This window comes from Suillus paluster (genome assembly GCF_016628075.1).
Source record: "Suillus paluster strain FC165 chromosome Unknown EDB91scaffold_94, whole genome shotgun sequence".
Lineage (NCBI taxonomy): Eukaryota > Fungi > Basidiomycota > Agaricomycetes > Boletales > Suillaceae > Suillus > Suillus paluster.
The window spans coordinates 1-131,527 of NW_024537654.1; the positions used below are offsets into that span (position 1 = coordinate 1).

Genomic DNA, 131,527 nt, shown 5'->3' on the forward strand with positions numbered 1-131,527 from the left:
CCCCCAGCGAATTAATTTATGGTGCCCATTGATGTGCCACAATGCATTAGGCCGCTTAACATGATACTTACGCCGACGTTTGACCCGTCGGTCGCGCAACACCTGACCTAATCTGTCAACTCTGCGGAGCGATTCTACCACCCGTCGATGCTGCACTCGCAGTCCATGCCTGTGGAGAAAACCAATGATGTACCTTATACCTGAATCAGTCGATGCTACACTCACAGTCCATGCCTGCGGAGAAAACCAATGATGCACCTTATACCTGAATCAGGCCGCTTTTTCTTGAACTCGGTGATGAGAAGATCAAGGTCGATGTTAGTAAGGTTCGAGTATTTTCTTTCAACTCCATAGCACTTCATATAACGTCGTAATGTGTTCCTGTGGACTCCGAGCATTTCAGAAAGCTCAGTAAGTTTGATTTGTCGGGAAGTCGAGACTGCTTCAGTGAGGAATCCAACATCGATCATTTTTTTGGACGCCCTGGACGCCCTGTGTGCAACAAGGCCACTGGTTCCGGAAACACGACATTTTCATCCATGCTGTTGCACAATCAATGACGCAAAATACATATCAGAGATGGATTACCAATTCTGCATATTGTACTGAAATGACGACAAAAGCACGAAGAGATCTCCCAGCAAATGTGCTGTATGAGAGAGCCAATCTTGCATCTCATGTCCTTGAGGGTCGCGTGCGAGGGCTTCAAGCAATGGGATAGCATCCCCTGATACAGCATCTATATGAAATGTGAGCTGGATTGGGTCGGCATCTTCTTGACTAAGAATACGATGGGCGCGTCGGTAAATATCTGACAAAGTATCGTGGGCAGTGCGAATATTTGCAGACCACGGATTCTGATTTAGCATGTGAGACAGAAATTGGGGCAAAGCAGTTGGTAGCGCAGGCATCACAATAGATTGACTTGAATATGGTGTAGCCACTGTAGCGTTTGATGACCATTGATGACCAAAACGACATAAGCAAAGTGTGCGCGTGAGATGAGGCAAACAACAGTCGCAAACATACGGTTCTAATTATTTCATAGCTGATCTTTGTTCTTGTACATCCTTTCGAATCGTCAATATGTCAAAGGCAACTCGACACCCTATTTACTACTTTCATGCGTCAAGCCATATCTTCCAGGTGTGTTTTACTAATTTATTCTTCATTTTGGACTCACAACTTGAAATATTTTGTGCCGGCAGGTTGAGAACATACTGTACAAGCTCTGCAGTTCAATTTTATCTTCGGCTTCCAACGTCTTTCGTGACATGTTTGCTGCTACACAGAACAGCGGTCAAATAGAGCTGGACGGCATGAGCGATGATAAGCCCATTCACCTCGAAGGAATATCCTGGGACGCCTTTGAGTTGTTTCTCGAGCTTACCTTCGGAAGGTATGTTGATGCCCTTATTCCTCTATGTAGCCACTTGACAATCTGTACTAGGATACGTGCTGGCTCATATACACTTGACGAGCTTACAAAATTCCTCCATTTCTGCGACATGTACCAATGTTGTCATGCGCGAGAATTTATTGTTTCCCGTGTGTTTGCGGCACGTTTCCGCTTCCACCCAGCTCAACTAATAAACCTGGCTATCAAATATCACGTCCGTTCACTTTTCCCATTTGCTTTTCAGCAACTCGCAGAAACTCCCATTACCGAGATCACCCATGCACACCGGGAGCTGATGGGCAACGAGGTCTTTCTAAATGTGGTTTATGTTCAAGCTGCCCTTGATCACCATCGTCGAATTGTGGCTGTGGAGGAACCAAGAATATTGATGCACTCGAATGATTGCAATGACCCAGCTGGTTGCAGCGAGGATTGGCACGCTACATGGTGGAATGGTATGGGCCGTTTTCTTCTCGATGGTAGGAACCCTCAACCATACGGCGATGCCGTCAAACGCTTCAAGGATATGTCGTTTGGCCGTGTCAGCGAGGGCTGTAAAGATCTTATGTTCAAAATTCTCGATGAGGGTGCAGCATTCCGTCACGCAGAACACTTTATTACCGAGGCCTGCCAATTTCTGTTAGAGAAACTGGTATTTGAGCCCTAACATCTTGCTAGTAGCTACTATTGTGTACTGGTTTACAAGGACTTTGGCATGGTCTCGTCATATTTGTAGCAGCTTGAAGGACTCAGCGTCAATACATGTACTGTAGAATATATGTCCATCACTCACAATGAACGGAAGCCGGAATAGAGACTCATTCCTAAGCGTGATATAGTGGCTTGGCCTGCTAGCTGTAGAAACAATCAGCTGATACAAAGACAACGCGCAGATTTGATTAAGAAAATTGGGAGTGGGAAACGCGCACCGCGCAATTTTTGACGAAAACGCACACCGCGCAAGGTGCGGAACGCGCAAATAATAAATGTGCAGGTGTTACACCATACAAAAACGCACAGTACACGCACCTGTGCAGCTTAGAGCAAGACAATCCTTCCACCAAAGCCCGCCTCAACCGTGTTCAACAACATCAACCTTCAGTGAAATGCCGCAGCTCATTACAAGCACCACACCTAGAGTTTAAATGTCATGAGATGCCCATAACGCAATCTCCGTTTTGCCCCATACTACTAGACGATGTAGTATGGTCACTGGCTCAGACGAGAAGATGCTTCGTCTGTAGGACTTGAAGCTTGAAGACAAGCATCGTTTTGAAGAAGATGAAGGGGCATCGAAGTGACTATTAATATTGGCACGATATGGGCAAATAATAGCAAGTGGTGATACAGTTGACTATGCCATAATGTATATGCCCTTAGTGTATATTTTCAATACTGTATCGAGTTTTCAATGGTCCCACTGTGGGACAGTGAGAAAATCGATGCATAATGTATATTGTATAATGTATTGACCTCGCATGCCTATTATACATTATCAGACGGCACTTTTGGTGGTGGGGACCATTGTCAGTGCCAGCTATTGTCCACACATCATATGAAAACCCCATGTACGACATCGTGCCAACCAAGAAATCCACAAACCACATTTCCATAATGACTGCTGAGAAGTATTCCTGCACGCCAGCTTCCTCCCACTCGGCTTACAGCCCTCGAAAGCGAACTAAAATCTTCTCTTCAAGAATTGAAGGCTCGGAATCGCATTTTTGGTGAACCACTATCCTTAGACGAGCTGCTCGAGCCGGCTGAGGAAAAACAAATCGGGGATTCCCTTGGGTTCGACTTGAATGGTGGGGACATGGCCATTGTTGTTGCAGTCAGTCGAGAGATCGCTAAGAAACAGGGTGAGGTGATTGAAGCTGATTCTGATGATGACTCAGAAGAAAATCATGATGCAGCCCCAGAGGTTTCCCATGTAGAAGCACTAGCGTTATGTCAGCGGCTCGAAGGAGCATGCCTTCAGCAATGAGCATGGACATTCTCAGGACTCAACACACACACTTGATTTGTTAAAGCAAATCCGTCGTTTCCGTGCCCAATTACAATGCGAGGAGCTACTCCATGCGAGGCAGATGACGTTAGACTCGTTTTTTAAGTAGATATGTACTCTAGCACCTTAGATTTTCGACGCTGTTGAGCGGTGTCACATGTGTTCGTCACATTTAGTCACAATGTGTGACATCGGTCCTTCTGTATAACTTTGATAATGTATAGGTGTGAGGTGGGTCCCGACATTATACGTTATGGGATAGTCAACTGTACCAACGGAGACAACATCGTTTGGCATGGAGAAACCGTCATCACAGTAGCTCGATTGAGGTGCAGGCCCGGGGATTCCAGGAAAGCATTGAAATTTGACACGCCACTCAAACTCTCTAACGGAGTCAGCTTGTATACGAGAACCAATCTTCCAATTTTACTCCCAGCTCGTACAATCTAGGGTACGGACGATAAGTCATCCAACTGTTATTAACCTATGTTAAAAATCAAGTAGGATGCGTAGGGTTATTAACAAGCATGTTATTAACATGTTATTAACAGTCACGTGACCTAAAATTTGAAAATTTCACTACAGCTACTACCAAAATTCGTCCCACTCGTTGTCCATGCCTTCTAGGTCAGCATCATCCTCCGTAGCATCACCTTGAGTGCTACACAGGCCGTTGATAGGACTTTCCTCGTGTTCATCAGACAAGGCCTTGGTGACAATTAGTGCGTGAAGGTTTGCATCTGCTTCAATGTCGAAGGCTGAATCCTCCGCCGGTTTAGCCGCTAGTGTCTCATCGAGCCAAGTGCCTTCTTCGTCTTCAAGGATTTCTTCCTGCTCATCTGTGCCCACAGATAGATAGCTGCCAGTGGTTTCGTGGCTTCGACGAGCAGCTGATTGTTTGGGTGAGGAAATGATGGAGTCAAGATCACAGAATGAAATGTCTGGATGCCGTCGTTCAACCATTTTCTAAGGGGCATGAGTTATCAATACAGGCCACTGAATAAGACACTGACCTTTGGATCATACATATGCCATTGTCGAATCTGAGTCATGTCCACCAACGTCCGGACATGTTGACGGTTCCTGGCTGGTGTATTCATCCTCGTGAATACCGACATTGTTCGTTCCTCGGGCACAGATGAGGGCTTTATTGAATAAATTTTTTCTGCGATACACTGGAGATAAAGCTTGAGTTATGAGTAGTCAGGACTGGCTGAAACTCACAGCAAGTATGGAGCCTTCAGGTATCTTCGTCAAGTGAGTCCAGTATGAGAGGACGTCCTGACCAGCATCCATCATTGTGTCAAAAGGGTATTGTCCTTTCACATAGCACTCGAACTGGCGAACGAAAGCTTCACGAACATCAGCAGCTGTTTGTCCTTTGAGTGTGGGGTTGTGCTGGGACTCATTAGGTTGATGTTTGGTGAGGAAGGCTTCCGCCTGTCGCCAGTTGCTTTGGACGTCCAAGAGAGTATAGGCTTGGTGCCAAAACGTCAGAATCCAGAATGGAAAAGGTTGTTCGATGTCGGCATGGGCATAGATAATAGACCGGCTACCACCCGATATTGCATGTTGCACCCCTTCTAGGAGCTTGTGCAGAACCGCAAGCTGGGGAAGCGGCTGCGTGCGGAGATAATCGAGATATAAGCTGTCCTCAGGTGGGGAGTCAGTGCTAAAGTATTTGCACAATGGCGGAGCAGTGGTAATTGAAGCTGATGGGAGTGAGAATTGAAGGAATGACGAGACAGACAGATTCTTGTCTGGGAGAATAATAGATTGCACTGATACAGGAATAATGAGAATATCATCTGAGGCTTTTGTGTCGACGATGTCAGCCATTTCGAGTGCTCGACTGGTGCAAGAGGGAGGGAAAACAAGTTGAAAACTTCATTGCGAGACACTCGAGTCCCATGTCAGACAACAGCTTGCTTCTCTGCAAGATTTGCGTTGCAAACTTCTAAGTCAATGATCTGCGAGGAACAGCAGAAGGTCGGAAGGCGACTCACAAAGACTATGGGGGTCAATAGACTTATTAGCACCATGTCACCCCCCCACGGCCGTGTGCCTGTTATTAACATGTTAATAACATGTTAATAACACACCTTTCTTAGCAGTGTTATTAACAACCCACTTTTCGTCCGTACCCTAGTACAATCATGATAATGGAACATTTTCCACGCCTACCACAAAAACCTGACCCTCGTACTACATAGTATCAATCAGTACGGTATGTGACAAAAGTCAGGTATTTCTTTTGTGGCACAGTAAGTCGCCGGCTATTGACCCCCACCTGTTACTATCCTACTGCGATGACTATCCCTTAAATACTTTCTAAAGTTCTACAAGCGGCCTGACATCCGATACTGTCAGTGACTCAGTATCTGTCTCTTTTTTTTGCCCGCCGTTCGATATGTCGTCGAACCAGAATGTCGGTCCTGTAATTAATGTGTTACTGACAATTTTGACTAGTTGAGGCAGGCTCGTGTCACGAAGATAAGCGCGTCATGAACTACATACCTGCCACGAGTCAAAGTCAGGGGTCCTATTGTGACTGCCGGCGCCGTAATTCCCAGCAATAGCGCAAATTGTCAGCAGCCCACTGTTGCAAATGCTGGTCGATATCCGATACTCTATGCGAATGCTCACTTCAGCCATCCTATCTCAAGATGGTGCAGTAGACACCTCCCGATCGCGTTTCTTGACGAGTCCTACTCAACAGGAAATCTACCATCGATCAATCTAGCAATTGAACACAAGTTCTCGTGCCCGACTGTCCGAACTTTACCGACTTACGATGTTGATAGCACTGTTTTCGCTGGGACAGGAGTTTTCTTGTTGCTCTCTTCCAGACTCAACATCCGCACCTTCTGCAGCAAACTCTGAGCCCCATTTCTCTCGTAGCGAAATATTCAAACATATTGAAAAGGACTGAGAGCGCGATGTCAGCGCCTTCTAGAACAATAGTGAGTCCAAGGCCCAAGGCTCAGCCTCGTCTTGGCCCTGTGGTTTCTTCTGGCTTCACCGAAGTAGCGGCGTATACTCAGACGATCTGTTCGCAGTCGTACACATCCATGTGGGACGGCTGATTATGACATTGTCGTCACCCCTGAGTTGACAGTTGAAATGCGGAATGGGCCTCGAGTTGCTGAATTATCATTATCTGCTTTGTCATGGAAATGAGACCTGCTTTCATTGCAGTTTGTTCCACACCCCTGGCCCAGAGGTGTCATACACTGCCCCGTGAATGAAATGACTGACTATCATCTGATTATGTAGCCTGGATTGCACGCAGGCCTGGGGGCGCACGGTGCGATGTTTTCTTCTGAGGGCGCACGATGGCCGCATCTTGGGCCTCGGACTGGATCATGGGGAGGTTTGTGGCCAGACACAGCGAAGACTCCACTTATTTCATTTTCTCCTGGCAGAGAACCATTCATACCCGCACTATACTCCCGACAGGGGTTTTCCTGAAGGTTTAAGAGCAAGAGTCATTGACAGCCATCACATCAACGACCTTCTGCAAAGGGGAGTCCCAGTGAGTAGCGCATCCACGATTCATCCATCCATTTTCCTGGGTTGTAGCAACTATGTCTGAATAATCAGCCATTTTGAGTCAGCAGCTGCCAATGGCACCTCAGACCTTCTGCCTACCAACTTCGTCGGGACCGCTACGGTCGCCGTGCAGAATGAGGACGGGAAATTTCGCATTTACTTTCAGAACAAAGACTACTAGATCTACGAAATGTCGTTGAACGACTCAAATAGCACAGTCATACCCTCCTCAAACTCACCACTAACGGCATGCCCACTGCTCGCATCAACACGCACATCGCAGCGGTGGCGTGCAAGGACTTGCGAGAGGTACGAGCCTTTGCGGCCAGTCGTTCCGTGTCTCGTAATCTCATTCTCACTTCGCCCTAACAGATCCGCGTGTATTACATCACTGCGACTAGTAGGCTGCATGAGATTTGCCACACTCAGGGCAAATGTTGGGTCAAAGGTGCGACCTTGGGCACCGCAGCCGAGAACAGCTGCTGCTTGTACGCTCAAGGGCGATTCACCAAGGATGTCTCGATCAGGGTCGGGTTCCAGTGTTCCGCTGCTCCACAGACTATCACAGCAGCTTGTTATCATGAGCACCAGGGATGGAAGAATCGTGTCTTATAAATTGGCAGAGAATCTTAGCCTCGTATGCCAAGGAAAAAAGTGTATGTGATCAGGTTACCAGTTTTCTATCGGTGTAGAGTTGAATGTTGCACGTTATATGTAGGCTTGCAATGTTACGTGTTGTCGAAGACGTTATGATGTGAGCAAGGTATCGTATTGAAATCTTAAGAATCCTAGCAGAGGAATCCAGGACTAGGAAAGTATTTTGGGGGGCAACAAGGGTGCGCGTTTGCACGGTGTGCTCCAGGCCTAGTCACATTCTTCGATACTCATACACCGCGTCAATGTCTAATTACTTGCGAGAATTTGTCCTCTGCGTCTTCTAGAATTCTTCGTAACACTTCGCTCCGAGGGCTAATCCTGGATCCATAAGAAAAGTAAGACCTGCAGTTGTCAACAGCAGCCTGACATGCAGTAGCCAGCTCTGTCTTACCCGCGGTATAGGCACTAACCTATACATCTGAACAGCATCAGACCACATATATGCGTCAGGCGAGTAATAATGTGTCGTAAAACAAGGCAAGACTACCTGCATCTGAGAGTTATGTAGAGAATGAACTCACGACATAGACTTAAACTTGCGATGACTGAATTACGACGCATAGCTACGGGACAGATGAGTTCCATTCAATCACGCAGTCCAGTCATGCTCACTAATCTGCGAGTACAAATGCGCCAGACATGAATACCTTGGAAACGTTAGTCCCGCAACCGCAATGAAGAGGGGGTGGCTAGGTTATCCAATGTACTGCCGGTCTTGCTGTCTAGGCGTTGATGAACATCCTAATTGGCAGGATTACCGCGACACAAGGGAGATAAAAACGGACTTCCTGACGTTTTTGAGCAACACCTTTAGCACTGTTTTAGAAAAGTAGACACGGAGCCTACGTTGAAACACTGACCTGAAAAGTTAATGTCAGCTGGACCATCAGATTGCAACTGACAACACGGCCACCTTGAATGTCGTGATACTCACCTGATTTTTCGGTCGTCCAAGGATTGGATCCATCCATCGCATGATTGTCATTGATTGATAACATTCCCGAATACTCGGAGCAACAGTCGGTGAATAACTGAACGAGGCTGGTATAGCTTCGGCTGCGGTGACAGCTCATCATGGTTAGTAGAATGTAGATCATTAATGGCCATATTGAACCACTACTTCTATGACGGAGAATTCCGATGGGGCTGGGCTTCGGTGACTAAGGGGAGCCAACGTGTCCCAGTCGAATGATTCTCGAATCTACTGCTTTGAGTGCAGTGTTCTTCTCTATATGAGTGGGACCTGGGTAACGCATGTCTGGTTGGGAAATAGTTTAGATAGTTTCCGGAGACAGTGAGCTGATAAGAGTGCTGATCATGATTATAAACGGAGGAAGATGGAGAGATATCATGCATGGTGGCTAAGTACTGGCGTACACCCGGCTGTCTGCAGACGAACATTGCTCCTCCTGTTGGGTATCTCGTCTCCCCCCCCCACCTCTTAACATCACTTTCAGCAGTTATCCTTCACAGTTACTGTAGCCGGACAAGACTGATACCCATCTAAAATCTTGCCGTTCTTCTGATGCCATCGCTAGCATGTCAACCGAGAACAATAAGCTGCACGATATCTGTAAAGCACTTACGGTCCAATACCGACAGCCCATTGATAAGTCGTCGCCAATCAACTTGGCATTGTGGTAACTGCCGACCTATCAGTTACTGTGTTCAAGATGTGTGGGTGCGACGCACATGCATAATGTGACATCCTTGTTTAGGACGGAGGTGTCGTCTAGGTACGAGGTACTACCGTCGATCTGCAAAGTGGCTGGGCACTGTATACACGCATTGGCGCCAACGAGGAAGCTTAGCAGCGCAAATATGATGGTGCGGGAAGTAAACATGATGGAGTTTGTGGAAGGGAATGAGGCAAAGTCAGAGTAGCAGACAGGTTTATAGGCTGAAACTTCCAGTGGGAACGTAAAGACGTTGCTCGCTTAGCTGAGATGCCCTACGTACTTTGGGCGAAACCGGTTGCATGATAATCTGAACGTCGACATCATAAGAAGTTGGCGTGGCAAGTAGTCAAACGGAAGTGCGCGGCCCGATGGTGCGAAATTCAAATGAATCTCCATTTCCTGGGCGACCTTAAGGGGCTTCGCGTTGCTCGTGAGATATGTGCACGTTCATCGCACGTTGTGACTTCCTAAACAACACTCTCCGGAATATGTAAATCCTTGAATCGATGAAGCTCGGCGCGGCTGCACCATATATAGATGCCAAAACTCCTGCGCAACATTTGAGTTTTGCTCTTCCGCAGAAGGTTCGTGGACGTGGTCAACAAGGTGGATCTTCGTAGAGTACGAATGTTCATGGACAGGTGTTAAATATAACGGTTTGACCTGTTTATAACATTGTTAGACAGTCGTTCCATAATTGAGCCTGTTGGAAATTTTGCATGATATGGAGGGCCGTCTCCGCCCCTCGGACAACTTCATAGCTGCAACACTGAGGCCTGGCTACCGTCACGGAAGGCATGGGCAGGATCGTAAATAAGGCCGATGTCGATCGCTTTCTGCCGAGGATATGGGGAGGCAAGGGGTACCAGGCTGAAGATGGCTATCGCTTGGGTGTGGCCACCAAGACCTCGGAGTAGGATGGATGGCATACTAGTAGAGGCCAGGAGGGTTGTATCGGAAGCCAAAGTAGGCTCGCGATAACGAGAGTATGGAATCTGTATGACAAAAAATAATTACCTTATCACTGTATCAAAACGAGTGGGAAATTGGACCGACTTTCAGGAAGTTCAGATGTACCAGGGTTTAACAGTTGCTCAGGGTCTCCTTAGCGTTCTCACTTACATAGTTTAACGATTGTCAGTTAGCGACATGGATTTATAGACGTTGGCAACGAAACTCACCGAGTAAAGTAAAATCACAGGTAAGAGGAACATCAGACAAAAAGTTGACAGTAGATGTTGCATTGGTAAATACAGCTGAGGGCTCGCAAAGCTTTTATTACGGTAAGAGCTCGCCGAGGTTGAAAAGTGATGAGCGCATTGCACCGCTAAGTAGGATTCCAATGGGGACGGATTTGGGAGAGGTAGCAGATGAGAAGGACCGAAACCAGTTGCTGGAGTTGCCGAAGGTGATGAATGAATTGCGCGACGAGAAGACGCCCTCGAAAGATATGGCCACAAAGTGTGAAAAATACGCGTCTCTGAAGGTGGAAAGTCCTCCGTTGCAGAACTAGTGTGGGAAGCGAGAGGCGAGACATTTCAGCTGCAATGTACATCTAATGTACACGCACCTCAGGAGTCGAAGAGATATCTGGAGCGATAGCACCGTGAGAGATCGTGAGCTACATGGTACATGGATCTCAGTTTCGTGAGAGATGTGCAAGCGACGATGCAATATCGGCTCGACCTGGTCGGTTGCGACACCGGCACCGTAGGGAAAGTCCTCAACCCTGCAGCAATATGGTCACGTTGGCAATAAGTGCAGTCAAGATACAGCGACACCGGTCACAATGCGATCATACCCATCGTCGTTTTCCACGGTTTCCGAATCAGCCTCGTAAGTGATGACGGGTCAAAGAATGTGAGTCGGATTCAGTTGAAGGTCGTAGCCAAGGCCCGAGGTACTTTGTAGTCTCCCCAGAGACCAACCGGAGGGAGATAGTCGTTCCTTCGCAGTAAAGGGAAACTCCAGACTGCTTCAATCATGGGTCATTAATACCATCATGTATGTTGACGCACAATGCATTTCTCGATGACATATTCGCAGCTGCTGCTCACATTATCACAGAACTACGTGACAGCGCCATACGGTATTGCCAAGTAATTTCAATGGTGGTAAATTCTTCGGATGCTAGGGCGCGCATGGTGGGGTCGAGATCTTTTATGAGAGGTGGTGTTTCTTCGAGGGACTACTATGGTAGAATTGAGCCAGGACCCACGGTGATGGTATGAGAGATCACAAACGTGACGAGCAGAAGGCCATGCTTCATGGAGGGACTTTGATTATTTGAGTTGACGTGCGCGTGCAATATCTTCTGAAGATAACATATCATCGGACTGACATCGGGTATATACCAAGTTTATGCTTTAGATCACAGTTTGCTAGCAGTTCATCCCTAATTTCGATGTGCGACCTAGAGGATGCGGCACCATCTTGTTCGATTTGGCGAATGACATGGAAGGTGAAAGGATGGACGGGTGGTTGAAAAGACAAGCCGGTGAGGTTTTATTGGCTTATGATAGCAGCAGAGAAGGCAGAACACATTGGAGAGTCGTGAAGGAGGCCCGAGGTTTCTGGTCATCACTGAAATTCACTCAGCTCGATATGATAATACTTACAGCAGTTTGCGAAAGTAATGGCTCTGACTAAAATTTTCACGTGGGTCTGACCAAAAAGGAAATCGTGCCCTTCGACGCCAACAGAGCTAGAAATCTCATTAGTATTGTCAGTTTCGCAACCAATGGTCAACCGGCGAATCAGCAAAGACCTGAAAGAATGTGCACTTCGTGTGTGGGATCACGGATGGGAGTTGGAAGATATCTGTGAAGCTCCCGGTGCCTCGCGGGGAAGCTGTTTTCGCTGGCGACGGATATTCGAAGAACATGGCGCTGTTGAGAAGCTCCTTCACCACTCATTGGACGCACTCGTACTATTACACGGGCACTCTTGACAGCTATTCAAGACCTTTTTGCAGAGGAATCAGACTTGTACCTCGATGAAGTATGCACATGGCTTGCACAAGTTGCATTCAAGCACAATATTATTATCAGTCCTTCTGCGCTCTCTCACAATCTCAAACAAGCTGGTCTGATGCGAAAAGTTCTACAAAAGCTTGCTATCGCAGTTTTGCCCATATGGTGACGGTCTATGCGTTGGTATTGTTTTGCAGCCAGAAAACACAACGAATGATCATGGTCACGAAACGAGCATGAAGTAGAAATGAAGTCAAAAAAAACTTGCGGGTACGTACAGGTAGTAGTGGTACGAAGCAAGAAAGACAAGCTACAAAACTTACTAAGTCACCGGAGAGTAGACCTCCGAATTCTACGTACATTCTCGTGCCTCAATCTTATGTAGAACATAAGTTCTGATGACAAGTCCCTTCGTCTGTGGGACTTGAGCTTGGAGACGGATACTCATGAGTCACCACCTGAAGTTGCATCACTGATAGGAACCCAATAGGTTGAGAAAGGACGGATTGGAGCTGGCAAATTGGTTTCCGAGCTGATCAAAGTGCCACCCTTCTAAATCTATGACTTAACTCTCACGTGATCAGTCGCGATGTGTGTCCGAGTACTTATCAGAAACACAATATAGCTCTGAGGCCCAGACATGGCAGTCTGACCCAGGATGACTTGATGAGGTTGATTTATTGCCATGACATTTGATAGGATGGTTTTTGGGACGATTCTAGTAAGTACTGGGGGTATTCTAATAGGGGTTGGGAAGATGCGACTGACCAAGGCGAGATGTGATTATGTATTTGAGATTGCTCGTAACAGATAGCGACCTAAGTACTGGCATACACCCAACTGCCTGCAGGCGAACATTGCTCCTCCTGTTGGGTGTCTCGTCTCCCCCACCTCTTCACGTCACGTTCAGCAGGTTGCTGTAAACGGACAAGGCGGCCCATCTACCAGTATAAGGCGGCCACTCTCCTGATGCGCTAGCATGTCAACCGAAAACCATGAACTGCACAATATCCACAAGGCACTTACTGTGTTATACGCACACTCCACTGATCTCAATGCGGTACTGTAACTGCTAACTTATCAGTGACTTTGTTCAATGAAGACGTGTGGGTGTGGCGCACGAGCAATATGTGAACTTTTTGGATGGGAAGGTCCTCTGTAGTTCCATGGGACTACCGTCGATCATGATTGTGGTTGGGCATTTTACACACGCATTGGCGCCAGCGAGGAAGCTGAGCAGCGTAAACAGGATACAGCAGGAAATAAACATGATGCAGTTTGTGCAAGGGAATGAGGCGAAGTCATAGTAGCAGGCAGGTGTTTATAGGCTGAAGCTTCCAGTGTGAACGTAAAGGCGTGGCACGGATGTCCCTATTTTAGGCGAAAACAATTGAGTCCAAAACACAGGATAAGTTACGCAGACTGAGAAGAACTGTGAATGTTATGAGAAGTTGATGTGGCAAATGCTCAAAGGGAGATGTACGGCACGATGGGGTCGTGGGGCACGAATGAATCTCCGGTTCCTAGGCGGCCTTGGCTTCGCATTACTTGTCCTGAGGTATGGGCGCGTTCATCAGACGTTGTGACTTCCCAAACAACACTCTGCGTAATATGACCATCCTCGATGAAGCTCCGCACGGCCGCCATAGATATCGAACCTCCTGCACAACATTTGAGTTTTGAGTTTTGGTCTTCCACAGAAGGCCACTGGTTAACAACACGGAAGGCATGAACAGGATCATAAAGAATGCTAACGTGGATCGCGGACGTGCAGGGTCTTTCTGCTGAGGATATGGGGTGGAAAGAAGTACCAGGCTGAAGAATGGCTATCGCTCGGGTGTGGTTACCAGGACCTCGGCCTGACCCAAAATGAGCCTTCAGTGTGCCGGCCCGGCTTAGCCTGAAAGCCGCGGCTTTGGACGTGTACAACAGGCCGGTGAATAACCTTAGCAAGTACTGGGGAATTCTAATAGGGGATGCAACTAAGTATTTGGCAATTCTCGTACAGTGATCGAAGTACTGTCGTACAACCGGCTGTCTGCAGATAAACATTGCTCCTCCTGGGTATCTCGTCTCCCCCACCTCTTCACAGCACATTCAGCAGTGTGCCTTCACAGGTACTGTAGCCGGACAATGCCCAAGCTTTTTTGTCAACTTGCCGGTGGCCTGGTATGATCGCTAGCATGTCAACCGAGAACAATGAGCTACACAATATCCAGAAAGCACTTACGGTCTCATACACACACTTCTCCACTGGTGAGCTGCTATTCGGACCATCGAGGTAACTGCCAGCCTATCAATTACTTTGTTCAATGAAGACGTGTGGGTACGACGCACAAGCACGATGTGGTTCGGCCTGCTGGGATGTTCTGTGGCAACAGCTTCATGGAACCACCATCCCACCCGACTGTGGGTGGGCACTGTGGACACGCATTGGCGCCAGCGAGGAAGATTAGCAGCGAAAAACTGATGTAACGGGAAGTAAGCATGATGGAGTTTCTGGGAGGGAATGAGGCAAAACCATAGTAGCAGGCAGGTGTTTATAGGCTGAAACTTCCTGTGTGAACGTATTGAGAGGCGTTGCTCGGATGCACTACTTTTGGCGAAAACAGTTGAGCCAAAATGCATGATAATCTCCGCAGACTCGAGAAGAACTGTGAACCTCATGAGAAGATGTGGCAAGTGCTGAAAGGGAGACGTAAAGCACGATGGGGTCGCGGGGCACTAATGAATCTCCGGTTCCTGGGAGGCCTTGGCTTCGCTGCGTTGCTCGTCAGATGTGCATGTTCATCAGGGCCCATTTCCTTGGTGCTTAAAGCGACGGGGTTAATATTGGCCCAGCCACATTCTGCTCCGTCAGTCAGTCCTTCCTACCCCGCTCTTGAAATTGAATGAGAACGAGGTTTGGCACTGCTCGATATGAGCACGGAAAGGCACTCATGCGGTGCCATAATTTTTAGTGCCACTGGCACGTGATATTGTAGGATACGTTGAGAGTGTCAAGTACAGTACTATTAGCCCCACTCAATTCCATTTTATTTCGCCCATTTTATTTTTTCGTGAACGAGTATCTATTGCTGTGTGAACAAGCAAGTGAGTAAAAAATAAAATGATATATTTGTGTTTGTTCAACACTCGTCATCGCGGAGTTTCAACAATGCGAGTGCGGGGATGCTACTCGAAATCTCCAGGTATAATCGTCATAGGTCACGCGTCATGGCGCGTTTACGACGTCTCGGACGCCGGCCACTGAAGCACTATCAGTCTACAGCTAAACAGCTTGAGGTCCTCGCCATTGCACAACTCGCCACAGCAGAAGATGACGACGACGAACTTCTCGGCCTTGTTCTTGCAGGCCTCGCAGCAGACTATAGACGGAAATCGCGAAGCAAGAAATACGGCATGCGTGGAGAATACAACCAACCGAAGTCTAAGGACTTCTTTGATATTCTACTTGGACAGGCTAGTGAATGGCAGTTCAAAGCCTGGTTTCGGTAACGAAAATTTTCACTTATGTGTTCTACATTTTCAACAACTAACTAACAACTAATAGAATGCACAGAGAATCATTCTGGCATCTCCACAACTTGATATGTGGTGACCCGATTTTCGTTAGCACCAGCAACCGTCCTCAGCGCCCCGTTTATTACCAACTGGCTACATTCTTGTGCCATTTGGGTGCTGAGAGTGGCCTCAAAACTGCGGGCATGATGTCCATCACAGAGGGTTCAGTCTATATCTATTGTTATCGAGTTTGTCAGGCAATTCGAAATATTCGAAGTGCTCATCTAGCTTGGCTGGGAGAGCAACGGAGGCAGTTTCTCTCCGCTGAAATGGCGGGCTGGGGTTTTCCTGGGTGTATTGGCATTGCTGATGGCAGTTATATCCAACTCGAAAACAAACCAACAGAGAATGGGTTCGCATATTGGTGTCGCAAGAAGTTTTATGCAGTACGTCTCTGCACTGTTTCTTAACACTGTTGAATAGTTGAATGATCTCAAATGTTAGATTATTGTACAGGCAACTTGTGATCATCGGGCAATTTTTACATCTTACGACTTTGGACGGCCAGGCTTGGTTCAAGATAGCCGGGTGTTCAAAAATTCTCACCTGTGGAGGCACAAAGTAGACTACTTTCAACAACATGAATATATTCTTGTTGACAAAGGTACATATTCCAGATACTTATGATATGCTAATCTGAGTTTTTGTAGGCTATCCTTTGACGATGTACTCGATACATCCTTTCAACGAATTCGATCTCACCAATGATCTGGACGAGGCGAGACGGCGGCGAGACTGGAACAGGAAGTTATCCTCCCTCCGTATCTTTGTTGAACATGCCTTCGGTCACTTGAAGGGTCGTTTTCCACTCCTCCGTGGTATGACAGGATTTGACTTACCAGATATCTTCCAAATGGTCGAAGCTGCAATGATCCTTCATAATGTCTTGGAGGAATTTGGTGATGACCCAACAACAATCAAGGGTTTTAATGGTATGGAGGATAAAAATGTGAATGATGTCCAAGGCGAAGGTCCAGTCCAGATGGCAGGGGTGAATGCTAATGAGGATGATTTATACCGTCTAGGTCTTCTACGACGAAAAAATCTTGTAGACTACTCTATGGACTAAGCTTTCTTCTCTGTCTCCTCTGCAGTCAGTCGCTCTGCCATTCTTTCCCCGCAAGCTCGTATCAGAGGGTTAGGATGATTCAAAAATTCACTAGCCTGTTGCCACTCCTCTTGTTGTGCCTTTCTTTGTGCCTCTTCTCGCTTCGCCCGAATATCAGCCTGACGTTGCTCATACTCCTCCTGTTCGCGTTTCTCATGCTTTAATGTGACCTCCATGTTGAGTTTTGCAACCTGCAAATTTGTTTCATCGACTTTCTCCTGACGTTTATGGCGTTCGCCCATAGTACCCATCATTTCACGAAGGAGTCCAGTGGTATCGGAAAAGTCGTTTGCCTCAAGTGATATCGACTTACGTACACGTTTTTTCAGTGGAGTTTCATCGTCGGAGATAGAGACACTGGAGTTGATATCATGGCTGCGAACTACCATGCTATCATTCCGAGCACTGCTAAAATATCAGAGTGTATCTTAGAATAAATGACTATTACTCACACAGCATCAATGGTTTTGAAAAGTTCACTAGCTTCGAACTCGTCAAGGACTTTCTTCGATATTTTCTTCTTAGATGTATGTTTCCGCTTTGTCCCATCAAGTGCAATATCATCCTCAACACTCTCGCCTTCAACCTCATCTCCGTCATCATCTTCATCCCCGTCACCTCCACCAGTGTGCTCCTGCCGCTCCCGCACAGCCTTATACTTTGGCCAAGCTTGGTTGTGCCAAAAGTTACGGATTTGTGCGTGATCGAGACAGCCCTTCATCAAGACACATGCAATCTACACTCGTATATGTAAGTGAGAACATACTAACACAAAAAATCAGGCTCACATATGTAAACGTTGTTGTCTGCGTGAGCTTGAATGTCGGCCAAACCTCTGGAGAGGTAATGTACTTCACAGCCTTCAGTTTATCTTTGTCAGAAAATACTCTCGCTTCCAGCTTCACAGGTGTCCCGGCAACTTTTGCAGGTGTAGCTCTGAGTCCATTGGCTTCAAGCTTTAGATCAGCCCGGCTTAGCTGGCTCTCTGCGAGCTTCGAGATCTCATCATCTGAATTTCCCGAGGTACGTCTATTTCCTTCACCCGATTTGCTTCCCATGCCTCTGACTACCTTTGGTTTTGGGACGGGGAGGGACTCGGGGACACTCTTTGAGGCTCTCGGCTTCGGAGTCACTCGTGTCCGTCCACGTCGTGCAGGAATTTTCACAGGTGTCCGTGCAGTGCTCTCAGCTGCAGGAAAGTCCCAATGAGGTTGGTGGCTCGGTGTGGTTTGAATTTGCAATGGAACAATGTTGTAGCCATCCGGGCGCGTTTTTCGAGGGGACTGACGAAGACCAGAGGCTGGATCAATGTAGAAATGAGGTTGGTGAGCAGGTGTGCTGGGGCAGGGAATCTGGTGAGTGTTGGCATGCTGGATGAGATTCCCGGTGTCATACTGATTGAAGGACGAGGGCATCAGATCAGGGGGAAGCTGTGCATGTCCGTTGTGCATAGTAGTAGGCGCTTGCTCGAATACATCCGGTACTTGCGGGTATGTGTTTTCGGTGGGGAACGTCCACTGGAATACATCATCCATGACCGTCAGTGTTGAACTTCGAGCCTTGGGGCTGCGTCGTTCGATGTGCCGCCTCGGCATATTCTAATCTCAGCGAGTGCTGCTGTGCCATCAGAAATAAAATAAAATGCTTGACCTCAATTACAACACATTTTATTTCTCTCAAGTTCGCACAGCCTGTCACTTGTAAATTGCTTGTAGAAAATAAAATGGGCAAAATAAAATGGAATTGAGTGGGGCTATTGGTTACCACTCACTCGTGCAGTCCCACATTTCGTGCATCCTCCAAAACTACACTTTTCCTACTACAAATCTTCAAACTACTATGTCCATTTGAAATAATAATACACAAGAACATCTTACGAGCTTAGACGGATGCATTCGGACAAGAAACAAGAGAGATAAATGTTTGGTTGTGACAAAGGCTTTTGTCACTTCCATTGTCACTGCCGTCTGATGCCGTAGCGGAGTTTCAACTCAGACGCGTTGGTGGCAACGCGTCTGGACGCGTCTACTAAGGCTACCGTGTCGTTATATTGCATTATCTTATGATAGTTACAAGACACTTTCAATGCATTTTCAATGATAGACTAAGTAATGCATTTCGCCTCCTCACCTAAAATGAATTACTTCAGACCTAATGCATTTCAAAATGCTCCTTCTGGGACTGCACACTGCCAGCAGTTATGAATAGATGACGGTGCCTGCTTTCTTCCCGAGTACTATATAGTCAGCTTCACTATGCTTCTAATTGATGCTTTCCCCCACCATGTCTGCATGCTTTTCAGTCCCTCGGCTATCCATGTACTGGCCCCTGCCAAAATAGAAATGCACTTCATTGCCCAGTTTCTCCTCATTATCCTTTGCTGCCTTCCGATACTGGGGATATGACACACGGTCATCCCCATCTCACCCGGACCATGCACAACACTATGGAATCGGGTACTGTTGTTGGGTCAACTACACCATTATGTTTGTATGTTGCTTTCACGCAAAGAAGTCTACCTGATATGCTCACACCGGGAATGAAGGTCACATTTATCTTCCCTCCTGCTGCAGTTGGAAGTTCCATCTCAAGCCGCCATGGCAGTTGTGATCTCTTGTAAACATCTTGTTGACTCTGTAAGTACACAATGCTGGAAACACCACATTTTGCTCATGCACTGTCAGTGCTTTTACTGCCAGGCTCGGTATATTTCTGGACTTATTGTGCTTGTCTGTGATTCATGTAACTGACATCTTTTGAACCCTTTTGTAGCACATACTTAACTCGTATTCGGACGTGCCAATGTCCATGAGCTACGTGCTAACCTCCTGCCCCCGCTTTGAGACCCAAAATTCGATTTTGACTCCTGCATGTGCCAAGTATTAACGTCAATTTTCCTCACCCATATCAACGTGCTGAGTCCTCATTTTCAATTGTTATTGCGATTCAACTTACTGCAATGCCACTGCCCTTCCTTCAACAATATGATCGTGTATACTATTCCTACTGTATCGTTTCAACTCCTCCTGTAGACTCCTTTCCTGATGTGATCAAAGCCTGGTATTCTGAGTCTAGTATGACAGTCACCCGAGTTTTTACTGAATCTAACAACTTGACAAATGAGTCTTCAGGAAATATAGGAAAGTGTTTGAGATACAAAGCGACTATGATGAGTATCGAGTGAAATTGAAGGGGTATCTGGACCACCATCCGAAAACAAAGCTTCGTCACTTCAGATATGTACAGATACTAACTGAAAGACCCGATAAAAGAGGAGCTAACTGCACTTCTGTTTTTTATAACCCATGAGCCTTTACTCAACAACTGGTGAAGTTCGAGAAAACTCACTTGTTAGCTTGTGGATTGGCGGGCTTGGCCTTACGCTTCGTAGGCGTGAAATTAGATCCATCATTTTCTTTACCCCTTGTAACTCCTGCTCCAGCGCAGATACGTGCATTCGATGACCCAATGTCATTGAGTGCCTGTTCACGTTTTGATGGGACGTGTTGGCGTGTGGTATGGCGAGGTCCTTTTGGCTGCTCGGCAGCCAAAGAAGCGAGACAACCAGATGTGCTAGTCGCAGTTCCAGTGGCAGTTCCACCAGCCGTCCCGTTTGGAAGTGATGGCGATAGAATCTGAGGAACTGTTGTTTGTGGCTGGGGGGTAGCTGCCTGTGGCATGTCTGGAACTGCTGGCAGACAAGGCAGCTCATCAGGGAGTACTGCACCAGAAGGCACAATGGGAGGTGGAATAATGGGCTCTGAGAGTGCTCTGTTGTCACTATGTGAGAAGTCTAAGCCTTGAGACAAATAAGCGAGCTTGTCATCGTATATGTAGTCTGAATCAAGGTCTTGTATAGGCAATGAATTGCTGAGAACAGATGCAGAAGCAGGGTATTCATATGGTATATCATTCGAAGAAGGAAAATAGGTATCACCACTATGATCAATGACATACGGGACTGACAGCATAGCAATCATATGTAAAAATTCATCCATACCAAGAACTGAGGGGTCAAAGTCATCAAAAAGGAGCGGCTCAGACTCGGTGTGAAGGTGGTCATTGAACCATTCTCCGGTAGTTGTTGGAGTACCAGTACCAGTACCCGGGTCAACATCGGGTATGGCTTGCAGCGTCGCTAGGCAGTCCTGAGTGATGCATTACATGAAATGCATTATGTATTAGCAAAATGCAATTAATGCATCATGAACTCGTACCTGGGGTATATGATCAGTAAGGTCACTTGTGTGTCCATCCTCATCATTATGGATGTTCCCGTTGTTGTCTTCAAAGTTCCACTCTAAGTCATCTGCATCCTTGCTGACTGTTAGGGCCTCCAACTCGGAGTCACTCATGAGCAATTGCATCTTGTCATCGTGAGCTAGCGAACGGTGAGCAATTCTCCTGCCAGTGAAGACTTATGAAAATACATACCAACAGCATCCTTCACAAAATCCGCATAGGCAACTTGAACATCCGAGAACCCAGGATAGCAGGCTGAGAATTCTGCACCTGTGCCTGTTTCTCCCAAGTGGAAACTGCGTGGATCCATTATTACAGTATGTGATCATGAGAATTGTGAGATTTACTTGACTACCACAACCTCTCCTGTACGAGGGTCACGTCCACCTGCAATGCAAGTAAATTTCAGTCCCCCTGTCTTGTAGGATAGATGATGGAATATTTGGTCCAGATGCGACCCCAGTTCATTGAAAGCTCTACGGCTTCCGTTAGAACATGAAATAATAAAATCATGGTACGTACCATATTTTTGCATCATCATCGATTTCTTCAACTGACCCTGCTTTGGCCAGCTCATGATCATGCTTCCACTTTGTGAGTATCTCTGCATGCTTTTCCTTAACCTTGGTGTGTATGCCATCATCCTCTGTTGCATATATGATGCGAGTGACCTCCTTCCATTTGGACAGCTTCACACCACGTGAAGAAATCCCCTCTGCTGTAATTACAGTGTCGGCGGTGGCCTTCACGTGTGCATTATAGTGGTATTGTGAGTAGACTTCAACTTCTTGTGGGGCCCGAGACCCTCCGAGCCCACTTGCCCCCCCTCCAAGTGTGTCATCAAGGTTGAGTACACCACGGGAGTTACATGAACGCGCAAGACGTGCCATATTCACCTGCCAGCTAAACCAACGCTTGATGACCTATGGTAATTTTTGCATCAAATTTTGATCTACATGTGTGCTGATTTGACTCACCTGCTTATGCTTTGTGATAGCCTGACCAACAATCTCTCTTTGATGAGGAGTAAGGTCTTCTTCTGCAGGGATACCCGAGTTAGGGTCGCAGTGTAGACGCATGCACTCGGGCCACTTGTTGAAAAATGCACGCAAGGTATTGATCCAAAAATTGGCGTATGCTTTCTGATACCGACATTTTCTATACTCAGGCAATAGAGCTTTGAGGAACGCTTCCTCTTCCACAGTAGCCCACGACTTTGGACCACGATGAACCATGATATACTGAGCAGAAGTGAATGGGAGGAAAGTAGAGAGAGAGAAAACTCCTCCAGCACTTTTGTTGTATTGGGCCAGCCCAGACCGTCAGATGGATGCAAATATGGTTGTAGGTCATCTATGTCCCGCTGACACAATTCGGTAGCATCTACAGTTCATGTAAAGTGATTTTTTTTCATTTTTAAATAATGTCTTATCAATTCTACAATTTGTAAATACATGCGTGTTTGAGGGGTGCATCCTAACCCATGCAACATGTCTCATCTCTATTCCTCCTGACTCCAATCACCCTAAGGGTCGTCTGTGCAACAAGGATCCCTTTCAGCCCATCAGCATGCAACCATGGTGAAGAGGTTAAGCTATTACCGGACTTCCAAATAGCTTATATTAATTGAGTCCAAGTCCAAGCTTCAGAGAAAAGCATCCCGTGCATGTCATTGAGGATGACCTTTTGATAGTTATATTGTTACTCACCAACTTAATAAAAACTTGACTTCATGGGGTTTCGATCATTACATGCTGGACGATATATGCACACAAAACCACCATTCAGTTTTCAAAATAATATATGACAAGAGCTCCGATCACCTTCAGACATTTGCTACTGCGAATTGAATAGCGTTCGAATGTCTTGGCCAGTTTGCACCCTTGCAAATGGACATGTTACATTGTATTGCACACACAGCGTGTACTTTGATGGTGGAGCAAAGCGATCGAAATTGGCAGAGCAAATTTGCAAGAGTGGGGCAAATCACAGATCTAGAGTGAAGTGATTGAAAGAGTGGGGCAAAGCACTGATCTACATATGGGAGAAGTAGAATATGTAGTGCTGAACATCAATAAGGTGTTCAAATATGTACTATGAATATACCTAAGTGAAGGGAACATGAAAGGAGGACCTCAGGACCGCAAAAATGCGTCCAAGGCAGTGGTTGGCTAGAAACTAAAACAAACACCCACCAACGAGAGGAGGATATATGCGGTGTTGGAGGAGTGTAGTACAACCCTGACTGAGTCCTATGAATCACCACACCCAGTAACAAAATGGCTGGATGGGATACAATAGTCAGAATGACATAAAATCCCCAAAACTAAGTAAGAACTTAACATGGAGACCAAGGCACAATACAGATGTATAGAAATAGTGCAGAACATGTCCATGAAACACCAGCAGCAGTAAAAATGAGGAAGAGAATAAGTAAGAAACACGTGTGGTCAAAAAAGCGAACCAAGACTTACCATGCCAGGAGAGTGGTGTTTATTAGAAGCACCGAAGCCAGTGAGGCCATAAAACAATACATGTTGCCTTGAGGGTGTCCTTATATCAATTAAAAAGAGCTGTAATAAAGAATGAGATGAGCTATTCAGAAAACATGTGAACAGAGGTCATAACCACTCACTTTGCCAATACAGAGGTCATCTGATGCATATTGACCCCAAAAGGTCTGGGAATGGTAGAGAGTACCCAGAAGTGTTGATACAGTGACTTTCAGGACATTGGTAGGTTGTGGTTGAGGTATAGGATGAAAGCAATGGATTATTGCATGTGTTGAAGTTTGCAGTGACTGACTCTGACATTAATGATCATGTACATATATGGCGATCAGCTATATGACACACTCAGGCTTTTGTGAGATTGGCTGGCAAAGTTTGCAAGTGTTCTTGCAACTATCAGGTGTGACAGCATAAGGTTTAGACGGTCTCCCAGCAGAGCATGGTACAGAAGAAGGTATGTGGATAAACGCAGATCCTATTCCCAACTACATCATTTGTACTAGTATCGGCGAGAGTACAGGTATGTTGGTGTTTCAAGCATCCTCCGAGTCGCTAGCTAATGTAAATCATTCAACGTAGGAGATCTGGGCAAAAAGATTGTATAAATATAGCACGTTGCACAGAGGATTGAGCAACTGGTACTAGGTGTTCAACTTGTGCAGCGCTTTGTTGAGCTACCCCTAACCAATTTGCATAACATCCCACCTGCTGTTCCCCAGCTCTGCATCTTTTGCCTTCCCAAGACAAAGACCTGCCTCCAAACAGAGGGCAGACCTACAAAACTGTTGCCCTGTGCTACTTAACCGCTTTGTCCTCCTCCTCGTTTATCAAGCATTCTCATTCATTATCCTGCAGGACTTTCCCCTAGATATAGGGCCACATATACCACATATACTAAATGTATGCCCCTTCTTCACTCTTTTTTTCACCAGTGTGACTCGTCTAGGCAGCGCTACAATCAATCAAGACATAATCAGGCCCTCACAACAGATAACACCATTGTCATGACCATAGGATGGCTGCCAACACTCTGTCTCCCCATATCGTCTTGGAGTGCAATCCAAGTACAGTATCCTGCCGCGATCAACATGTTGTTCAACAGGTATATGCTGGAGGTATGCTGCTGTCGGCCACTTGTGCAGTCCCTCCCTCTGGGCATTCTGATGCTAAATGGTGTGCTGATATTCATGCAGGTGTGGTCAAAGCAATGCAGCCGCCATTGGCCATTCTGCAAATGCGCATCCGTCTTCTGGTTGTTGGGAAGATTCCACCCCCAAGTTCGCCAACTGTAGTGCAGTAGTCCTCCCCCTTGTGCTGCTTCCACGAATGGAGTCAATGGAAACCATGCTGGCACTCCTACATCAGGTAGTGTGCTCTCTCTGACTTCTTGTACCTCACTGTTTCTCATCTTAATCATCTGCTAGCATCCCAGTGCTACAGTGTCAATGGGAACAAGTGCGGGCCTAGCATGGGCCCAAACGAGTGTAGCCTGGAATGGACAGCAGCACAAGCTTGAACCTTCGGTGTTGCAATGCCAAAATCTCACTTCAGCTACTTCACAAACTCAAGACTCAGAGCCTCACTAATGTCCATAGATGTGCGAGATAATTGTGGTCACTACTGCTAATGGAACAAATTGTAGCTAATTTTTGTTTTCCAATAGCTGCGGGAATTTCACTATCTCTCCTCTTTCAATTGCCCTCCTGACTGCCCTCTCCCCGTCTTCAATTGAGTTGACTTCAACATATACAGCATTTTCAATACCTTCAACCATGGTTTCAACGACATGCCTGAAAAGAGACAGATAACCTGATGCCAAGACTTAGATACAACCTGCAATCTTACCATCTGCTGAAAAACTCCGATGTAATGCCCCCAAGTCACGCAGAAGAATGGTGGATTAACTCCAAGCTGGGCACTCTTAGCTGGCACATTGTACAATGTGCCATGATGGTAGTATATCATACATTCATCTGCCATCGCATCAGCGACTGAGTGCATATAGTTGTTCGTCCTCGTAGACCTCAACATATTCTACATCTGTGTCAGATGTAAAAGACAGTGTCAAGAATATATAGATTGAATCCAATACATTATCCTGAACATCAGCGATGGTAGGCAGTGCAGGTACACCTAAAACAGTGAGATCATGAACCATTGACAAGTATTCCAATTGCAGAGGTGAGAACACACACTGATATTGATCTCCTGATGAACGTCAGTGACAACACACGGTGGCGCAGATGATACACCTGAAACAGTGAGATGACAGGCACGTCAATTATGGAGGGGAGCACAATTAACAGGTATCCCAATCACAAAGGCAAAAGCATGCACCAATATCAACCTCCTGACAAATGTCAGTGACGACACATTGTGCCGCACATGATGTACTACCTGCCAGTGAAACAGTGAGATGATATGCACGTCAATTACGGAGGAGAGCACAATCAACAGGTATCTCAATTGCAGAGGGTAAAAGCACACACCAATATTGATCTCCTGAAGAACGTCAGCAACGCACGATGGTGCAGACAACACACCTGAAACAGTGAGATATGGGTGCATCAATTACGGAGGAGAGCATACCAATAGCAGGTGGTGCAGGTGGTGCAGGTACCAAGGAGGACTCAGACAGGGTTTGAGCCATGAACAGAGGCACTGGTGGTGATTGTGAAGCCAGGGGTTCAAAGCGAGGCATGTTGTTATGTCCCGGTGACCATTTCCAACAGGCTTTAAATAAGGGAGCCAAACTGGCTGTTTTGAGGCAAGCACATGTCAAGTAATGCATGACGTGAGGGACCTAATGCATTTTATCCAGTTACATGCAGAAGCTGTGAAGTAAATATGTACTCGCCTGATGTACTCCTGGTAGTTGGAATTGCATTTCATGGACTTAATTGCATAATACCATCATGTGAGGTCAGTAGAATTCCTGCTCCCAAGACAACCGCACTGTTTGCCCTGGGCAAGACGGCCGTCACAGCTGTGAGGAGCAAAGACAACTCTATGACCAGTGTTGCGCAACAAACTTACCATTGGTATTTTTACCAACAATGCTGCATAATGAACAAGATGAGGTTATCGCACTTGAGAAATAATTCAGTTAAGGCCGCACTGACAGCACGGTGAACTTCAGCACCATGTCGCGCGGAAGTTGCAAACGAGTCAAGCTCAATATATACAGACCTACCAACCCTAACACCCCAAGTGTCCATGCATCATATACATTTGTTTCACGGAGTCGAGGACTAACCGCACAAAGTTCGCAAATTCTTGGTTCGCAGCCCTCTGAGTCATCAGAACAGCAGGTTGATAGTGGCAGGGTAGAAGAAGAACCAACCTTAGATCATGGTGACTACTCCTTGGAAGTGCAGGAACCTGATTTCGAGGTTGAAGCTGAAGCTGCTAATATTAATGAACGGAATCATACAGCGGGTGTAAGTATTTCTTGATGTACGATATGTCTAAATTCATTCACCCATCTAATCAGGACCATCCGCTGTTGAAATGGACAGAAGACCGGGACCTTTTTCTGCAGGAGCTCCTATGACATGAGGGCCGTGGGGATTATATGCACGACACTGTCTGCAGGAGTTGTCACTCTGGCGCTCCACAGTTTTGCTGCAGGGACTGCTTTGGCACCGAGTTGTGCTGCCATAGTTGCGTTGTGGCTTCACACGCTAACAATCCAGCGCATCGAATTCAGGTAAGGGTCCCATATAGCTGTTGCCTTAGATTCAACGTCTCATTACAGGAGTGGATGGGCATTTACTTTGTGCCTGTCTTGCTGAAGAAACTGGGGTTGCACGTGCAACTCGGTTATCCAGCAGGTGAACACTGCTTGCTGCCTCAAAAGGCATTCAACAATGATTTTACTCTCATTGATACCAACAGTATACATGAGATCAGCCTTGACTATTGTGGCTGCGAGACTGCTGAGAGGCATGTCAAGCAGTTGCTTCGGACAGCTTGGTTTCCAGCTACATCAACTGATCCACGCACTGCAGCTACTTTCACCATCCTCGAACAATATCACTTGCTATCATTTGAATCTAAAGCATCAGGGTATGAGTTTTACCACTCCCTTGCTCGTCTGACCAATAATACAGGACTACGACCTTGAAAGGTGTGTTTAACATGTCAATGTAGTATTTATCTTACCTGCTTCACTAGGATCATTACGAGGCATTTATGCGTATTGTCCGCGAGTGGCGACATCTTAAGATGCTCAAGCAAGCAGGCCGAGGTTATGACCCCACTGGTGTGGGGAATACTAAGAGTGGTGAATGCGCCGTGCTGTGCCCAGCCTGTCCGCAACCTGGTCGAAACCTTCCTGACAAGTGGGAAGAGGCACTGAAAGAAATAAGGTACGGACAATTTCTATCTACACCAATCCAGGTAGCTGATGATGATTTAGCTGGTTATATGGTCTTTTTTTAGCCATTGATGCCAATTTTCGACTCAAACGATGTATAGTGTCAAAGGACACTACAGACCCCAGCCTTAGTCGCGGTTGGGCGTATTGCATGGAGGAGTGTTAGGTACCGTGCCAGCTCAAGAGGCAGAGGGGTTGGGGCTTGGCTTCAACTCTTGCGCTGCGCCCTTAGCCAAGTATGTGCCCCGAATTTGGAGTGGGTCCGACGTAGTCCAATAGTAGGACGAGTGGACCGCTTGGGTCCGCTTTGAGGGTCGGGGAGTAAGAGCTGCTAGCGGCAGACCGACTAGGAGTGGAGCAGAGAAGGCGGGGAACGATGCAGAGGGTGGATAGGAACCAGGGAGATATTTTGATAGGAGCAGAGATGGCAGAGGATAATGCAGAGGATAGGAAAAGAGGTGATATGGGGATATTGATAGGGGCAGGGTAATAAGGGAAAGACTTAGAGCATGGCTCTAAGTCGGAGCGGAGGGTCAGAGGATCAGAGGTGACAACAAGTTGAGACTTGTGTCCAGAGGAGGCAAGGTCCTACTGAGAATTCTCACAAGATGTAACTGCAAGAAGACAAGTAATATTAAGACTAAGGAAAAATATCTAAGTACATGATATGTTATATACTACTATGTATGAGGCAGTGATCAGGATAACTATGCAGTAAGGCTATGTACCAAGGATATAGTTTGTAAGTATTTTACATAGGCAAAGACATAAGTCGGAGCGGATATCAATATGTACGCATCGGATCAGCAATTGAGCGGTAATAGGAATTACCGGTGATCCGGAAGTGAGGGTCTATGTACTGAAAAGGAAAGCATATACCTAAAGGGGAAAGAGGTCCAGTTGAATGGAGAGATTATGGAAGGGGACCGGTTGAGCGGTTGAGCGGACGCGCAGGGCGGAATGCGGACTTGTGATAGGACAGAGCGGAGGATGAATGGGGCGGAGGGGTTGGAAAGTGGAGCGGATATTAATATCAGAGCGGTCGGATCAGGTATATGACAAGGAGACCGCATACAAGACATATCTACAATCTCATGATGGTACATTACAACAGGTGAAGTTTTATTATACAAGCCTGCCGTGAATCACTCTGATGAGCTGTTATGCTAGAAAAGCACATGTTCGTCGCACAATGCAGTAAACATGGCGGACACGAAGGTGTCTCAGGGCCTAGCTGCAACTGGAGTCGGTACCATTGATTGCGCATGACATAATATGAAACTACCTAATGGAGTCGGTGATCTTCAAAAAGGTGAAAGGCACGTACAACAGGTTGCGAAAGGAGACTGGCACTGACTGGTAGATATAGGTACACTAATATGGATTTTCTATTCTTTTCAACTCTCCGTGGGCGTGACGTCAACACTGCTCAATATTTTGTATGATATTGCCTGCCAGTGGCACAAGAATCTCTGGGAGAGAATGTCAGCTATGCCTTCTGAACTTCATCTCAACCATTCCGCGAAGTTCATAAGGTTCTTCGTGCCAAAATTCCATCTACCGGTGCACGTTCTCAAGTGTCAAACTATGTTCTCTTTCAATTTCTTGAAGAATGTTGGATGCACAGATGGGGAAGCTCCCGAGCGAGGTTGGTCAAATATTAACCCAGTCGCCTCCAGCACAAAAGAAATGGGACCCGGCTCGCGTAGAAACACGCTAGATGATCATTTCAGCGACTGGAATTGGAAAAAGGTTGTAGGACTTGGTTAGTATTTGGCAGTGAGTATGTACTATGTACAGTCACATATCTAATCCACAACAGGCACAACACTCCTTCGCAAGATGGATGAGGCCAAAGAGGAAAGAGATGTGCACCAGATGGCATTTGAAGAACTCAACAGAGCTTTGAAGTTTGAGACAATAGAGCCATGGAGGATCGAAATCGAACTGCTGGGAGGACAATCCGAATGATTTATCGGTCACTAATCCCTTTGAAGCTAAGGTTATTCGTGAGTAACACAATACTCCATCCAATCACAAGACTGAGTGTTTGATTTGAAAGCTATCACACAAGCCGCGGTTCGACTCAAACTCGCCCAACTGGAGGCAGCTGAACTACAGCAAGGAATGGATGTTTCATTGCATGCTGATGTTTCTCCAAGCATATTCATTGCATCGGGGATCGACCTGGAGAATGAACAGTATGTAGTATGATCTGACTTAATTTTCGTTCTACTTCATTCACTTCTTCATGAACAGGCGTTGTCTTAAACAGACATCGGGAAACAGGGTCTGCATGCCACAGATATTCAAAAGGGCACAGTCCAACGACTGCAGAATGCATTACAATGCAAAATCGACACTTGGAAGCGCATCCAAATTCTTTACACCCCCGCAGTACAGCTCATAGAGTCAAGGGTCGAATTGCCTTCCCACAGCACCCTGGGCATGATCAATCCCGAGGATTCCCAGCTCTGGCTCCCATCCGCTCTGTGCAGTAACCCCATACCTTGCAATGCACGACTCCTTGTGACCGAGTGGGAATTACGACACGCTCAGGCTGGGGACACTCTTGAAGAAATGAGACAGAGTCTTTGCCTGTGGGACTACATGTACACCTTCAAACGGGACTGGATACATGGCCAAAGCGCAAACACTTGAGCCCAGAATGCCCTCAGTCATGTTGAAGCCAGGGCATCAGCCACAGCAGATAAGTACCGTGCGGCTTGTACGGCGCTCTCATCTCTTGCCCACATGCTTGGAAAGGTTGGGTGGGATCACAAATATAAGGTTCTCGAGAGGAAGGATGACATCCGTGGGATGTCAGTTCCGAAGTGAGGGGAAAGTGAAGGTCGAAGACAGTTATTGTGGATTTGGCTGGTTGAAGGAGTCGGGGATGGTGAAGATGAAGTCGTACAAGATAGTAAGCTGGAGTGTGAGTTGTGACGGACAGACACTGAATATGCTGGCAGGTCTCAGAGTCGAATGGTGCAAAGCTCGTGTGAGGTCCATGCAATGGGCCAAAGAAGTTAAGCTGCTCCAGGAGGAGATGCGCCGAGTGTCTTGCTTTCTTAGGTGGCACGCATCATGGTGGAACAAGAAGACTTCAGAATGCACGCTTGGCACCGCTGCTGATAATGAGGGTCTAGGTGCCTACGCCTATCGTCAGGCTCAGCTTAGGGATGATCTCACCAATTGTTTTGAGAACAAGTGGGCCGCATATCTCTCACTGACTACGGCCTATAATACGATGTATCCGGTGGATAGTGCATCCGAGACTATGATGGCTAATGAAGCCGAGTTAGATCTCTACCTCCCAGAATTGCCGCTTCCTTAATATCCTATCTTGTATCCCATGTGCTGCCGTCTTCGGCTTGTAGTATTAATCGAGATTGCTTTTATTGAATGTACTTATGACTCGTGTGATTATCATCTTCTGGCTCTTGTAGTTATCATGAGATAATGCATTTATTTGTCTTGTAGTTACAACTGTTAATGCAATGCAACTCACTTGTAACTACAACAGATAATGCATTACTCCCCCACAAAGTTGTGGTCTACTTGCTGCATGGATGGCGCGCACTCGAGTTGGTGGGAAGCGGAAAGGTCCCCGAGATCCCACCAAAGAGGCTCGCATTCAAGCCGCCATCCAGGATACCTTGACTGGTGTTCATGGCAGTTTTCGCAGTACTGCCATAGCTCACAATGTAAGCACTCCCTCAATAATTTTATCACAACTCAATTTTCCTTCAGGTACCCCCACAGACTGTGCGAGATCGTGCAGCAGGCAAATACCGTACTCAACGCTCATTCCTCAATGAATCCCAAGAAAAAGTACTGGTGGACTGGTGCCACCATAACTCGGATTCAGCAACCCCTCTACATCCTCGAAAACTCCGTGCTCGAATACTGGAGATGGTGAAAGTTTACCCTGGCAAGAATTGGGTCCGCCGCTTCCTTTCTCGTCATGCAGAAATCATTGTTGCAAAACCCTGAGGCCTGGATCTGAAATGTGCACAAAATTTCAACAAGGCAACAATCATGGAGTATTTTGATATGTGCAAGACCATGGATGAAAAGTATGATGGAATTCCGCCAGAACACAACTGGAATGTTGACGAGAAGGGGTGTCAGATGGGAGGTGGCCGAAAGGGAGATAGTTCGAAATTTATCTTCTCAAAAAACAACTGAGAATGCTACCGTATCCACAGTGATAATTTAGAGCTGGTGACGATAATTGAATGTGTTTTGGCCGCTGACGATTCTATTCCTCCATCCTTTGTTTTGGCTGATGGCCCCCTTAATACTGAATACCTGAAATATTGAAGGGATCGGAGGGTCAGTTCCAGAGCAAATTCTGGATGTTAGCTCTATTGATTCAGATAAATACAGGATTGCAACTTCTCCGACAGGTTGGATTGATCAAGAACTGTTTGCGGCATGGTTGAAACACACCTTTGCTCCTGAGGCGAAAAAACGGCACATCAATGACAAGCCCATTGTTCTCAACCTTGATGGGCATAATTCTCATGAAACGGATACACTCAAGGGAATTGCATATGACAATGACATCATTGTGTTCAGTTTTCCATCCAAAACAACGAACAAAACACAACCACTAGATGTGGGCGTGTTTTCAGCACTCTCAAGGAAGTGGACCTCGCATGTTGACCAATGCCTTGCAGAAGGCACCGTCATTGATTGTTATAATTTTTTCTTCGAGTACATGAAAGTCCGCACAGTCATCACTCCCCTCTTGATACAGAAGGCATTCCGGAAGACAGGAATTCACCCTCTCAACCCATCTGTGTTTTCCGAAGCAGACTTCACTCCAAGTCAGTCGACATCTACAGTTGCTCACATGCCCCCTTCATATCCAGCCGAAACTCCATCCTCACCAATATCAGCCTACTCGGATGACTTCTCATCTGATGACAGTGATATGAGTGACACAGACTACCACCCCAGCATGGACGAATCGGATTCTCAAGATACCAGCTCGGACTCAGAGGAATTCACGAGCGCAGCACAGCATCTGTCATTGCCTGTCGCAGGCTCATCTCAGCTTCCACCCAACACTTCAACTTCCATGATCACACGCTCATCTGCCCCTGCAGCATCTCAAGCTCTCGTACGTCCGATGTCACATTTCCAAGCCATGGCGTCAAGCAAGGAGGAACTGTGGGAACACATCCAGCAACTTTACGCTGAAAATCAAACACTCACAGAGGCCAGTTGCTATGCAGACTGCGCAGGTCGATGCTGTGAACACTCATTGTACTATTGCGCAGTGTGAAAATCAAGATTGGCAGGTGAAAGCTGAAACTGAGAGGAGAAAGAAAACTCACACAACGACAAAGGTCAAAGCTCGCTATGTTACAGCTTGGGAGTTCAAAAAGTCATTTGAAGCAGGTGCTGATGCGAGGAAAGCGAAAGAAAGGCTTGAGAAGGACAAAAAGGACAAGAAAAAGTTGGATGAAGAAGCTATGGAGTGTTCAAGAAAGCACTTTGACCATGGGAACTTTGTAGATAAATATCTGCCCGGTGCCCGGTGCTTGGTGCTCGGTGCTTGGTGCTCGGTAGTCAGGTGCTCGGTGCTCGGTAGTTCGGTGTTCAGTGCTCGGTACTCAATATTGTAGACCGTGGGAACTTTTTCAATGAAAACTAAAGTTGTAGCCCTTGTCTAGGGGAGTCTATCCATAGTCTCATGACATCAATAGGTTAAGATCCTAGTAAGATATAAGCAAAATACTTGCAAATGGAGTGTTCAAGAAAGCACTTTGACCATGGGAACTTTTTAGATAAATATCTGCCCGGTGCTCGGTGCTCGGTGCTCGGTAGTTGGTGCTTGGTAGTCAGTGCTCAGTGCTCGGTACTCGGTGCTCGGTGCTCGGTACTCGATATTGTAGACCGTGGGAACTTTTTCGATGAAAACCACTGTTATAGCCCTTGTCTAGGGGAGTCTATCCATAGTCTCATGACATCAATAGGTTAAGATCTACCAATATATTCAGCATCAAGTATCAAGTACTAGGAACTGAGTGCCAAGTACCGAGTACTGAGTTTTGAGTATCAAGTAGGTACCGAGTACCAAGTATTCAGTGCTTGGAGCTTTCAATGGCAGGGATGGAGCCCACACCCTCGAAAATTGTGGATCCCTCTGCCATTGAGGGTCTCATATTTGAGCTGAGCCAAGTTCAACTAGCCCTGGACCCATCACCTACTCCCCCAACTGCTGGAGACATTGTGGTGCCAGATGATCCATGCAACCTTTTCCCATAATACAATTCTGCTGATGACATGGATGTTGAGGTCAAGGTTGAAGTTGAAGGTGGTGATGAGGGTCATCTGGGTGAGGTTGAAATGTCTACATAATTTGGAAATCATTGAGTTCTGGGTAACATCTATCGACATCCGGGTAACTAATATTGAGTTCCAGGTATTTCATAAATTGAACAAATCACCAAGTACCGAGTACCAAGTTCCAGACACCAAGTTCTGGGCATTGAGTTCCAGGCATTGAGCACCGAAACACGAAACTAAAATAAAACATTTCATAAATTGAACAAATCACCAAGTACCGAGTGCTGAGTGCCAGGTTTCAGCACTCGGTACTTGATGCCCGGAACTTGGAACTCGGCACTCGGTGCCCAGAACTCGGTACTCGGTACTTGGTGATTTGTTCAATTTATGAAATACCCGGAACTCAATATTAGTTACCTGGATGTCAATATTTGTTACCCGGAACTCGATAGACGTTACCTGGAACTCGATAGATGTTACCCAGAACTCGGTACTCGGTACTTATACCAATACCTAGGCCTATCTGTCTATATGATACGTATCTGGGCCCACCCGTCTGTCTAATATTACCCGACGTCGGCCCACCCGTCTAGGTAAAATTCCCCACTTTGGCCCACCCATCTATGTAATATTTCCTTTCCCTATGTCGGCCCACCCGTCTATGTAATAAATAATTCACCTCACCCTCGGCCCACCCGTCTATCTAATATTAACCCACATTGGCCCACCCGTCTATATAATAAATATTTCACCTCACCCTCAGCCCACCTGTCTATCTAATATACCCCTACGTCGGCCCACCTGTCTATGTAATAAATAATTCGCCTCACCCTCGGCCCACCCGTCTACCTAATAATACCCCACGTCGGCCCACCCGTCTAAGTAAAATACCCCACATCGGCCCACCCGTCTATCTAATATTTCCCTACATCGGCCTACCCATCTATGTAATAAATATTCCACCGCTCCCTCGGCCCATCCATCTACAAAATAATACTAATACGTCGGCCCACCTGTCTATATAATAATATTTGCTATACATCTCTCCTCAGGTCTATAATATTTGTCAATCCTACTCTACATATTACCCACATGGGCCCACCCATCTCCATAATAATATTTCTCCCGGCCCATCCACCATCGTCGATGATATATATAACATCAGCATAGATGGGCCCACCCGTCAACATTGGAAATAATATTTCTCCTGGCCCACCCGTCAACATCGGGAATATACATAACATCAGCCCATAATCCGCTGGCCCGTATTACACAGGATATTATGTAGGTCGGGTGACCCGTATAGTACGGGATTTGTCACTGAAGGGGCTCATACAACTTACTATATAAATGCCAGCAGTAGCACGAGCGCATCTCAGCTTCTTTCAAGAGACTGAGATGTGAGTTATTAGTATCGTTATATTGATTAGAAAACTAAACTAACAAGTCATTAGTATACTTGTTTTATTAGGTACATAGCTCGTTATATGAGCTTCTTTCAAGAGACTGAGATTATACTTGTTTTATTAGCATGCGGTCAGCTCCCACTCGTTATTACTCACCACAGGTTATGAGCCCTGTCTTGACCATGGATACTTCACTCCCCAGCTTCAACACAACCCTGCTTAACATCCCGAAGCTTGCCAAAGACGGCTCAAACTGGATAACCTACAAGGAACGGACGTTAACAGCCATAGGGGCAAGAGGTCTGATGCGGTATACCGACAGTCGAGCAAGTGAACTGAAACCCTTCATGATTGACCTGAATACAAAGGCCGTCGTGAAGCCAGATGGGACGACCCCAACGCAGGCGGACTACAATGATCTCAATAAGAGAATTGACGAGTACCACCAGAAGAACTTGCTGGTAAAACAGCAGATATTCAGCACCATCACCGATCAGCTGCTGTTACGTGTCCAGAAGCTAAAAGACACATCCAAGATCTGGGAAGAAATATGTCAGATCCATGAGGGAAAGACGGAGCTTGTGCAAATAGACTTATGACGTTGAATGCAGAAGACCAAGTGCAACGAGGGAGGAGATGTTAGATCCCACTTCGCCGACCTCATGAGGCTCCGTGAATTGCTTGCAGGCATGGGCGTAGCGATCGCTGATACCGATTTCCATGCCATTATCCTCAGCTCTCTCCCTGAATCATACCGCCCACTCCTATCCTCCATCACTGCAGCTGCAAAGATCACGAAAACCCCCATCACCTCCTACGAATTAGTCACCATTATAACTGAAGAGTACGAACATCAGCAGCTCACCGATCGATGCCCTGGCAAGAAGGGAGCTAGCGCTGCTCTCGCTGCAAAGGAGACAAGAGGAAAAGGGCGTGCCTCACCTTCCTCCACCAATAAGATGAACCCTGACGTCACCTGTTTTAACTGCGACCACAAGGGTCATTATAAAACAGATTGTTGGAGGCCTGGAGGGGGAAAAGAGGGTCAAGGCCCCAACGAGCAGAAGAAGAGAGGGGAGAAACAACCTAAGCAGGCAGCGAATTCAGTGGCAGAAACTGAGCCGCAGGACCAATACGCCTTTGTCACCTCAGACTTGGCCAGTGTAGTGAGGGATTTGGGCCTACCCATCAAGAAGAGAGGAGCGATCGTGGACTTGGGTGCAACGTCGCACTTCTGCCCAGATCGATCAAAGTTTAACAACTTCATCAGCATTGCTCCCTAAGACGTCTATACGACGGACGGTTCAACTCTTAGCGTGATAGGTCAAGGAGACATCGAAACCGACCTCCCACTTGGCAATAGACGCACCACGGTAACACTTAAGAATGCCCTATATGCACCCACCATGGCCTTCACCCTCATTTCGACCAATCGCATGACAGTGGGTGGCCTAGCCATCCTGTTCGAGGGCCGCATGTGCAAGATCCTATTGAAGGGACCCTCCTGTCGCGTCATTGCTGAAATCCCTCCGGTTGAGGGGCTATATAGCATCGTCGCGAGCTGTCAGAAGCATCATGCGAACGTTGCGATGACCAAGCTTACCATTAATGAGGCCCATTGCATGCTAGGTCATGCATCCCAGACTGCCATCCTAGACACGGTCAAAAAGGGCTTGATCACAGGGGTAGAACTCGATAGTAGCTCTAAACCCGAATTCTGTGATGTTTGTGTCAAAGCGAAGTCAGTTTGCAAGGCTTTCCCAGACGAGAGCAGGAACCGTGCACTCACCTACGGCGAATTGGTGCACACGGATCTGTGGGGACCAGCGCAAACGACAAGTCTAGGTGGTTGCCTGTACTACATTAGCTTTACCGACGACTACAGCCGCCAAATGAAGCTTCAGTTCTTGAAACTCAAGAGTGAAGCTCTCACCACCTTCAAAGCCTATGAAGTGTGGCTAGCGCATCAATCGCCTGGAGTTCACCTAGCGAAAGTCCGTTCGGATCGAGGGGGAGAGTATCTGAGCGCTGAGTTCAACAAGTACTTGCATCAGCAAGGGATCGAGTGCCAATTAATGATACATGACTCACCCCAACAGAACGGTGTGGTGGAATGCCTCAATCGAATGCTTGTCGGACATGCGCGTGCAATGCTCATTGCAAAGGATCTCCCGAAGTACCTGTGGGCGGAAGCGATCAGCTACACAACCTGGTTAAAGAACCGACTCCCTTCCCGCGCGACCCCTGGTACTACTCCCTACGAGATCGTTCGTCATGCGAAGCCGAACCTGGCCCAAGCACATGAGTTCAGGACAAAGGTGTATGTCCATCTCCTGGAGGCGGGGAAGTTAGAGGTGAGGGCGGAAGAAGCGATTTTGTTGGAGTCGACACAGAGAGCAAGGGGTATAGAATTTACTGGCTGACGAAGCGTCGAGTCTCAGTGGAGTGGAACATTACTTTTGCACCCATTGAGGTCATAGTGGCTGACGATGTCCTGGATGAGGGGGAGCCAAACGGCTCTACCACTGCAAGCGACACCGCCAGCGATCCCAGCAATGCACCTAGCGTCCAGACCATCCCCCAACTGCCCTCTACTCCACCCAGACCAACCATCAAACACTCTATCACACCACTGCCGGCGCCACGCGTCATGCAAAGTAGACCACTCCCTGGGTACTATGCAAGACTGCAAGAAGGGGAAACAGCATCAGTTGCGATTGAGTCCCTACTGGAGGCATCAGAGCTAGACCTACTTGATGAAGACTCCCATATCCATCTTGCTGTGGCCACCGCAGAACCAGAACCAAGCCTGCAACAAGCCTTGAATGGACCTGATGGAGTTGAGTGGCAGGAAGCACTAGATTATGAGATAAGTCAGCTAGAGAAACTCAGGACTTGGGACATCATAGACGCACCTCACGGCACTAACCTCATACAGTGTCACTTCATCTTGGCCACCAAATGCGGTCCTGATGGCAAGAAGCTGAAACTTCGGGCCCGTCTCGTCGTGAATGGTCAGAGGCAACAGTATGGAGTCAATTACTTCAACACATTCACGCCCACCGCCAACATGAGCACTATTCGAACTGTTCTAATGATGGCTGTGCAGAGAGACTGGGAGATACACCAGGTGGATGTTAGGTACCGTGCTGGCTCAAGAGGCAGAGGGGTCGGGGCTTGGCTTCAGCTCTTGCGCTGTGCCCTTAGCCAAGTATGTGCCCCGAATTTGGAGCGGGTCTGACATTGTCTGACGGTAGGACAAGTGGACCACTTGGGTCCGCTTTGGGGGTCGGGGAGTAAGAGCTGCTAGCGGCGGACCAACTAGGAGCGGAGCAGAGAAGGTGGGGAATGATGCGGAGGGTGGATAGGAACCAGGGAGATATTTTGATAAGAGTGGAGATGGTGGCGGATAATGCAGAGGATAGGAAAAGGGGTGATAGGAGGATATTGATAGGGGCAGGGTAATAAGGGAAAGACTTAGAGCACGGCTCTAAGTTGGAGCGGAGGGTCAGAGGGTCGGAGGTGACAACAAGTTGAGACTTGTGTCCAGAGGAGGCAAGGTCCTACTGAGAATTCTCACAGGATATAACTTCAAGAAGACAAGTAATATTAAGACTAAGGAAAAATATCTAAGTACAGGATATGTTATATACTTCTATGTATGAGGCAGTGATCAGGATAACTATGCAGTAAAGCTATGTACCAAGGATATAGTTTGTAAGTATTTTACATAGGCGAAGACATAAGTCGGAGCAGATATCAATATGTACGTGTCGGATCAGTGATCAAGCGGTAATAGGAATTACCGGTTATCTGGAAGTGAGGGTCTATGTACCGAAAAGGAAAGCATATACCTAAAGGGGAAAGAGGTCCAGTTGAATGGAGAGATTATGGAAGGGGACCGGTTGAGTGGTTGAGCGGATGCATAGGGCGGACTGTGGACTTGTGATTGGGTGGAGCGGAGGATGAATGGAGCGGAGGGGGTTGGAAAGTGGAGTGGATATTGATATGGGAGCGGTTGGATCAGGTATATGACAGTGGATATCAAAAGTGCATACCTCTATGCGAGTATCCAGGAGGAGATATACATGAGGGCGCCACCCGGCTATCTGAACGATGGTCAGCGAGGAAAGGTGTTGAAGTTGCGAAGAAGCTTACCTGGACTGAAGCAAGTGGGCTTCAAGTGGGCTGAAGAGCTAGCGAGCATCTTTGCGAAACTGGGGTTCATGCGTTCAAAGGTGGATCAGGCCGTCTATTTCAAACGCACCAAAGAAGAGCATGTCGTCATCACCGTATCAGTCAATGATATGGCTGTCACTTCCAACCACATCTCCCATATCAACCGCTTCAAAGTGCAGCTACTCGAATACTTTGAGATTTCAGACCTGGGTGAACTCAACTGGCTCCTAGGATTGAAGGTAACAAGAGATTGCAAAGCACGCACCTTGACCCTCTCGCAGAAGGCATATGTTACACCAAAGTATAATGCAGTCAAACAATCAATCAACTAAGACCAAAGGTCTGTCAATACGTTCTAGACAACTGTCTAAAGAATGCCCAAGTTCAAGTAAAGGCTAAGTACTGAAGAGGTAACTTAGAATCAAGTCAGAGTGATCAGAGGAAAACCAGCGTAGGTTAAGCTGAAGAATCAGTGTCACCTAGCCAGGGTTTATATAGTAAACAGGGTACAGGGCATTACGTAATAATAGGTAATGATCAGTAAGCTACATGTGTAAGCAATGAGGCGTCTGAGTCATACTGAACTAAATATAGATTGATAAGAGTCATGCATAGTCAGCGTGGATCAAGGAAAAGAAGAAAAGAAGTTCATAGAACAACACAGCCATAACAGCATATGTGGATACCATAGTCGAACCTTTTTACCTGGGCGACGCGAAGAATGCACTGACGCCAATGGAACCCGGTACCACCCTGTCCATAGATCAATCCCCCAGCACCGCGACAGAACTACAGGCGATGCGTGACATACCATACCAACGGGCCATTGGCTCACTCATGTATGTGGCCACGAGCACACGACCTGATATCGTGTTCGCTGTAGCCACCCTTTTGCAGTTCATGCGCAACCTGGGCAGAACCCACTGGGAGGCCAGTAAGCGTGCTTTACGGTATCTGAAAGGTACAGCCAACTTTGAGCTCACCCTTGGTTCCACGGACAGAGGCATCAAAGCATTCATCAACGCCAACTGGGCATTGCAACCGCACAGACTGTCATATACTGGATCCAAGTATCCCCAGTACCACCTATAAGCATCCCCACCCCTGGTCCGACCCCCTGTTTCCCCATCCGCTCCATCCCTCCTTCCCCTGACAATGCATGAAGTGCATCTCAGCAGGATTAGCCCTGCTACCTCCGCCCGACCCCGTTCTGCTTTCCCGACATTACCCCTATGTCCCCCAACCCCATACCCCTTCCATCCGACCCTATCTGGGGTTCCGCTCCTCCACCCTATTGGTCTGCCCGATCCTACTCCTACTCCCTCCGCTTTTCCTGACCCACAGGGGTCCTTCAGTTCCGCTCGTATTCCCCCACCTGACTATTAGTCCGTCCGACCGCCTCACCGGTCCACTCCTAGACTAGGAACCACTCAACTGGTCCTATCCCTGTTTAGTATCATAGTTCCGCTTTTCGGATCACCGGTAATTCCTATACCCTAGCGATTTCTGATCCGTCGTGTACATACTTTTCTCCGAGCCTCATTCTCATATGTCTCAGTCACCCCATTGTAATCCTGTACACTCAGCACATAGCCTTCTGCTATGCTATGCTCCTTACTTAGAGTATATAAACCTATGTACCTTCGTCTGTAGATACTCAGTCTGAATATTACCTTTTCTAAGCCCTGCTCTTCTGTCCTTTGACTTAAAAGTCTTTCCCAAGTCAAAACTCCTGTTCCCCAGCCTAGGGGACCCCAGTCGGGCCTCATCTCTAGGTTCGGGTCTGCTTTCCGGATTCGTGATCCTCCGATCCTGTGTTCTGCTATCTGCTTTCCTCCCCGCTTTCCTCCGTTCCTTCCGTCCCCTGGTTCTTCCTGTTCCTCGGGTTTTCTCCGCTCCTTCCCGTCGTTTCCGTCCCTCGTTCTGTCCCCGTTCCTATCCTGTCCTCCGTTTCCGCTATCCTGTTCGGGTCCTCGTTCCTCCTCCTTCCCGTTCCGGACTCCCTGTGCATCAAATCCAATCCCTACACTCCCCTCATATCCGCCCCCCTCCGTTCCGCTCTGCCTCGGACTTCATCTGAGCAGTACCTCCCGCTCTGTTCCTACTGTGGGTTCCGACCCCAGTAGTCCCCCGCCCGACTTTCCCATGCTCACCTAGTAGTCCGACGGTCCTCCTTCAGAGGATCCCCATTCCGACGTCCTGTCAGAACCAATAGAACTCGCATCGGACTACATCCCGAAATTAGGGGCACGTACTCAGGTAAGGGGCGCAGCATACGAGCTGAAGCCAAGCCCCCCAGACTCCGCTTTACCCCGAGCATGGTCTTAACACAGACACTCGATGTCTGGCTACATTGTCATGCTTAACGGAGGTCCCATAGCATGGAGTGCACAGAAGCAACCACTGATTGTGTTATCTACAGCTGAGGCTGAGTATATCGCATTGATGAGCGTTGCAAGAGAGGTACTTTACCTTCAGTTGCTCATCGGTGAACTCTATGAACCTACCCCACTCCCCACACCCATCTTCTGCAACAACCAAGCGGCAATTGCACTTGGATCAAATGGAAAGTTCCAATCGCAAATGAAACACATCGACCTCTGCTATCACTTCATCCGTTCTCACGTTAAGAACGGAATGTTCCAGCTATTCTATTGTCCGACCAATGATCTTCTTTCAAGAGACTGAGATGTGAGTTATTAGTATCATTATATCGATTAGAAAACTAAACTAATGAGTCATTAGTATACTTGTTTTATTAGGTACATAGCTCGTTATATGAGCTTCTTTCAAGAGACTGAGATTATACTTGTTTTATTAGCATGCGGTCAGCTCCCACTCATTAGTACTCACCACAGGTACTTGAAGCATTTACCTGTTCTACCTATCTAATCATGTACTAAATTATCTTCCTGCTGGCAATGCCTCCCGCCCCGAGCTTATACTCCCCGACTTCTATTTGGCGCATTGTCATATACCTGATCCGACCGCTCCGATACTAATATCCGCTCCGCTTTCCGACCCCTCCACCCCATTCATCCTCTGCTCTGTCCTATCACAAGTCTGCATTCCGCCCTGTGCGTCCACTCAACTGCTCAACCGGTCCCCTTCCATAATCTCTCCATTCAACTGGACCTCTTTCCCCTTTAGGTATATGCTTTCCTTTTCAGTACATAGACCCTCACTTCCAGATCACCGGTAATTCCTATTACCGCTCGATCGCTGATCTGATGCGTACATATTGATATCCACCCCGACTTATGTCTTCGCCTATGTAAAATACTTACAAACTATATCCTTGGTACATAGCCTTACTGCATAGTTATCCTGATCACTGCCTCATACATAGAAGTATATAACATATCCTGTACTTAGATATTTTTCCTTAGTCTTAATATTACTTGTCTTCTTGAAGTTATATCCTGTGAGAATTCTCAGTAGGACCTTGCCTCCTCTGGACACAAGTCTCAACTTGTTGTCACCTCCGACCCTCTGACCCTCCGCTCCAACTTAGAGCCGTGCTCTAAGTCTTTCCCTTATTACCCTGCCCCTATCAATATCCTCCTATCACCCCTTTTCCTATCCTCTGCATTATTCGCCGCCATCTCCGCTCTTATCAAAATATCTCCCTGGTTCCTATCCACCCTCCGCATCATTCCCCACCTTCTCTGCTCCGCTCCTAGTTGGTCCGCCGCTAGCAGCTCTTACTCCCTGACCCCCAAAGCGGACCCAAGCGGTCCACTCGTCCTACCGTCAGACAATGTCAGACCCGCTCCAAATTCGGGGCACATACTTGGCTAAGGGCGCAGCGCAAGAGCTGAAGCCAAGCCCCGACCCCTCTGCCTCTTGAGCTGGCACGGTACCTAACACGCATCAGTAAAATATCACATTACTTAAGCTGCCTTAAACAGACTTAACTCGCACTTAAGTGACTTTGCAGAAGTTGACACACTTTGCCAAAATTTCAACTTCAACATGTTCAGAAAAAAGTTGTTGGGTTATGTTAACATACATATTTTATTATAGTTTGCACTAAAAAAATCAAGATATGCCAAGTGAATGTTGCAGGAGAGAGCAAACAGTTTTCAGCCAAGTCAGCCAAGTTGATTAAGTAACGTGGTATTTTACTGATGTGCATTCCCACGCACTCCTGATACCCTCCACCATAGCATACGACGCCCAACACCTCCACGCCCAACACCTCCACACCCAATGCCTCCCAGCCCAATTGCCTCCTAGCCCAATACCTCCCAGCCCAATACCTCACAGCCCAATGCCTCCTACCCCTAAATATTTACTCCCCACCATCTATTTGGAGCATTTCCATGCACTCCTGGTACTCTCCACCACAGCATACAATGTCCACCACCTCCTGAGTCCCAGCCTCTCAGATCTCACTGACCACAATTGTCACCGGTCTCATATTGGGCCCTGCCTCCTTCGATATAGCCCACCATAGCACTATGCAGCATTTTCACCCCATACTTGTAATGTGTCCTCTGCCTCATGATTGCCATGTGTACTAGGCTTGTATGTATGCCCTCTGCTACTCTCTCTCTGCCCTCTCAATGTCTCACTCACAGAGATCAACCAAAATAAGTGGCTTGTCTAAATCAGTCATCACACATGGTTTCAAATGCGGTCAGCGTACTTCTGGTGTGCTTACTGCTTCAGCTCAAAAGAAGCACATGGATGCTGTTGATGCTAGGTGCCAGTCTGAGTTGTGAGGTATGTCCATTGCATGACCACCACTCAGAGCTGATGTAGTCTTAGAGTTGAATGCAGTGGATCGAGAAAATGTCAAGAGCATGCTTGCTGATCAAGGCATGATCACTAATGACATACCATATGAGCCAGCCCCAGGTGATGAGGGACTTGACCTCAGCCACGAAGGTGGCAAATATGAGGCTTTTGAAGGGCTGTCTCACACAATGGCAGACCTTTTTGGATTGTAGGTGTGTGATTTGTTTTGTTTGTACATACACACTTATCAATTCCTTGTCAGCCGCTATGTGGACCCTAGGACTCAACATGATCATACCAACCTTCAAAAAAATCATTGGGACATGCAAATGAACGAACTCATTCATGCCTATCTGGACTACCGATCTCGTGATTCTGGGGATGGTATACCTACTGTCTTGAATGAAAATGACAATCCTTCTCTCAATACTGCCCCAGTACTCAGCAACATTGAGCTTGTTGATACTTTCTGTAGGTCCTGACTATTGTTGCCACTGCTTATACTCAAGTTTGACCTGCAGTTCGGCACCAAACATCATTCAATGTACTGCCATGCCATAAGTACCCCAATGAGACACTGATTTATAATGGTTATCTTGGGTGTTTACCTTTGTTTCTGAACATTGCTATCAGCCTTCATACTCTTGCAGCCTATCGGCAAGCTCACCGGACTTATCCCCAATTCACCATCCAGGCGCAATGCAAAACACTGTGCCACTTGCATGATGTTTGTACTACCTTACTTTTTTGCATTTATTTACACTTCAACCTACCCTTCTTCAGATGCTGTATCACCCATATCTCTGCTCTCAATTTTCTGCTGCTTATGACACTTTTCTTGACATTGTCTATCATGTTGATGTATTGCTGAAGCAGGCACTCAAGCATGACACTCCAAACTGGCGGCTGTTGAATGTGTGCCCAGCATGTACTTACAAACTGGTAGATGAATCGCCACTCCAATTTGCTTGGTTTGCCACCATTGACGGCAATAATAGCCTTAAGCGCTGGGCATCTTCAAGTCCTAATTCTGTTCCTCGTGATGACTCTCATCGGCTGAGATCGGACTACTGGATCAGTCGTGAGGCAGTAGATAAATTCAAAGACGAAGTCAGGTCCAGAACTGTGGGTGTACTTCGTATCATCAGTTTTAAGTATGTAAAATAACCCTATGACCAGGCACTCGACAAGAACGACAAGGTCGATAACTGGGAGGATGTACGTGATGGCAAAGAAGCCCCAGGCAAGGCTGTTTTCCATTGTACAGCCCATTGGTGCAATGCTGGACCTGAACAACACAAGAAAATGTTTTCAGTTTTCGATGAATCTGGTATTTTCATCACTGCATGCCATCACTGTTTTGTCTTGGTAGCCTGCAATATGATTCACAGTGGAGAATTGTGAGCACCGACACCACCAGGACCAGATATACTGAAACTCATCCATTATTTAGAGTGAAGTATCCGCTTGCTATAATCAATCACCTAATGGCTGTATATGGGCAGAATGGCTCATGCGCTTATGACATTGGTTGCGCATTTTCGAAGACACTGAGTACTAGTTCTTTGGGTTTGTGTGCAGATGCACTTGCTTTATGCATGATGGTGTGCACATTCCATGGACATGCTCATAACCACAAATGCCAGCTGGACTGGCACCCTATGTATATCAGCAGGACTGGCCACACCGAAGGTGAAGGCTGCGAACATATATTCTCACCATTGAATGAGCTCACATGGAGTACGCGACACGCTAGTCCTTTCCATTGGCATCAGTCTATTGAGGAACATTTCAACTTCTGGGATGCCAATAAATATGCCACCTTGAGTAAGCAATTTTTGTCAGTGGCACCTCTGATCCTGAAATCTCATAGGCAAATTTTTGTTCAATCATTACCAGGAAGCAATACATGTCATTCAAACCTTACAAGCCAAGCTCTCCATCATCAAACGCAAATTAAATCTGGATGATGCAGACTTTGTGAAGTTCTACGATGAGGAAAAGTTGTATCTTGATCACTTGAAAGAACCTCCAATCCGAGATTGTCTTTGTATTCAATATGTTGAAGTCCTAGACAACCTTGACTCATGCCAGTGAGTGGCTGTCTCATATAATACTATTTTGTTAAATAGGTTAAATGGCAGGGAGGAATGGAACACTGCTTGATTGGCTGCCAATAATGTGCTAACCACTGTTGGAGTTGGTGATTTTGTAGAGATCCATGCCACCCTTACTACAGCTCGCATTTGTGTTGATGCTGCTTAAGCAAAGGTGCAAAATGCAGAAGCCTTAGTTGCCCACATGGAAATTCAACTTCGCATTGAGGAGCGCTGGGTTATTGGGGGTCCCAAATACATTCAGTTCAAAGAAGAAGCAACATTGGGCAAGTATCGCATGGCGTTAAATGAACTGGAGTGCCTTGTAGTCATGAGGCTTTTTGAGCTCTCAAAGCTTTCTTTGTCGGGCACAGGTAGTATGTTTCATCTCATTATATTTTACCATTTTCATATTTGCTTTCAGGATATAAACTATGTCAGCAAATCAGAAAGGCACTACAGCACTGTTCGGAGGCAATTTGCAATGCGATCAACTGGTACAATACCCAGGCTGCTGCACTTAACCTGCCACATCCAAAATTGTCCTGGAAGGACATTGCAGAGTACAGCTTCTTGGGAGAATTTGACTTATTGTGTCACTCACGTACTGACATCCGTGAACTTGACTGGATGAAACCTGCTCACCGTGAGGCCACCACAAAATATTTCAAATTGTTGCATGCATGAGAAGAAGTATCTTGCCTCAATGTCAAAGTCCGTCGATTATTCACCTTTGTCCATAACGAGGAAATGGAGACCAAAAAAGTTATTATGGACCTTCAATTGTCTAATCCCCTCCTCGCATCTGAGCTGCAGCGACAATGGCGAAGTCACTTGGCCACCAACATGTTTCACATCTTCCATCTCAATCAGATCAAGGACCTCCCAAGTTACTCAGGCATGTGGGGCATTGGAGTACATTCCCACATAGGAGGAGATTCGGATGTGCATGATATCATCATTTCTGAGTATGCAGACACAGACATCATCCAGCAGGAGGAGCATGCCGAAGATATGGAGAATATGGCTAGCTATCTTGATTCCGTTGTAGATTAATACTTTGTCATATGTTGCATAGAAGAATAAATACTTTCTATGATAGCTTTTCACTGCAATGTTCAGTCAATTGGTGTGAGCTGGCTTGGTATGTATTGTATGCAGGAGTTATCATATCCCCTTCCTACATATCATCTGCTATTTTCAATTGATGCGAGGGTACTTGGTATGCAGTAGTTATCATATTCCCTTCTACATATCATCTGCTAGCTACTGTACTTTCAACTATTGATGTGTTTTGATGGATTGTAATTTGTAAACTGGTGACTCCAACTTGAAATCAGTCATGCTCAGGGGCAGGTTCTCAACATACTTTTCATCCTGTAGTGCTTAAGTTCTCTGGATATATTCCCTGCTACATATGCATCTACTACTTGGGACTTGACGTATATTTAAATGTATGGCCACACTATCTACTTGTAGCAGTGTACTGACATGATTCAGTACTCAGGTGTGGCAAGTTGCATTTCCTAGTATACTATGCATCTATGACTCAGGTGACTAGTACCATTACAAGCACTCGCCATCTATTTTTGACCATCAACTTTAGCTTGACTCTCAATCACATACCACCTCCATCTCAACAGCAATGTCCCAATCAAAAGCCACCAAACTTCCCCCCATAACCATGGAACTGTCTTTCTCAGTCCAGAGCATAGTGGCACTTTACGGCTCTACTTTTGCAGAAGGTTTCGGAAATTCCGAGCAACAGGCTGCAGCCCATGTGCTGCTTTGACATGATGTTCATCTTGACGGAACTCACTACCACGCCAGGAAACCAGGCGGCCTTCATCCATCCTATGCAGCATTCAACTCTTTTGTTATGACAAAGGACTGTTCCCTCTCTTGCAAAGAGTTTGATTGAATCAAATACTCTTGCAGATTGCCATGCAAGACCATCTTGATGGAGGGATATTGATTGTCATTCACTGCCCAGGTTTCAAAGCCAACACCACACCCTCTCCAGAAGAGGTGGCACTCAACTTGTATGTCACTCCCTGTGAGCTGCAGGAGAGCCCCACACAAATCGGTGGAGATGTTGCCACCTTGGTTCAAGCTTTTTGTGAGGAATTTGTTGTTCCACACATGGAACACTTCATGAAGCATTGTCAAATCAAAGGTATCGAGGCACCACATCATTGTAAGTCAGTTTCAGTACATTTTTCCATCATACATCTTTTCATGGTCTTTTCCAGTCACCTCCATGTGTATCAATCTTAGCAAGCTGCCACACCTTCCAGCACCTTGTGATCCTGCTGGGGCATGTATCCAGTGTTCAGGATATCCTAAAGAGTCTTTTGAACGGGATCTCGCATCTGGATTGAAGAGTTCAAATTCTTCGGCTGCTATTCACCATGCCACTGCTCAAGTGTCTACTGGTCCTCGTGGTACTACTCAAGCATCCATTCCCTGTGGTACTGCTCAAGTGTCCAATCCTTGCACTCAGATCTATCATCATCGTCCAGCAGATGTGTTTCTCATGAAGCCGATAGTTTCAGGTCCACTGCTTGTTAGTATTGGCCTGCATACTGACACCATTCTTGATCGGTTCGAACTGTGTGATGAAATCCTTCCGAAGTTGCACACCTTGACCACCACAGTTTGTAATACCTGTTGGGAGGAAAATCTGTGCTCTCTGAAATGGGGCCTCAATTATGAGCAAGTGTTAAGGTCATGCTCAAGGGAGAGGTTACTCAAAGGGCTTTGGCTTCAGCTCATGCGCTGCGCCCCTTACCCAAGTATGTGCCCTTTAATTTCTGGGGGACAGAGGGGAAGTCTGATGGAAGTCCGGGGAGTTCCGGAGGACTAGTGTCGGTGGAGTTCGGTGGAACTCTGGAAGGCTTATGTGGGGATGGAGTAAGGCTACTATGGAAGTCCGGAGTAGAAACAGAACAGAGGTTAGACTACCCTAAGGTAGAGCCGGAGAAGTAGTCCTAAGGTTTAACCCCTAAGACTCGGAGGTGGACAAGAGGTGAGACTCAAGTCCGGAGATTGCAGGAATGAGCAGAACTAAGATGATATTCGAACTGAGGAGTTCCAGAGTTTTACAGGAGTTTATATACTGTAGGTATCATGTAAGTAAATCAGTCAGCACAGTAAAGGCTATGTCCGAAGCATATGGAGGGTCTATTAGTAAGTGTACAACAGATCAAGGAAATGAGGTCGGAAATGAAGTACCAACGGATGGATCAGTAAGCAAAGCGGAAAGGTGTACAACCGGTAACCGGAGAGCAGTGTTCTAAAAAGGAGATAGGTGTAAGTCCAGAGATGAAAGCAGAGCGCTGGGTGGAACAGGACAGAGAACTGGACTTTTATAGGGCAGAATCTGGAATTCCGGATCCGGATGTATGGGATATAGTGTCAGAGAAAATAGGGGTAGTGTTGGAGGAGCAGAATAGAGTTGGGCGGAAGTAGCAGGGCTAGTCCTGCTGAAATGCACTTCATACATTGTCGGAGAAGCAGGGATGGAGCAGATGGGGAAACAGGGGGTCGGACTAGTGATAGGGATGTTCACAGGTGGTATTGGAGGTGCTCGGATCCGGTATATGACAGCAAGCATCTAAACTTAATTGGGCTCTTCATGCTGATTTGCAGCTCAGCTCAGGCTTCAGGGTAAGCAAGATCTAATATTTGATGCTTCACATTGTGCTAAAGTTTGACACAAGGCTTCTTCTTCACCCTCTATTTTTTACGCCGAAGTATAATGCAGGCAAACAATCAACCAATAAGACCAAAGGTCTGTCAATACGTTCTAGACAAATGTCTAAAGAATGCCCAAGTTCAAATAAGACTAAGTACCGAAGAGGTAACTTAGAACCAAGTCAGAATGATCAGAGGAAAACCTAGCGTAGGTTAAGCTGAAGAATCAGCATCACCTAGCCAGGGTTTATATAGTAACCTGGGTACAGGGTATGACATAATAATAGGTAATGATCAGTAAGCTACATGTGTAAGTAATGAGGTGTCTGAGTCATACCGAACTAAATATAGAGCGATAAGAGTCGTGCATAGTCGGCGTGGATCAAGGGAAAGAAGAAAAGAAGTTCATAGAATGACACAGCCATAACACTATTTGGCAGATTGTTAGGATTGTGGCACTAGTTTTGGTTACCCTTGCTGGTTGCTGTGCTTTTTACCTTTTTATCTTGTTTTCTTGTAGATCATGTGTTAGGTACCGTGCTGACTCAGGAAGCAGAGGGGTCAGGGCTTGGCTTCAGCTCTTGCGCTGCACCCTTAGCCTGAGTACGTGCCCCGAATTTGGAGTGGGTCTGACGTTGTCTGACATGTAGGATGAATGGACCGCTTTGAGGGTTGGGGAGTAAGAGCTACCAGCGGCAGGCTGACTAGGAGCGGAGTGGAGAAGGTGAGGAGTGATGTAGAGAGTGGATAGGAGCAGGGGAATGTTGGTAGGGGCGGGGAAGGTGGAGGATAATGTGGAGGGGTGAAGGAGGATATTTGATAGGGGCGGAGTAATAAGGGAAAGACTTAGAGCACGGCTCTAAGTCGGAGCGGAGGGTCAGAGGGTCGGAGGTGACAGCAAGTTGAGACTTGTGTCCAGAGGAGGCAAGGTCCTACTGAGAATTCTCACAAGATGTCACTGCGAGAAGACAAGTAATATCAAGACTAAGGAAAATATCTAAGTACAGGATATGTTATATACTTCTATGTATGAGGCAGTGATCAGGATAACTATGTAGTAAAGCTATGTACCAAGGATATAGTTTGTAAGTATTTTACATAGGCGAAGACATAAGTCGGGGCGGATATCAATATGTATGCATCAGATCAGCGATCAAGCTGGTAATAGGAATTACCAGTCATCTGGAAGTAAGGGTCTATGTACCAAAGGGGAAAGTATATATCTAAAAGGGGAAAGAGATCCAGTTGAATGGAGAGGTTATGGGAGGGGACCAGTTGAGTGGTTGAGTGGAAGTGTAGGGCGGAATGTGGACTTGTGATTGGATGGAGTGGAGGATGGATGGAGCGGAGGGGTCAGAAAGTGGAGCAGATATTAATATTGGAGCGGTCGGATCAGGTATATGACATCATGTGTCATTGGTTTGGCTGGTGTCTACTAGTGTGGCCAATGAAACTAATTTTTGGTGCGCTTGCACAGCCCAATATTTATAGCAAATAAACTGTCCAAAAATCAATCTTTTGATCCTGTGTGATTTTACTGTCTTTACATGATATATATCAGTGGTACTGATTTGCACTCCCCACTTCCTTAGGTTGATATGGCAAAGTGCACCCAAGGACTAGCTAAGCCAACTCGCGCTGCGATCACACTACAATGCCACAAAGCTTCTCAAAGTTTTCAGAAAGCTCTTGAGGACACATGGCAGGTCCTAGACGACGCTGCTATCAAGATTGCTTCAGAGCACAAGAAAAGTGTCCATTGAGTGCAAAATGAATTGCATATGGGACACTCGCTCTTGCACTTGAAGCATTCCAAGGTCAGCGCATGGAACTCTTTCCTATGGAAGAAAGGCCAAGATGGCAACAAAGAGAACTGTAAGTTTTTCTCTCTTTTGATACAGCCTAATCCAATTTATTTTTTTCACACAGACGGACACAGCAAAGATGTACTTGAAGGGATCATGAAGGACTTTAAAGATGAGTACAATAGCCTCACCGAGGAGGAGAAAGCAAATCTTGTTGAGGAGTACAAGGAATACAAGGCTACCAAGACTACTGGGCAACACATTTCAACTAAGTCAAAGATCAACGATGTCACTAACACTCTCAAGATTGTTGAAAATGAGGTATGATTTTCTGTTGTGTCTTGCAGCCAACTGACCACCAGTGTCTAACTCTTTATTTTACTAGCTCAATAATCTCCACTCTCATACTGGAGCAGAGACAATTATGTATATGGCCTGAGGAGCCACTGACCTTCCACTATGTGGTTCTCAATTTGCGACTGAAGGTGTGCAAAGCTTCATGGAATCTGTGATGGGCATTGATAATCAAGACCTAGTCAGCAAGCTGGAAGGTTTTGTGATACAAGGCATGACAGGTACAGTGGCTCAAAAAACGGTCCACATGTTTGTGCTATTTTCACTATTTACATTATTGTATATGAATGGACAGGTAGACCAAGGTTATGCTAGTAGGGTACTCTGTAGTACTCCCTTGGGGCGTGAATTTGAGCCCTTGCCCGTGGGAATCCATGGTAATGTGGTGGCACTATAGGCCTTACAAGATGATGACTCATGTGGATGGTTTTTTGACCCAAGTATTTTACACAGATAATTAGCTGTTCTAGTATTTTGTGTGACCTCCCTTGACCTTAATTCCTGCCTCTATCCTTCTAGGAATACTTTCAATCAACTTCTGACAATCCTCTGCTGTAATTTTTCCCCGCTCCACTGTAACTCTCTCCCATAACTCCCATACTCCTTTAGGAGGGTGTTTATAGGCTAAAAGCTTCTTCTTGAGTACTCCCCAGAGATGTTCAATGACATTGACATCAGGGGATTGTGCTGGCCAGTCAAGGAGGTGAATATTGTGCTCTTCAAACCATTCTCTGGCTCTTCTCCATGTATGCTTGGGATCATTATCCTGTTGAAAAATAATGTCTTCTTCATCAATTCCTAATTCTACCATGCTAGGCAGCAAGTGGTGGTTGAGGATGTCCACATACTGCTCAGCATCCATCCTCCCCTCAACTTCTGCAAGCATTCCCACACTATTCCACCCCATACATCCCCATACCATTAGAGAACCTCCTCCAAACTTGAGAGTTCCATTAATCTCTCTGTCTGTAAGAGGGCCCCCCTTCTTTTTCCACACATATACCTTCCCATCTGACCCAAATCTATTGATTTTAGTCTCATCAGACCATATGACCCACTTCCAGTCCTCTACAGTCCAGTTTTGATGGGCTAGGGCAAAGGTTAGTCTTCTCTTCTATGAGTGATGGAAAGAAGAGGCTTTTTCTTCTTTGTTACAGCCCTAAGATTGGCTTCCTTGAGGACATTCCTCACTGTTTGTGAAGAAACTGGAGTAGGGATGATGGAATTGATATGATGAGTGACTTGGACAGCATTATCAGCCTTTCATGTGGTGATATGTTGGATAATGACCCTCCTATCAGTAGAGGTGAGTTTGGATGGACAACCTCCACTGGAGTTTTCCTTGTCTGGGTGACATTCTTTGATGAGCTGAGCTACAGTAGACTTGCATACACCAGTTCTAGAGGCTATTTGATGAGTAGAGAGGCCAGTAGTAGACAGAGAAAGGATATTATCCCTTTGAGGAGAGGAGATGGTTTTCATGGTGATTATGACTATGATATATGGGACACACTTCATTATATACTTAGCAATAGGTTTAATAATGTCATAATGACACCACTTCATAATTTATTTAATAGTGGCATGACTTTATGGTGTCATAACTAATGATTTATATAATTTTAATCTAGGGTCAAAAAACTGTCCACATGAGTCATCATTTTGTAAGGCCTATAGTGCCACCACATTACCATGGATTCCCACGGGCAAGGGCTCAAATTCATGCCCCAAGGGAGTACTACAGAGTACCCTACTAGCATAACCTTGGTCTACCTGTCCATTCATATACAATAATGTAAATAGTGAAAATAGCACAAACATGTGGACAGTTTTTTGAGCCACTGTAAGTGACAATATCGTCGATATCTGATCAAAAATCACCGTCATTAGTTCTCATTCGCTTCGGGGCATAGTCATCATTGCTACATGTCACGCTTTTAGACATTCTGTCTAGTCAACACCATCAATTTCTGCAGCACATAATGAACCTGTAGACTTACAGGTTACTATGTTTCTAGTAGCATGTTCTCTATCCTATCTATGAATATGAAGTCGAGATAGATAGTGCGGAAAAAAGCCCAGAAGTGCATATCCTCTGTACTTGTATTGAACACTTACTAAACAAATGCTTACTATTGCTGGAATCGCAGAAGTCCTGCTACACACCTGCTACAAAGTATTATGTTTTGACAATGTTAGAAGTATAAAGTACAAAAATACGCGGGGTCCCTGCAACATTATTATAGTACTATGAACATTAACTGCGGCGGTATATACATACTTGCTACATACTGTCGAAAGGTATGGTAGAAGTTAGAAAGAGGGTACTTTGAAGTTGGGAAGGGTTGATATAAGATAGACCACAGTCATACCTCACTTGATCACATGGTGTGACTTTGGCAGTGACCCAACTGTTACACTATGTTACATTGTACTATTGATAGTCACACTATACATGAGCTCCATTGAGGTTGTGCAAAATACTATCTGGCAGTATTCGGTGGTGTTAAGGTCGTGCTCAAGGGAAAGATTACTCAAAGGGCTTGGGCTTCAGCTCATGCGCTGTGCCCCTTACCTGAGTATGTGCCCTTTAATTTCCAAGAGGCAGAGGGGAAGTCTGACGGAAGTCTGGGGAAGTCCAGAGGTCAGACATAAGGGGAGTTCGGCGGAACTCCAGAAGGCTGGGAATGGACAGAGTTAGGCTACTGTGGACAAGTCCAGAGTAGAAGCAGAACAGAGTTAGACTACCCTAAGGTAGAGCCAGAGATATAGTCCTAAAGTTTAACCCTAAGACTCAGAGGTAGCCAAGAGATCAGACTCAAGTCCAGAGAAGCAGGAATGAGCAGAACTAAGATGAGAGTTGGAGGTACAGTCAAAGGAATCAATCCTAAGACTCGGAGATTGACAAGAGACAAAGCTCAAGTCTGGAGATGCAGGAATGAGCAGGAATTAAGGTGATATTCGAACTAAGGAGTACCAGAGTATTACAGGGGTTTATATACTGTAGGTATCATGTAAGTAAATTAGTCAGCAAAGTAGAAGCTGTGTATGAAGCATGTGGAAAGTCTATTAGTAAGGGTACAACAGATCAAAGCAGTGAAGTCGGAGATGAAGTACAAACAAACAGATCAGTAAGCAAAGTGGAAAGGACATAACCGGTAGCCGGAGCAATAGTTATTCTAAAAGGAGATAGTTGAGAGTGCAGAGATGATGTCATATCCCATACCTCTGGATCCAGAATTCTGGATCTCCAGTCCTGTTATTTCGCCCAGTGCTCTGTTCTCATCTCCGGGCTCGCCCCTATCTCCTTTTAGGATAGCTATTGCTCCGGCTACCAGTTATGCACCTGTAGTTCCCACAGTACCTGATCTAATTAGACATGACAGCTGGGTGTGCTGGCATGTCTAAGTCGAGTAGCTTTTGGCTCTACACACCCAAATGAATAAATACTCAATACTGTGTGCCCTTGGAGGGTGCTGAGGGCTACCTACTAGAGGCTGTGGGCAGTGTCGGCTAGTGGCTGCTGTGCCCCACATGCCTGCTGCCATATTTAGATCCCACCGGCATCGGGTGTAATATTCGAAGCCACTGTCATCATTCAAACCTTTGAGCTTGCTGTGGGCAACAGCGAGCTCATGTATCTCCACAGTGGACACACCATATGATGGCGGACTTTTGTAGGTATGTACTAAAAGTTGTATAGCATCCATTGTGAGCATATTTTCAATAGAGGAAAGCAATACTAAGGCCGAGTCAAGCATCAAAAGTAACCTGCAAAATGTCTTCAAGAACACGCGACTGCTCTTCCCCATCAGCATCAGCATGCTCCTCGTCTTCTAGATCCTCTATGGCATCTTCCACACCATCTGGAACCTCAGGAACCACAGTGGTGACTAGCTGTGCAGGGATACAGACAACAGGAACGCTAGCACTTGCCCCAGGTGAATCTTTGGTACTATCCCCTGGCGACAACGACCCTGTAAAGCCCGGTGACTTGCCAATGGCATGCAGGCAGCAGAGATGGTGTTCAGTGAAGCGTGCACTGAATATTACGATGAATGCCAACTTGATGGGCAAGCGCAGGATGCACAGTTTGAAGCTGTTTCTCACAGGTGTGCAGGTAGAGATTCTCAGTCTCGCAAGTACATTACCATTCTCTTAATCTCAACATTGAGTCGCTGAATCTCTTCTTGTGCACGTTGCATTTTGAAGTATGTATCCATGGCCAACCGGCCGGTGGGTGTGGCCCAGGCACATTGAGATATATCTTGATGGGCATCTCGAAGAAGGTCGAAGTCGGAGAGGAATGCATATTCAACCACCTCATCCCATGAAAGTGTTGGATGAGGTGGTGAAAGTGCCCGCGCTGCAGCATTGTAGCAGTCGAGGGCTGTCCGAATAGCTGCAGAGCGAGCCTGCAAAGCTTTTCCGATATGTTTTCGTAGTTTATAACCTAAATTTATGGTAAGCAGTAAGCTCACACAAACATTATGACTTACCTGTCCCTGCACGGTTCATCTTAGAAAGCTCGAAGATCCGAGCAACTACCAAACCTTCCAAGGAATCCAGTGCCCACTGAAATTTCCGGTTTGCTACAAGGCAACCTGCATCCTTCCATTCTGTATCTTCCGGTGTCCATCAACGACTCACCCTGAGCTTCACCTCAAGCTCCTGCACAATTTTGAGGTCTTTCTCATAGTTCTCGATGGCATGGCAGGCGAGCGGTTTCATTTCTGATAGTCATTGCAACATCACAGTGATCCAAACAATGCAGTGGATGGGGTGGATATGCTCCAAGGTGCGTTGGCAGCGTCTAGGTCATTCCTATTTGTTGTGTTAGTTTTATAAGTGAAAATTAAGCAGTACTTACTTGCTTGCTGCTAAATTGACGAGTTTCTGCCAGTATTCCATTTGCAAGGTCTCATGTTTCGGTTCCTCGTTCAACGACATTAGGTAATCACGTTCGTCAGCCAGCCAGCTTTTGAAGACACCATCATCCATTATGCCAAGGTCACGCATGAGTTGCGGAAGCATCGACTGTTCATCGAGCAGAATATTGAGGGTCTGCTTATAGTTGTTGTGTAGGAATGTAGCTACAGATATTCATCAGTTGAGATTTGATAAAGTATGAATTGTTACATACAGAGGTTGGCATAAACTTTGAAGTCGTCTGTGTGTTGAAAATAGTTGCAAATAGCTTGGCGTCGGTGAAAAATACTTGAGTAGCGAACCGAGGATGTGAGCGCATTCGATTTTGAGAACGTTCGTTCACAGCCCTCAAGGTCTTCAAGTCTGAGACCTTCGACGTAGGTGGTGAGATGATCAAGCTGACACAAATGTTTGTGTGCATGTCCGTGAAAAGCCCCAACAAGGGATGTGTGGTTAAGCTCGTGCGCCAACTGACCCAGTATACTTCAATTCAGAGTCGTCTTGAACCTGCAGCCGATATCGTAGCCACCGCCAAGGTCCTTCCCGAAGACATCAAGAAGCTTGGATACCACAGCCAATGGATATTTCGACCTGTAATATGATTAGCAATATAGTCAATGTAAAGTGCGACACTTACTGTTCACCACTTTGAACCATGTCTGCAATTACAAGAGAGAACCCATGGCAACAGACTGGCCATGAAAATTCCAGACTCATCAAAGACACCCCGCATTCTTCTGGTTTTATCATCCTTCATGTTGTTCCAACGGCCAGTGCATGGGTTGTCCTAACACCGAGTTAATTTGTAGTATATAACAAGCCATGACAACTGAGACTTACCTCGTCATCACCTGACAGCATATTGACAGAGTTGCCTGCAAAGCGGTCGACATACTCCCTCGTCAAGTACCGGTCACTATCCACAACTTGCATAGAAGGCAGCTCAGCAGATCGTTGGTGAGCGATCATGTTATCTTCATCTAGTACATTGTCCAAGTCGTCCTACGCAAACTTCTTAAGCACTCGTTTGAGTGAGTCGTTGCCATCCATTGTATAGAGTAATCGGAACCTTAAAGGTGCTTTGCCTTTCAGCGTGTAAGTACATGCTGGACAGACATGCATCAGCTGCCAGTTAGGGTCGCTCCGTCCAATGGCTTCATGCATCAGTGTGTCAACCTTAGCGAGAATCTGTAGGAAGACGTCAAGGGCAATTGAGAATTGACATGAAAGATATGGGTAAAACTGAACCTAAGGCAGACATCAAATTTCTACGAATGAGGAGAACACAAAGTACTCACGCCTTATAGGTCACACAAGGTTTTCACGTATGCCTGGATAGAGAAGTGTGGATTGCACTTCCGTGCAATATGGTAAAAGTTGAGGGCCTGCATTGTGACCCCAGTTGATGGGCTGATGGGAGAGCAGGGGACAACCCCTTGGCAGACGAGTGCTGAAGCAATGAAGGAATCTGTCGACAAAATAGTCAGAGGCAGTTCTTTGGCATCTAATCCATCACATCAGCACAGATGTAGCAGTAGTAAGTAGTACATCATTAATAGAAGCAGCTGCTCACAAAACACATCCACGACTTTGATACAAATTGATCCCGCATTCACGTCCTCCTGCATTCTAAAGCCACTAGAGGTTTCCTGCCAGTAACACACAAAAAAACCTCGACCATCTGATGTGACATTGGCAAGATGCCAGTCTAGGTAGGCACACATTAATGCTGGCATCTGCTTGTTGAATGCTTCAGTGCGCCTGCCAGGGTCCTATCACACCTAGTCCTGTAGTCTATTCGATGAACATGGGACTTGACCTTATTTCTGATTGAACTTATCAGCACTGATTCGCAGTAAGTCTAAATCCTGTCTACTCACACATTCCAGAAGTCACCAATCAATTGTTTGGTAAGTTCATGTAACTCTCCACCTGCATGGCTAATTTCAATTGACTCAGATCTGTCCAAGATGCTAGTGCCGAAATCGTCATCACCGTTGAACCCATTAAATGCTATATCATCATTGGGATGTTCGTGCAATACTTCGAGTGCACAGTTTTTCTTCCAACGTCATGGCTAGGTAACATTTTTTTTAGTTCTGGAAATCAATTCTAATAATGAAAATTACCTTGCATGCGAGACCGCTTGCGGGTCTGTACTTCCGCTGCTCGTGCACTGATTTGTCTTGGTCCTAGCACCTCCTGCATTGGTCGTAGCCCACTGTTTGGGCCTCGGTGTGATATGACATGTCGGATCTTCAGGGAGGTGAGTCCTGTCCGATTTTTCAGCTGTTTGTTGATATGCCCTTGCGCCATAGAATTGTTTTCAGAAGTACTGGCTCCATCATGCAAAAGCATATGCACGTGACACTCTGTTTTCCGCTCGATAGTAGTACTGCCTCAATCTCCTGCATCAAGTTGCATAATGAGCTCCACCAACACTGCTACTACCCAAGGTAAGCTTCCAGTCTCCTCATTCGCAATGTGCGGCATAATACTGACTTTTTTTTTTCTGATTTTCGAGTGTTTAGGTTCACGGCAGTCAGAATCACTGGTGACTCGCACCTGGACTACCTGAACAATGCAGACACTCTCATGGCAAAAGACGACTTGAACAAAGACTACAGGGGATGCTACAGAGACTGAGAAAACTCGCACCACCAACACTGAGGTCACTCAGACAATCACTGGTTCAGTAAGTATTTCTTGCAATCATTCGGGAACTGTGTTCTGACGCTTCTTAATAGTATGATCTCCCCATTTTAAATACCTGAGTTGAAGGGCAGTCGCAAGGTACCCCCTCGCAACCCCCTTCTTCACCAACAGATTCTGCTAGTTCAGGTCGTTTCAGGAGCCGTCAGTCTAAATACTATACAGACACCTCCCTCGACACCTACTTCCACATCCCATTCAAGTGATGAGCTGTGGGCTCAAGTGGAGGACTTATCAGGGCTTGTAGATGCTATTGACTTGGGTGGCACTTGATAGTTAGATATATTGTAGCTTTTGGTTTATGGGTGTCCTCCCAACACCATCTATATATTACGGAAATCCTGCTACCCGACGCCATCTATATATTATATCCTGCTACCAATGCCCTCCCAATGCCGTCTATATATTACGGAAATCCTGCTACCAATGTTCTCCCAATGCCGTCTATATATTACGGAAATCCTGCTACCAATGCCCTTCCAATACCATTTATATATTATGGAAATCCTGCTGCCAAGTACCAGTATCTAACTTACATAGGTAAAGTAGTAAAAATACTAAGTATTTCTGATAGCAATTGAAGAAGAAATCTGAGGAAAGATTGTGTCCCAAAGTGTCGCTGAATCTGCATTCATGAACAAGGTAAGATTATGTCCTGAAGTGTGGCTGAATCTGCATTCATGAATTACGCTCTATCAACTGTATAGCTTACAAAAAACTTTTGACTTCTCTTCAACACCTCACATTATGTGCACCAAATACAAAACTGCAGAGGAGCGTCGAGAAGCATGACTTGAATCAAAAAAAGAGAGCTACGCGCGGTACGTTGGTCTCTCAGATCTCATTACTTGAGTGCTGACCACGCACTTCTAGTCACCGACTTCAAGAACAGGTGAAGTCGCGCACACGATGGCGCCGTCAGTAGGGGGGCAGAACTGGTAAGTGCACTCTCGCTAAAGTCATGTGTGTATTACCTATGTCTGCACTTAGGATACTCAAGATCTATTTCAGCATCTCAATAGCTTATGGTTAAATCTAGGTTACCTGTGCAGGGACAACCCAATATGAATGGTTGGAATCAAATGGCATGTTGATCGTGACTGCGGTAGACCAAGAGGGCTGGGATTCGGTCAAGCCAGGATGTGATGCAGGGCTCGCTGAGGCCAAGGAGTTGCTTCAGCAGGCATACACCTTATGCACTGATGCCCGTGCAGTTGAGGGACCTCTTACAGATCAATTAAGAGATGGAATAGCATCTGCTTTAGATGCAGTCAAGTTGCATGTCTGTGCATGGGAGGAGTTGTTGTTACGCTGATGGTAATCAGAGGAGGTTTCAAGTCAATCAATCTACTAGAGGTGGCACTCTAGAGAAGTCAAGGGAATCAAGGTGGATTCACTAGTGTCTAACTAGTAGTCTGAGGATGTATCTGGGTAATTCCAGTGTAGGTCAAGATGAGGAATCATCGAGACTACGACCTGCTTATATACAATAGTAAGTCAGGGTCCAGGGTCTAGGGTAAGTAAGTAATATGTCCATATAAGTATAGATAAGTGTTCATGGGAATACACATGGTGTATGCATGTTAAGGGTCTGTGAGAATACACTAGGTATCAGCATGTAAGTAATATCCGAGGACTTGCCGAGGATAGATCGAGATTGATCTCAGATCAATGAATAGGGGTGTGCACCTGTGATAAGGTGAAGTCGGAGAGTAACCCTAGATAGGGTGATATCAGGAAATGGTGACACTGTGACATGGTGTCAATGTGAAGAGGTGAAGATGTGAAAGGGTGAAGAGGAAAATGAAAGGTGTCACAGACAACTGTAACAGTTGTTGGTATTGATGGACCTTGGAGTTGAGACGTACTTTGATGCCCTTCATTATGATTCACTGGTCTGGCAAAGTCCTAAATAATGCACAGTTGATCAATATCCCATCATGTTCTACGTATTGAACAATAAAACACGTTCAGACTAATAAAAGGCAATGCAGATGGTCGTTAGTTCACGCAGATGCCAACATGGATAGATCATTTCGCTCTTGCTTTCCTCCTGCCAACCTGGGCCTGGAAACCGCTCTTGATCGCATTGATGGACCAATGTGAGCCACATTAAAGCCTACCAATATAACAACACAACACGAAAGATCGATTTGCATACACCTTCATGGAGAATTTGAGGAGGTGCGATCATGTATCGTTTACTAGTGGAAGTGAGTAATGATGGGTTTGTGTCAAGGTTGGAAGCAACCTTTGATAACCAAACGCCCTGAACCATGAAAGATTGATTTGCATACACCTTCATGGAGAATTTGAGGAGGTGCGATCATGTATCGTTTACTAGTGGAAGTGAGTAATGATGGATTTGCAGCAAGGTTGGAAGCAACCTTTGATGACCAAACGCCCTGAACCGAACATCCACTGAACCTGCAGTACCCATTTCAGCAAAGAGGAATTGGATGATGTGCTCTGGTTGTCTGATGACCAAACACCCTGAACTGACCATCCACTGAACCTGCAGTACCCATTTCAGCGAAGAGGAATTGGATGACATACTCTGGTTGTCTGTGATATCGATGGATTTGCAGCATGGAGTGACGCATAAAATCATGTTAGGAGCTGATGATGTGGGTTAATATAGATCGAGAAAGGTAGAACAGTGAATGCACGCACCTCTAGAGGCTCTGGGTAAGTTGGTCAAGACTCTGCCGCCGGCAAAAGCGGAGGCAAAATGACCATGTATCTTAAAATAGTGTAATCCAAAATAGTACGTAATGCAGGTGTGCTTATTGCGCGTGCCAAAGTGCATGTCTGTCTCGTGTCATTGAGCTCAATCGCCAGTGCATGTCTGCTTTGTATCATCGAGCTTACCTTAGCATGTACCCTTTGGCAGCTACCATTCAGTTCTGGCCACTCGTTGCTGCAATGCAACATGGATCCCATTCAACTTACCAGTACTCAAGAACAACCGCCATGTTGTTTCATCCACTCGCAGGTAAGATGCTATGTGGCGCTATATGTTATAACTTAGCAATATACCTACAAGTTCTACTACACCGGCAACAACCATGTCCTACAGCATGTAGATGTGATTCTTCTAACTGGCAATGGCTGGGCGCCATTTGGGGTGTGAGCTCACTTACTTTCTATTCGTTATTTCCCCTACTAATGTACAGATACTAGAATACAACCCTACATTCCTATGTCGGTGTGTCCTTTGTGTCAGCGCAATTGAAACAATGAGTTGACCTTTGTGTACCATGACACGTATGCTGTACCAATCTAGCCACCGTTGTCAACGTTCACTCAGGAAAATGCCTTGAAATGGCCAGTCAAGATGCTGAGCATCAGTGCATGTCGTTTGGTTCCCATGAGCGCAGCCAGTGTCATCACCCTGTTGAAGGTCGCCTCATCAGGGGAGGTTGGCATGCACGTGATACTCATCTCCTCAAGACCTGACAACGGTAATAATATTTTTTCTTACTTTCCACATAAATTGACGCATCCTTTGCTTGTTTGACAGCGTGTCGCAAACTTTTGCCGTGAGATCATGAGCACAACGTCTCTCCAGCATGGCCAACTTTGTATTCCCTGACTCGGATCTGTTATGCTACGGTGGTTTCCTCCGATCCATCAAGTAAGTGATCGTAATTTTTGGTGTAAGGATTCTGATACTGACTCATGTCCCGCTCGAAGCACCACAACAATACCCTCCTCAATTTTTTTCCGATGGGACACTCAACCAACCTAACCCAACTGTCCATGCATGGTGTGGAGTTCGACCCGCACCTCAGCTTCACGGAAAATTTATTCAATGGACTCAACCCTTACGCATTCGCACCCTCGTCGGACCAAACCTGGGACAATAATGTTTACCCGCAGCTGCCCCCCCTAGGGCAACTTCTCGATCAGCACAATATGCAAGAGTCACTGTCACTCCCCCAACTACGCCCCCTAGGTCACCTTCTAGATCAACATGATAGCCAATTTGAAGAGTTGCGGTCACCATTCACTCCCCCAAACCCATCAGCTCCACGTGACACGACTCTAGACATGTCTACAATCTCAACTCTCCCAAACTCATTGTCTCAATGCGGCTCAACTCGTGACGAGCTGACCCAGACCTTGCCACCGATCATGCCTACAATATCAACTCCCCCAAACTCGTTGTCTCAATGTGACTCAACTTGTGACGAGCTGACCCAGACCTTGCTACTGACTGATGCATCAGAGCATGTTCTGCAACAAGGCACCGGTGAAACAGTTCCTGATGCCAACAACTCCTCATGGGCCACAATAAACCCCAACCGGCCGGTGCTCACACCTTGTGTGCCCCTCAATGCTGCTCAGAAGGCATGTGCCAACACACAAAGAGCATCCCGCAAGATTTTGTCGCAACAACGCAAGGAGGCCGAAGACGGACTGCATACTGCCATCCAGCAACTGCTCTGAGAGCATAATGAGAAGATTGACGCCCTCACACTTGAGCACGGCATCACTGCAGATAAGGTGAAGAAGCTCATGGGAGGTGAAAAACACTACAAAGGGAATCGAAATGTTCAACTCACCAATGCTCTCATACACACAAAGGCTCAGGAAGTCAATGCAGGTGAGTTGTCATGCTTTCAGGTGTCGTCATTTCTTGATTGAAATAACAGATCGACCTTGCAGGGCAAAATACTCACTTTACAAGATCCGGGACATGGTGAAGTCTGATGAGAGCATGCAGAACCTGGACATCGAGGATCAGCAAGAATATATTGACAGACTCAACGAGCATCGAGCACTCCAGAACATAAGTGTTCACACCACCAACTCAGCAGCAGCGCGTGATGTCCAATCAACTTTGGACAATGTTTTTAAAATAGTAAGTTTTGATTTCATGCCAGTCTAACACTTAGCTGACAAATGAGTAGCTTGATAGTCTCGTGGTTTGAACTGGAATCTATGCATGTGTTTTTGCCTCACGTGGCCATGTATATGACACCACACAGGCAACATGGTTCAGGACGGACAATGTGATGGACTTCTGAGAGGATGTCTTGCAAACCAAGGCTGATGAAATCACGAGAAAACTAGAACAATGGGCCTGTGTGTCAGGTCGAAGTAAGTTTCATGTTACATGTTTTTATACATACACTGACTCCTATATACTAGGCATTGATGAACGTGAAATGGTGCAAAACATGCAACATATTTGCACACAGCTCCTTAACTCAGGGATAAGTACGATTTTTTTTCATTATCGCACTAAAATCAATATTAACTGCCACTTTAGGGACTATAATAAAGAGACGCGACATCCGCATCAACTACACAAATTTTGATACTGCTATCAAGGAGAAACTTGGGATTGATCTAAGGGGCTGGCCCGAGGATGTCCCGTTCCAGTCTCCCACAAGCATCAATGATCTCAACACCCTTTGGAAGCTGCACGATGCGCTGAGGGAGGGCTACTGCCGCTGGTTCCGCATGACTCCTCGACAGCATGATGAGTTTGTCACAGGACTTGCTGCACGTTGCAAGAGAGGAGAGGTCATCAGCAAACCTTGCAAGAAGCGCTCTGATGCAGGGGTAGCTTGCAAACAGAAGGGCAAGGAGAATGGTCGTCCGACCAAGCGTGTACGAGCCTCCGGGACATCTGCCCAGGCTCTGAAAAGCTCAGAGTTTGTTGATACATCTGAGGAGGAGGACACTAGCGAGGGAGAAGCTTAATTGTTGACATTGTAGACTATATTGTTTGAACCCTCGTATTCTACCTAATAACATTAGTCTCTACCTATACAAAAAGGTCCACCTCAAATCCACACATCTGGTCGCGAGATATGCAAGCTTGCTGTCGCATACAGTGAGCATGAAGGTTCCGACGTCAACAGCAGTGACGTGGCTTTGGATATTACACCCGGTGCTAGTGGGTTCTAAATATGGCAGCAGGCACGCAGGGCACATCAGCCACTAGCCGACACTGCCCACAGCCTCTAGTAGGTAGCCCTCAGCACCCTCCAAGGGAACACAGTATTGAGTATTTATTCATTTGGGTGTGTAGAGCTAAAAGCTACTTGACTTAGACGCACCAGCACACCCAGCTGTCACGTCTAATTGGATCAGGTACGTGGGAACTACAGGTGCAGTTATCAGAATGACAATGTATTCTAACCCAGTCGGCAATGCCCGATATATGCTACTTGACAAAACATATCACAACTTTGGTCAACCACTGGTTTGGACAGTCACATGATGTAACACAATAGTAACACAATGTCATCCATTCATGATGTTGATGTTATGACCAACATTCACCAATAATGATGAAGTCGAGCACACAACCACTAGGACTCAGTCAAGAGGATAACGAACAAGATGGTATTGAGCGTGAACGTCTAAGTCACTACAAGCGTAGGAAATGAAGAGGTTAAGTCTAAGGAGTACTTACGCTAACTAACTGTTAAGACCATACTCAGGGGTAAAGCGGAGTCTGAGGGGCTTGGCTTCAGCTTGTACGCTGCGCCCCTTATCCGAGTACGTGCCCCTAATTTCGGAATGTAGTCCAACATGAGTTCTATGGGTTCCGACAGGACATCGGAACGGGGGTCCTCTGAAGGAGGACCGACGGACTACTAGGTGAGCATGGGAAAGTCGGGCGGGGGTTGTTCCGCCTGACAGGAGGGAGGTGGGAGACTACTGCGGTCAGAACCAACAGTAGAAGCGAGTGGAAGGAACTGCTTGGACGAAGTCCAAAGCAGAGCGGAACGGAGGGGATGGATGCAAGAGTGTGGGGTCTAGTTCCAACGCACGGGAAGTCGGGTGAGCAGAGGGATGGAGGAATGGGGGAACGAGGGAATGGGGGAACGGAGGAGCGGAGGAGCGGAGGAGCGGAGGAGCGGAGGAGCGGAGGAGCGGAGGAGCGGAGGAGCAGAGGAGCAGAGGAGCAGAGGAGCGGAGGAGCGGAGGAACGGGGGATTGGAGGATTGAAGGATTGGAGGATTGGAGGATTGGAGGATGGCCAACCTAGGGAGTCAATCCCCTAGGCCGGCTTTTAGCAGGTGTTGACTAGGATCAGGCCCAAGTCAAAGAACAGAAGAGCAGGGCTTAGAAAAGGTAATATTCAGACTGAGTATCTACAGACAAATGTACATATGTTTATATACTCTAGGTGATGAGCATAGCATAGCAGAAGGCTATGTGCTGAGTGTACAGGGTTATAATAGGATGACTGAGACATACAAGAATAAGGCTTGGAGAACAGTATGTACGCGACAAAGCAGAACTAGGATACTAAATGGGGATAGGACCAGTTGAGTGGTTCCTAGTCTAGGAGTGGACTGGTGAGGCGGTCGGACGGACTAACAGTCAGGTGGGGGAATACAAGTGGAACTGAATGACCCCTGTGGGTCGGAAAAGCGGAGGGAGTAGGAGTAGGATCGGGCAGACCAATAGGGCAGAGGAGCGGAACCCCAGATAGGGTCGGATGGAAGGGGTATGGGGTCGGGGGACATAGGGGTAGTGTCGGAAAAGCGGAATGGGGTCAGGCAGAGGTAGCAGGGCTAATCTTGCTGAGATGCACTTCATGCATTGTCAGGGAAGGAGGAATGGAGTGGACAGGGAAACAGGGGGTCGGACCAGGGGTGGGGATGCTTATAGGTGGTACTGGGGGTACTCAGATCCGGTATATGACAGATGGTTACTGAATTGTTATGCATGAATTCAGCAATTGGAAGCCAAGAAACCCAATCATTCTGACAGTAGGATGTGAAGAGTCGTAGGTACTGTTCGACTTCTTGATTGACTCGTTCCGTTTGTCCATCAGTCTGTGGGTGATATGCTGTTGACATGGACCACTTGGTTCCTAGTCTTTTTGAGACTTCCTGCATGAACTTGGACACAAACTGTGTTCCCCTATCTGAGATCACCTTCTTTGGTGTCCCATGTAACTTCCATACGTGATTGAGAAATAAGTCCACAACTCCCTTAGAATCAACATCCTTGGTGGTCGGAGCAAGATGTGTTTGCTTGGTGAAGCGGTCAACGACTACTAGAATACTGTCCTTTCCTTGGGAGATGGGTAGATCAATGATAAGATCACAGCTGATAGTCTGCCATGGTCCTTCTGGAATTTCATTTGGCTTCAAGGGTCCGTGGGGTTTTGACAGTAGCACCTTGGTTTGCTTGCATCAATCACATCCATCTACGTAGTCATTGGACCCATTTCTGCATCTGAGGTCACCAATAGTTACGCAAGACAAGTTCGAGAGTTTTGGCACGTCCCATGTGTCCTGCTGCAGGCGAGTCGTGGAAGATCTCTAGCACTGAGCGACGTATTTCTTTGTTATTGGGAATGTAAACTAATCCTCTGAACATAATGAGTCCATCCTCCATATTCCATTCTTCCAATCCTCTTCTCAACTGCACAGGGGCCTTTTTCAGAGTTTCAATAGCATTTCGGACTTCCAGATCTAAATCGGTGCAGTTTCTGATATGTTTCAACAGCGAATGTTCTCCTTCTATCAGAATCTGACCTCTTTTTGCGGCTTTGATATGGAAAAACTCGGGTTTCAAAAGTACGTGATCGGAATTGTCGTTTTCTACCCCCCCTCTGTGGTCTGGCCTCCTGGACAGAGCGTCGGCAGTGTTGTTAATCTTTCCCGGTTTGTGTTGTAGAGTGAAGTTGTACTCTGCAAGGAACAAGGACCATCTCGCCTGTCTACGAGTTAACTTCTGGCTTGTCATGAAGTACTCGAGGTTTTTATGGTCCGTCCAGATCTCTACCGGATGAGGTGTGCCCTGCACATAATGCCTCCACTCCTCCAATGCACGGATGATAGCTAAAAGTTCCTTGTCGTGAATATCGTAATTACGCTCTGCATCTTGCATTGATTTGCTAAAAAAGGCCACTGGGTGCCATAGTCCATCTTCTTCCAACTGAGAAAGTACACCACCAGTGGCATAGTCAGATGCATCGCTCTCAATCTTCTGTTTCTTATTTGCATCTGACATGACTAGTATGGGTGCAGACATAAAATTGTCTTTGAGGGTTCTAAAAGCCTTTTCCTGCTTGTCTGTCCATTCCCATGGTACATTCTTCCTGATAAGCTCATTCATGGGTCTGGCAATGTTCGAGAAACTGAGAATGAATCGACGATAAAAGTTCACAAATCCCATGAATCTTTGGATATCCTTGACACAGGTAGGAGTGGGCCATTCCTGAACTCCTTTAACCTTGACCGGATCCATAGAGACATGTCCATCCTTGATGATCAAACTGAGAAACTCCACTTCTTTCTTCTCAAAGGAACACTTCTCCGGTTTGAGATAAAGGTCATTGTCCTGCAGTCTCTGTAGTACCTTGCGCACCACCTTCCGATGTTTCTCTACATCACCGTTGGTGAAGACCAAGATGTCGTTAATGTAGACTACAACAACCTTGCCTTCCTTTAGATCTTGGAAGATTTGGTCCATCATAGTTTGGAGAGTAGCTGGGGAGTTCGTCATGCCGAAGTACATTACGACTGGTTCATGATGTCCGAAAGGAGTTTTGAAGGCGGTCTTCCACTGGTCTCCTTCTTTCATTCTAATATTGTTGTAACCCCATTGAACGTCCATCTTTGAAAAAAGCTTGGCACCGGAGAGATGATTGATGAGATCTTGAGAACGAGGGAGAGGGTATGCATTTCAGATGGTTTTTTCATTCAACCTCCGATAGTCCATGATGGGCCTGAGCTTTCCGTCCTTCTTAGCAACAAAGAAGAAAGGAGCTGCTACTGGAGATTCGGAATCTCTCAGTTGTCCCAAATCATACTCTTGCTTGAGCCACTTCTCACATGCTTCATTTTTGGCGGGTGACAGGGGATATGCTTTCACATTGGGAGGAAGGTCAGTAGGATCCTTGAGATCTACTTTATGATCCCACTTCTTAGACTCAGGGAATCGAGTAGACTCTTCTTCGGAGAAGACCTTAAGATAGTCATGGAGCCAGTCTGGCACCATTTCCTCTATGGGCTTCTTTTCCTTCTTCTTCTCCTCCTGCTGCGCTAACTCTGATGCTACAGAGCTCTTGTACCTGATCCACACATTCCGTGATGAATCCTTATCTTCGACCTCCTCCATCTCAGGCACATTCTTGGTAACTCTGTGTCCAACAGTAGTAGCAAGGTCTGATTGTTCTTCTTCCTCAAGCCTGACAGGTATAGTACCCACATGTCCTTGCGATTTAGAGTTGAAGCTGTTCGACTGAACCTGATGATGGATAGAGGCTTCCTCGATATCCTCATCTTTGTCATCTTCTGCTGGTATCAAATCGGGCAACACCGAAGGGATCGAAGAGTTTGTGGCTCTTCGCTTCTTCGCCTTGGTCTTTTTGTCCTTGACCTTGGCTTCTTGACATTTAACCGGGCAACGGTCTAATGCCACCCTTCCTGCGTTCCAATCGATACTAGGGTTGTGGTATCATAGCCAATCTATTCCAATGATGACATTATCGGTTCCTAGATCTGTGATCAGAAAGGCTACTTCTTCCTCATGATCCCCTATCGTGAGCTTTAAATCTGCGTAACTTGTAATTGGTCCGGCGGAATTGTCTGTTTCATCAATATTACAGATCAACATCGCTCACAATAACTGCTTGGTTTGGACTTGGTTCTTTTTGACAAACTTTTCACTGATGAAGAGATTTGTCGCTCCGCAGTCTACTAGAGCTTTAACGGCTGCTTTCTTGTGTTTCCCTTCCAACGTAACTGGCAAGTAGAATGCTGAGAGCCATGGGGGTAATGCTTTCCGCCCATTTTGCTGCAGCGCCCCAACAGAAAGAAATGAGGCAGGTCCATTTCTGTTGCTCCATTGCTCCAGGGTAACCTGTGAAGTAGATTTTGAGCTGAGTAAGGAAAGTGTCGACGTCAATGGAGTTCTTCTCTCCTGTGAAGTCCATTGGTTTCGCCATCTTGAGATCAGAGCCTGAAGTCCCAGATGTAGAGCCTGGGATCTTTGTTGTAGGCAAGCTCTGAAAAACCGTGATGGAGTTCTCTGCGATCACCAACGCGTTCTCCATGATCGTCACCCTGACCCTCAGGTCCATGTTCTCGTCGTTGGCTACTACCAAGCTGTCGTTGAGGACGTTGAGCTGCTCCTGCATGTGATCTATCAAGCGCCTGGTGTACTCTCTTTCTTCTGTGACGACGGCATTGATTGCGTCCAAAATGCTCTTGTGGGTGATGGTACTCATCCCGGGACCAGAGATGCCTTGCAGTGCAGAAGGGCCTTTGATTGGGGTGGTGGATGATTCTACAGATGGAAATGGTGGGAGCCATCCTTGCGGCACTGGGGAATGAATTACACTTCTCGACGGAGTGGCTACTGGCTGTATCACTGCTGGAGCCATTGTTACTTCCGTATCCTCTGAAGCGACGATCCCAGTTTCTCCTAGATTCTCAGACATGGAAGAAGGAGCAATGGGAATCCAAACAGGAAATGTTGCTGTGCAGTGCAAGAGCTCTAGCCTCGACTAGGCGGGATCTGTATGGTGGGGCAATGATGACAAAGGTGTGAATGCAACACGTGTAGTGGTTCGTCAACCTATGTAGAACTTGAGAGGAGTTCGCGAAAGATGCGGTGAACTTTGGGTCTACTTTTAGCACCCTAGGTTCTTATTGTAAAGTATTTAGACTGTGAGAGGACAGTCGCGAGTGCCATTCTGTTACGTAGAAAGCAGATATGTAGTGTACAGTTGGCAGGGTTTTGGGCCTAACTGCAGACGTGCGGAAACAGGACCTAAGTGTCAGTGATCCTTATGAACTGGCGGCTCATAGTAAGACGAGGGCCTGGTTCACTTCTACTAAAGGGGTAACTGTTAAGACCGTGCTCAGGGGTGAAGCGGAGTCTGAGGGGCTTGGCTTCAGCTTGTATGCTGCGCCCCTTACCCGAGTACGTGCCCCTAATTTTGGAATGTAGTCCAACACGAATTCTATGGGTTCCAACAGGACATCAGAACGGGGGTCCTCTGAAGGAGGACTGACGGACTACTAGGTGAGTGTGGGAAAGTCAGGTGGGGGTTGTTCCACCCGACAGGAGGGAGGCGGGAGACTACTGCGGTCGGAACCAACAGTAGAAGTGGAGTGGAAAGAACTGCTTGGACAAAGTCTGAAGCAGAGCGGAACTGAGGCGGCAGATGCGAGAGTGTGGGGTCTAGTTCCAATGCACGGGGAGTCGGAGGAGTGGAGGGACGGAGGAACGGGGGAATGGGGGAACGGGGGAACAAGGGAATGGGGGAATGGGGGAATGGGGGAACAGGGGAACAGGGGAACAGAGGATCAGAGGAACGGAGGATCAGAGGATCAGAGGATCAGAGGAACGGTGGATGGCCGACCTAGGGAGTCAATCCCCTAGGCCAGCTTTAACAGGAGTTGACTAGGATCAGGCCCAAGTCAGAGAACAGAAGAGCAAGGCTTAGAAAAGGTAATATTCAGACTGAGTCTACAGACAGATGTACATATGTTTATATACTCTAAGTAATTAGCATAGCATAGCAGGAGGCTATGTACTGAGTGTACAGGATAAGAAGATGACTGAGACATACGAAAATAAGGCATCGGAGAAAAGTATGTACACGATGGATCAATAATTGCTAGGGTATAGGGATTACCGGGTACCCAAAAAGCGGAACTATGATACTAAACAGGGATAGGACCAGTTGAGTGGTTCCTAGTCTAGGGGTGGACTGGTGAGGCGGTCGGACAGATTAATAGTCGGGTGGGACAGCACAAGCGGAACCGAAGGAATTAAACAGGTCGGAAAAGTGGAGGGAGTAGGAGTAGGGTCGGGCAGACCAATAGGGCAGAGGAGCAGGAACCCCAGATAGGGTCGGATGGAAGGGGTATGGGGTCGGAGGACATAGGGGTAATGTCGGAAAAGCGGAACAGAGTCGGGCAGAGGTAGCAGGGCTAATCCTGCTGAGATGCACTTCATGCATTGTCAGGGAAGGAGGAATGAAGCGGACGGGGAAACAGGGGGTCGGACCAGGGGTGGGGATGTTCACGAGTGGTATTGGAGGTGCTCGGATCTGGTATATGACAGTAACGTAAAGAGATTGATATAACAAACACGTTGGGGAATGATGATTGAATAAAACGTAATCCGTGAGATAAATCTCAGCAGAATAGCACGGTGAAGTTTATCATGAACGGCGACTGTCCAAGATAAAGTTCGAGTCGGAGTGGTAAGAAGACTTAACCTAATGTTATGACCAACATTCACCAATAATGGTGAAGGCAAGCACACAACCACTAGGACTCGGTCAAGAGGATAACGAACAAGATGGTATTGAGCGTGAACGTCTAAGTCACTACAAGCGTAGGAAACAAAGAGGTTAAGTCTAAGGAGTACTTATGCTAACTAACCTACTTATATACATAACATTGAATAGGAGTCCTGAAAGAAATCAGCCAATGAGAAAAGAGTCGTACAATACTGCGGATGACTAAGTATGACATCATGATATATAAGTGAATGAGTAATACGGCAACTAAATAGAAACCCAAGCTCCAACCAGTTCTTCTTTGGGAAGCAAGATTGTTCTAGCCCGTGGAGTAGGGGAGCCAATCGGAGAAACCACGGGTGATATGTGAAGAGGTGAAGGTGTGACAAGGTGAGGAGTCACGTGACCGGTTCGGGTACTGGAAGTAGCCGAAGGAAAACCGAGAAATGAAAAATGGTTTGTATTAGGAATTCGTGACATCCTGCACAAGACTGGATAATCTTCACATTTTGTCGTTCTACCTTTCCGCGTGAGGCCATAAACCAAAGGAAACCAATCCATGCACCTGCTGTAAACTCCATGCCCACTAACTGTGCTGTGTTCAGGAATTAATATAAATCTTTCTCCTGCGTAACAGATTTCAGGCGGGTTGTTGAGTTGACTTCAGTTGTATACTGAGCACCATGAGTAAACGCATGCACAACACAAAACACTGTGTACAAGACCAAACTCATGTCTTTCTCTGGCATCTTTGAACTTTTTATTGATGATAGCTCACTGTCATATCTCATATCTCCTGGATCCAGAATTCCAGATCTCCCCCACTAAAGTCTGGTTCTTCATCCTGTTATCTGCCCAGCGCTCTGCCTTCATCTCCGTACTCACAACTATCTCCTTTTAGAATAACTGTTCTCCGGCTACCAGTTATGTCCTTTCTGCTTTGGTTACTGATCCGTCTGTTCGTACTTCATTTCCGAGCTTCACTGCTTTGATCTGTTATACACTTACTAATAGACTTTCCACATGCTTTGTACATAGCTTCTACTTTGCTGACTGATTTACTTACATGATACCTACAGTATATAATACTCCAGTACTCCTCAGTTCGAATATCATCTTAGTTCTGCTCATTCCTGTTTCTCCAGACTTGAGTCTGATCTCTTGTCTACCTCCGAGTCTTAGGGTTAAACCTTAGGACTATATCTCCGGCTCTACCCTAGGGTAGTCTAACTCTGTTCCGCTTCTACTCTGGACTTGTCTGCAGTAGCCTTACTCTGTTTCATTTCTAGCCTTCCGGAGTTCCACTGAACTCCCCCTGTTGTCTGACCTCCAGACTTACCTGGACTTCTGTTGGACATTCCCTCTGCCTCCTGGAAATTAAGGGCACGTACTCGGGTAAGGGGTGCAGCGCACGAGCTGAAGCCCTTTGAGTTGTCTTTCCCTTGAGCATGACCTTAACACTTGCCCAAGTTATCAATCTGCTACTGTGGGTGACCAGAAGCACATCTGAATACCATCAATGAGTGTTGTGAATAAAATAGTCCATCCAAGGAAGTATACACACCAAGCATAATATTGAATCCATGTGTATGCTTCTGCATATATGGGGTCCAGAAGCACTGAGACCCAAGACGATTGTGACATGATAAGTCCTCAACCCTACTTTAAAGATATGAGTGGCATCTATTAATAATCAACCGATAATTACACTCAGAAGGTTCAACTCAAAGGCCACACAAGAACTGGACTGTGATGTGGCTTATCCAGATATGATCACACTATTTAGCAATGCATAAGTTTCAAGCACTCATCCTAAGGACATACTACTCACAACCAGGAATAAGTCAAGAAGATGGAAAGTTCTAAACATGACTCACTGTCATAGTGCATGAAGTGTCACAGTTCGAGGCTACTTGGGTGCTGCCAGCGGAGTTTGATTCTCAAAGTCAGTCAGTATAACAACCCTCTTCACTTTACCTTGTTTGCTTTCTTCACCATCCACAAACCCCCAGCCTCAGCTTTTGTTTGTAGTATATGATCAACTTTGTGTTATAATAACTTCAGTGCAAATACGGTACAAAAGTGAATTATAATGGAATAATTGCAGTATTAGCATGCAGGATGGTTATGCAGACCGCAGAGCAAGTTTGATGATTTGAAGTGGGTCAGATGATCGTAAGATTCTACCCCCTATCTATATAACCAGGATATTAATGCAGACTGCAGATTGAACAGATTATCGCCAAGGGTCTTGATATCCAAGTTTTGATGTGCTGTCACTTGGTGGGAGGACATTCCAAATTTGAGTTTGAGCAAGGGTGCTTTTTTCGGGGATAGTACCTTGCCAGCACATAGGGTATCCCGATAACAGGTATTGAAAGACATGTGCCTGATGATAAGCTGCAAATTGTGAAAGGTGGATTTTCTGCCCACACTGGTTGGTTCACCTGTAGGGTGGTTTTATTGTGAGTGAAGAACTGATGTCCACAAAAACATTTAATTTACCATAAATATGTTGATAGTTCCCCTGTCTGACCATGGTAATGAAGAATACCATGACACGCAGTTAGGATCCTAACCAGCAACTCTACAATGTTAGGGTCAGCTTCAAATTCTGGGGATGCGAGTGTTGAACATTCAGAGCATCGAGAAGATGGAACAGACATGGCAGGCAGTTCCCAGTTGAATTCACACTGGGGGGGAGGGGGGTTATATTGGTGTTCAGTGATCTCTGTGCGATCAGTCAGGCTGAATCTTGTGCATCTGAGGTTCCAGTGTGCCATACGGTAATAGCTGCACCATGCCATCCTCATGTGTATTTGGCTACGAGCATGCTATTCCATCAATGATTTAAAATCAATTGATGGCACACTTTATGCTCCAGTTACACCTCCATGTCATCTAGCTATACTTGTGTCTGCAAGCAAATTTTCACTGCCCAGAATTACTTCAGCAAACATCAGCACTCATGCATTCACACAAAAAAGTGACTGCCACTGGCTATATCTTCCTTCAGAGAGTTTGTAGGGCGCAAGAAGGTGCGCACCTCACCTGGCCTTTTTGGGGTGGATGAATTGCCAAGGGAAGCATCCAATGCGTTGCCTGTTGACCTTAGCTCGGGTGATGTCAACACTTCTATGGTGACTCAATATTGCAAGGCTGGGGTGGCTCCTGCTTGACCTTCTTCCTCTGGTGGAGGGATTGTGTCACCAGATTGTGAAGTAGGAGACATTGACAGAGGAGAGGACATTATTTTGGCACAGCGGAGAGCACGACATCAGAACTGCCAGCTGCCCCTGAGATATAGGGATGTGCTTCCACAGCCTCCACCTACAGTGCCTAGGGAAGTGCAAAACCAACCTCCGGAATCTGTTGGATCTGTCATCACTTCATGTCAACAACCCGCCTTGCATGTGCACATGGTTTTTCATACCCCTCCAAATATATTTGGGCTGGTGCATCAATACTTTTCTCCGCAACCGCCACCCCATGATCCAGAAGAGTATGTCACTCTTGCAGACCTCTCGTTTTTACCGGGCAGCCCTCAAGTTTCTGAACAACCCCACCCGTTGACTGCTTCAAGCAGCAAGTCTCAGTACCATCCCCATCCAAACCACTCCTCCTTTCAACTTGGTGATTGGTATTGGAATCAGGGGATCCAAAAATCACAAAGTGATTATGCTAAACTGCTTGGAATCTTGGGTGACAATACATTTAATGCTGCAGATGTGATGTCTACCCATTGGAAGAAAATTAACTGCCAGCTGGGTGTGAATGAGTATGATGCGGGAGATGGAGACAAATGGGAGGACAAAGATGCTGGATGGAAATGCACACCAGTTTCCATTGAGGTTCCTTTTTCTTGCACTACTGATACACCAGGCCCTCAACTTTACAGAGCCGCAGATTTGTACCATCGTTCCCTGGTGGCTGTTATATGTGAGAAGCTCAGCCAATGCTCGAGATGACAAAATTTTCCATTACGAGCCATACCAGCTCCATTGGAATCCTCCCCACCTAGATGATGAAGCCACTATACACTGGGGATCTGTACACATCTCTATGTTTCCATGAGGCCCATAGCCAACTGCAAGAATTGCCAGGGGAACCAGGCTGTGGCCTACCTCAAGTAGTGGCTGCTCTGATGTTCTGGTCAGATGCCACGCAACTTACTTCATTTGGAACTGCCAAACTCTGGCCTACATACATGTACTTTGGGAACAAGTCTAAGTATCGCCAGTGCAAGCCATTGTGTAACTTGAGCAACCACATTGCTTACTTTGAAACAGTAAGGGTGCCAAGCTTGTGGGCTTTAATTTATACTTAACATTACATTGCCAGGTCCCTGACTCATTCAAAGACTTTACTGGCAGGACTAGCAAGGGTGCAACTCACCTATCATCGAGAATTATTACAGGAGCAGTGGAATATCTTACTGGATGAGGAGTTTCTAGAGGCATACGCACATGGAATTGTCATTCGCTGTTGTGATGGTGTCATACATAGATTTTATCCTCAGATTTTAACATACTCTGCAGATTATCCTGAGAAGTGTGTGATTTATCCCTGGTTCAATAATGTTGATTCTAATTTTGCCAGAGTTCTTATAGCCACAGTTCGAAATTTGGGAGGGTGCCCATGTCCTCATTGCCTCATTCCAAAGGATTGGATACAGAACATGGGAAAGCCCCCGGATAGACAGCAATGCTCAACCATGGAACACAATGCTCAAAAAAGAGCAACTTTGGTTAGCGAAGCACAGAAAATGATTTATGAGAATGACTATGCAGTCAGCAGCGCACTAGTGGAACACATTCTCAAGCCACACTCCTGGGTGCCCACATCAGTGAGACTTGATCCTCAATTGCTGACTAGTGCTAACTATGCCTCAGAATGCTTTCATAGATTGTCTTGGTCCAATGGGGTTCAACATCTTTTATGCTTTGGTGGTAGGCCTTCTACACAAGTTTGAGATTGGTGTATGGAAGATGCTTTTCATTTACCTGTTGCAAATTATTGCAGCGCATGACAAGAATCCAATTCATCAATTAGATGAGAGGTACGGTTTCAGATACCGCATTGCTCATAGTGTTCAGCTGACCTCTACCATCAGGTACAGGCAAACCCCGACATTTGGTGCAGCCACCATACAAAAGTTTTCATCCAATTCTTCTGAGATGAAACATATGGCAGCTCAAAACTTTGAGGATCTCCTCCAGGTACAAGTTCACCACATATCGATGTTGAGTAGGCCACTGACATGCTATGTACAGTGTTCTATCCCTGTCTTCAATGGCCTTCTTCCCGAACCACACAATGGAACTGTTCTTCAGTTACTATTCATCATGGCTCATTGGCATGGGCTAGCTAAGCTCTGCATGCATTCTGATATGACCCTTGATATCATGGATGAAGTGATGTTCGGTGCTCAGGCAACAATTTCATAAATTCAAGACTACAGTTTGTGCCTGCATACCAGACCCACAAGCTGTGCCAGGAGGTTGAAGCTCATGCCTGACGTAATGCAAAGAAGGTGGGGATGCAGACAGCAGGGCATAAAGGAAAAAAAAGCTCGTGCCTCGCAGAGCAAGGGCAGGCATACCCTTCAGGGCAATCAACTCAGAATGTGCAGTGAATGAAGGTGTTCAATCTTCAAATGTACAAGTTTCACACTGTTGGGAGATTATGTGTCCATGATATGCTGGTATGACACGTGTGATTCATATAGCACTGAACCGGTGTGTCCTAAACTTTTCAACTGTGAACTTGACTCATTGACTTCTTCAGGGTGAACTCAAACATTGTTCTCCAAAGGCCAGATATCGCCGCACCGATTGCAAGTCATTTGTTAAACACCTGACTTGGATTGAGACAGAAGAACAGGGCTTAGAAAAGGTAATATTCAGACTAAAGATCTACAGACAGATGTACATATGTTTATATACTCTAAGTAAGTAGCATAGCATAGCAGAAGGCTATGTGCTGATTGTACAGAATTACTAGAAAGATGACTGAGACATACAAGAAGGAGGCTCAGAGAACAGTATGTACACGACAGATCAATAATCACTCAGGTATAGGGATTACTGGTGATCCGAAAGGAGGAACTATGATACCAAAAGGAGGTAGGGCCAGTTGAGTGGTTCCTAGTCTAAAAATGGACCTGGTGAGGCGGACGGATGGACTAATAGTCAGCTGGACTGATACAAGAGAAACTGGAGGAACTGAGTGGGTTGGAAAAGCAGAGATGGTGGAGGGAGTAGGAGTAGGATCGGTCAGACCAACAGAGCAGAGGAGCAGAGCTCCAGATAGGATCAGATGGTAGGGATATAGTGTCGGAGGAAATAGGGGTAGTGTTGGAGGAGCAGAATAGAGTCGGGCGGAGGTAGCAGGGCTAGTCCTGCTGAGATGCACTTTGTGCATTGTTGGAGGAGGAGAGATGGATCAGATGGGGAAACAGGGGGTCAGACCAGCAGTAGGGATGTTCACATGTGGTATTGGAGGTGCTTGGATCCGGTATATGACAGCCTCTATGCAAAGAAAACCCAGGTGAATAAGAACCTCTTACAAAAGGTCATACCAGTTGTAGGCTGCTGTTAGGTACCATGCTGGCTCAAGAGGCAGAGGGGTCGGGGCTTGGCTTCAGCTCTTGCGCTGCGCCCTTAGCTGAGTACGTGCCCCGAATTTGGAGCGGGTCCGACATTGTCCGACAATAGGACAAATGGTCCGCTTTGGTCCGCTTTGAGGGTCGGGGAGTAAGAGCTGCTAGTGGTGGGCCGACTAGGAGCGGAGCGGAGAAGACGGGGGATGATGCGGAGGGTGGATAGGAGCAGGGAGAATGTTTGTCAGGGGCAGAGAAGGCGGAGGATGATGCAGAGGGACGAGGGAGAATATTTGGATAGGGGCGGAGTATATGGGAAAGACTTAGAGCACGGCTCTAAGTCGGAGCAGGGGATCAGAGGGTCGGAGGTGACGACAAGTTGAGACTTGTGTCCAGAGGAGGCAAGGTCTTACTGAGAATTCTCACAAGATGTAACTGCAAGAAGACAAGTAATATTAAGACTAAGGAAAAATATCTAAGTACAGGATATGTTATATACTTCTATGTGAGGCAGTGATCAGGATAACTATGTAGTAAAGCTATGTACCAAGGATATAGTTTGTAAGTACTTTACATAGGCAAAGACATAAGTCGGAGCAGATATCAATATGTACGTGTCGGATCAGTGATCGGGTGGTAATAGGAATTACCGGTGATCCGGAAGTAAGAGTCTATGTACCGAAGGGGAAAGTATATGTCTAAAAGGGGAAAGGGATCCAGTTGAGTGGAGAGGATTATGGAAGGGGACTGGTTGAGCGGTTGAGCGGAAGCATAGGGCAGAATGCGGGGTTGTGATAGGACGGAGCGGAGGGGGTCAGGAAAGCAGAGCGGATATCAGTATCGGAGCGGTCGGATCTGGTATATGACAGCTGCCTGCTTCAGACCATAGAGCAATGACAAGAGATGGTATGTGAGGATCCCACCATCAGGTGCAAAGTGTTCAAACCCAGGAGGTTGACACATATATATGTCCTCTGTCAGCTTACCCCACAGGAATGCACATTTAGTGTTGAAGGCATTGAGTTCCCAGTTGTTGAGGGTAGCCAAAGCGGAAATGATGCATATGGATGCTACATTAGCAACAGGTGCAAACATCTTCCTTAAGCTGATGCCAGGAACCTATGAAAAACCCTGTGCCACAAGTCTGGCCTTGAAGACTGACCCACCCTTGTGATCCTCCCGAAATTCAAGCACCCATCAGCAACCAATGGACTTATGGTCAGCAGGAAGAGGAACTAGCTCATAAATGTTCATCTCTGACATCAGGTTCATCTCCCATTTCATAGCAGCAAGCCAAGAATCCTGATCAGAATGATGCATGGCCTCATCATACATGTTGGGAGGAATCTTTATGTTGTAACAAAGGCCTTACAGATTACAACAAGTGTCACTATGGATGGAGATGCATGCCAGTGTGGTAACAAAGTCATATACCAGATCTGACTGCTCCGACAATATTTATATCCACTCCACTCAACCCTATACCACTTCCACTTTTCCCCCACTCTGCTCCGCCTGTCTCCGCTTGATCCAGTCAGCCTCTGCATCCACTCCTGCACTTCCACTCAACCGCCTCATTGGTTACCTTCCATATAGGTTCCATTCAACTGGAACCTCTTTCCCCATTTAGGTATATACTTTCCCCTTGGGCACATAACTCTTACTTCCTGGATCACCAGTATTTCCTATAACCGCCCAATTACTGATCTGTCATGTACATATTGATATCTGCTCTGACTTATGCTTTCCTCTGTAGTAATACTTATAAATTGTATACTCAGCACATAGCCTTATGCTATGGACTACTGATCACTGCCTCCTTACTTAGAAGTATATAAACATATCCTGTACTTAGCTAGTTTCCTCAGTCTTAATATTACTTGTCTTCCCTCAGTTTCTACTGGTGGGAATTCTCCATAGGACTTTGCTCACTCCAGACACAAGTCTCATCTTGTCATCATCTCCACTCCTCCACTAGGACTTAGAGCCATGCTCTAAGTTAAACTATTCTTACTTGCCTCCACACCATAAACCAATCCCCTTGTCCCCTTCCACTCCAACTCACTTCCTCCACCTCATCCGCCCCACTCCTAGTTGGCCTGCCACTAGTAGCCTTTCACCCTCAAATCAGACCAAAGCAGACCACTTGTCCTATTGTTAGACAATGTCAGTCCCACTCCAAATTCAGGGCACGTACTCAGCTAAGGGCACAGCACAAGAGCTGAAGCCAAACCCCAACCCCTCTGCTTCTCCATCCAAGCATTGTACCTAACAAACAATTATATTGGCAAGGATGTGAGGAAAGCCAACTTTGTCATGGTTGGTGCGAATAGCATCATAGTCAATAACATCAGTAGTGGTGAGAGGATGAGATGGTGCTGAGAGGAGGACAGGTTGAGGAGCAATGGGAATGGGAGGCACAAGATGTGGAGTGCCATCTGCAGGTGGAACACCCTGAATGCAGGCTTGGTGCAAGTCACATTGGCAATTGAGACATGCTGCATCTGAGGCAAGCTGCTCATGGAAGAGACGACCCTTCTTGGTGGGATTATGAGACTGTCCAGAACAATGAACTGGCCCGATAGATGGGACAGCAGAAGGTGCAACAGATGCAGGAGTAGAGACTAGGTGAGCAGGTGTGCCACATCATCCTCATCTTTATTGTCACTGTCCATAACATGGAAGGGGCAGTTAGAGAATGTTTCATCGAAGATGATGTCATGGGAGTTGAAGAAGCTACCAGCGACAGAATCACAACAATGCCAAGCTTTCACACCTGGTGGGTACCCCAGAAAGATCGCCTCATGTGAATGTGGTCATAATTTCTCCTGCAGTTCAGTGGGAATATGAACAAAGCAACGAGCACCAAAAACCCTCAGATGTGAGACATTAGGTTTCTTACCATGCAGCATCTCATAAGGCATCATGCCTGGTAGAAGGGTGCAGGACTCAATACAGTTAAAGAGGGAGGTTGCACAAAGAGCTGCCTTGTCCCAGAGAGAACAAGGTAAACGAGCATGGCATACATCCTGCCCTCAATTGCGCACATTACTTGTTCTGCCTTACCATCCTATAGATGTGCATATGGTGTAGACAGTTGCCATATGATACCCACAGTCTCAAGCACCGCCATGAACACAGCATTCAAGAATTCACCCCCATTGTCCAAATAAAATACCTTCACATGCAACCCAGACTGATTTTTCCAATGAGCACAAATGAGACACCAGGTATCAAGAGCCTGATATTTGGTGATGAGAAGTTGAAAATTCAGGATGTGTGTGTGATCATCAAGGAAGATGATGAAGTAGCGCTTGTTGTGTGGGGTGATGGTTGGGATTGGTCCACAGAGATCAGAGTGAATGAGATCAAGGAATTGAGCTGTGCGAGGAGACTCAGATGGAGGATGAGGACGATGGGGATGTTTTCCCATAATGCAAGACTCGCACTTAGACAATGCTGAACCTAGGGACACAGTGGCATCAGTGGCAAAGAGAGGTAGACGATGGACAGCCTCACCACCGATGTGACTGAGATGAGCATGCCATAAGTCAAGAGTGGGTATGATGTGCATAAATGCAGAGAGATCAGGCGGAGATGGTGGGATGCTCAGAGCTGTGGTGGAGAGCTGTGCCGACAGGGCAGGCAGAAACTCAAGATTGACATAGTATAAGTTATTCGCCATGGGGATTTCCCCAAGTTCAGTCCCTCAGTACACAAGCTCACATTGAGGTGGAGAGGTCCAAAAAATGCAGTCCCAACCCTTACTGAGAATCTAGCCCACAGAGAGCAGGTTCAACATCACAAACAGTGCATGTAGGCAGTTCAAGAGATGAACACAATGTCTGTTGTCACCAATTAACAGTATGGCAACACAGTCACCATGACCAGAGGTACTCAAGCTGCCATGGTTCACAGTGCAAACAGTGACAGCATCAGCAGTAGAGTAAGACCAGAAGTAAGAATGGTCTTGGATGAGAGTGGTCATGGTCCTCAAGTCAAGGATGGCATTAAAGCCTGCAGTGATGATGCAAGAGAGAACTGTGGTGTCCATGGTGGGAAACATGTCAGCACCAGAGCCTGCATTAGGTACCTCAATGATGGAGGCACAGGAAAGGTCTGCAAGGAATGAATCAGCTGCATGCTGAGTGCCTGCAAAGGCAGAGATAGCAGTAGAGGGAGGGAGAGCAGCTGGTGTTGGGATGGGAAGAGGAATGACCACAGCAGTGGCTGTCTCTTTCTTTTTCTTTTTCCCCTTCATCCAGGGAGCTTGACCTTCCATGCCACCACCCTTCATGTAGCAGTGTGCATGATCATGGTCTCCCTTATTGCAACCAACAGTAGTACAGAAAACTCCCTCAGGATTGTGGTGGTGCTTATGAAGACTGGTGATGGTATTAATGTTGCCAGTGGTCATAGAATGAGATGCCATCACAGTGTTCGCATACTCCAAGCCAGGTGCACCACCAGCAAGAGCATGTTCATCAAGAATACAAGCAGCTTCAGCCAAAATACAGGCAACACAGGCATCAAAGGCAGATGTGGAGGGAAGGAGAATGAGGAGCCTACAGTGGAAGAAGAGCCAGCAGTGGCAGATGCAGATGCAGAAGGCGAGATAGTGGCAGTGACAACAGGAGCATGCATGGGGAGAGCCAGAGTGACGAGAGCCTTGAACTGGGGCCATGAACCAAAACGAGGTAGACTGCACAGAAGTTAGAATACTGCCTCAGCATCAGTGTAAACTGCCCCCATGTGAAGCAGGCACTCATGGAGCACACAATGCTGCCCCACATAGTTGGATGCATCAGCAGCATCCTTCATTTAAAGTGCATACAAGCTCTGACAAACAACATGTTGAGATCCCATCCAAAATGGTCTGCAAGAGTCTGCCAAGAGTCACAAGCAGTCAACTTATGACTAGTCGAGATGAGCTGTTTAACAGAGGCAGAGAGACAATGAGTAATGATGGACTTGGCCTTAAGATCATTGATGAGCCGATCACAAGTAGCTTTCATCTCAGATATGGTAGGAAGCAATGGATCAGCCAGGATAGGCTTGAAAGATGTGTTACCCAAGAGATCATCAGGATCCACAGTGGTCATGACATGACACTGCTGATCCTCAATACCAAGGGCATAGGTAATCTCCCGCTTCCACACGAAGTATGTATCCAGGCCTTCAGTTCTGGGATGTGGTCAAGCTTCCCCATGTCAAAGAAAGACAATAAGAAAATCTCTAAGAAGAGAGGATTACAGCAAGTCGCTGAAACAAGTGTGTGTGTCAGTATGTAGCTCAAAAGGATTTTGTTTAGAAGTTGCAGCTCATAACCTGTAGAAGCTAAGACATGAAACACACTCAGTGTTTGAAGACAACAACTGATTATTATTATACCTAAGACACAAAACACACTGAAGGAAGTATTGTAAGAGACGGCAGGATGACGAGAGACAGAAACCATACCTCAGTGTTTGAAGACAATGACTGAGGTATGAAGGAATGAAGTGGTGTGTATTATATATGCAAGTGCATGTGATAAGTAAAAATAGGAAATTGTGCTATACAATGACGACAATGACAATCCAACAGCAATCACTGGAGTGTCTGTGAGATTCTGTGCAGTGTCACAGAACAGGGTGTGTCTGTGAGTCATTGTCCAAAAGGGACCAAGCTGCCACTCTTGGGCACTGTACAGCAAATACCAATTTACTGATGGCCTGCTCCTTCGCTCGAGCACTTTCCCTCTCTGAGTAAATATTCCCTGCTAGCACTCGACTGGCCGAGGCAAGACAAGACTATCTGGCAATTCTCGGAACAGATATCATGCATGGTGGCTAAGTACTGGCGTACACCCGGCTGTCTGCAGACGAACATTGCTCCTCCTGTTGTGTATCTCGTCTCCCCCACCTCTTAACATCACTTTGAGCACTTATCCTTCGCAGTTACTGTAGCCGGACAAGACTGATACCCGTCTACAATTTGGCCGTTCTTCTGATGCCATCGCTAGCATGTCAACCAAGAACAATGAGCTGCACAATATCCAGAAAGCACTTACGGTCCAATACCGACAGCCCACTGATGAGTCGTCGCCAATCAACTTGGCATTGTGGTAACTGCCAACCTATCAGTTACTGTGTGAGAGATGTGTGGGTGCGACGCACATGCATAATGTGACATCCTCGTTTAGGACGGAGGTGTCGTCTAGGTACGAGGTACTACCGTCGACCTTCAATGTGGCTGGGCACTGTATACACGCATTGGCGCCAACGAGGAAGCTTAGCAGCGCAAATATAATGGAGCGGGAAGTAAACATGACGGAGTTTGTGAAAGGGAATGAGGCAAAGTCAGAGTAGCAGGCAGGTTTAAATCCAGTGGGAACGTAAAGGCGTTGCTCGCTTGCCTTAGATGCACGTACTTTGGGCAAAACCGGTTGCATGATAATCCCGCAGACTCTGAACGTCGACATCATAAGAAGTTGGCGTGGCAAGTAGTCAAACGGAGGTGCGCGGCCCGATGGTGCGAAATTCAAATGAATCTCCATTTTCTGGGCGACCTTAAGGGGCTTCGCGTTGTTCGTGAGATGTGCACGTTGTGACTTCCTAAATAACACTCTCCGGAATATGCAAATCCTTGAATCGATGAAGCTCGGCACGGCTGCACCATATGGAGATGCCAAAACTCCTGCGCAACATTTGAGTTTTGCTCTTCCGCAGAAGGTTCGTAGACGTGGTCAATAAGAAGGATCTTCGTAGAGTACGAATGTTCATGGACAGGTGTTAAATATCACGGTTTGACCTGTTTATAACATTGTTAGATAGTCGCTCCGTAATTGAGCTTGTTGGAAATTTTCCATGATTGTGCTTATGGAGGGCCGTCTCCGCCCTTCGGACAACTTCATAGCTGCAACACCGAGGCCTGGCTACCGTCACGGAAGGCATGAGCAGGATCGTAAATAAGGCCGATGTCGATCGCTTTCTGCCGAGGATATGGGGCGGAAAGGGGTACCAGGCTGAAGATCGCTATCGCTTGGGTGTGGCCACCAAGAACTCGGAGTAGGATGGATGGCATACTAGTAGAGGCCAGGAGGGTTGTATCGGAAGCCAAAGTAGGCCCGTGATAATGAGAGTATGGAATCTGTATGACAAAAAAATAATTACCTTATCACTGTATCAAAACGAGTGGGAAATTGGACCGGCTTTCAGGAAGTTCAGATGTACCAGGGTTTAACAGTTGCTCAGGGTCTCCTTAGCGTTCTCACTTACATAGTTTAACGATTGTCAGTTAGCAGGCATGGATTTATAGACGTTGGCAACGAAACTCACCGAGTAAAGTAAAATCACAGGTGAGAGGAACATCAGATAAAAAGTTGACAGTTGATATTGCATTGACGAATACAGCTGAGGGCTCGCAAAGCTTTTATTACGGTAAGAGCTCGCCAAGGTAGAAAAGTGATGAGCGTATTGCACCGCTAAGTAGAATTCCAATGGGGATGGATTTGGGAGAGGTAGTAGATGAGAAGGACCGAACCCAGTCGCTGGAGTTGCCGAAGGTGATGAATGAATTGCGCGACGAGAAGACGCCCTCGAAAGATGTGGCCACAAAGTATGAAAACACGCGCCTCGGAAGGTGGAAAGTCCTCCGTTGCAGAACTAGTGCATAGTAGTTTGGGAAGCGAGAGGCGAGACATTTCAGCTGCAATGTACATCTAATGCACACGCACCTCAGGAGTCGAAGAGATATCTGCAGCGATAGCACCGTGAGAGATCGTGAGCTGCATAGTACATGGATCTCAGTTTCGTGAGAGATGTGCAAGCGACGATGCAATATCGGCTCGACCTGGTCGGTTGCGACACCGGCACCGTAGGGCAAGTCCTCTACCCTGCAGCAATATGGTCACGTTGGCAATAAGTGTAGTCAAGATACAGCGACACCGGTCACAATGCGATCATACCCATCGTCGTTTTCCACGGTTTCCGAATCAGCCTCGTAAGTGATGACGGGTCAAAGAATGTGAGTCGGATTCAGTTGAAGGTCGTAGCCAAGGCCCGAGGTACTTTGTAGTCTCCCCAGAGACCAACCGGAGGGAGATAGTCGTTCCTTCGCAGTAAAGGGAAACTCCAGACTGCTTCAATCATGGGTCATTAATACCATCATGTATGTTGACGCACAATGCATTTCTCGATGACATATTCGCAGCTGCTGCTCACATTATCACAGAACTACGTGACAGCGCCATACGGTATTGCCAAGTAAGTTCAATTCTTCGGATGCTAGGGCGCGCATGGTGGGGTCGAGATCTTTTATGAGAGGTGGTGTTTCTTCGAGGGAGTACTGTGGCAGCATTGAGCCAGGACCCACGAGGATGGTATGAGAGATCACAAACGTGACGAGCAGAAGGCCATGCTTCATGGAGGGACTCTGATTATTTGAGTTGACGTGCGCGTGCGATATCTTCTGAAGATAACATATCATCGGACTGACATCGGGTATATACCAAGTTTATGCTTTAGATCACAGTTTGCTAGCAGTTCATCCCTAATTTTGATGCGCGACCTAGAGGATGCGGGCACCATCTTGTTCGATCTGGCGAATGACATGGAATGTGAAAGGATGGACGGGTGGTGAAAAGACAAGCCGATGAGGTTTTATTGGCTTATGATAGCAGCACAGAAGGCAGAACACAGTGGAGAGTCGTGAAGAAGGCCTGAGGTTTCTGCGAAAAAGGTTGTTTGGTTCAGAAGGCTTTAGCAAACAACCACCGTCCAAAAACAGATTGAACGTCGAATGTCGTACACCCACACAGCAGCAGTGTTGTTACTAACCCGTTAGAGCTAGTTCGGCAACAAGATGTTAGTAAACTTCCAGTTTTCACTGGGTCTCACCGCCACGCGTCCAATGATTTATCGACTATTCGGGAGCACTCTCAAACATGCAACGAATAGACCAGATTCTCGATCACAGAGAACTGTGGCCTCGGTGGGAGATTCGCCACTATTTCCATCCCAGGCGCTGGGCCCTCTGCTACTTGTTATCAGCACCCTGCCTCCTGGTACCACCACTACTGGCACTCTGGCGTGATGCCCCTACATCTTCATTGAACAGAGTAAATGATAGGCTGGCAGTTACCACAATGCCAACTTGCCAGGCCAATACGCATCAGTGACCTGTGAGTATAATACTGTAAGTCCTTTCTGTATATTGTGCAGCTCATCGTTCTCGGTGACATGCTAACAATCATCAGGGGACCGGCAACCTTATACAAGGCCCAGGGGTATAAGTCTCGTCCAGGTAGAGTATCTGTGAAGAACAATTGCTGAAGGTGATGTGAAGCTGTGAGGGAGACGAGATACCCAACAGTAGGAGCAATGGTCGTCTGCAGACAACCGGGTGTACGCCAGTACTTAGACACCATCTGTTACGAGAATTGCCAGATTTTTAGTCACGGCTGTTTGTGAGCCTTGCTCGTTATGGGTAGTATCGTGCTCTCGAAAACCTCTCAAATACCTCAGGACTTCGGTTGTATTCATCTCGACGTCTTGCAGTCTCCATTCTCTGCTTTCTCTGATCGAAACAAACACTTCGCTCTCACGTCGTTTGATCAATCGCATCGAGCATTAACGTGTCACGTGACTCGCGACGCTGATCACAATATCACTCACTTTCAAGCTTCAATTCACGCTGTTTCGATCCTTTCGCATTCCAGAGACTTCAGGCTCTTTTCTTATTGCTCAGCTAAAGCCGAAGCCAACACAACCGAATCCCCTCCCCCAGCTGGCGAAACTCGTATCAAGTCTTCACCACACGAAGGTGTCGTCAATCTCACGTTCAGCGTGCCGCACAAAATAATAGCGAATCATTGTATTATTTTGTTTTTATTTCCACCACTTCCAGCTAAACGTTGCGGCTAGTAAGCGTCTTTGAACGAGTGAAAAATAGTGGTTGCGCGACTCTCTCCCAGACAAAGCTCGGGAGAGTCCGCAATGCAAAACCAATTGCAAATCTCCTTCATTATTTTCAACACAGCACCTGTCTTCAAGTCCCACAGCCGAAGCGTCTTGCCGTCCGAGCCCGTGACCACGGGCAAAACTGCTATAGCGTGTATGGCGTCTGTATGATCTTTGAACCTCTCGATCGGGCGTTGTGCTTGGAATGAGCTCTGACGTTTTGCTGGGGGTCGAGGTGGGCTTGGATGGAGAGATTGTAAGTGTCTTGCTCTAAGCTACAGAGGTGCGTGTACTGTGCGTTTTTATGCTGCTTTACCGCATTAACCTACCTCATGTTTTCATAGACGCCCAGGACATTAGAGGCTGCAGCAAGAATGCTCCCTGTTATCATCCGCACCTTCCTCGAACATAATCCTCCCTGCACCTCTGCACATGGCTCCAAATTGTATCCCCACAGCTCTCAAACTGTGTCACCTCGCCTCAAATTGGTGTACAGTGCAGCTGGTCCGCCGAAATCTGACTGTTAGTGCTCAAGGCCCGTCGAATGTCACGATCGCTATCTATCCTACAGGGATACATGAATCATGTCCTGCTCCTCCCGTCAAGTTTTCGAGCTGCCACTCAAACACATTGCATTATAACCTGTCCGAGTAGTCACATCTCGCGTACTACATCGTTGCCCTGGTCACATTCTCATGAAACTGGAATGAATTTAGCCCCCGATATCACTCTGGTTATCCCTTCAACTCTTGGGATGCGTGTGCATCGGATGCACAACACAGCCGAAACGTCTCGCGTCCCAAAGTATTACCAGTTCTGCAACGAATAACTCTCCGGACTATCCGCCTTCCAAGGCGGATTTTGTCCCACACTTTGTGGCGATATTCTTTCGAGGGTGTCGCACGAGCACTCTGCTTGTCGCTTAATTCTGTCCTCAGTTTCGCTAATTCCTGGAAACCGGTTTCCGTCTTTCTCATCTGTTACCCCCCTCCAAAATACAGCTCCATCGGAAATGTGCACTGCACAAGTAGCGGTTCGTTCAATACGGCCATTATAGTCTACTAACCCTGGCAAGCCCACACCGCAGCCGAAGGAGTGTTCGGGAACACCATCGATGAATGACAATCATGCAATGAATGGATCCAATCCTTGGACGACCGAGAAACCAAGTGAGTATCACAACATTCAAGAGGCCGTGATGTCAGTTGCAATCCAGCCAGTACAACAGCTTGGCACGCGATGTGTCGTGGTAAAGTTGCATCGATTGAAGGATGGTCATATCACGGAGAGTGTTGTTTGGGAAGTCACGACGTCCGATGAACGTGGACATATTCGACAAACAACGCGAAGCCAAGGCTGCCCAGCAACCGGAGAGCCCGATTCATTCATGCCACACGACCCCATCGTGCCGTACATTTCCCTTTGAGTACTTTGTACAACAGTACTTCTCGAGTCTGCGGAGATTATAATGCATTTTGGCTCAACCGTTTTTGCTTAAACTAGGGTATCTCAGCAGCAAACCGAGCGACACCTTTACGTCCACACCGGAAGTTTTAGGCTATAAAACACCTTCCTGCTACTATGACTTTTCCTCATTCCCTTCCACAAACTCCATCATGTTTACTTCCCGCTCCATCGTGTTTGCGCTCCTCAGCTTCCTCGCTGGCGCCAATGCGTGTGTACAGTGTCCAGCCGCATTGAAGTTCAAGCCTGGTAATTTTCTCGTGCACCTATCCGATACCATCCCATACCCAGATCCGGTCACAGAGTGCTAGTGTGTCGCGCCCACACATCTTCGTTGAACAAAGTAACTAATAGGCTGGCAGTTACCAGAGTGCCAAGTTGAATGGCGGCGTACCAGTACCCTGTGGGTATTACACCGTAAGTGCTTTCTGGATATCGTGCAGCCCATTGTTCTCGGTTGACATGCCAGCGGTCATATCAGGATACCGGCAAGTTTGCAGGAGGGTATGAATATTGTCCATCTACAGCAACTGTGGCGAAACACTGCTCAACGTGATGTGAAGAGATGGGGGAGACGAGACACCCAACAGGAGGAGCAGTGTTCGTCTGCAGACAGCCGGGGTATGCCAGCAGATCAACATCTGTCACGAGAATGGCCGGATAGTCTTATCTTGCCTCGGCTGGTTTCATCCCAGCCCCCTGTTAGAACACACACACTCCCCCCCCGGGTGATGATAAGTACTTATAATCATCCCAGAAATCAGCCTATCAATATTAATGTTATTGTTGATGGTCCTCCTTCGCAATACCTTATACCTCACCATCTCACAGCGCGGAATCGTTGATTGATCCGAGAATCTTACGAGTGGGCTCATGGCACGTCTCTCCTTAGTCAGCTCGACCGACCGTTCTCGTCTCGTGATACTATATCTTAATGCCACTCCATCATCTTCTTCAACATAGCACCTGTCTTCACAGACGAAGCGTCTCTTTGTCCGAACCCGTGGCCATACGTCGTCTACGTAAAACTGCTACCGCGCGTATGGTACCTTGATGATGTTTGAACTCTTGAGCAGGTGTGGTGAATGGAATGAGCTCCGATATTTTACTGCAGATTGAAGACGGTCGAGGTGGGCTTGGGTTCAGGGGATATTGTAAGTGTCTTGCTCTAAGCTGCACAGGTGCATGTACTGGGCGTTTTTATGCTGCTTCGCCGCATTAACCTGCCTCGTTTTTTTAAAGACACGCATAACACACGCATAACACATTATAGGCTGTCCGCCTCCACACCCCCGATATCTGGCTGCTAGTGCTCAAGGCCCGTCGAATGTCACGACCGCTATCTATTTTCCAGGGAAACATGAATGATGTCCTGCTCCTCTTCTCCAACACATTGCATTGTAACCTGTCCGAGTGGTCACATTCTCATGAAACTAGAAAGCATTTATCTCCCCGTATCACCCTGGTCAACCATTTAACTCCTGCGGTGCGTGTGCATCGGATGCACAATTCAGCCGAAAGGTCTCGCGTCCCAAAGTGCTACCAGTTCTACACATTGCATTGTAACATGTCCGAGTGGTCACATTCTCATGAAACTGGAATGCATTTATCTCCCCGTGTCGCTCTGGTCATTCCTTTAACTCCTGTGTGCATCGGATGCACAATTCAGCCGAAAGGTCTCGCGTCCCAAAGTGCTACCAGTTCTGCAACGGTGCGGTTTTTTTTCGTCGGTAGCACAACGAAAATCCTGCTAATCAGGATGTTCAAAAACGCTTGGACCGCAAGACCGGAAGTACATTGGATAACCTAGCCACCCCATCTTCAGTTGCGGTTGCGAGACTAACGTTTCCAAGGTATTCATGTCTGGCGCATTTGTGATTTACGTGGTGGACTCGCAGATTAGTGAGCAATCCGTACACCCGGCTGTCCGCAAATGAATATCGCTCCTCCTGTATCCCGCCTCCCCCACCTCTTCACATCACGTTCACGAGCAGCGATCCTTCAACACATTTGCTGCACGCGGACAAGATTGATTCCCAGCTTGAATCTTCCCCTTCGCCTGATGCCATTGCCAGCATGTCAACCGAGAACAATGGACTGCACAATATCCAGAAAGCACTCACGGTGTAATTACAGTACACTGCTGATCCGTCGCTAGTCTTGCCATTGTAACTGCCGGCTTATCAGTTACTTTGTTCAATGAAGATGTGAGTGCGACGCACATGCAAAATGTGATCTTGTCGTCTACAAAGGTATCGAATATGTACATGTTAATACTGTCGACCTGCATTTTGGCTGGGCACTGTACACACGCATCAGTGCTAGCGAGGAAGCTAAGTAGCACAAATATGATTGAGCGGGAAGTAAACATAATGGATTTTGTGGAAGGGAATCAAGCAAAGTCATAGTAGCAGCAGGTGTTTTATAGGCTGAAACTTCCGGTGGGAACGTAAAGGCGTAGCTCACTTTCCTGCTGAGATGCTCTACTTTAGGCGAAAACAGTTCAGCCAAAATGCATGATATCTCCGCAGACTCTGTGAACGTCATGATGTGGCAAGTACTCAAAGAGATATGTGTGGCACGATGGTGCGAATGAATCTCCGGTTCCTGGGCGACCTTGATTTTGCGTTGCTCGTTAGATACGTGCACGTTCATCGGACGTTGTGACTTCCCAAACAACACTCTCCGTAATATGACTATCCTTGAATCGATGAAGCTCAGCACGGCCGTCCTATAGATGCTAAAATTCCTGCGCAACGTTCGAGTTTTGATCTTCCGACCAATCGTTTTTTTACATCCAACGTGACTGAGCGCAACATGATAGGTATCGATTCCAATATCGCTCACAACGATGTCTGAGGTCGCGGGCTCTCGCGTAGGTGAAGGTGTAATACATTAAAGTGGCTGAGAAAAGTGGTGGACAAAGAAGACAGATGTTGTTGAAGATAACGAACATGGCGCTTCCCGACCTGTACTTTATTTATTTAATCTCACGTGATCAGTCGCGAGTCGCGATCATGTAGGTGTGGTTGATGGTCATCAGATTCGTGTACGATACAAGTACAATGCTTATGCAATTTGCAAGGGTGAAGATCGCAATGCTAAAGGTGCGTATGAAGATGCAAGTGATGCGATATAAATGAAGAATAATGATAATGTCGTGTTCCAGTGAAGAGGTAATGCTTATGCTAATGATGATGCAATGAACAAAGTATGTGACAACGAAAAGAAGGATATCAAGTGAAGATGTCAATAGACATTGTATCCGCTCGTCGACGCGGGCTGGTTCATCGGGTACGTGGTGTTGTACTGGTACCTGCAGTTGTCAAAGTAGCCCGAGCCATTGTTCTGCAAAAACTCCTCGAGTACGTCTGGTTGGGAATAGTTCAGATCGTTTCCGGAGACGGGCTGGTACGAAAAGTTGGCATCGGAGAGGGGCTGGCACTGAAAATTGACATCGGGGACGGGCTGGTACTGAAAGTTGACATCGGGGAACAGCTCCGACTCATACTGCGGCATGTGGAAAGTGGAGAGATCGACGGGGACCGTCGGTGGCTGGAAGTGGTTGGAGGTGGGGATGGGGACCGGGAGCTGAGAGGGCTGATTATAAACGGAGGAGAAGCTGTCCGCTGAGAGATCGGGGAAGAGTTGCTCCCAGGAGAATTCGGCGACGTCGCACGAGAGTTGGGGGAGACTGGAGTCGCTACTCTCAGCGGGTGAGGGTGCGCAGCTGATGAGGCCTGCGAGCTCGGAAAAGGTTAGGGCATTGACATCCAGCAAAGCAGGAGTCTCTACCTCTGCCCTTATAGGTCGACGGGAGGGGTAAGGAGCGGTGGCGGACTGGCGAGCAGCTCTACCACCGTGATTGCGACGGACTTTGGGCTCGTAGCCGTGTGATTGCTTGCGGTGACGCGTCAAGGTACCCGGATCGGTAGTGGCAAACGCACACCCAGGGTGAGGGCATCTCTTGGAGCATTCGCGTGTGTGGGTCCTGATGTGCGTCTGCACGTTGGACTTTTGGAGGGTCTTGTAATCGCAGTCAGGGAAGGGGCATGCGTGCATACTGATGAAGATAGTAAATAGGTCAGGGATCATCTAATGTGGTAAGGGACGAGCGCTTACAGAGCCTCCTTGTTTTCATCGTGTGTGCGCATGTGTCTGGGAAGATCTGCCTTGCGGCTCACAGTCTTGTGGCACACAGGGCAATCAACAGGTGTCTGTGGAGAAGTTGTGATGAGTACAAGAGGGGTGAGGCAGGTAGGCTTAAAGCGTACATGAACACGGTTTGCAGCAGGCATCTTGTGATAGGGTTTGAGAGAAGAGAAGCGTTTATGGAAGATCTGCGAGATTGGATTAAATCCCTGGAGTAGACAAATAGCGTGTGTGTTGTGGCAAATCCACACATTTTGTGGACTTCTTTTAAAGCACCTAGCGTGCTATGGACATCGAGTACGATTGCTTTCTGCGGCGCGCATTTCTGCCTTTAAAGGCAAAAAGCGCGAAGCAATCGTGTGCGATGGTCTGAGCATAAGGGACGAGCCACTCGGTTAGCGGGGAAGGCAAAAGAGTTGGGAGAGGCCTTGATTGCCTCTCAACACTTTTCGTTTTTTTACCTTGTAAGGTAATTTTTGGTTCCCTTGTAGATTTCGGGATGAGTGGCTCAGTGCTCAGGCCATAGAACCGGGGAAGTGATACAGACCCATCACTGGAAGCTGAGTTAATCATCGACCTCAAGGGACGTCCAACAAAATCCAAGGTATTTGGGGATCCTATAGATTTTTATGCCAGTGATATTCTCCAGGAAAGCGTGTCCATCTGCATGAATGGATCTTTAGAAGACGGTGAAGAACAACAAGACAAAGTTAGTGAAACACCAGCAATGGAACATCGCTTACGTTATCAAAGGTTATCAAAGCTTGAGCGCTAATCATCATATGTACATAGCCAGCAAATGTACTGACATCTCCTACGATAATCTTGTTCACAGTAAACTAGAAGTGTTCTTATCAGCAGTACAACTTCGTTCTTGCAGACACATTCAGCTTTGCCTTTCTCCTGCTAGTCTGTTATGCAAGTGCTGCGTCAAATGCACCATGCACGGAAAGCGAAGCATCATGGAGTGATAACGCGTTCGTAAACAGATAAAGTGAAAGAAAGAAAACAACAAAAAAGGAGCCCAACTGCACAATTCCTAACAGTTCTCCCCTCTCCTTCGCCTTGAGTTTCTTGATCTCCAGCTCTACTACCCTGGCCTGGTTCTTGGCCGCCGAGGATTGGAGTTTCAAATTCAGCGACATCATCGCTGCCGTAGTAGACTCGTGTTGTGCTGTTTGCGTCGCTGAACGCAAGGAGTCGAGTTCGCTGGTGAGTTTATCAGCATCTGCCGTGAAGAAACACAACTAAAGAAGAAAGCAGAAGGGATAGGAAAACGCACCCCTACATTTCTCCAACGACCTCTCTGAACCTTGCGATTGTCCCATCTGCGTCTGCCACTACGTCTTCTAATAACCCTACTCTGACCTTCTCCCTCAGATCCTTCGCGCGCTCTAAAATATCATCTCGAAGCTCACGCTCGACTTGAACATGGTTCTCTTCGAGTTCGTCCGTGAGTTCCTTGAGGGCCTCGAGGTCTTCGATTGTGATGCGCTGTTCTTCGATTTTCTGGGGAGGAGGATGAGCAAGTTTGAAAAATGCAGAGGGTTTTTGTATGGAGGCCACATTTGTGGGCCGAGAATAAAAATGACATTCCAGGAGGGAAGGACGAAGAGACCGTCACGCCCGGCACCAGCAGGCCGAACGCGTCATTTTCACCTGACCCCGGTCGTGGTACTAAGCGCTTGAGTCAACCCAAGTTGCCGCTAAATAAGACTTTCTCAAGTTTCTGTTTACCTCGATGTTATACTTGCAGGATGCATTCGCCTGTTCATCTCCTGGTTGAGCCTTACAGTTAGGACGACCGTGTTTCGGACATATAAAAGTATCCTCTCTGTCCTCCCGCGATTGTTTCGATACTGTCAAGTCGTCATTGGCGGAAAAGAGAGAGCTTTTCGAGGACCGAGGTTAGCGACAACCGACCAGGAGAAGGAGACTCATGGGACCCTCGCGGTGCCGTTGCTTAAAGCTCCTTCACAAAGTGAAGGGTCGAATCAGCCAAGCATCTACAACATCGCCCATGACACCACGCCAACATATTCTGCGACTTCCAACATCTACACCACCGCTGGTGACACCCGTGACGCTGACACATGATGACGCGCCTAGCATGCACACCACTGTGGTTGTCACCGCGCCACCAGATACTGTGGTGACAGAACAGTCCCCTCTGACTCCCATTATACCCGGACAGATAAAGTGATACGGGAGGAAAGACACGTACGCATATCATAGTCTCGACTGTGTTGTCATTCTAATCCATACCCACAGTCAAGTTGGGCGTGAAGTCTATGAGGCTCCGAAAGGTCCTTGGACTGTTCAAAGTAAGCATGCTTGCGACAGAGCGAACAATGAGATTGAAAAAGAAGACACATCACTGTACGTGTGTGACCTCTGAGATCGGCGATACGGTTGCCTGCACGCATTCGTACCCGGTCTCGACTGGTGCAAGGATCATCTCTCTGCTTTTCACATTCAACTGCATTGCAGTCCCAGCTGCAGATCCCAACATTTCTTGACAATCTCCACTCCAGCGAACAGAGGACACACCTTTTGTGTGTCCTGTCCATTTACCGAGGACATCTATCAATATCCCATATCCTCGTCGTACCTTTTACTCCCGCCCACCACTTTCTTCCCGTCTGGTGACAACGCTATGGTGCATACTGCACCTTCTCTGTCCTTCCAATCGTCCCCTATCTGTTTCCCATTCTCCAAGTCCCATTGCCGCAGCGAGCCGTCGTCCGAACAAGTGATGATCCACTGTCCGTCAGGCAGGTGTACGACGCCCCGGACGCAGTCAATGTATCTTTCGAATTTCTGGTAGGGTTGTATCCATTCCGTCCCAGCAGTGGACGAGGACATAGGCTATTACCTGAGGATTGCAGGTAGCTCAATTTGTCCGCTAAAGTCTAGGCCATCACTCACAAGTAGGTGTTTTATCAGGACCCGTAGGGATGGATGACACACTGAGGTTGAACGATGTGTGAAAGTGAGCGTATCTGGTCGATTCAGAAGTCGAACTATGTTGTTTACTCGCCTTAGTCACAGATCACGCCACATACAGTGGCTATGGCTGTAGACCCAGAGTGGGAAAGACTGATTGCAGACCCAGGCCGGGCAAGACTGGTTGCAGACCCAGGCTGGGCGAGACTGGCTGTTTTGGTGTTGGTTGTTGAGCTCGAGACCGCTTGGCTTGACACGTCCGCCTTGCTGTGCTTCTAAGGTAGTAGACTGAGCAGATGGTGCGCCATTCAGGCGGGCCCTCGTTGAACACTATTGTGATTGCGCATAAAGATATCTCTGGTCGTGCGGTTGATACGTTCATGTGGAGAACTTCCCTACGTCATGAAGTATAGTCAAGATACATACGTCTAACCTTGTTACACATCAGTAAGCAAACCCCTCCCTTTTCACCTTCCCAACCACACCCTGCATAACCTCTCGCTCAAATCCTTCCGGGCCACAAACATACACACCATCTTGAGATTCAACTGTGAAGTTGGAAAGAATCGAAGAAGTGATCCGTCCAGAATGACGATGAAGCGACGCTGAAGCGGGCAAGGAGCTTTCGAATTGTTCAGTGCGCGAGAAGACATGAACGATCAATTTGATTTCGCGCGGAGCCAGTTTGACGGCATTGGAAAGAAGAGAGAGCATCACATCTGGCTCGCGCGTGGACAACAAAAGGGTGATTTCATACTCCGTGGAGCACGAGGACATGCCAGAGAGCATAGCGAGGAAAGGCGTTATTCCAATCCCGCCGGCTATCCAAAGGAGTTTCCTTGGCGCATTCTTGCATACAGATGCCTGTTCTTCCTCGCATGCAATAGCAACTTTAGCGCCCTCACCAGGGCCTGGGGGCTCGAGGGTGAAGTCTCCTGCTATTCCGACCAGCTTGACACTCAGCCCGAGCGGACGTGAGTCCTCAAGAGATTCAGGGCGGAGCGCTGCGAGTTTGTTGGCAATGTTAAATAGTGCCTCAGTAACGGCCCCACCGGGCTTCAGGCGCATTGTCAAGGAAAATGCTGTGCCTCCCCCATCCTCAACAGCAGCCCACGAGCTACATCGCGAAATGGTCCACGTCCTGATACGATCGTCGTTCAATGAATTCGGGTTATCGGCTGACATGTGCCTGTATGGCATTGCACCTAGAAAAGAGGTGAAATCAAGGATGGCAGCTTGGCCAGGGATGATATCAAGCTTGTGAGGATATTCAAATGTGAATGTGGCTAGATCGGAAGAGTGAAGTTCAATGCGGGACAGCGCGACGTGTACGACGTCTTCGGTGCTGAAGTATGTTGAAGAATTTTGTTCTTCTTTGAGCAGCTTCACAGGGGGTGCGTATATACTCCTTTGCGGCTCTGTGCCTTCGTGTTGACGGACGGGCAATGCGTCCTCGATAAAAATGTAACCCGTTATTTCAATCGTAGTGAGGGCATTCTGTGAAGGCATGATTTCTTGAGCAGGAGCGCCAACGAGGTTATGAGCGACGCCGGTAACATATAAGAGTGAGCCGTCCGTGAATGATGGGAATGTCAGAGAAGCAAGAGGTGTTACTTCGATATTTCCGAGCGATGACATTAATCGGTTGCCTGGGTATTTATAGAGAATTTGTAATCAATTAAGCATGTGAACACAACACAGTACTTACCTGAGTAATCAGGCAAGACGAGAGTACGCCCGTCGTTGCGTACGCGAACAAAACCAGGTCTCCCGCCGCGATGATTCATGCCGAGGTGAGATGGAAACCTCGGGGCATCTTCCCCAGAGGCCGAGTATGATGAACCTAGAAATGTGGTGTCGGATGAAAGGACGAAGGAGATGAGATCTAAGGGGAGACGGCCAGTTGGGGATAGGTTGATTTCTTGATGAGTAACTCGAGGTTTCGCATGTGGAAATGGAACAAGATTGCGGATCGTGATATATTTCGGGCAGTTTCTGTGGAGAGTCAGCACATAACCAAAGGCACGTTCGAGGAATCCAACGTACCCAAAAGCTTCGTTAACAGTTGTACGTATATTGAACAAAGTCCCTTGCTGTTCAATAGAGCTGACCGACCCTGCGAACTTGTTCCTGCGCCTCGTGGAGAACTCTACGCCGATACCAGCAATCAACATCTCTCTCGGCATCTCATTTGCACTCTCAGCATGATAGCCTACATTCGCCTTGAGCGGATCACCGTCCCAGACCTCTGCCCGCATCGACAATTGGTCATAGGTCTCGCTAGAAGCCCACCCGATCTCTCCATTTGGACCTGCAAGTACTGAAGACCAAGGACGACCCATCGAGTCGAGAGTGGTGACAGGAATAAATGGGAGGCGTGTCGAGTAGAAGATTCGGTGCTGCTCAGGCATCTCTCCGTCAATTTCGGTCCAGGTTTGGGATACGGCTTCATGGAATCCTAGTTTCTGCTGAAGTGCGAGTTCACCTTTGTGCCAGCCATTGAGAGTAGTCATTGTGAGTGGAAAATGCAATGGTAGGGATGGTTACAAATGCTGAAGAAGACGAGATGACGCCATTGGAACGACCACATGATCAGACTTGGTCACATGGCAAATATGAATTGCGCGTTGAATTGGCGGAGCAGGCGGGAATATTGAGTTGCAAACAAGCACAAGTTCGGGAAGTAGGATAACCATGCGGATTGCAGTGCAGTCGAGGGCAAAATGGAATTATCAACACTACAGGATACTGGAGCGACAAGCTGCAATGAAAATGTGGGGATGAAAATCGACGCATCAGAATCGCAAAAAACATAGTGAAGAAGATAAACTGGACCCGCAGCGGGTGAGCGACAAGCTCTTGCCTAACCTCAACTTAGTCTCAACCCGTAGTGGGCGAGTGTCGACTCGATATTCTGTTGACAGGCAGCATATACGCGGACATAGGACGTACGCCTATTACAGGATGCCTGTCGACAGAGAGGCGCATGCAACTAGTTTACCATTATGGTTCGAAACTGCAGCAGCTGAATCCGCTTGGGCAGTGACTGGTTTAAGACTGAGCGACTGGTCACTACATGAGGTTCGGCGATGCGAGATTGTGAAATGTACTACACGGGGAATACATAGCATGAAACTTACCTGACAGCTCCCTTAGCTTGAACACCGTGAATGTAGGATACGCCGGCGAGATGTGGTAGCAATTGAACAAAATGTTCAGCTGCGGCAGATGCCGAGTGCCTTGACTGTTGTTGATGTGCTCACTGCTCACTTGCTTCGTCTTCACCTCCAACAAATTTTTGGCCTCATGTCGATTCAAATACGCATTCAAAGGGGCTCAGACCGGATGAAACGAATTGAATGTCGTAGTACATCATGACGGATACAATGTAGTAGGTTTACCTGTTGTTTCTTTTGTGATCTGAATTCAAGCTAAATTCAGGCCAATGATTGTTGATATGAACAACCTACATATTAATTTATACCTTCTGTCGCTGGTTGGTATCAGTCCTCCCGCAGTGCTGCTCTATACAATATTAGGTGAAGTACGGGGTGCTCCTTGACGCGTACCAACCTCAATCCCCGCTGTCGTTGGGGACCGAAAAAAAAGAACTCTCTGGTGTCATTGTCAACACATCAATTCTTCTGGGGCTTCCTGTTCAACCCGGACTGCAGTGGGAACGTGCCCCGTTAACCAGGTGTGTACGTGGGCGCCAAGTATCTCTTTAGTAGCAGGCACGGTCGCACTTCTCCCCAATTGTTGCAACACTGGTAGGTGCTAGAAGACAAGTGCAATGGCGTATCAGGACCTGTGAAACCGACCCTTGGCATTACAAGTCATTCCTCGGAGTTCCGATGTCGATTTGGCTGACGCGCCCAATTAATCACAGTACTCTCACAGCGACACTAGTAATGTCACGCCAGTATTCCAGGCACTTCATTGTTATTTTAGCGCTTCGCTGCTCGTGCTTGTGTGCGTGAGCATTTGAATCGGCGCATCGGCGCGGTTGACTGGAACAGTCGTGTGAATTGGAATGTTTGGGCGGCCCGTCGAAGCACCAGAGGAAAACCAAGGAATGAGGGCATGTACAGGCACTATCATCGGAGCAAAACATTTGTTCATCTCAACAAGTTCTGACTCGCTGGTACTCTTCGCTTTGTTCGGGAAGCTAAGGTTCACATCCTTGATATGCGTTGCCCGGGAATATCGTGCTCCGGACTGTTACTCTGGTAAGACGAACAGCAGATGGGTCTACGATCAGTGTTCAGAGAGCCTCTTGCCACATGTTCTCTTTGACCTTCACACAGTGAGCTGCAGAGAAAACGAGAAAGTCGGTGTGTCAGTGGTGAATCTTGTCGAGATTCGAGAAAGTGTGTTCTCGAAGTGTTTCTTAGAGAGCAGAATGCGATGACTTAAATGATATTCAGATTGTTTAATTTTACGACTCATGCAGTGCCGTGGTCTGGGGGAGAGTGCTGCAAATGTATTTCGTCGGCATCGTAAGCCTGTGGACGTGTGACCGGACTGTTATTTGTGTGGCGCATCATTTCATGCTGTGGCTACTCGTATGATGATAGGATAAAAAAGCCTCATACAACCGCGCCGGGTAAGCACGCCATTCTTATTATCCTCTTGGAATGCGACACATGCTGACTCAAATCCATCTGGGGATTGGGCGCTAGCGGCCAGCGCATTCTTTCAAGGCAGCCGCTCTAGCTTGGTGCACATCGCCCACAGAACGACAGAATGGGCTAGATAGTCCCAGAAGTTGTACCCACAGCTGCGGTGCATCCTAGGATTACGTGTTCAGCTGTGTCTAGAATATGTTATCAAGGTTCGCTTTGTAGGCGTCGTGCGCACTGTATATGGAAACAAAGCTGTGTCGTCGTTGAGTCACCTCGATGAAGACATCGCTTTCCAGGGGCTTCCCACCTTCACCTGACCGACTCAATGGACCCGAGGCTTCTAAATGCTAGGATGGCGCCACTGTGTCCGCGATTGGGCGTGCCATTCTTGAGCATTAGGAGGGACTGTTTTAGCCTTAAAGCGCTGGCCAGATTCGTACCATATAACTATGGTAGCCTCTGACAGCCCTCCCAAATTCCAACTATTACCACCCATCCTCTGAATCCATATCTCATGGCGGACGACTCTCAGAACGGTATTGAGCATCATCCAGAATATTATCTTCGAGATGGCAACATCATCTTCCTGGTACGTTGCGATATCTTTCTTGCATCTCACGCGCCCTGACCGCCACATGTGCACAGGTGGAGAACACACTCTTTTGTGTTCATAGGCTATTCTTTGAGCGCGAATCCCAGTTTTTCATCGAGAAATTTGCACATGCTCCCCAGGATGGAATATCTGATGACAACGCGTTTCTGGTCGAAGGAGTAACAAGTGCCGACTTCGCGAAGCTCCTCTGGGTCTGGTATAGCCCGTAAGCTCCCAGGAAATTCATTCTCCTGCAGACATCGTCATTGACTTGAGGTCACAGGAAGTACAGACTGGACAATAAAACGTCAGAGCACTGGCTCGTCATACTCGAGCTCTCCACGAGGTGGAAGTTTCTGAGAATGAAGGAGCTGGCTGTCGACCAGCTCCAGAATCTCGAGATGGACCCCGTGGAGAAGATCGCCATTTATAACAAGTACGAGCTTGATAATTCGCTGCTTTTGCGTGAATACAAGCATCTTTGCACGCGGGAGGGCCGGATGTCGATCGAGGAGGGTGAGAAGGTCGGATTGCCCACTATCCTCGGTATACATCAGGCTCGCGAGCGTGCACTGATGAGTGCAGTGGCACAGGGATGTCGCAGCCCGACTTCCGCTGATGTAGATGACGAGGAACTGGAAAAGATATTGAAACATGTTTTCAATCTCAACATCAGTTCCAGTGCCAGATCACGACGTGGCGCAGGTGATCAGGTGCCGTCAGGAAACACTGACCGCCAGGGTGCGCAGTCACAAGGGCAACCAAACTCAGCCTTTACCAATAATATACCGCGGCCCGATGCAAGTTCGGTAAGTCGGGATCTTCCACCAAATAGAAGGTGTCACTTAACTGACTAAATATAGTCATCTCAAGACCTCGATAACCAGAATGATGCTGCAGGAATGGTATGTCGCAACTCACTAAACGTAAGTGATACTCAAGAAATATAGGATAGAACCAGATAAGTGGCGAATCGAGCGATGATCTGGTAGCTCGCCCAGGTGAAAGTTTGACTCGTGTTGGGGCCGCGAACGGAGTGATACCTCATATTTCCATTTCAACATTCATCGAGTTCGTGATAGTATTAATGGTGTTGGCTTATCTTATCTTTTGTGTATGAAGTTCTTGACATTGGCAGTTGGTTCGTTCCGTAGACTCAATGTGCCCAGCCACATTTGACTATCATATCATCGTGCGCATCGCCATTCCGGATCCAGACATGTGAGCGCACAGTTTGTAAGTTGTGATTCAATCGAAAGCTCGACGTACCAGAGCTCGCGCATGCACGTAGCCCCGTGTGGTCACACTGAATAACATCCTGGAATCGTTTGCATCCCGTCTTATTCTTCCGCGTAGGTTGGAACAAATCGTGCATGTATGCTTATCTTCTGTGAACGATCTGGGCTTCACGTATGGGGCTTGCTCGGAGAGTATTGGAAACGACTCACAATCTTCCAGTAAATCTCGCTAGGTACGTCACCGTTTTATAAATGTAACTGTAAGGAAACGAATCAATTCCTAGGTGACGGCTGTTCCTGCCCAACATGAAAAAAACCCCACCACCCGCCGATAACGCTGCTTTAAGCTATTTTCGCTGCGGGAATCTCGTACTTAGCTTCCCCATTTCGGATGTGACAATACGGAAGGTTGCGAATTGCACTATCGCAAGTGGTGTTCCGAGCCTCCGCTTTCCCTCAGTATATAATCACTTATATCTACATAATTGGTGCGTACCTGGATCCCATCCTGGGTTGTCCTTTGTGTCGTCAACTCTCCTGGTGCTCGAGATAATTTTTCTGTCCTTCCTCGGTTTATTGCGGCGGAACTTGGTATCTTCGTCTCTCTCGTCATCAGCGCCCTCCTCTTCGTGGTTTTGTAGCCGGCGCTTGAGTGACCGCTCGAGCTTTGAACCGTCAGAGGACCTGATCAAGAAGGTTTTGCAATTTGAATTGCTGGTCTATAATTAGCGGCGCCGGCGGAGGTACCGCATCAGAGCTGCGGACTGCATGGAGCTGAGCCTAGTTGAGCATATAATTTCAGTCCTAAGGCAGACGAGCACCAAGTTGAACAATCTGAAAAACCGGTACTAGTCCAAGACAACAGGAGGTCCAGGAGCGTGTAAGGGAGGCCACTGGTGCATCCGTAACCAGTCAATCAGTGACCAACTGCTCGTTAATGTCATGAAAAGTCCTGAAACTGCCGTGGTAGTCGGACCGGTCATCGTCGAGTCTATGTCCTGACTCTGCCTCAAATGAAAACAAGAATTGGTTCACCTTTCCCATGTTGGCGGTCAGCTTTATTCAAAGGTCTGACCGTGATATTCTGCAGAGGGAATTGACCATAATTGGTCCGTAAATGTGTACGAAACATGAATGATGACACATATGCTACACTCTGCATTTACAGGTAAAGATCTTCAGACCAAGTTTCAAATTTATTCACATCCCCAGTCAAGCTCTCAATTTTCTCCCTTGCTGAAGCGATGACCTTTCTGTGCAGTGGCAGACGCATAGGAACATCATGAAGGTGAGTCAATTTCTCGATGGCCACCGCTGCCTTGTCCGCATCTCCATCGACCTTGTCCGAGGCGATGAATTGCCGAACCTGGGAGCTGGGCAAGGTGGGATTGGCGTAAGCAGGGTGCTGGGAAGTTACGCGTTGGTTCTCTTTGAATATCTTGGTGCGGAATGGACCTGGCTCAATTATTGTGACCTTTGGAAAACAAATGGTTGGTAAGTCGTTAAAAATCAACCATCCCAGCTTACCTTTATGTTCCACGCAGGATCGAGCTCTTTTGCCAAGGACTCGCTCAGACCTTCCAGTGCTAAATAAATTGGGTAAGCACCTCCGCCCTCAAAAACATCGAGTATACCTACCAAATTTTCTAGCGCAATGCCATGAGATCATGACACAGCACGCCACATTACCAGGAACACTCACGATGCACTATAGAAACCACTCGCAGGGCCACCTACCAAACCCAACCTTGACGAGACCTGCAGTAGTCTCCCACCCATTGGCTTATTCACTTCTCGGAAAAACTTCACCGCTTCCTTGCTCACATACATAGCGCCCCAGAAATTTACGTCGAACATCTGACGGGCCTCTTCTTCGCTCACGGACTCCATCTCTCCTGTCACGCTTTGACCTGCATTATTAAACACAACGTCAATCCTTCCGAAAACTTCTTTCGCTCTCGCGAACGCAGCCGCGACACCCTCGCTCTTCGTCACGTCAAGCTGAATGACCAAGAGCTGGGAGGATGTGAACTGTGCTGAGAGATCTGATAAAGCATCAAGGTTGCGAAGGGTCGCTATGACTTTATCGCCCTTGTTAAGCAATAGTTCCGTAACTGATCTCCCGAACCCTGACGATGCGCCAGTAACTGAAGCATACGAGATATCAGCAATCATGACGAATTTACAGATTTCACTTTCACCCACTAAACCAAACCTTTGTGTCTGCCATATCTCCAGTAGGTACTTGCAGAGACGAAGAGGAATGAAAGGAAGCGTGAGATGTCTATCAGAGCGAATGCAAATGTAAAAATAGTATACATTAGCAATACGATTAGGTGATTCTCACGTATTGATGGTGTCAAGAACAGAATCGTCAATGTAGGAATTGGAAAACGGTTGATTCCAATCTCAGGGTCGTTTCCGAATCTTCGATAACCTGACACGGGAGTGAGTATGACGCAGATATGAATTGCGAATGGGACTCACCGCGTTGATGTAATCGTGAAATCCGTCCGTTCATCTGACCGGCGTTTGCATCAGAGCCCTGGACCTGCGATCTCTGCCCATGTAGGACAGAAGCCTTAGATTGAATGTGCAGCTCCACGTTGAGCTGACGAAAGAGAGCTGATCTGCGGGATGACACCAGTGTCCCGAGCCCTGTCTAGGGTACGGACGAAAAGTCGGACGGTTGTTATAAAAACACATGTGGCATATTTCTGGTGGTATAAGTCATTTGCTGGCCCTATGACATCTATCGTAGCGTAGAAGGTCAAGTTTAAGAATGGTCAAATAAATGCGAAGTTGGAGCTAAATTTTGCATCGGTGTTCGAACAGGCATACCTGCTTGAACCGCGGTGAACCCGCTGTTCGGTCTAGCTGGAGGCTGGACCTTGAACTGGACATCGAGACCAAACTGCGGCAGCACTATAAATACTACTGCTGTCAATTTTGGTCTGGGTTCAGAAGAAAGCGAGATTGCACGGGGTCAGGAATGAAACCCCCCCGTTCTGAGTGCTGATTGACCGTTACGACTCACATGGGAGGAGAGTAGCCTCCCGTAGGCAGACCCAATAGACGGAAGACAGTCGTTCCTTGAACTTCCTTCTCAGGTATGATGATTAGCGCTCATAGTTGATAACCCTCGATAACGTAAGCGATGTGTTTCACAAACTTGGTCTTGTTGTTCTTCACCGTCGTCCGAGTCTTCTGAAGTTCCGTTCATGGAGACGAACAATTAGCACGTACGGCGCACTATCCTGGATAATATCACTGGCATACAACTGGACAGCGTTCCCCGAAATTTTGTCGGGCATCCCTCGACGTGGATCAGCTCTGATGCTGTATCACTTCCCCGGTTCTATGGCCTGAGCACTGAGCCACTCATCCCGAAATCTACAAGGGAACCAAAAATTACCTTACAAGGTATAAAAACGAAAAGCGTTGAGAGGCAATCAAGGCCTCTCCCAGCTCTTTTGCCTTTCCCGTTAACCGAGTGGCTCGTCCCTTATGCTCAGACCATCGCACACGATTGCTTCGCGCTTTTTGCCTTTAAAGGCAGAAATGCGCGCCGCAGAAAAGCAATCGTACTCGATGTCCATAGCACGCCAGGTGCTTTAAAAGAAGCGCGCAAAATGTGTGGATTTGCCACAACACACGCGCTATTCATCCACTTCAGGGATTTAATTCAATCTCGCAGATCTTCCACAAACGCTTCTCTTCTCTCAAACCCTATCACAAGATGCCTGCTGCAAACCGTGTTCATGTACGCTTTAAGCCTACCTACCTCACCCCTCTTGTACTCATCACACCTTCCCCACAGATACCTGTCGATTGCCCTGTCTGCCACAAGACTGTAAGCCGCAAGGCAGATCTTTCTAGACACATGCGCATACACGATGGAAACAAGGAGGCCCTGTACGTGCTCGCCCCTTACCAGATCGGATGATCCCTGACCTATTTACTATCTTCATCAGTATGCACGCATGCCCCTTCCCTGACTGCGATTACAAGACCCTCCAAAAGTCCAACGTGCAGACGCACATCAGGACCCACACCCGCGAACGCTCCAAGATATGCCCTCACCCTGGGTGCGCGTTTGCCACCACCGATCCAGGTAGCTTGACGCGTCACCGCAAGCAACTGCACGGATACGAGCCCAAAGCCCGTCGCAACCACGGTGGTAGAGCTGCTCGCCAGTCCGCTGCCGCTCCTTACTCCCCCCCTCGACCCATGAAGGCAGACTTAGGAGACTCCTGCATCGTCGGATGTCAATGCCCTCACCTTTCCTGAGCTCGCAGGCCTCATCAGCTGCGCACCCTCACCTGCTGAGAGCAGCAACTCCAGTCTCCCCCAACTCTCGTGCGATGTCGCCGAGTTCTCTTGGGAGCAACTCTTCCCCAATCTCTCAGCAGACAGCTTCTCCTCCGTTTATAATCAACCCTCTCAGCTCCCATTCCCCATCCCTACCATCAACCACTTCCAGCCCGCGACGGTCCCCGTCGATCAATCTACTCTCCACATGCCGCAGTATGAGCCGGAGCTGATCTCCGATGTCGACTTCCAGTACCAGCCCGTCCCGATGCTAACTTTTCGTACCCGCCCGGAAACAATCTGAACTATTCCCAACCAGACGTATTCGAAGACTTTTTGCAGAACAATGGCTCGGGCTATTTTGACGGCTGCATGTACCAGTACAACACAACATACCCGATGACCCAGCCCTCGGTTTCGAGCGGACACCACGTTTATTGAATCATTCACTTTTTATCCTTTATTTCGTTGTCACATACATTGCATTATCATTGGCATCAGAATTACATCTTCACTGGAACACGACATTATCATTATTCTTCATTTATATCGCATCACTTGCATTCTTCATACGCACTTTTAGCATTGTGATCTTCACCCTTGTAAATTGCATAAGCATTTTGTATCATTAAACGAATCTCAATGATATTACTATCAAACCTCCAGTCACGACTGATCAGATTGATTGCATGTCTAACTTATCATTTGAGCTGTACCACTAATATGTAAGTAGATTCTGGGCGCTGAGCGTCTGTAGTAGTTCTACTCAATAATGAGTCTGTGCTTCCAGTTTATATCGACCAGTAATACTCCGTGATATGATGCTTTAATACAAACTACCCTCGCTCAGCGGGATTGCTGGGGAAGAGTTCATCGGAGATTAAAACATTCCAGCGAGGCGCTTCCCAACGATTGTCGTTTCTACATAGTTCCGACATCGAATGTGATCTTGCTCTTATTGAACCAGAGTAATACACGTGTAACGGTCTTCGAGCGCTAGGCGTCTTCGTGTTTCAGCCCCAAGGAAGATTTTTGTTTGTTTTCCAGGTCGTGAATAATTTTAGTCTCCAGAGTTAGCTTTGTCACCATCATCAGGCCTCCTGATCATGTCCGAGCCAAGCTTCTGCTTACTAGCCGTCCTTTATGGGGACGATTCAAGTTAAAAGCCAGCTAAGTAGTGCTACCGGCCTCATCAACACCAACCATGACCACATCTCCCTACACTATCATCGGGACGCCATTCAGCACCTTCACCCGATCTATCACACTCGCATTGACTTACAAGGGATTACCCTTCAATCAAGTTAGATGTGTTCCACATTCAGACACAGCCTATGACAACCATCCGTTCGGATTTCTACCCACACTAGTCATCCACGAAATTGATGGCAAACCAGTCAATCTGAAACTGCGCGAGAGCCCAGCGATCGCGCGCTTCATTGACAGGGTCGCACCAGAACCTAGCCTGCTCATCACCCCGGGCCATGGGAAGGCCCTCATCGAGGAACAGATGTGGGAGTTTGTTAGTCTTGCTAGTGCACATGGTAAACTTTAAATTTCAGTCAGACATGCGGTGTTGATAACGACTGATTTTATGCCTAGGTCTCCCTGCCGTTGAGAAAGGGGTCGTGAAACCCCGCGTAGCTGCCACCGACGCAGGCAACCTTACAGATTCTGAGATTCGCGAACAAATCAAACCAGGCGTGGAGCATCTTCAGAAATTTCTTCATCAAATGGAAGAACTAATGGCAGACGATGGCTATGTGTTCGGAAGCAAGCTGAGCTGGGCGGACTTCTTTTTGTTCCCGCTTCTTGCAGACCTGAAAGCAACCCCGGAGGGCGAGTTGCTTTCGCCCAGGTTGCTGAAATGGATGGAGGAAATGAACAAGTTGGAGGCAGTTCAGGTCACCACTCCGGGCACCTTGAGTGTTGGTGCGAGACCCCCTTAATCACCCAAGTTCAAGCAGGTATGATATTACTCTCTTTGGCAATCATTTTCCCACTGACTTGGAGACAGTGCAGCGTACTTGGACAGAGTCTTGTGAAGTCATCTTTCGATCTAAGTGTGATATGTAAAACTTATGTTGACATGTTGTAAATCTTTTAACCAGATATATAAGTCCTGAGATCTAGAAAGTGCATGCTCCTTCCTACCACTGCTTCATGTGTGAGGCCTCACTGTGATGAGTGGACTGCAAGATAGTGAGGACTTTACGATATCTGAGTACAGGCTGTGATACCATACGATGGCATGTAACTTTTACAATATTGCGGTTGCGCTTCCACGATGCAATATGCAACGTCACACTGTTATCTGTATATGGCTCATGCGCTACCGTCTTATACGAATGAAGGGAAGTGCATGCATAGTTCAATGCAACGACTCACTTTCACCGCGGAATGATTAATCCTCATACTTCTAAAGATCTATCACAAGTCCCCTGTCCCCCTAGAATTTCGCGGCATTCAGCCGTTTCTTTCGTGTGGCATCTCGTGCCCGCAGCCTATAGGAGTCATCTTGGGATTGACTTCGAAGTAGAGTACGTACGCTAGCATACATATGCACCCACGAAGTTTGCATCGCTTAGGTTAAACCGCTCACAGATACTATCATTCTGGGTAATCTGCAACTGGCATGTAATATGCAAAACACCTCAACGCGCTGCTCGACTCACTTCAAAAAAATTCAGGCATATGTAGACTACTTATAGATGATGTAAGTAGAATGAAAAGTGTTGCAGCTGCGAGAGATGAAATAGTGGTAATTTGTAACCATGCAGGAACATAATCATCCAGATCCCATAGATCCTACATATATATTCACAAAGTTATACCTGAAGCATAACAATCACCTCGTCAGGACGTTTTATTGCCTCATTTCGTATCTAAAAAGTAAGGGAGAACGGTATGGGGGAAGGGGTGGGAGACGGGTATTCCGCGTAGCGCACATGGTGTCGGTAGGCCTCGCCAGCGTCAGCTGGCGAAGGTTAGATACGGTTATTTCGCTAAGGTGGCTGAAAAAAGCATCCCACGTGGTTCTGTCAACCGGAGTTTGAATTTCCGAAAACCATTGTCCCCTACTATACGAGCTCACTGTCCAAAATTGGGAATTTGTAAAAATTGAGCCACAATGGGATGCACCAAGCAAATAGAAAAATGTGAAAAATGCGAAAATGCGAAAATAGAAAGATGGGATTGGCAGGTGCTCACTGGCCCTCCATTTTGCACAACAACAATGATTTTATGTGTACTGTAACTGTGATACATGATGATAAATAGTAAAAATTGAAGGACAAAGGGATTTTGGGATTTTTTTGGGGAAAAGAGAAAAGAGAATACCAAGCCAGTAGAAAAATGTGAAAAATGCGAAAATATAAAAATGGCAAAAATTGGCAATGGGTAAACAGGAGAATGGAAAGATGGAGAATGGAGAAATGGTAGGCAACAGCAGGACTGGAGAACAATGGGAGAATGTGGGGAGAATGGGAGGATGAGAGGACAGGACAACAGGAGGACAACAGGATGGGAGGACAACAGGAGGACAATGGGAGGATGGGAGATGGGAGGACAGGACAACAGGACATGGGACAATGGACATGGGACATGGGTCATGGAACAATGGGACATGGAACAACGGGACACGGGACATGGGACACGGGACACAGGACACAGGACATGGGACAATAGGACATGGGACAATGGGACAGTGGGACACGGGACAATGGGACATGGGACAACAGGACAACAGGACAACAGGACAATGGGACACGGGACAACGGGACAAACAACAGGACAACAGGACAACAGGACAGTGGGACAGTGGGACACAGAACCATGGGACATGGGACACAGGACACGGGACACAGGACATGGGAGATAGGAAATCAAATAATTGGGAGGAAGTGTATGAGTCAATAGCATGACACAAACAGTTTGACTGAAGGTTACCTGGGACACTGGCTTGCATCCCGCTGGCCGAGGCATGAGGCCATGGGATCGCAAGCCAGTGTCCCAGGTAACCTTCAGTCAAACTGTTTGTGCAACATCCCATAACTAAAACAAAACTATATAATGTAAGAAATTATTGATTTGTTATAATTAAATAATATGTAGACACAGTGAGACAAGGCACCAAAGGTGCCTCCAGCAGAGCACGAAGTGCTCTGCTTGCTTCCTGTGCCGAAGGCACAACGGGCTTGGGCTAGTCATAATATTATGGGAGACCGGTTTTGTGGCTGTGTGTGGGAGACGCGTAGCTCGCTAAAGGCCACATGGGAACGCTTAGCTCGCTTAACCTCGATTTAGAAATTTCGCGTGGTTCTGTCAATGTTATGACCAACATCCCTTAACCTAACTAGTAGGTGTCTGGAGATTGTATCACACCACAGGACTCGTCTGAAGAGGATAAAGCAAGGATAGATTTGAGAGGGAACGTCTAGGCCTACGATGACGTAAGAACGAAGAGGTTAAGTCTAAGGAGTACTACTGACTACAACCTAAACTATATACTACTCTCTAAGCGGAGATATCTGAGTATGAAAGGTAGTGATATATCTATATAAGATCATAACATTGCGCCTAGGGTTCAGGGCGTCTTATCAACCAATCAACTACAAGAAAGGGTCCATAAGGTTTAGGGGTATCGGTGATTAAGCAGGGTTCTCAGGGACTGCTTCTATTCAGGGTAAGCAGAGATTTAAGAAGGGTGAGAGAGTTCTGTGACAAGAAGTCTCAAGCGGTGATTAAGGATCTTGATAAGAGATAGGATCTGGAGATGTATCGGGTGCGATCAGATCTAAGGGTTTCTCCAGGGTCTTCGGTAATGAGCATGCTTCTCTATGAGTGGCGCTTCTGTGATAGGGTTCAAGGGTTTAGCTGTGACTGTGCAACAGGTTCTAATGTAAGGGGTTCGGTGAATGACAGAGGTAACTCTTAACATGTCATGTGTGGGAAGTGAAGGTCTGCAATGTGAAGGGATGATGACTCTTCGAGAGATAGCTCATAAAGGACTCTCGGTTATGGTTTGATCATAGAGGCATGTAGATGCTTATGATGTAACCCGTTGCCTAATCGTAGGACTTCTAAGGATGTGATGAGTTCGTATGTCTAGGGTTACAGATATAGATGGATGACGTTGATATAGTATAGATGTGAAGTGAAGATAGTGATCGTTAATCGGTTATCCATCTTATCTTATCAGGGATCTATCTAATCTAATCTTATCGGATAAGGTGACTTAGGGTTTGATAATCGAAATTTAGATGCAGTTGGTAACATTCATGACAGTCAATCGGAGTTTCAATTTCAAAAAAACCGTTCTCCCTTACTATACGACCTCACTGTCCAAAATTGGTTAAGCCACAACAAGGGGAGGAACACCAAGCAAATAGAAAAATGTGAAAACAACAATGATGTATATATGTACTGTAATTCTGTATACATAAAAATGCGAAAATATAAAGATAGGAAAAATGGGCAATGGGTAAACATGGGAATGGGAAGGTGGAGAATGGAGAAATGGGAGGAGGAGGACGGGAGGATGGGAGAATGGGAGAACAGGAGAACGGGAGAACGGGAGATAGGAAAGCAGAAAATAGGACAGAGACACGGGAGAATTTTTTGGGAAGGGCAAGAGTCAACAGCAAGACACAAACAGTGAGACTGAAGTTTACCTGGGACACTGGCTTGCAATCCCGTGGCCTCGTACCTCGGCCAGCGGGATGCAAGCCAGTGTCCCAGGTAAACTTCAGTCTCACTGTTTGTGTCTTGCTGTTGACTCTTGCCCTTCCCAAAAAATTCTCCCGTGTCCTCTGTCCTCAGAACTAAAATAAAAGTATATAGTATTTTGTAAATGTAATATGTAGACATGTGCCGAAGGCACAACGGGTGTGGGCTAGTGCGAGTATCTTAGAGGATGTTGGGCAATCATTAATAATCCTACTCAAGCATGTGTGTCGGTGATGGAAACTGACTTGCGTGTGAAATAATCTCCCATGGTAGAATTTCGATGTTAGGTTGATTTGAGAGTGATTGTCGGATAAGAGGCTCCCTTCTCACAATTGGATACCAGCTGAAGTAGACTCGGAATATTGTACCGGGACCTAATTAGTTTTTAAACCTTGAAAGTTCGAGGAGGTGAATTTGACCCCTTCGGGCTCTGTCCATTTGAGCCTCTATAGATTTCGCCGAGTCCTAATAATGACGGTGCCAACGCACGGTGAAGTTTGAGCATCCTACGAGCTATCCACAGAGACCTCAGACCAGTGAGTAATACACAAACAGTTGGTACTCTTCGCACAGGCATCTTAACATGCTCACTAGTTTGAAGGATGTTCCCATTCTGGCAAGAACCAAGGGAGATGGACTGAACATATAGCATCGACAGCCGAGACTACCTGTCTCGTTATTGCATTTACACATGATTTGTTGCCTCTGCAGAATACGGATGGATCATGATAAATACAAGAACAGAGTGCAGAGTGCAGAGGACTGTGCTGGTCACTTTCGAGAACTATCACGGATCAGCTTTTGATCCGTCAACTTACCGTGTTTCCACATCTCACCGGTTCGATACCTAACGTGCACAACTCATTAGAAAAGTCGACGCGGTGTTCCAGGGTACTCTGGTCTGAGTGTACTTGCAAGATAGCAACAGCTTCAAGTGAAGGACTTCGTCGGAAGCAGGGAAGAAACGGTGTATCTGCATCGTCTTGATAGTCAATCGTATAGCCAAAGTGGCGTGAACCTCAACAAAGGACATAAATTCAAAACAGTTGGAGACTATCGCTCCAGAGTGTGCACACTGTAGTTGACGATGATCATTCGAATAGCTGTCACACCGCATGTCAGCAACGCCGTACTTCCGAGTAAAACTACGCTCACCTCGATGTCTGCAACTGAAATACTTAGACATGCAATAATGTAAGCAAAGGAAGAAAAACGTGGCAAAAATGAGTCTCAATCAATTTCAATCACGTCGTCGTCTATCTTGTCATCCTTGCCACTTAACATGAGCAGCCCGTCCTCCTCTAACCTCCTCCTCTTGCTGGGACTCGCAATATCCGGTATTGCTGGTGCGCCATTCGTATCCTTCTTCGCGCGTTTGGCAGATGGCTCGACTTCCGCAATCTCGTCATCTGGAGCAGACCGTTTGCGAGATGGTGCAGGAGGGGGGGTCAACTGCCGCTTCTCGAGGCGAGGAGGCGAAGGCAGTGGCGACGGAAGTATGTACGCTGGACCATCAGAAGGATGATTAGGTCTGCGGCGCATGTTAACCAAAGGCTCAGCAGAAAATCCATGTCACTTACGGTAGTACACTCAGTGCGACTACAATCGTACCCCACTCCTCATCTTCATCCACGATCGTCAAGAACTTACCTCTCCCAACGTTCAAACTCTCCAGTGTCCGGTCAAGATTATCGTCCCAATCGGGGTCACTGAGGACGCGCTTGTCTTCGTAAACGCTAACCTCCCTTTTCTCATCACCGAGTATGCCGTCTACAAGTTCACCTAATGTTACACAAGCAGGGTCGCACAAAACTTTGGTGTAGGTGTCTCGGCAGACGCCGCATTTAGGATTCGGTGCGCACATAGTACTTGTGCTGAGAGGGTTGGTTGGCTTGAACTGCACGTGGACATTACGAAGTTGTGCGTATGACTTGCGGAGGAGGTGGACTGCTTGTAAAACTATGAGGCCGGAGATGATGGCGTTGGTAGTGGCAATTGCGGGAATAATGTTTCCTGCCATTTCTAGGGAGATATGAGTGGCGAAAGAGAGTCAAAGACATAGAAACAGACCTTTGACTTCCCAGCGTGTCTTGCGATCGATGTAGTATGCCGCAGAACGAAGATTTGCAGCAGCAGTAACGAAATCGAGCGTATCATCATCATCTTTGTCGAAAGAAATCGTATCTTCACCTTTGCGAAGCCGTTCGGCAAGTCGATTTGTACTACAACTCTCGTTTAGGAAGCTAATTAATTAGATGATACCTGTGCCAACCTTGATATGAAAAGCTCCAAGGTATCGTGCAAACTGAGTGCCCGTTGATCTCGTAGTCCCGAAACTCCATTCAATGAACTAGATGACGAGGACGTCGAAGGGGTCTTTCCGTTCGCATGACCGTTCGCTGGCTGGAAGTGGATGACCTGTGCACTCCCGGTAGTCGCGCTCGAATTCGAAGGTCGTTGTATGACAAATCTCCCTTCCTGGATAGCATGGAAATCAAGAGGCGTTGGCGCTGCACGTGAGCGCCACATGTCAGACATTGATAACAGGTTGAGGATGTCCGAGTGGAAAACCTGTAGGGCATCAATACTTCAGACAGTTTTTGGACACGGTTTAAAATAAGACCTTCTTGAAGACACGTTCAGCCACATCCTCCGTTGTCTGCATTGAGCGGAGTGCACTCCGGACTGCTTTATATGCGAGCGCCTCTTTGCGTAAAGCGGCGATTTCTTCGGCTGTGTAAAATGTTCCCTTAGCGATACAATCAGAGCCTCGTGGACGCAAAAGCTACCGTTTTCTCCTTGCTTTTCCGCTTCATCGAGTTCGCCTGTGCCATCTTCGTCCTCACCAAATAGTTGCCTAATATCACATTACAGCATCTGCTCACCAAAAACACATTAAAAAACTTACGGTAGTAGGTAGCTCTTCGCCCAGACAATGCAATGGATAGGTTGAGACGGTGTAGACCGGATCGTGCACACTGGGAAAGTCGTCGGGGTAGGTTTTGGCACACAGTCAAAGCATTCTGTGCGATCCTAGATAATAAATTCTTCAATAAAGAAAGCCGCGCAGCCTGAAATGTCCTATACCTTGAGCAAAGGTTGCACTTGGCCAAGGTACCCGGCAGTGCCAGACTCGACTAGAGGAACACCAGTAGCCATGCACATCTTATTAACATGTCTTCGCGCATCTGGAATGCGATTCTGTCAAGCTACGTTGAATCTGAGTCGTCGTTTATCTTTACCGAGATTGTCTAGTGCGTTCAGAACGATATCGAAACCACTGAACCATTCAATGTCGAACTGAGCTTCCTTTATGTTTGCATGAATGGGATAAATGTTGACGCTGGGGTTGAAAGCACCAGCAGTTTGGGCTGCTACCTTGCGGTAGGATGGTATGTTACCTCGGAACAAGATCTGTCATGTTAGTGGCTTACCGTGGCTTTGCTGTGTTTGATATCTTTCTTTTTGAACAGAAATTGCCTATTCAGGTTTGAAAGGTCTATGGTGTCTAGGTCAAGAAGGGTTATGTGGCCGAAGCCAGTCAAGACGATATTCTTCACTGTTGCATATGATATCATAATCACGGAATATGATGGAAATATGTTCTTCAAAAACTCACGAAGTTCGCATCCTATTCCTCCTGCCCCAACCAGTAAAACTTTCGTCTCAGACAGCCTCCCACAAAGCTCGGGACCCAAGATGGCTTGTGCATGGGTAGATCGAGAAGTCTCGCGAGCGCCGTTGATAGTAGAGGTTGTCATTGTACTGGATGTAGTTAAGTATGGTTTCCTCGAAAAGGGCCTCGGAAACGGTGACCTGTGCACTGCTTGGCTCCAGGCTAACGACTGAAAGAAATCAAAGACAAGACAGCGCCGAAAAGGCAGAGGCGTGACACAATATTTCTTGGTCACGCGTCGGTCGTCACGCGTTTGGGGGGTGTCACACCGCTCCTAGCATTGAATGCACTGAGCTTACCAAAGTTTCTCTAGTTTGGGTTTATAAACCATGGTCATCGTACAAGTAAACAATCGTAGCGGAAATAATATCGTAGGGTACTTAAATTCAATGTTTCCACCCTACTTCGTGACCATTTTCTATCATCGGCTCTACGAATCCTCGAAACGTCCACGGAGGTAATTCAGCAACGACTTCTCCGCTTTCTAGGACACCGCGATCCTGGGACCAGCGCATGCCATATCCTTCTTCCACTCGTACCTCATATACCAAGACTTGATGCGGCAGCCAATGGAGATTTCTCCAAGTCGAATTATCCACTACTCGTTCGAATAGTGCCAGCGCACGATCATTGATGGAGGGAACTGAGCCGGAAGGGCTGCCCCACCACCCCGTGTTTATTTTCATCTGTCCTTTGTTATTTCTCTCGACCGGCAAATCCTTTGCACCTGGCGTCTCTCCTTGGGAGCGGTGTGAATGCTTTGACCATGCACGAGCGCCAGCTGTGAGCCCCGCCTTGTTGGGTATGCCGAATGCTGTAAAGCATTCCTCTCGTGTTGGTGGATCAGATCCTAGTGCAGAGCCGACGGTATACGCCAGGCCATTCAATAGGTGTCTTGATAGCGGGTCAAGCGTTTGTTTGAGCTCATCTAGCGGCTGAGTATTATGTCGGATCAACTCCTGGACTCGAGAGCGTTCAAGCGCTGCAGATGGTAGCTCCTTGATGTTGAAACAACGAGGGATAGAAATCAAGAACCTTGACCGCATATCAACATCTGACACTGTCATGGGCAATATATATGCAGCATTCAGTTGAACGTAAAAGCTGGATTACATAACAAAATTTTAGTAACTGCCTTGTCGCAAACTACTTGCTACTAAGATCGTGCTCGCTCGTCTCAAGATCGCAATGGCGCTGCTTCGTTATCCTAGAATCAATTATCGGCAGAATGGCACACTTGCCGCAAGCTTACCAGAACTCGTCAGTGACATCGACACGGAACCTCGACATTCTTTCGAATACTCATACAATGCATTCCCTGGGCCGCATGTCAAAGTTGATCGCAGAGCACAGGGTTACCAATGTAACGGAAACCCTGGGTATGCGATTTTTTTTTTGGAAAGATGTGCTCTCTTTGATCGAGTTCAAGAGATAGGCGAAATAGCTGTCCACGCCACCCTTTTGTTATGAAGTGAAAGACAATTACTCGCGAGTCATAATATTGGTGGGCGGAGCCTCCTGTGCTCCATCGCCCCGCAACTGAAGCATCTGGCTATTTGCAATCCCAATCAAATCAACCTGTATGAGCTGTCTCGCCAACTCCCAAGGGCTTCCAGAAAGCATCTAACTCCAGTTCCAAGCGCAAAGCCGCTCGATTTCCGCAATCCTACGACAAGCGAGCATGGCCAAGGGTCAAGACCGAGGATCCCGCTCTACGCTGCCATAATGTTTAGTCTTGCACTGGTTAATTATATCCTTGATCCCGTCGTCGTCGTCTTTCATATCGGTTGTGCTCTTATATGGTCTGGATCTGGTATTATGGTCGGCAACTGGGGACTATTCATTGTTCAATGCTCGGGCTAACAACTTTATAGACCTCCCATGAATTCACGCTGGGCGATTCGGGTCAAAACACGCTGGTCGACCGAGTTCGGCCGTGATGTGAAGCAGGGTTTGTCCACAATCACAGTCGATGACGTAGATATCGTACTCATGCCTGCGACGAAGAAAATGTGAATCACTACGGATTAAAAGGGCGTGCCACCAATGTGTTTCTTGTAACCACTAGCCGAGCTCGCCGAGAAATTCCCGACGGTTAAGCGCGCTCACGTTCTCTACGTCATCGCATTCCGCATATTCTATCACATTACGGAGCTCCGCAGCAAAAACACGTGTTGTCAATGCATCTTGTTTACACGGTCCGTCGATTTACGAAGCTCTCCGTTGAACTGATGCGCGCTTTAGGGCACCGTGATCTCTGGAGGTTCATCCAGATATTTCAGCGCTAATAACATGATATATTACATGTCCAAGACGGCGATGGGTGTCGTAAACGACTGCGGTCTATCCCTGTTGTCGACTGCGGGTGGTTCTGAGGGTAACGAGCGCATGAACTCAATACCATTTACAGTACATACTTAGATGTCTTCGCCTGCTTGTGGACGAAAAGCCTTTGGATCCAGGAGTCAACAGATAAATTAAGATTTTGAGTAATAATTCTCACACATAGCAGAGCTATACCATATACCACATGTATAGTATCTGTTTCATGTGACTTTGAACAGCTTTTTCAAGAACCTGTTACTGGTTCACCCGGGTAAGTCGTCCGCGGATTGTCCGTGGTGTTGGTTGATACTGTCCTGGGCAGGCCTCACCCGTGCCATACCCTACATTGTACTGATGTATTAAGCAGTGTATGGACGTCACTTTTTCATCCCACCAAGAGAAATCAAATGTGAAGACTCAGACCCAGAAGTCGGAAGGATGCACAATTGATCTGATCCTTGTGCTGTGGAGGTCATAAGTATCTGCTTCTCAAATGACTTGAAAGGAAACGCTCTAAACACCTGGTGCTGGACCACTCGCCTCTAGCCCCCCCTCCATCCAGAGAAAGAACTTCGATAGTTACTTCTTTAACTTAGCTCAGGATGAGCGACGATCATGCGGATTGCATGAGACTTCAAACTGTCGCGGTGCGTACCCCACCCCACCTGTCAGCATTCGTTTATCCGTTTGAATTCAGTATGTAGAAGGTAGTCTACATTCGGCTTCTTATACTACTGTCCTTCAAAACTGAATGTCCGGGACAGTCGCAATCAAGGCAACTTTGGTAAGGAGGAACAATACATAGTAGTACTACCAGTATGGAATCATAACCAAAAAATTTCTCAGCTTTTCAACTTCTGCATCATTTTCGACTCGGAGGTCAGTGTGTTTCCATCATGGTCATGCAAACTAACATAATGCCAGGTTTGCTGGACATGGGGGAGAGAGCGGGGGATCATGAGGATAACTTTAGTTATATCTCGCTATGCGCCGTTCGTAAGCTTTACTGTAGCCGTATATTGTGAGTCATCGCGACAGTGTGTCTACTCTCGCTCTTCACAGATAAGTCCCTCGGACAGATGCCGTCAGTCAACTCGAGGAGGAATTGTAAGCTTCTTGTGACAGAGTTGAAGGATAATCCGTGACCATATTTCAGCCAAATATGTTCTTCGCTATATATGCCAGTTGCGTAGTATACAACAACCTCTCTTTAACCGCTGAATGCTGAATGTTTTTTGTTAGGCATACACATCTTGGCTGCTGCTGCTGCTCAGAGTCAGTATCAACTCCAATTCAAGTTGCTCTCTTCCCCTTGACCTCTTTTTAAGTACTGCTCGTGGCAAGGACGCACGTTTTCTGGGGATGTGAAAAAAAACGTTCTTGATCGCGATATCAGTTTTCAGCACGGTGACCTTCGTCCATCCTCTCGGCCATTTCCTTGTCGCTCAACTTCTTAGGCCATGATGGCAGCCATGCTGACAATTGTAAATGTCGATGCGCGTAAATCCGGATGTTTGTATCTCCCCCTCTAAATTTCTTCTGCTCATCTCATATTCCAGATTCTACGCTTGGTGTATTTGAGGGAGTACGAAACGTAGGCACCACTTTTGGTTTGCATGTGATGGTACGTAGCATTTCGATGATTTTGCTCCGTGGCCTCGATCCTCCGCCAGTGTTAATGTTCCTGACCGTATACAAACACTTCAAACATTATCGACTGGAAAATAGTCCATTGATTGCTACTGTGTATCGGGATGGCGTGAGTTACATGCTGTGCATTACTCGTGAGTCTTAATCTTATAGAGGAACGCGGCCTTAGTTTTTGCAGTGATCTCGTTGGTGAATTGTGTGGGCATTTTTTCGCTTCCTGTGGGGTAACTTTCGTCGGGTCGTAAGATAAAGGCTTCGGATCAGGTTGCCCAGTCATCATATTCCGCACTTCTTGTTGGGTAAGCCCTATCATGATTGACTCCATCAATAAAGCTGAGTCAAAGAAGCCCGCAGGCACTCGTGTGCAGTGTTCTTGCCTCGTGCACCCTGTTCAATCGGGTCGGTTACCTTGAGGGCGGTTTTTGCTCAACCGATCCAAACTCCATCCCGTGTGGATCATCTATAGTTATGGAATATTAGACTTGTGACTGACTTTTAACTATAGTTGTAGCTCTCCACCTGCACGCACACATATAAGTATGTATATACGAAGGCATGACGCGCTAATTGAAGGAGTTTAGCGATGCTGGAGCGCGTTCAGCGTGCAAAGCGACGAATCTAAGGAATACCTAAGTTAAGTTAAGTAGAAAATACTCTATCAAAAGAATTCGTGACTAGTTCTACGGTGGCTGAACAAAAGATCTTTCTATGGCCCATTCTGTAAGGGCCCCATTTGCAGCCGGTCATAGTGAGCCTTGACTTGCATCCATCTATCCCTCAGTTCTGGATGGGCTTCAACATACAAAGCCTTCATATTCGGTATGATTGCCCGCAAGAATTGTGCAACAGGTTCAGTGTGCTCAATAACCGAATCCCGGACGTTGAGCACCTCCAGGAACTGTGCACCAGTCACGCCAAGACTGCCGGTCGGTAGTTCAGGGATGTCCCTCGCATCCAATGCCAAGTGTACGTGGGTGAGCTTCGGGCAGTCTTGGGTCAACGCTGTCAAGCTGTTTAAACTGATGCTGGGAGTTATGGAGGACCAAGGTAAGCTGCAGAGTCGAAGTTCCTCCAGCTCGCTCCAGGCTTTAGCCGCTGCGGTGATGAATTCATCATCTAAATTGAGCGTACCAAGATGGGAGAATTTGATGATGCGGAGATTGCGGGAAGCGAGTAGCGGTGTAAATGTGGATGAATAGAAGATAAAAGGAGTGCCGGCAATTGTATTGGTTTGTATGTTGTGCCGGAGAGAGATTGATCGAAGAGACGTGCCAATGGCACTCAAGAATGAATTAACGATGGAAGATGGTGCTTGGGCGTCGTAGGAAACGGCAAGCTCTTCTAGTCGTGGTGTGGATATAAGGGACACAAGAGATGTACACTGAGGAAGGTCGTATGCCGCGAGGCTGAGATGCCGGAGAGCGGGGAAGGTGTGATATGTCCTACCTCGTAGCATGTCGGTATCGAAGTCAGGCTGAAGATTCAAGGCAAGCTCTTGGACATAACGAAGTGATGCAATATTCAGCATGCTCTCCGCAGATATACGAATAGAGTTGGAGACGACCAACCGACGTAAGTATGGCAGTTCGTGGGTCGAAACATTCAATTTAAATGACGTCACTGGAAAGAATGATGAAATTGCGACGTTTTCGAGGTGGGTAGCCTTCCGAGGAAGGTCTTCTAGCACTACGCAAACGTCCCGAGGACACATCTTTCGAGGGAGAGTGAAGGTGAGGTTTGTCAGTTTTGGGGAGAGAAAGCCTCTGATCAAGGGAAAGTTGGAGGAGTTGCACGACAAGATAGAAAAGTCGAGCGAGGAAAGTGACGGGAACAGAGACTGCGGATGGCGTTCAACAAAAAGGAGTGGAAGTGCGTCCTCGTGTAATCTGATTACGTTCGTTTGCTTTGGGTATGAAAAACTCTTCACACGGTGTGAATACACGTCAAATCGTGTCCATTCAGATCCAGTAGGCGATCTGGTGAGATACTATGGGGACAACAGTTGTAAAATTGCATGCCCACAGCGACATGAGACTCACGAGTATATTGCTTGAGTGAATCTCCCAGATGCCTCTTGGCAAACACATGATGAGAGGACTTAGCGAATGCTGAGTTCGCCAGAGGATGTCAAGAGCGCATTCCATAAAGCTGCGGCATGTCCGAGCTAGCCTAGCAAGGTCGCTAGTATTTTCCAAGCGCTTTGGGTCCCGCTGACCGTCGACAGCGATGAGCTGAATAATGTGAGAAAGGATCTCATCAATGAGCAGAGATTGATGCATGGTAGATTGCGGAGGAAAGTTCTGCAGAAGTGGATCAGCCAAGGTAACCAGCCCGAGTGTGAATAGGCTCACCGACAACGACGTACCAAAGGTGGGTCACGTTAAAATAGAGAACGCGGGTTAAACGGAATGTAAATTTTCTCAAGCTCGGTTGCCAGGCGATAAGAGAATCCATTCTTTACGCGATCCGCGGGCAGAGCGTGCTGGAACGTGAGCACGTATCCAGGAGCTTCTCGGAGGCTAAGCTTCATCTGGTGCTACACTGCTATTGCATATTATTGCAGGCGTTCTAGTTAATAATGACTGAATCATGGGCTGTCCGTCGAAGTCGAGTAGATAGGTTGGCACGTAAGTGAAGGGGAGGAGTTGTCCTGGACCTCACTGTCGCCGCTGTAATAGTCACGACAGAGAACGACTTTATTACCTAACTGAAGGTCCGCAAGAGCCTCGTCAACTAAGATAGACCTCGTTCATACACCGGTTCATCACATGATCTAGCGTGACATTTTGATGAATTTACACCTAACTCCATGTGTATGAACTCTGAGAAAATTTCATTCTATGATTATGTGCGGAGAGTCTGTAGCAAGACATGCATGTAATTTTTATAATCTAACTTGGTGAACTGAGAGACGAGTAGTGTTTGTGAGTTCAAATGTCTCAAGTGAGGTGACTGGGGTCACATATCAGGTCACGATGGTAAATTTGCCACGAAAATGCCTACTCCTCCCTCAAGTTGCTGAAAATAAACATTCTGAGGAGACAGCATCAATACTATAGTTCATCCTCGCAGGATCATAAAATAGATTTCGCTAATTCTCATCCGAAGCAGAGTTACAAGCCAAAGAATGCGTTCATGGCCCTGGGCCTAGGCCTAGGCCTCGACCTCGAAAATATAAGTGTGGCCAGTCAAGCTGGCCCAAGGTTGACTTCGACTAAGTTTGTAGAATGCATTACCGTGATGATAATTCATTTATCTTCTCCAGTAAGACATTTTTCCCTTTCGTCTCGCTCTTTTTCATTCTCTCGACAATGTCTTCACCAAACCAACCCTTGACGGTCCGCTTTTCCTCTGTGCTTCCCTCTTCCTTTATCCGCTGCAAAAATTCTGCAACAACAAAGGCACCCTCTCCCTCAGCCATGCTTAATGTCACATCCTTACCAACAATGGACATGAATGCAGAAGCGAATGCTGATGGAGAGAACGACGGTGAGCGAATGACGGATTTGCTAGAATGCGAGAAATGTCCGCCCTGGAAAAGGGATTTATACATTCGTGACGTGTGTGGGAGATCAATTGGATGAAGCTTTGAGGTATCTTCCGATGGATATATGGAAGCTAATGGTTGAAGGAGTGATTGTATAGCCGAAGACTTGTCTATGAAGCAGTGTTAGTGAAATAAAGGGACATTGAGTGAAATCACCAACCGCCGTCAGCGTAAAGCATAATCTCCAATACTACCAAACTTCCACCGGTATCACGCGCGGCTTCCGCGCCATTATCCTCGACGAACTTGAGCAATCCCTCACTTGCTGCAGCTCGTATTTCACCCTCGCGAACATCCGCACTTTTCTTGCTGGTTTTGCTCCGTACAGAGTCTGTCTCAGAAATTATCGCTATTTGGGCAGGCGTGAAATGTCGTCGTGATCGAGGAACAAGCAAGTAGAAAAGAGCACGTCGACCTTGTGGGGTGTTGATGAGCGTAGGGGCGTGAGTGGTGATGTCCGAGACAAGGGATTTGGCTGTCAGCTTTGTATCGCTATAGAAAGATGTCAGGATTGGACGTTTAGCCAACAAACAAAAAAACAGACTCGATAACGTCTAAGGCAGTGAAGAGGACGAGTTGGGCCTCATCATCGGTGCACATACGCTCAACGTGAGGTTTGATGATTTTGATGATTTGTTTCCGATCCTTTTATATCGCAAAATTAATATTTGCCATAGGAGTCAGCATACGAGTGTACCTTAGCCGTCCCATAAACAATGAACTCTCTCACTGCCCTGCTGCCGTCCTTGGTATGAACCATCTCGGCAAGGACATCCTGACAACTGCAGATACTGTATTAGTGGATAATACTTCGGTGATAAGCTTGTATTCACCTTTCGAATATCTCTTTGCGAAGTTTTTCTCGTTCTGATTCATCCTCCGTGTTGTTGACGGCAGACAAGTATTCCCAAAGCGCCCTATGAACGATTGCATGGGTTATGGCGCCCTTATCAGAATTGTTAAAACTGTTGATAGCGTCATCGATTAGAGGACTACATGATGTCCGACGTCAGATGCTCACATTGTGGTCAGATTCTCTTTCAGTGCTGCCATTACACGTTTTCTTCGTTCGCCCTCGAGACCTTCAAGGACCCCATGAAAGCCTTTTTTGGCGTTCGCCTTCTCAGGTTCGGAACCTTGTGTTTGGGAGAACAACGCGACTTCCTTGCCGTAGAAGTCGCGAAGAAGAATTGAACGCTCATATGCATTCGCATAAAGCTCGAATGAATCAGCAAGAACGGCAGATGCCTCCCGGTGTAACAGTAGACGGAGTACGTGGGATTGGAATTCGAGCAAGATGGATGCACGATGTGCTGGACAGAGTTTAATCAGCTTGGTCACTAAGAACTGTCGCCATCGTCAAAGGATGTATTAAGGTATAACAATAAATCGGACGAACCTTCGAGTATTTGCTTTGAGCCAATGCCTTGTAATGACCTTTAAGCTCCATCGCAACCTGGTCCCTCTCCTTTTGCCCACCATATTTCACGACAGTCTGGATAATTCTGCTTGCGTCATGCTTTAGGACGATATCCTTGACCTTTCCTTGGATAACCCTCATCAAGTCCTTCACATGCTTCAGTCGCTCCGCAGAGGGTATGCTTTTTTGCCGAGCTAATGACCAGATACGCTTTGCATCCGCTAGTAACTGGGAGTGTGGTTTAGCTGCTCGACGCTGTTCCTGTAGTACACGTTGAACTTTATGCGATTCTCTCGCAGCTACTCAGAACGTCGTGAATCTTGTGCATCTGGTCCTTTAATGGTCGACATACCATTGGGGTCTTTGCTGGATGCATCATCTACAATCATCTCATCTGCGACAATCTCCTGGTCATCAGCTTCTTCGTCATCAAAGTCTCCCTCGTCCTCATCTTCATCATGCTCAGACAACCCACTTGCTGGTATCGGCTGTGTGACAGGTCTACTCCGCTTCTGAACTTTTTCCTCCGCAAACTTCGTCAAGGGAGGATTTTCTGAGTGCTGTTTCTTGGATTTTGAGCCACCCTGCGAGACCGCTGGTCTTTTCTTTGATGTGCTTTGCAAGCCTGGCATTGGAAAGGAAGGGAGTGACTAGTGAGCACTACGACTCTTCGAAAGTTTTTGGCCAGACTCCAATTGATCTCGTCCACGTGACTATATATACTTATGGCGCGTAAATTGATTTACGCGCGTCCAAGCGGCACCCTAGAGCACCATCAAGTTGCCTTCAACTGAACTCCTGATGGGCCGATTTTTTATTGCTGGCATGTGAGACTCTACGTGGCTTGTGAGTGCGCCCACAAACAGAACTTCATAGCATTAATAGCTGGTTATCAGCATTTCTTACTTGGACTCCTACGAGAGCCCACGAGTGACGAGACTCATGAGAAGATTGAAGGTTGCAACGCAGCAAAAGCAGACCTTCATTAGAAGGAACAACTGTTTAAGTCTTCCTTCTTCTATAGATCTGGCTAGGGGAGACTAGAAGATCGTCGCAACAAAGACACGTTCTCGCGGCTGTACTGGATTCTGGATTTGAGGAGTCACTGATTCTGATCTGGTTCTTGTAAGTTGTCAGAACTCGTTATAATTCTTACAGTCTACTCCGGCAATCTACTAACGTGCACTTAATATCGCCCCTTGTCCTTCGTCTCACTTCGCACTGGAATTGATAGATTCACCTTTATCGTGGCGGTATGATAACACGTCCTACTTGATATTATCGTTGCTGATTACTACTTGGCAAGTTGGTATATGCAGACTGTCGCTGAGCCACTACATAAAACCCGCACAAAAATCAGTTGGGATCAGGTGTTGAAAAACGCTTCGTCTACTTGTGTATCAGGGACCAAGCTTGCGCCATCTTCTATTTGATCAACGCACTGGGGGAAAAAGATATTTGACCGGTGGGGACCTTAAATTCTATCCAAATCATCACCGCATATTGACCGCATCTGATAGTATGATGCGAATCCATATATCCTCATGTCATTTTCACCGCGCTTACTCTGAGCCTAGCGTACTTGGTGTTTTGATTTCTTTGCCCAGGTGTCACCTCGCGGTCAAGCTTTCGTGTTTAATACGGTCACACTCAAGGAATGCGGTCGCGCATTAGGGTCTTTGACGAATCCAGGCTGAGATTCAGAATTCTGGAATTCCAGTGGCTGTGCTGAAACCACGGTCCACCTGACTCTTGTATCCAGGCAAGCGAGTCGAAGGTACGTAGCTATGACTGATCCTACCAGGTCTTGTAGACAGCCACCATGGCCAAGGAGTACTATAGTTGCTATTGTGTGACTCACAATGCCAGGAAAAGCCGACTACACGTCCGTCGTGGGGATCGAACCTCAGGGCCCTAGAACAATTGACATATTTAATTGTGAGCCACAACTTCACTGCATTCTGTCGAATTTGGGAGCAGTAGTGGATCGTTTCTCTGATATGGCAATGAGATAGCCACATCATTGTCTTCCACCACATCAGCCTGAGTTGCGTATATAAGCAACTGAAGAGTCTCGTCAACATCCTTACCTTTACTCGGACTCGAAGCCCTGCCTCCATAACTTCAAAGTTCCCCTCTCATTTTGATTTTTCTGGCCCAACTCAAATATGAGCACAAGCGTGGATCTCCGCAGTATCATGGAGATGGACCAACCCAGGCAATTGCGCGATGTGAATTTTGAGGAGTGGGACGATGGTCATATTGCATGTCAAGCATACCAACCGACCGAAGTTGATCAGCCATGGCCATATAGGTTTCAGGTGGCGTTGTTTTCTAACTCGTCTCATTCGGGTTTTTTTACTGATATGACTATGTACCAGCATGGCGACTCTGTTTGGGTCCACTCCACAGACTTTCACTGGTGTCTGGGGACGGTTTCTGGTCGGCCCAAGGTTGGCCGCACGAGAGAGGTGAATATTTTTGTACAATTTCCGGACTGTCCTGCTGACTTTCGCGGGTCTTGTAACTGGCAGTGTGGTGACGGTACTTTTTTAGCGTGTCATTTACGATGGAAAATTTCGTATATGGGTATCGCCTCTCGAGGGCGAGTTGAAGCCTGATACTCCGCATATAAGGAAATTGGTGGACAAAGCCTATTAAGGTCCTACTGAATGGCTCAGCGATCTATGTCTTGTATGATAACCGGCACTGCATTGTACATGACTATTCCTACCATCCACTCCTGAACACTATAGTATCTTATTGTTTCGCATTTGTTCTCAGCTCTGTACTCCATTCAGTGGTTGTCTCCTGGAATCCTATACCATGTAGATAGTTGTGTATAGTAATTTCAAAACCAGGCATGTGGCGCTCCATTTCTAAAAGTGCGTGGTGTGGCTCGTGTCGTCAACACCTTAATCCACGACTTTGACGGACGACCACAACGGAGACGTACCTGATGAACAGCGTCATCGAAAGGGTAAGTTCTCTGTGGGCCCACTGGGATCCAATGAGTTCATTGGGATGGCAACAGTAATGTTGAATTTGTCGTAAATTAGGCAATCATTGCAATACAGGTTGAATGCAGGAAGGTCCCCGGTAAGATACGCGTGAGGCGGGAGTTGATTCCTCCTTAGTATTCACGTTAGTCATTGTTATGACTGAGCGATGGTATGCATGGGAGTGCGCGTCAACTGAGCCAGGACATATCCCCTTGCAGCCGGTAGTGGAAAACTTGCATTCCTCTCCAAGGTCCTGCAATTAATCTAATCCAGGGTGTCCCTATGCCATCACCGTTCTCAGTGCTCACCATCCGACCGCGCGTGCATAGTGGCAACAGGTATACCTGGAGCGGCCTTGTTCCCATAGCGCATCATTGTCACCGTGAACTCGACGAGCAGCCTGAGGGCATCTTATCGTATGGAACACGAAAGACCCAGAGTATACTATCCTCGAAGATGATACAATTGACGATGTAACAACCACCAACAAAACGCTAAACCCGCACACTCTCAGTATCTTAGACTGAGACGAATAGGCTTGCCGATTACCCCTGCAATGCGCCGTGATGTTCCCAGCAATGATTGCTGCTAGCAACGATCCTCCGCAATGACCATCTGGAATTCATTGGGCATTTTACATCTGTCATTCGCTTCTCCAGCCTGCTCGGTGCCATCACGCCTCGTTTGATGGCAGACGATGAGTTGCAGATTTTCCAGTTGTTAATCGATGGTAAAGGCAGCTACGCCCCTTGGGTGACAAAGTAGGCTCAATGGG

At 47.0% G+C, this 131,527-nt stretch overlaps 36 protein-coding genes across 36 annotated transcripts; 17 read left to right on the top strand and 19 right to left on the bottom strand.

Moving 5' to 3' along the window:
- EDB91DRAFT_1026847 (uncharacterized protein) lies at positions 1-207 on the bottom strand (the record flags this gene model as incomplete). Its single annotated transcript, XM_041312650.1, has 1 exon — positions 1-207. A coding segment is annotated over one exon (207 nt), but the record flags the coding sequence as incomplete, so codon positions are not given.
- A 14-nt stretch (positions 208-221) lies between these two features.
- On the bottom strand, positions 222-470 carry EDB91DRAFT_1061085 (uncharacterized protein; the record flags this gene model as incomplete). The annotated part of the gene is made up of 1 exon (XM_041314403.1): positions 222-470. The coding sequence occupies one exon, from the start codon at positions 468-470 to the stop codon at positions 222-224; it is 249 nt and encodes an 82-aa protein (XP_041171791.1).
- An 804-nt stretch (positions 471-1,274) lies between these two features.
- EDB91DRAFT_1061148 (uncharacterized protein) lies at positions 1,275-2,066 on the top strand (the record flags this gene model as incomplete). Its single annotated transcript, XM_041314407.1, has 2 exons — positions 1,275-1,399; positions 1,451-2,066. The coding sequence occupies 2 exons, from the start codon at positions 1,275-1,277 to the stop codon at positions 2,064-2,066; spliced, it is 741 nt and encodes a 246-aa protein (XP_041171792.1).
- Positions 2,067-2,965: 899 nt separating this feature from the next.
- Positions 2,966-3,386, top strand: EDB91DRAFT_1253856 (uncharacterized protein; the record flags this gene model as incomplete). The annotated part of the gene is made up of 2 exons (XM_041323717.1): positions 2,966-3,027; positions 3,077-3,386. The coding sequence occupies 2 exons, from the start codon at positions 2,966-2,968 to the stop codon at positions 3,384-3,386; spliced, it is 372 nt and encodes a 123-aa protein (XP_041171793.1).
- Positions 3,387-3,915: 529 nt separating this feature from the next.
- On the bottom strand, positions 3,916-5,252 carry EDB91DRAFT_1315962 (uncharacterized protein). Its single transcript, XM_041325176.1, has 3 exons — positions 4,632-5,252; positions 4,421-4,582; positions 3,916-4,373 (listed from the first exon to the last, which is right to left on the bottom strand). The coding sequence occupies exons 1-3, from the start codon at positions 5,244-5,246 to the stop codon at positions 3,996-3,998; spliced, it is 1,155 nt and encodes a 384-aa protein (XP_041171794.1). The 5' UTR covers positions 5,247-5,252; the 3' UTR covers positions 3,916-3,995.
- A 1,956-nt stretch (positions 5,253-7,208) lies between these two features.
- EDB91DRAFT_1163831 (uncharacterized protein) lies at positions 7,209-7,689 on the top strand (the record flags this gene model as incomplete). Its single annotated transcript, XM_041319908.1, has 2 exons — positions 7,209-7,268; positions 7,332-7,689. Coding segments are annotated over 2 exons (297 nt in total), but the record flags the coding sequence as incomplete, so codon positions are not given.
- Positions 7,690-10,050: 2,361 nt separating this feature from the next.
- EDB91DRAFT_1086393 (uncharacterized protein) lies at positions 10,051-11,438 on the bottom strand (the record flags this gene model as incomplete). Its single annotated transcript, XM_041316040.1, has 6 exons — positions 10,051-10,290; positions 10,313-10,319; positions 10,578-10,804; positions 10,866-10,916; positions 10,982-11,024; positions 11,353-11,438. The coding sequence occupies 6 exons, from the start codon at positions 11,436-11,438 to the stop codon at positions 10,051-10,053; spliced, it is 654 nt and encodes a 217-aa protein (XP_041171796.1).
- A 1,524-nt stretch (positions 11,439-12,962) lies between these two features.
- On the bottom strand, positions 12,963-13,567 carry EDB91DRAFT_1163856 (uncharacterized protein). Its single transcript, XM_041319909.1, has 4 exons — positions 13,389-13,567; positions 13,294-13,336; positions 13,068-13,233; positions 12,963-13,016 (listed from the first exon to the last, which is right to left on the bottom strand). Exons 1-3 carry the CDS (start codon positions 13,535-13,537, stop codon positions 13,174-13,176), a joined length of 252 nt encoding a protein of 83 aa, XP_041171797.1. The 5' UTR covers positions 13,538-13,567; the 3' UTR covers positions 12,963-13,016; positions 13,068-13,173.
- A 68-nt stretch (positions 13,568-13,635) lies between these two features.
- EDB91DRAFT_891174 (uncharacterized protein) lies at positions 13,636-14,569 on the bottom strand. The gene has a single exon (XM_041328741.1). It carries the CDS (start codon positions 14,362-14,364, stop codon positions 13,735-13,737), a length of 630 nt encoding a protein of 209 aa, XP_041171798.1. The 5' UTR covers positions 14,365-14,569; the 3' UTR covers positions 13,636-13,734.
- Positions 14,127-14,928, bottom strand: EDB91DRAFT_1163864 (uncharacterized protein). The gene is made up of 4 exons (XM_041319910.1): positions 14,789-14,928; positions 14,605-14,733; positions 14,498-14,552; positions 14,127-14,433 (listed from the first exon to the last, which is right to left on the bottom strand). Exons 1-4 carry the CDS (start codon positions 14,893-14,895, stop codon positions 14,365-14,367), a joined length of 360 nt encoding a protein of 119 aa, XP_041171799.1. The 5' UTR covers positions 14,896-14,928; the 3' UTR covers positions 14,127-14,364.
- Positions 14,929-20,283: 5,355 nt separating this feature from the next.
- On the bottom strand, positions 20,284-22,416 carry EDB91DRAFT_1086394 (uncharacterized protein; the record flags this gene model as incomplete). Its single annotated transcript, XM_041316041.1, has 7 exons — positions 20,284-20,900; positions 20,940-21,087; positions 21,157-21,320; positions 21,374-21,477; positions 21,529-21,657; positions 21,740-22,104; positions 22,159-22,416. The coding sequence occupies 7 exons, from the start codon at positions 22,414-22,416 to the stop codon at positions 20,284-20,286; spliced, it is 1,785 nt and encodes a 594-aa protein (XP_041171800.1).
- A 2,279-nt stretch (positions 22,417-24,695) lies between these two features.
- EDB91DRAFT_1086395 (uncharacterized protein) lies at positions 24,696-25,277 on the top strand (the record flags this gene model as incomplete). Its single annotated transcript, XM_041316042.1, has 3 exons — positions 24,696-24,793; positions 24,885-25,059; positions 25,116-25,277. 3 exons carry the CDS (start codon positions 24,696-24,698, stop codon positions 25,275-25,277), a joined length of 435 nt encoding a protein of 144 aa, XP_041171801.1.
- Positions 25,278-27,265: 1,988 nt separating this feature from the next.
- Positions 27,266-31,406, top strand: EDB91DRAFT_1239524 (uncharacterized protein; the record flags this gene model as incomplete). The annotated part of the gene is made up of 16 exons (XM_041321865.1): positions 27,266-27,400; positions 27,449-27,785; positions 27,821-27,822; positions 27,868-28,061; positions 28,112-28,169; positions 29,240-29,318; positions 29,364-29,388; positions 29,439-29,487; positions 29,528-29,834; positions 29,892-29,979; positions 30,111-30,115; positions 30,144-30,274; positions 30,359-30,681; positions 30,748-30,903; positions 30,928-30,992; positions 31,042-31,406. 16 exons carry the CDS (start codon positions 27,266-27,268, stop codon positions 31,404-31,406), a joined length of 2,319 nt encoding a protein of 772 aa, XP_041171802.1.
- Positions 31,407-31,641: 235 nt separating this feature from the next.
- EDB91DRAFT_1315972 (uncharacterized protein) lies at positions 31,642-32,065 on the top strand (the record flags this gene model as incomplete). Its single annotated transcript, XM_041325177.1, has 2 exons — positions 31,642-31,776; positions 31,823-32,065. 2 exons carry the CDS (start codon positions 31,642-31,644, stop codon positions 32,063-32,065), a joined length of 378 nt encoding a protein of 125 aa, XP_041171803.1.
- Positions 32,066-45,045: 12,980 nt separating this feature from the next.
- On the top strand, positions 45,046-47,852 carry EDB91DRAFT_1239525 (uncharacterized protein; the record flags this gene model as incomplete). Its single annotated transcript, XM_041321866.1, has 10 exons — positions 45,046-45,084; positions 45,275-45,427; positions 45,484-45,825; positions 45,880-46,100; positions 46,154-46,527; positions 46,574-46,767; positions 46,972-47,173; positions 47,221-47,442; positions 47,485-47,711; positions 47,766-47,852. 10 exons carry the CDS (start codon positions 45,046-45,048, stop codon positions 47,850-47,852), a joined length of 2,061 nt encoding a protein of 686 aa, XP_041171804.1.
- Positions 47,853-48,441: 589 nt separating this feature from the next.
- On the top strand, positions 48,442-49,177 carry EDB91DRAFT_1086401 (uncharacterized protein; the record flags this gene model as incomplete). Its single annotated transcript, XM_041316043.1, has 3 exons — positions 48,442-48,576; positions 48,735-48,993; positions 49,074-49,177. The coding sequence occupies 3 exons, from the start codon at positions 48,442-48,444 to the stop codon at positions 49,175-49,177; spliced, it is 498 nt and encodes a 165-aa protein (XP_041171805.1).
- Positions 49,178-52,453: 3,276 nt separating this feature from the next.
- EDB91DRAFT_1061098 (uncharacterized protein) lies at positions 52,454-52,624 on the top strand (the record flags this gene model as incomplete). Its single annotated transcript, XM_041314404.1, has 1 exon — positions 52,454-52,624. One exon carries the CDS (start codon positions 52,454-52,456, stop codon positions 52,622-52,624), a length of 171 nt encoding a protein of 56 aa, XP_041171806.1.
- A 3,780-nt stretch (positions 52,625-56,404) lies between these two features.
- EDB91DRAFT_1239526 (uncharacterized protein) lies at positions 56,405-59,896 on the bottom strand (the record flags this gene model as incomplete). Its single annotated transcript, XM_041321867.1, has 18 exons — positions 56,405-56,693; positions 56,798-57,104; positions 57,151-57,276; positions 57,298-57,352; positions 57,402-57,464; positions 57,542-57,744; positions 57,795-57,978; positions 58,021-58,063; positions 58,088-58,171; positions 58,218-58,272; positions 58,307-58,367; positions 58,421-58,582; positions 58,604-58,822; positions 58,906-59,048; positions 59,154-59,341; positions 59,362-59,406; positions 59,461-59,623; positions 59,710-59,896. 18 exons carry the CDS (start codon positions 59,894-59,896, stop codon positions 56,405-56,407), a joined length of 2,577 nt encoding a protein of 858 aa, XP_041171807.1.
- A 788-nt stretch (positions 59,897-60,684) lies between these two features.
- On the top strand, positions 60,685-61,607 carry EDB91DRAFT_1086404 (uncharacterized protein; the record flags this gene model as incomplete). Its single annotated transcript, XM_041316044.1, has 5 exons — positions 60,685-60,832; positions 61,000-61,113; positions 61,166-61,184; positions 61,215-61,230; positions 61,332-61,607. The coding sequence occupies 5 exons, from the start codon at positions 60,685-60,687 to the stop codon at positions 61,605-61,607; spliced, it is 573 nt and encodes a 190-aa protein (XP_041171808.1).
- Positions 61,608-63,973: 2,366 nt separating this feature from the next.
- Positions 63,974-64,744, top strand: EDB91DRAFT_1253876 (uncharacterized protein; the record flags this gene model as incomplete). The annotated part of the gene is made up of 1 exon (XM_041323718.1): positions 63,974-64,744. One exon carries the CDS (start codon positions 63,974-63,976, stop codon positions 64,742-64,744), a length of 771 nt encoding a protein of 256 aa, XP_041171809.1.
- Positions 64,745-65,599: 855 nt separating this feature from the next.
- Positions 65,600-66,007, top strand: EDB91DRAFT_1061143 (uncharacterized protein; the record flags this gene model as incomplete). The annotated part of the gene is made up of 1 exon (XM_041314406.1): positions 65,600-66,007. A coding segment is annotated over one exon (408 nt), but the record flags the coding sequence as incomplete, so codon positions are not given.
- A 17,904-nt stretch (positions 66,008-83,911) lies between these two features.
- Positions 83,912-85,238, bottom strand: EDB91DRAFT_1253883 (uncharacterized protein; the record flags this gene model as incomplete). Its single annotated transcript, XM_041323719.1, has 4 exons — positions 83,912-84,521; positions 84,572-84,810; positions 84,859-84,918; positions 84,981-85,238. The coding sequence occupies 4 exons, from the start codon at positions 85,236-85,238 to the stop codon at positions 83,912-83,914; spliced, it is 1,167 nt and encodes a 388-aa protein (XP_041171811.1).
- Positions 85,239-85,889: 651 nt separating this feature from the next.
- EDB91DRAFT_891255 (uncharacterized protein) lies at positions 85,890-86,958 on the bottom strand. The gene is made up of 2 exons (XM_041328742.1): positions 86,295-86,958; positions 85,890-86,246 (listed from the first exon to the last, which is right to left on the bottom strand). The coding sequence occupies exons 1-2, from the start codon at positions 86,672-86,674 to the stop codon at positions 86,063-86,065; spliced, it is 564 nt and encodes a 187-aa protein (XP_041171812.1). The 5' UTR covers positions 86,675-86,958; the 3' UTR covers positions 85,890-86,062.
- Positions 86,959-93,389: 6,431 nt separating this feature from the next.
- Positions 93,390-94,019, bottom strand: EDB91DRAFT_1163894 (uncharacterized protein). The gene is made up of 3 exons (XM_041319911.1): positions 93,764-94,019; positions 93,665-93,713; positions 93,390-93,600 (listed from the first exon to the last, which is right to left on the bottom strand). The coding sequence occupies exons 1-3, from the start codon at positions 93,910-93,912 to the stop codon at positions 93,526-93,528; spliced, it is 273 nt and encodes a 90-aa protein (XP_041171813.1). The 5' UTR covers positions 93,913-94,019; the 3' UTR covers positions 93,390-93,525.
- A 608-nt stretch (positions 94,020-94,627) lies between these two features.
- On the bottom strand, positions 94,628-96,209 carry EDB91DRAFT_1163899 (uncharacterized protein; the record flags this gene model as incomplete). The annotated part of the gene is made up of 5 exons (XM_041319912.1): positions 95,816-96,209; positions 95,664-95,758; positions 95,337-95,604; positions 95,028-95,281; positions 94,628-94,975 (listed from the first exon to the last, which is right to left on the bottom strand). Coding segments are annotated over exons 1-5 (689 nt in total), but the record flags the coding sequence as incomplete, so codon positions are not given.
- A 2,733-nt stretch (positions 96,210-98,942) lies between these two features.
- Positions 98,943-101,367, bottom strand: EDB91DRAFT_1163916 (uncharacterized protein). Its single transcript, XM_041319913.1, has 3 exons — positions 100,686-101,367; positions 100,348-100,634; positions 98,943-100,288 (listed from the first exon to the last, which is right to left on the bottom strand). Exons 1-3 carry the CDS (start codon positions 101,150-101,152, stop codon positions 99,084-99,086), a joined length of 1,959 nt encoding a protein of 652 aa, XP_041171815.1. The 5' UTR covers positions 101,153-101,367; the 3' UTR covers positions 98,943-99,083.
- A 2,411-nt stretch (positions 101,368-103,778) lies between these two features.
- On the top strand, positions 103,779-104,713 carry EDB91DRAFT_1061124 (uncharacterized protein; the record flags this gene model as incomplete). Its single annotated transcript, XM_041314405.1, has 3 exons — positions 103,779-103,853; positions 103,910-104,082; positions 104,140-104,713. 3 exons carry the CDS (start codon positions 103,779-103,781, stop codon positions 104,711-104,713), a joined length of 822 nt encoding a protein of 273 aa, XP_041171816.1.
- Positions 104,714-106,162: 1,449 nt separating this feature from the next.
- Positions 106,163-107,506, bottom strand: EDB91DRAFT_891518 (uncharacterized protein). Its single transcript, XM_041328743.1, has 6 exons — positions 107,442-107,506; positions 107,300-107,378; positions 106,797-107,241; positions 106,733-106,740; positions 106,622-106,680; positions 106,163-106,568 (listed from the first exon to the last, which is right to left on the bottom strand). The coding sequence occupies exons 2-6, from the start codon at positions 107,322-107,324 to the stop codon at positions 106,257-106,259; spliced, it is 849 nt and encodes a 282-aa protein (XP_041171817.1). The 5' UTR covers positions 107,325-107,378; positions 107,442-107,506; the 3' UTR covers positions 106,163-106,256.
- Positions 107,507-108,497: 991 nt separating this feature from the next.
- EDB91DRAFT_1163949 (uncharacterized protein) lies at positions 108,498-110,093 on the top strand. The gene is made up of 4 exons (XM_041319914.1): positions 108,498-108,857; positions 108,915-109,009; positions 109,069-109,361; positions 109,629-110,093. Exons 1-4 carry the CDS (start codon positions 108,834-108,836, stop codon positions 109,844-109,846), a joined length of 630 nt encoding a protein of 209 aa, XP_041171818.1. The 5' UTR covers positions 108,498-108,833; the 3' UTR covers positions 109,847-110,093.
- A 30-nt stretch (positions 110,094-110,123) lies between these two features.
- Positions 110,124-111,480, top strand: EDB91DRAFT_891575 (uncharacterized protein). The gene is made up of 3 exons (XM_041328744.1): positions 110,124-110,949; positions 111,008-111,372; positions 111,423-111,480. Exons 1-2 carry the CDS (start codon positions 110,610-110,612, stop codon positions 111,352-111,354), a joined length of 687 nt encoding a protein of 228 aa, XP_041171819.1. The 5' UTR covers positions 110,124-110,609; the 3' UTR covers positions 111,355-111,372; positions 111,423-111,480.
- A 4,458-nt stretch (positions 111,481-115,938) lies between these two features.
- EDB91DRAFT_1208252 (uncharacterized protein) lies at positions 115,939-119,007 on the bottom strand. The gene is made up of 12 exons (XM_041320732.1): positions 118,752-119,007; positions 118,567-118,691; positions 118,375-118,510; positions 118,220-118,320; positions 118,041-118,165; positions 117,922-117,989; positions 117,756-117,865; positions 117,405-117,703; positions 117,203-117,354; positions 116,713-117,154; positions 116,288-116,663; positions 115,939-116,235 (listed from the first exon to the last, which is right to left on the bottom strand). Exons 1-11 carry the CDS (start codon positions 118,891-118,893, stop codon positions 116,363-116,365), a joined length of 2,001 nt encoding a protein of 666 aa, XP_041171820.1. The 5' UTR covers positions 118,894-119,007; the 3' UTR covers positions 115,939-116,235; positions 116,288-116,362.
- Positions 119,008-119,101: 94 nt separating this feature from the next.
- On the bottom strand, positions 119,102-119,900 carry EDB91DRAFT_1163957 (uncharacterized protein). The gene has a single exon (XM_041319915.1). The coding sequence runs from the start codon at positions 119,873-119,875 to the stop codon at positions 119,195-119,197; it is 681 nt and encodes a 226-aa protein (XP_041171821.1). The 5' UTR covers positions 119,876-119,900; the 3' UTR covers positions 119,102-119,194.
- Positions 119,901-121,995: 2,095 nt separating this feature from the next.
- EDB91DRAFT_891689 (uncharacterized protein) lies at positions 121,996-122,698 on the top strand. Its single transcript, XM_041328745.1, has 7 exons — positions 121,996-122,012; positions 122,058-122,154; positions 122,213-122,240; positions 122,290-122,317; positions 122,376-122,408; positions 122,462-122,645; positions 122,693-122,698. The coding sequence occupies exons 2-6, from the start codon at positions 122,091-122,093 to the stop codon at positions 122,588-122,590; spliced, it is 282 nt and encodes a 93-aa protein (XP_041171822.1). The 5' UTR covers positions 121,996-122,012; positions 122,058-122,090; the 3' UTR covers positions 122,591-122,645; positions 122,693-122,698.
- A 678-nt stretch (positions 122,699-123,376) lies between these two features.
- On the bottom strand, positions 123,377-125,241 carry EDB91DRAFT_891698 (uncharacterized protein). Its single transcript, XM_041328746.1, has 3 exons — positions 125,135-125,241; positions 124,823-125,083; positions 123,377-124,770 (listed from the first exon to the last, which is right to left on the bottom strand). The coding sequence occupies exons 2-3, from the start codon at positions 125,060-125,062 to the stop codon at positions 123,490-123,492; spliced, it is 1,521 nt and encodes a 506-aa protein (XP_041171823.1). The 5' UTR covers positions 125,063-125,083; positions 125,135-125,241; the 3' UTR covers positions 123,377-123,489.
- Positions 125,242-125,837: 596 nt separating this feature from the next.
- EDB91DRAFT_1350314 (armadillo-type protein) lies at positions 125,838-128,433 on the bottom strand. The gene is made up of 8 exons (XM_041326054.1): positions 128,103-128,433; positions 127,730-128,049; positions 127,352-127,677; positions 127,164-127,295; positions 127,028-127,112; positions 126,875-126,975; positions 126,491-126,822; positions 125,838-126,440 (listed from the first exon to the last, which is right to left on the bottom strand). Exons 1-8 carry the CDS (start codon positions 128,380-128,382, stop codon positions 126,016-126,018), a joined length of 2,001 nt encoding a protein of 666 aa, XP_041171824.1. The 5' UTR covers positions 128,383-128,433; the 3' UTR covers positions 125,838-126,015.
- A 1,485-nt stretch (positions 128,434-129,918) lies between these two features.
- On the top strand, positions 129,919-130,411 carry EDB91DRAFT_1061153 (uncharacterized protein; the record flags this gene model as incomplete). The annotated part of the gene is made up of 3 exons (XM_041314408.1): positions 129,919-130,071; positions 130,132-130,233; positions 130,307-130,411. 3 exons carry the CDS (start codon positions 129,919-129,921, stop codon positions 130,409-130,411), a joined length of 360 nt encoding a protein of 119 aa, XP_041171825.1.
- Between the last annotated feature and the right edge of the window lie 1,116 nt (positions 130,412-131,527).

Excerpts from the sequence above, each read along its gene's own strand:
- EDB91DRAFT_1163894 (XM_041319911.1), bottom strand. The coding sequence starts at position 93,912 with ATGTTTACTTCCCGCTCAATCATATTTGTGCTACTTAGCTTCCTCGCT. Across the intron at positions 93,714-93,763 it reads GACAAGATCACATTTTGCAT|TTACAATGGCAAGACTAGCG; the intron begins GTGCGTCGCACT and ends ATAAGCCGGCAG. Across the intron at positions 93,601-93,664 it reads CAGTGTACTGTAATTACACC|GCGAAGGGGAAGATTCAAGC; the intron begins GTGAGTGCTTTC and ends CAATGGCATCAG.
- EDB91DRAFT_891518 (XM_041328743.1), bottom strand. The coding sequence starts at position 107,324 with ATGGCAGACACAAAGGTTTGGTTTA. Across the intron at positions 107,242-107,299 it reads AGACACAAAGGTTTGGTTTA|TTACTGGCGCATCGTCAGGG; the intron begins GTGGGTGAAAGT and ends CGTATGCTTCAG. Across the intron at positions 106,569-106,621 it reads ATCCTGCGTGGAACATAAAG|GTCACAATAATTGAGCCAGG; the intron begins GTAAGCTGGGAT and ends TGTTTTCCAAAG.
- EDB91DRAFT_891174 (XM_041328741.1), bottom strand. The coding sequence starts at position 14,364 with ATGTGCTGTGAAGAGGTGGGGGAGACGAGATACCCAGGAGGAGCAATG.
- EDB91DRAFT_1208252 (XM_041320732.1), bottom strand. The coding sequence starts at position 118,893 with ATGACAACCTCTACTATCAACGGCGCTCGCGAGACTTCTCGATCTACC. Across the intron at positions 117,355-117,404 it reads TTGGAGCTTTTCATATCAAG|TACAAATCGACTTGCCGAAC; the intron begins GTTGGCACAGGT and ends CGAGAGTTGTAG. Across the intron at positions 116,664-116,712 it reads GTCGCACTGAGTGTACTACC|ACCTAATCATCCTTCTGATG; the intron begins GTAAGTGACATG and ends CATGCGCCGCAG.
- EDB91DRAFT_891689 (XM_041328745.1), top strand. The coding sequence starts at position 122,091 with ATGAGGATAACTTTAGTTATATCTCGCTATGCGCCGTTCGTAAGCTTT. Across the intron at positions 122,318-122,375 it reads GTTCTTCGCTATATATGCCA|GCATACACATCTTGGCTGCT; the intron begins GTTGCGTAGTAT and ends GTTTTTTGTTAG. Across the intron at positions 122,409-122,461 it reads GGCTGCTGCTGCTGCTCAGA|TACTGCTCGTGGCAAGGACG; the intron begins GTCAGTATCAAC and ends CCTCTTTTTAAG.
- EDB91DRAFT_891575 (XM_041328744.1), top strand. The coding sequence starts at position 110,610 with ATGACCACATCTCCCTACACTATCATCGGGACGCCATTCAGCACCTTC. Across the intron at positions 110,950-111,007 it reads TAGTCTTGCTAGTGCACATG|GTCTCCCTGCCGTTGAGAAA; the intron begins GTAAACTTTAAA and ends TTTTATGCCTAG.
- EDB91DRAFT_1315962 (XM_041325176.1), bottom strand. The coding sequence starts at position 5,246 with ATGGCTGACATCGTCGACACAAAAGCCTCAGATGATATTCTCATTATT. Across the intron at positions 4,583-4,631 it reads CTGAAGGCTCCATACTTGCT|TGTATCGCAGAAAAAATTTA; the intron begins GTGAGTTTCAGC and ends CTTTATCTCCAG. Across the intron at positions 4,374-4,420 it reads GGCATATGTATGATCCAAAG|AAAATGGTTGAACGACGGCA; the intron begins GTCAGTGTCTTA and ends CATGCCCCTTAG.
- EDB91DRAFT_1163949 (XM_041319914.1), top strand. The coding sequence starts at position 108,834 with ATGCCTGCTGCAAACCGTGTTCAT. Across the intron at positions 108,858-108,914 it reads CTGCTGCAAACCGTGTTCAT|ATACCTGTCGATTGCCCTGT; the intron begins GTACGCTTTAAG and ends CCTTCCCCACAG. Across the intron at positions 109,010-109,068 it reads GATGGAAACAAGGAGGCCCT|TATGCACGCATGCCCCTTCC; the intron begins GTACGTGCTCGC and ends TATCTTCATCAG.
- EDB91DRAFT_1163856 (XM_041319909.1), bottom strand. The coding sequence starts at position 13,537 with ATGTTTATTTCCTGCTGTATCCTGTTTACGCTGCTCAGCTTCCTCGCT. Across the intron at positions 13,337-13,388 it reads AAAAAGTTCACATATTGCTC|TTACAGTACCGCATTGAGAT; the intron begins GTGCGCCACACC and ends ATAAGTTAGCAG. Across the intron at positions 13,234-13,293 it reads TGGAGTGTGCGTATAACACA|GAGAGTGGCCGCCTTATACT; the intron begins GTAAGTGCCTTG and ends CTAGCGCATCAG.
- EDB91DRAFT_891255 (XM_041328742.1), bottom strand. The coding sequence starts at position 86,674 with ATGGAGATTCATTTGAATTTCGCACCATCGGGCCGCGCACCTCCGTTT. Across the intron at positions 86,247-86,294 it reads GAGGATGTCACATTATGCAT|TTACCACAATGCCAAGTTGA; the intron begins GTGCGTCGCACC and ends ATAGGTTGGCAG.
- EDB91DRAFT_1163916 (XM_041319913.1), bottom strand. The coding sequence starts at position 101,152 with ATGACTACTCTCAATGGCTGGCACAAAGGTGAACTCGCACTTCAGCAG. Across the intron at positions 100,635-100,685 it reads ACTGTTAACGAAGCTTTTGG|AAACTGCCCGAAATATATCA; the intron begins GTACGTTGGATT and ends GACTCTCCACAG. Across the intron at positions 100,289-100,347 it reads CGTCTTGCCTGATTACTCAG|GCAACCGATTAATGTCATCG; the intron begins GTAAGTACTGTG and ends ATAAATACCCAG.
- EDB91DRAFT_1350314 (XM_041326054.1), bottom strand. The coding sequence starts at position 128,382 with ATGCCAGGCTTGCAAAGCACATCAAAGAAAAGACCAGCGGTCTCGCAG. Across the intron at positions 128,050-128,102 it reads ATCCAGCAAAGACCCCAATG|CTGCGAGAGAATCGCATAAA; the intron begins GTATGTCGACCA and ends CGTTCTGAGTAG. Across the intron at positions 126,976-127,027 it reads TTGTTTATGGGACGGCTAAG|GATCGGAAACAAATCATCAA; the intron begins GTACACTCGTAT and ends GCGATATAAAAG.
- EDB91DRAFT_1163864 (XM_041319910.1), bottom strand. The coding sequence starts at position 14,895 with ATGCATTTTGGCTCAACTGTTTTCGCCAAAAGTAGTGCATCCGAGCAA. Across the intron at positions 14,553-14,604 it reads GGCCGAACCACATCGTGCTT|TTACCTCGATGGTCCGAATA; the intron begins GTGCGTCGTACC and ends ATAGGCTGGCAG. Across the intron at positions 14,434-14,497 it reads AGAAGTGTGTGTATGAGACC|GCCACCGGCAAGTTGACAAA; the intron begins GTAAGTGCTTTC and ends CGATCATACCAG.
- EDB91DRAFT_891698 (XM_041328746.1), bottom strand. The coding sequence starts at position 125,062 with ATGCATCAATCTCTGCTCATTGATGAGATCCTTTCTCACATTATTCAG. Across the intron at positions 124,771-124,822 it reads TTCACTCAAGCAATATACTC|TATCTCACCAGATCGCCTAC; the intron begins GTGAGTCTCATG and ends TTGTCCCCATAG.
- EDB91DRAFT_1163957 (XM_041319915.1), bottom strand. The coding sequence starts at position 119,875 with ATGACAGTGTCAGATGTTGATATGCGGTCAAGGTTCTTGATTTCTATC.